Source organism: Sparus aurata, chromosome 8, assembly GCF_900880675.1.
Source record: "Sparus aurata chromosome 8, fSpaAur1.1, whole genome shotgun sequence".
Taxonomy (NCBI): Eukaryota; Metazoa; Chordata; class Actinopteri; order Spariformes; family Sparidae; genus Sparus; species Sparus aurata.
This window is the reverse complement of record NC_044194.1, coordinates 18,189,970-18,334,148: the sequence shown is the minus strand read 5'-3', so window position 1 is coordinate 18,334,148 and position 144,179 is coordinate 18,189,970. Positions and strand designations below refer to the sequence as shown.

The following is a 144,179-nucleotide window of genomic DNA, read 5'->3' as shown; positions in this document are numbered from 1 at the left end:
TCATGAGGCAAAATGTACCTTTTCACATGTGAATTAAATACACGCAAAACATGATGAGATCTGTCCCTTAACATGTGACGGGAATTTTAAGATGTGAAAAGGAAATAATGTCATACATGACATTTGGGCATTTTCACAAGTGTTTGGCTTTTTTTGGGTTTTTTTTTTACAGAAGCGACTACATCGTAATTTACATTAAATAATTTCATAAGATTTTTTTTTTTTTTAAATGTGGATTCGAATTTCAACGTGTACAATCGAATTTTCTTGAATTGATTTCACAAGATGAAAAGTCAGGGATCACCAAAATGCATGCATGAATATCTGTACAAACTTTATTTTTTAGAAGTAGCTGCATTTCACCTAATAGTGTGACCAGCTTGACGGCCAGATGAAATTTCAGGCGATCACTTAAATCCAAAAGCTTCATCCCATATTTTAATATGGCCAGTCTGTACAATAGTTGTTGAAATATTGCAACGCACAGAGTTAGGCCGCTCACATGGCTAAAAATAGATCTCTTAATGGAGCTTTAATTACGGTGCATTATGTAACGCTAAATTACATTGCCGCATTTGCTGCAGTGATGACTTCTGTTCCTTGCCATCAGTTTTACTAAGTTAATCGTTCATACTTTTAGCATTAAACATATCTGATAAAGCGATGGATTGTACTGTACCAGAACCGAAATGCAGTGAAATGTAAAGTGAAATCTGTTCATGTGATACTTATGGTCTGGGGATCCTTGTTTAAGACAGGATCAGTCTCCCTTGTCCATGTGAAAAGCTGAACCGCAGGTCATTACACAGGACAAGTGGTTGTGAAGTCTGTGTACAGCTGAGGAAATGATCTTGAACATCTACATGACTCATTGAGAAAGAAGGAACCATTTTGTTCAGCCAGGCTATTTTTGTTTGAACAAATTATCAATGGCTCCATAAGATGAGAGGAAAAAACCTGCCATGTTTTCTTTTTCCTTGGATAAAGGGCAGATTTCATATCAAAGTAACAATATTTCCCTTCACAGTAATGTGATAAGACTTGTGGAAATGTTCCAACTACCCAGTGATCATTTCTGCATTGTTGTTAGTTTAGAATCACATCTAAGTGGGTTTGATGTCGAGAATGCTGCACAACAAAATGAGAGCTTGTTATGTAAAACGCTTTTCAACACCTGAGAACAATTATGGTAAAAATGACTTGTATCAAATTGTGTTTGACAGAACACACCACAGCTCTGTCAGGTCTTTTTAAGTTTTGGGATGTGAAGTAGATAAAATCATCACACCGGGGTTATTTCAATACGAGACAGCCAAGCGGCTCACCAGTGTGTGCTTGTTGATCATCTCATTACAAAACCAGGAGCACTCATTTGCTGCTGCAGCAGCGTTCAGTCTTACAATGTTTTCCACAAGATTTTGTGACCTGGCTTACGAATCCCATTTATACTCAGTATTGTTTCATTCAGAGGTGGTCACGGTGGATGATTAGCGTAAAAAGAACACACATTAACTTATACCCTTCCACATTTTTATTGACTTCTGATGGTAATCTATTTGTTTTTTTTTTATGTTTTTACCTGTTATATTAAGATGTTAATAACATTGCTGCAAACCTCTGATACATTCACATTTGTACGTGTCATGGGCTCCTTACCAGGCTGACATTACATGTTTGTGACCTCACCTCATATCAGGAAATCGAGGGTGGAGATATTAGACTTACAGATGAGAAGGTCTAATTTATAGCTGTGATTGTAGTGACAAGAAAATACAGATATTCTTTACAAGAAGTCTGGACATCTCTGGTCATGTTTGTGGCGATACAACTGGGTGTTTTTAGCAACACCTCGGGACGTCTCAGCTGTATTAATGGCAACCGAAACAATTATAAGTCAAAATGGGATATTTTGTAGCCTAAACCCAATCAGACCATGAGCATAGCTTTGTCATGACGTAAAATTTAAAACTGAACCAGAAGAAAAGTGAAGCAGCAAATCAAAAAAATTTTATGTTTCAACACACAGTCTGCGGAAACGTACATTGCCACCATTAAGTCTGGTGTTGGGGTTGGTCCAAGCCGACGTGGTACTGCAATAGCAGATCGAAGGGAAAGCAAATTAGATATAATGTCAGTGAGCAATTCGCTTAAAGGACATTAGTTAATTATAGTTCCTCATTATGGTGATGAAAACCACAATCACTGAGCCAACCATATTTGCTCTTGCGAACATGTTTAGTCCTCAGTGTCTGAAAGCACTTCACAATACAAGTCAGCCCGACCTATTCACACACACATTCACACTTCAACATGTAGACTGCAGGGCCGTGGATAGAACCACAGACTTTACGATTACTGGACGAGCAAACTACGTCCTAAGCCACAGCCGTGTCCATGTTCTTGACCATGTCATTTAATTTGGGCATAGAGATTCTTCTTCTTCTTCTTCTTTGTAAAGTCCATAGTGTAGTGGATTATTCTATTCAACCCCTGTAGGCCTACAAAGATACTACATTCATTTGAATATAGGCATTTCTATAAAAGAAAAACTCTGAATCTGCTTTGTGCATCTATTCTAAGGGCTCTGTTGGGAGGAAGCTGCACTTCACTTTTCATTATTACATCTATGTAGGCTTTGGTTGTATAACCAATGTGTACTTGGTACAGATTTTTACAATTGTAAACCCGAATGTCGTGTTTACCGAAGCGCTGATATATCGCCAGCCCCAAGGCTAAAGGGGAACATGCAAACCTACTTTCAAACTTATATAACAAATGCATTATAGGTGGCTCCTGCAGAGGTCCTGTTTATTGTCATAACTTCACCCATAAACTGAGCGGATAATTAAATGTTTTGTTTGACGTGACCTTCTTTATACTGCAGTCATCCAGGGGGCAAGCAGACCTGCGCTTTTATGACGACTGTAAATAAGACCTCAGCAGTTCCGTTTTCATTTAAGATTTTAAAAAAGAAACTTTTGATGTCATATACAGGGCATGATGAACTGACAGGGTATTACAACGCATGAGGTATTCATGATGTAAGCCAGGCAGAGCAACCAAAGTGTTAGTACTACGTGAGAGCGGACATTCTTCTCATGCATGAGATTACATATGGCGGTGACGTAAACAACGGCAAAAGTCTTAAGACGTAATCATAATTTTTAGGGACTCAAGGTTTTGTAACAGACTCAGTGATCCCTCCCTCCATCAGCTCGAGACGTGTGGTAATCAACAAAAAAAAAAAAATCCAATTATGTCTTCCTTTTTCCCTACACGGTGTCTCAAAGATTAGAGACATCTGAGAAGGACTCGGCAAGATAAATATTTAAACAGGCTGTGAGTTCCACTTCGGGCTTCAATTGAGTTACATAATTTAATTAAAAAGTGTAATGAAGATGTTTGGCTATTTCGCAAAGCTGTCTGATAACGACATCACGTCACGCAAGAGAGACGAGGTTTTATAAAAGATGAAACTCCTTAACAAGATTCTTCAGCGCGAAGGGTAAAAAAAAAAAAAAGAAGCTCCCAGAGAGTCTGAGGATCTCTTAAAGAACCTTAAGCCCGTGAATGAAAGGGAAACGTCACGGAAATGATACAGACTGACTGCTCTATCTATTGGAGACACAACATGCATTCCCATGCTTCCCGGTCCCAGACACATTGTCCGCAGTCGAGGAGCCATCGTGTTCTGAAGCTGATGAGCCTCGAGCTGTAATAACAGCACAGAACGTCTCAGGTGGACCTCCGCAAAAACAGGAGATGAGGGAAAACATGGTGCAGTCTAGCGTGAAGAGAGACATCCGCTCTGCTGTCCTTGAACCCCCCCCCCAGGACATGAAAACACGGTACCAGAGTGGAAGGGGGAGGCTGGGGGTGAGACACATAACAGGACTCCCAGCAGAGGATCCTGGGTAGCTGGTCAACAGAAGTCCAGGACATCAGAATTTCCCCCGACCGAGGGGGAAGATTAGCGGAGACTAACACAGCGATAATTGAGAAAACTTTATTGCACCACTTAGCCGAGTTCAAGCAGCCAGTAGGAAATTTTTAGAAAGGGGGCTCCGGTTCGCCCCACTCACTTAAGGGGCCATCGGAAATGAAAGAGAGGAGATCTGTACGGCCAACACAATAAAGATAACCATCCCAGCTATCAGCACATGGATCAGATGAGCTGAGCAGCAGCCGCGTTGGCAATCATGTGCTCTCGCAATGGAAACTGTAATAAGCTATTTACATTGTTATGGCTCACTTGGAAACCGAGGCGATGGCGCTAAAGATGTCAAAGCAAAGAATCACTGGATGATTGTTCAACGGTGGACACGGTGGATAAAGATGCCCTGATAAGAGGAGAGAGAGAGAGAGAACACACAGATAAAACAAGTAGACTGTATCAGGTTAAAATATTAAAGTCTCCTTCCACTCAAAAGTTTTTCTTGATTCACTTGCAGAATTATCTACGTGCATAGTTTCCACAATGATACTTATTTAGTCTGAGTTTAAGATGTGAGCATATGAAGCATTTTGTGATGTCACAACTCTGGAAGCATCGTGGTGGAACGCAGCGAAGCCTCAATGAAACTGACACCCCATTTACACCTGGTATTAAGATGTGATCTGTCTCCAGAAGGGTTATCCAGATAAGATGAAACATGTGTTAAGGCAAGGTGTAAATGTGTCATGATCGAATAAGATGTGCCCGACAACATCTGGAGGCTGGCTCAGCTCACACTGTGCTCAGATCTACGGCAGGTGTGGCTGCAACCTGCACAGCGCCAGGCATCTGACACCACATAACGTTGGTGTTAAATAAAATATAGGTTGTTGTTTGAATTTAGAGTGAGCCATAACAGCACAAAAAACACGCTCACCAACATAACTGTGTGTAAATTGACAGCAATACAGGTGGGAAGTGAATGATTTACAGTAAGAAATAACAGTGTGTATTGCACTAATCTATATATACAGAGAGATGAATAACTTGATGTATAACATTTGCTAAATTTACCAGAAAGAGCAGATTATTTAGAATCTATTGTAGACAGTGTTTTACATACTCAACAAAACTCTGTGAGTGTAAATGGTGCATTGTGCAGTGATTGACAAAAAGGGGTACTTGTACCTCAGGGTGCGCGTGGAGAAATTGCAGAGTAGCTCAACTAATTGAAAACATTAGATTAATGATTATATTTTTGTTTTAAATTCATCCACATATGGAGTCAGCTATACTGAATAATTGAAGTGTTTAAAGGTGAGTTGATTGCATGTAAGAGCGAGTCAAAACTCGAAATTGTTGGCTGAAAGAATTGGATAAATAATTCAGAGAGCTAAAAGTAATGAACTGTAATGAAACTTGACCAAACCAAACTGAACACTGACAGTTATGAAATTAGTGTAAAACTTTTATATGATTAATGTGTGAATAACATCCAGTTTGAAATTAATTCAAATCAACACATATTAGAACACAGCTGGGTGCTGATGAAGGGGTTTGAGATATTTCTTAGTGAACTTTTCTAGTAAATTTAACTTTTGTTGTGGAAAAACTAATCAAACAGTAATTATTTAAAAGCAAAGTTTTGATACATATGTTTTAAAACGTGTCTTATGCAGATCTTTAAAGGGCTTCAAGGAGGTATGATGAATTACGAGAAGTCATTATCTCACTTTCTATTACTTCAGATATGATCCAGCCATGGAGATAGATATCTGCTTCCCCACTAATTAATTCAAGGTGAGCAGAATTGTGTTTGTGGTGTTCAAAGCAATTAAAAGATATTAATGATAATTTTAAGAATGCAACAGCAAAAACTTTTTCCGGGACAGTGTCCCAGTGACAGTGGATATTCCTCCAAACTCAGCGTAAACAGTTTTTCAGAGGGTCTCCAGGTTCAATTAGCTCCAGTGAAAACTGTTGGACGTGAGGTCTGCAGATTATCCAAAGTAACCAAGACTTTATTTTTAGAGAGAAATCTGAACAGACTGTGGAATATTTTTTTGCAACGCTGTGCAACCACAGACCAAATTCTGCTTACCTGCGTTTTTTAAGGAAGGTGGAGGCCTCAAAACCTGGAAGATACATTCCCAACTATCTGGCAACCGAGACTATCTTGTCATTTGAATTCTTAAAAGTCCTTTTTTTAAAAATGGTTCTGTGTTTGCTGAAAGGCAGCCAGTATACAGACAGAATGAATGAATGTGTGTAAAAACCAACCAAACACACACACAGCACAAACAAACAGATTAAACACTTCATGTGAAGATTATTTATAACAAAAAAAAAAAAACAGCTTGAAATGTGACTTTCAGGAGGAAACCCTGACCTTAAATGTATCTTGCTTGGCACTTCCGCGTGCAAACCACTTAAGATAAACAATTTTAAACAGTTCATCACTGCACAGTGTCGTGCTCTGCAGAGGTGAACACAAACAGCATTCTAGTTTATCGGTCAATGCATCCCTACTGCAGGAAATGTAGGATCACAATTCAAAGGCCTCCTTAGAAATGTTAAATGTCTCAGCTGAGATCATGTTAACCTCAGAAAGAGGGATGCTTCAACTCAAAGGCACCAGGAAATGTGTCATTTATGAATTATTACCAGGGAAACTGTAAAGAATGACTTAACACTTCGAATATTTATTTTAACTGTGTTACTCAACTTACTTCCTTGGAATTTCTCAGTTGTGTTTTGCGTGCTTCGTAAACATCTGGCCCACGCAGTGAGCGAGAGGAACTGTGGTGATGTGGATGTTGAGCGCGCCACGGGGAGGGCTGGGCTGCGCACTGCAAAAAATGACTCAACTAATCCATCACTTTGAACTTTTAAAAAATCCCAGCGCAAGAAACAAAAAGCAAAAAATAAAGAAAAAAGCATCACTGCCGGTCACTGACTTCTTTTTAGTACCTTTTCTTAATCAATTGTCTTTTTTATCATTATTATTATTTTTTTTTACATATTTCCATTCGAAAGGGCTCTAAAGTGAATTTCAAGAACACAATCAATTTGCAGTGGGAATATTAAATTACTTAATTGAAATATTAACTGAAAGATCATGTTTAAGAAAGTGCTTGTTTGACGACTCATCACAGCACCAAATGACTTGATTTTTTTACAGTGTACCCGCTTTACGCACACGCCGCCTGAAATCTGATTCGAGTTTAAAAAGCCACAACAGCCGCCACAAGTCAGAGAGCAACTTGTTCCCCTCTGTGAGCACCAGGTAGCTCCATATACGGGTTGGAGAAGCACTTCACAGCCCCTCTGGCACTGTATCTGCTCGGGCGCACAGAGGGGCAGTGCCATGCACACTCCCGACTATGCGCTTGTCCTGAGCGGAGGGAACCGGTCTCTGGTTTTCAGTCCCACTGATGACTTTACGATGGGAACCCCTGGAAACGACAGCGTCCACCAGAACGGATCCGATCCTTTTGCGCGGAACGAGGAGGTAGCCCAAATCGAGATCATGGTGCTGAGCATCACTTTCGTGGTCGCTGTGGTCGGGAACGTGAGCGTCCTGCTGGCAATGTACAACACGAAGAAGAAGATGTCGCGGATGCACCTTTTCATCAAACACCTCAGCCTGGCTGACCTGGTGGTCGCCTTCTTCCAGGTGCTGCCGCAGCTCTGCTGGGAGATCACCTTCCGCTTCTACGGTCCGGACTTTCTCTGCAGGATAGTGAAGCACCTGCAGGTGATGGGGATGTTCGCGTCCACCTACATGATGGTGATGATGACCCTGGACCGTTACATTGCCATCTGCCACCCCCTGAAAACCCTTCAGCAGCCCACCCAGCGCTCCTACATCATGATTATCTCAACGTGGATGTGCAGCCTGGTGTTAAGCACCCCGCAGTACTTCATCTTCTCCCTGAGCGAGATCAAGAACGGCTCGGATGTTTACGACTGCTGGGCGTACTTCATCGAGCCATGGGGCGCCAAGGCGTACATCACCTGGATAACCGTGGGCATCTTCCTCGTGCCCGTGGTCATTCTCATGATGTGCTACGGGTTCATCTGCCACAGCATATGGAAAAATATCAAATACAAGAAAAGGAAAACGACGGCCGGTGCTGCGAGCAAGAACGCGATAATCGGGAAGAATTCAGTCAGCAGTGTTACAACGATATCCAGAGCCAAGCTGAGGACTGTCAAAATGACTTTTGTGATAGTTTTGGCGTACATTATCTGCTGGGCGCCGTTTTTCATCGTGCAGATGTGGTCGGTGTGGGATGAGAACTTCCAGTGGGCTGGTGAGTGCTGAAGAAATTAAGCAATAAATGTGTCAATCATAACTGAATTTGAAACTCTAACAGGTTTTGATAAAAGCCAAAAAGAAAATGACAGCACAGAGAAAACACGTGATTACCAAAAAAGTTCCCCGTGCGTAAACAGAAGTCCAAGTACGCACGGCTTTTACGCACAGGTTTATATGGCACATAAAACCAAATACATGCGTAAATAGCATTAAAAAGATGAGAATAAAAAATCATTAATATCACATTGATCTTCTGTTTACAAACCACATCATTTACATGAAATAACTGAGTACAGCACTGTAAACCTTCGGTCTTGTAAAAAGTTAATGAGTGGTGAAGTTCCCTTTTTTCAGAATTCCAGCCTCCTCAGATGTGGGCTCTGGGATTCACCACCAGCCTTCGCTTTCAAACAAGTTTAATCATATATTCTTTCTAAAAAGTTTTGTCTTGAAACAAAACTACTGCACTGGTGATACAGTTACAGATACAGATACAGTTTCTACACATTTTCTTTGCTTCGTGAGCTTTTGTGGCTCAGAAACAACATGCACGCCAGACAGATTCCTTCACTAATATCAAGAAAATTAAACTTGATGCAAAAAAGTCTTGGAATAAATTTGATCTGTGATAGAAACCCCCAGATTGTCTCCTCTTTGAAGACTAACCAGGATTTACATTTTAACGCCACATGAACTGACTTAGGCGCGCACTTCTGCAGCCAAGCCTGCCCCAGATGTTTTGCGGATTAATCATCCTTTTCCTCTTCCCTCTCTCTGTTCTCTAGATTCTGAGAACACAGCAGTGACTCTGTCTGCGCTCCTTGCCAGTCTCAACAGCTGCTGTAACCCGTGGATATACATGATCTTCAGTGGTCACCTTCTCCAGGATTTCGTGCACTGCTTCTCGTGCTGCCTCAGGATGAACACTGAATTCAAGAAGGAGGACTCAGACAGCAGTATCCGCAGGACAACGCTGCTGACAAAGATGACCAATCGGAGCCCCACGGGCAGCTCTGCAAACTGGAGAGAGCTGGACAATTCTCCCAAGTCCTCCATTCAGCCGGAGGAAAATCACAGCTAGGCTTTTTTTTACTGGGGTGGGAATTTAAAAAAATGTCTGGCATCAAGGTACACAGCTCACAGTATCAACCCATATTGTCTTTGGGCACGAGTGGACAGTGATTGAAATGCCCCCAGACTCCTAAACTGTAAAGCAAATCAAGCTATCTGACTGGAAAATAGGAAATAGAGTGAATAAATATGCTGTAGGATGAGAAGATATGCGCACATAACCGCAGCAAGAATATTAGAAAAACATTGGGAAAGGAAATTAAATTGCAAAGATTGACTCAAAATCCTTCATGTTTGTAAAAGCACTGCATGCTGACAGTTATATTTTTCATCATTTTGTTGACTTTACTTGAAAATTCGACAGCCGCAAGTGATCAAGAGGATTTTTTTTGGAGTCACAACGTGGTTCTTTTCCATGTTTTCGATAGAAAAGCAACTTTTCCTGGAATACGGATGCTTGTACTGGTGGTTATGTCTCCCCACAGTGCCCCCAAACACATTCTCCTGTTAGAGTGTTTACAAAGACAAGGCGTACGTAACAGCCAGGGGGTGTGCGGTCGGGAAAACATCTCTTCCTGACCGCACGTCTCTAAGTAACAGAAGCAGCCACCTCATCCTTTGTGCTCTCGCTTTGTTGTTTTTCTCAAAACCAGATTCTATTGGCTCATGTGTTCCTTTGACCCCCTCACAAAAAAAAGAAAATTAATGGCTGCAGTGTTAAGGCTTCATGTATCACTCATGGCCTTGCATGCATCCACATTTTTGTAATTATTTCACGTAGCAGCAGGCAGCCCTCTGTCTGGATCCCTAAAGAGTGGATTTAATTTCTGTTGAGCAGAGGCAGATGGGAACCCCTTGTAAATAGTAGGACGCTCACCCGCGTACACATACACAGGCACGCACAGTGTGGGGGGCGGGCAGGGGTCCCAATGAGGTGAGATTGGCCAAAGCTGGGGGGAGTCTACCTACGGACCCACTCTCCTCCCACCGCTTTCACGAAATGTTGTGGAGAAGCTCACACATTCCACCCACGCTGCGTCAAGACGCTTCCTGATTTTTTTTTTTCTGACATCCTGCACCGCTGAGGGGGGGAGTCTGCTTGTTTTTTGGCTGGATTTACACTCCAGACAAAAACAATTTTCTGCACATTAATGTGAGGCAGCGTGAGGGTTGCCAGACCACCGTGTGAACCCCAGGTGTATTGCATCAAGACATGAGTGTGTTGTATATTTGTACATAAAATGCAGTTAAATATCTGTAAATAGGAGTAATATATGTAAATATGTTCAACATGAATTCTATTTGTCAGTAATGGCCTGTGCACATTGAAAGTAATCTAAGTATCCTATAAATATATGTTGAAATATACATATTGACGCACTGAATACTGCACTGACTATGTCTCCTCTTTTCGAACCACAGCACGGACACTGTTTGTGCGTCATGCAGTTGCTGCACAACCACGGAAAAATGAAGATTGTGCAATTTTGAACTTCTCAAGCCAATTTTAGCACTTAAAATCTGGCAAACTCCAGATTATGCCGCTGGATGATTGTCCAATTGAGAATAATGGGGAAAAGACGTTCTGTTAACGTCTCTGTGCAGCAGGTTAAAGAATCCTCATTTCATGAAAGGGTCAGCTGACTCGAGACACAGACACAAATATTTTCTCACTCATTTGCTTTTACTTTCTCAGGCTTTGAGATATCTGTAATTTTATAAAGCCATCCCAACATCAAAAGAGGAGTTTGTGGAGCCAACAGCATAGATTTAAAGGCAACTCCAACTGTGTTACACGTTAAAGTGTGTTTACAGGTCTCAGGGAGTGCTTCTGCGTCTGTGAAAAAAGTAACATAAATCCTTTTGTGGCCCCAGAGGAAGCTGCTGTAATCTGATAAATTGTCTCCAGTGATGTCACTCAGTGGCTAACTTGGATTGTGGATAATGTGGGAAGCAGGTTTTGTAAAGCAGTCCACTGGTTTTAGCATTGGACTCCTGTAACACTGTTACACTGACTCAGTATGAACATTTTAAAAAACAAATGATCAAAATAGAGACAACAGAACCAGAGATATCAACCTTTTTACGAGACACATTCTTTCTCCTGTTCAAAACCTGTTGCCTACATCACCCACAATGCAATTTTGCCACAGTAGCTGCAGATCATCAGATTAAATGCAGCTTTCTCTGGAGCCACAAAAGGCTTTTTCCAATTTTTATAGTCGTCAACCTTTAAAAGCACATTAAAGGAACCCTTTAATGAAATTGAAAACATTTGGAAGAATATATCGGCATTCTGGGAAAACACTCGTATTCACTTCCATGCAGAGAGTTAGACGTAAAGATTGATACCACTCTCGTGTCTGTACGGTAAGTATGATGCTACAGCCAGCAGCTGGTTAGCTTAGCTTAGCATAAAGACTCAAAAACCAGGGGAAACAGTGGCTGGATGTGACTAAAGGTACCACAAATCACCTACAAGCACCTCCAAAATTCATTAATTATGTATCACATCTTGTATTCCATTATTTAATCAAAAACTGAAGTGAAAACATGTCAAGTTGCGTTTTTTTTCCACAGGCGTTATGTGCCAGACTGTTTCTTGGCTGGAGGTAGTGACTTTCTGTCTACTGTCTTTTCGTCGCTGTGATGTTGCCAAACAACAGAGACTCCAGTTCAATAGTCGTAAACAAGTGAGATATAATACATTCATTATTGAGCTGAAGAGTCATGCTAAGCTTAGCTAACTTTCTGCTGGCTTGAGCTTTACGTTGACCATACAGTCATGAGAGTAGTATTGGTCTTCTCATGGAACTCTCAACAAAAGTGAATATTTCCTGAACCATTTTTTCTCTAACAACGTCATGTCTGGTCAGAAACAACTTGGAGAGCGCAGGGACAGTTTCTTTGGCCCAAAGGCTTTCCAAAGAAAAGTGTTTACAGCAAATTATTGAGAATGATATTGACATTTTTCCTGGAAGAGGGGTTGCATTTTTAAATCTAATTTTCAGTGTCTTGAGCACCACACACAAAACTCCATTAACCCCGACCCTTCTGAGCAGAAAAACATTTTATTTTGTAATTTGAGGGATCTGATGCTTTAACAATCTAATAGGCTCTATCAGGAGTGCAACATAATTTCATTTGACTATTTAATGATGTTATAACTGAGTTATCACACTCTTCTGTTTTTTTGCTGGAAAATGTGTCAAACCTCTTATGAAATCATAATTGTTTAATGCAATGATGCAGTGATATTACTTCATGCAGCTTTTGCAGACATTTTTGCTTCTTTGACTAATTTGAGCAGCATTGGTTGATTATATACCAACATGCGACAGTATTCTGCCATTGCACATTGTTCTGAAGAGGTGATTTTGAAGGTAGGACTTATAATTCTCCACTAGCACATTGTAGTGGGACACACACTGCCTGGCAAAATAAAACGTTACCACCTGGTTTCAACTAAGCAAATAGGTACGATCCTTCCATTGGATAATTACTTCAGGGATTATTATGTTTCAGCTGGCGACCAGTTATTAACCCTAACTGGTGCAGTGAGTAGTTTCTTATTTCTTAAACAACCATGTGGGAAGACGTTTCCTGTGGTTGTGGAAAAGATGTAACTCTGTTTTAGAGGGGACATATTATTGGCCTGCATTAAGCAAAGAAAACAACTAAGAGATTGCTGAAACTACCAATATTGTCTCTGTCTGTCTAATGCATTATTAAAACCTGGAACGGCAGTGGTGAACCGTCATCTTCGAGGGAGAAATGTGGTCGGAAAAAAAGTCTTGAATGATCGTGATCAGAGATCACTTCGATGTTTGGTTAAATCAAATGGTAAAACACCAACAGGAGAACTCAAAGGATTGAGACCACCAGCTGTGTGGCTTTATGAAAACCAGTTATCAGTGAGGCTTATTTGCCGAAAAAAAGGCTTCACTTTGCTAGGGAGCTCAAAGATTGTATAATGAAGCAATGGAAAAAGGTCATGTGGTCTGATTATTCCAGATTTACCCTGTTCCAGAGAAGAAGAGATCAGGAAGACAGATGTAGTGATGCCTAGCGCCTACCGTAGTCTGTGGGGGCAGGGTTAAGATCTGGGGTTGCTTCAGTTGGTCAGGTCTAGGTTCAACAACGTCTCAAACCCTCCGTGCTCAAAAAAAGTGATCAGCTGACTACCTGAATATACTGACTGACCAGGTGATTCCATCAATGGTTTTTCTTACCTGATGTCATGGGCATTTTCCAAGATGACAACACAACGATTTATTTTTGAGAGAGCTGTTCAGGTAGCATGAGACATCATATTCACCCATGGATTGGTCCACCACAGAGTCCAGACCTCAACACCACTGAGAATCTTTGGGATGTGTTGGAGAAGACTTTACGCAGTGGCCCGACTCTCCCATCACCAATACAAGATGTTGGCAAAAAGTGAATGCAACAAGATAGACAGATAACTAAGTGACATAGTTTGCTAAGGCTTGTTTTTACCCGTGGTGCTTGTAAGAGCTGCCACAAATTAAAATGAAAGCGTGCACTAAAGCTCAGACCTCAGTGCTGGATAAGGATTTCTAATGAACGGTTCTACTATTTTTCGTAAATACAGAGTTTTTTTGGAAGCCTGCTAGGCTAGCTGACAGGCTAATCTTGCTAGTTAAAAACTATTACGAAAAGCTCAAAAATGCTAAAAAAACATTACAAAAACACACAGTGAACTACAAAGTAAACTGTGAAAAGTGAAGCATTTGAACTAAATTAAGGTTGAAAAAGCACTTTTACATTTACTGTAGAGTTGGCACGGGTTTGCAGTTTGTAAAGTGTATATATGTCACACTGCATTCTGCACATGGAGAAGAACTAAACCCCTTGATCCTGTAAGGTTCAGGTTATCCCCGACCATCTGATCTTATAATAGGGTCTGGTAGTCACGTCACAGAGATGTATGAGAGAGGACATCCTTATGGAAATCATGCGATTCCTTCAGCCAGGGTAGAGAAATTGGAAGACCAACTATGAAGGGTTGTCAGCAGTAAAAAGTAGAATAAAACAAGCATCAGGCGATCCAGGCTGGTATCAACTGGGATTATGCTGCTTGATCTCTGCTTAAGGCGGTATGGAAGGAGTAAACCGCTAGCTCTGATGGACGTATCTCAAATTCCCAGTCTAGTACTAGCTCTGCATCTCATTAGACATGCCAATCATTAAATAGCGTGCCGCCGAAAGCTAACACGATCTGGACTCAGGTCATCAGTCAGGTTCTAGACAAAGTAAATACCTAAGGAGGCAGTGATTGAGCTTCTCCAGAGGGGTTTAAAAAGCTTTGACTCCAAGTTAGAGAGCCAGAAAGCATTACAGATCTCATTATAAGGATCATAAAACAAGTAGCACGGCCACAAAAAGAGGCACTAGTTTTATATTAAAAACACATTCATTCAACACATTTATGTATCTTAAATTAGCTCAGTGACAAACTGTAATTAATCGGTGCCACAATTGGTCTCTTTTGCACTTTCTTTATTTTGTGACAACACAGCAGGAATAAATTCATGTGTATACTGAGCTGCTGAGATAAATCGAGTAGGGAAAAGGTTCTAATCACGTGTGTCACGGTCCAGACCTCAGGCAAAAAACACAAATGGAAGGAAGTGACAGATCAAACAAAGCAGCAGAATTGAACATACAAGAGAGCTGCACATGCATATAAAGTTCATTGTTCCCTGGCACACCTCTGAAGAATCACTTCACATATACTTCACTCTGTCATCTCTCAGGCGTGAAACATGACTTCAAGCATTAGTTGGCTAACCCCCCCCCCCCCTTCTTCCAAGAAGTTTGAAAGAATGCCATCGCTCAACAAAAACATGTTTATCCAAGTTGGATGTGAGATTTTTTAATGGCGCTCTCTCCGATGCACTCTTTAGACTAGAATAACATTTTGATCACACATTGTGTGGGAATAATTCTAAGAAGAGCAACACTTCCTTTTCTGAGTAAGTAAACAACTTCCACCGTGATTTCCTCACAGGAAACACAGTCCTGTTATCCGTCTATCTGGACAGTTGTGTCCACAGCTGGCCTTCCTCCACCTGACACCCTGGCCTTTCTTCAGTCCAGTGCACACACTGATATGGGCTTGCCAGAATAAACGAAACAGGCTAAAAAAAAAAGGAGTCAGACAAGTGTTTACAAACATGCTTCTCTGACAGAAATGAACAAATGGAGATTTGCATTTTTTGGCTGAATGTTTGTCAGCGGTAACCTGATGATTAGTCGGTTTAGTTATTAGTGGATTAGACATGAGCAAGTATTTCAAGGAAAATTCAGTCATTATCTACTCACCACCATATGAAGCATTGCAACATTCTTCTAAGCAACTTGAATTAGATGGGGACTTGTATAAAACATCAAACTACAGCTAAATTATAAAGAAAAACATGAAAAGGCTCAATACGGGTCATCTGACTGAAAGCCAGGTCTCCAGATCCCAACATGATTTGAAAAAAAGTTATTTACACCCTCAACAACACATGTTCAAGTTCATGGTCACTTTTAGCTTAGAGGCAGTGAAGTTTCTCACATTAAAAGGGGTGTAAATAATGTCTGTCCAAATCCGATTTGGATCTCAAAGCCTCTGGAGACTTGGCTTTAAGCCGGAAGACAGCCACTTTAAAGGAGTCATCACCTGGTTTTTTACATATCCAGTCCCTCTTGGATCACTTTGGATCAATTCTTAAAACTTATTAGCAAAAAAAATAATTAAGAAAATCAAACATCAAGCTTGTTCTGACACTTTTTCATACCGCGACTTTCTCACGCGAGATTATGCGCGAGGTTTTGACCGGTCCGGATGTGCATTGTATTAATATGTAATGAGGCGCGTGTTGATTGGCCGCAGGAAGGACAGAGCCGGAATGGGAGGTTAGTCTGCATGCACACAGACTCCAAAACATAAACAGCCCCGTGTCATGGCACACACACTAAATGACGAACCTTACTGAATTCAGGCATTTATGTACGAGCCGGAGTCGGAACCCGAACGGGAGAGTGAAGAGCCAGAGACGGTGGAGAGACATGTTTACAGCAGGATTCTTTTTTTTTTCCTTCTTAGTTTTCACACTTGTGTTTTACATGTAAGACCTGAGTTTTAATGCTGGCGGTCACGATGTATAGCGTGAAAATGACAGAGAAATAGGCAGAAAAGTCTGGCTGAGGACGGCTGTGAGCCGATGCTTATGCAAGCTTATGCAAGTAGCCTCCTGTGGTAAAGTCACCACAGGAGCAGAGTCAAAATCTCGTGCTTTAGGAACGCGCACTATTGTGCGCTATTCCTGTTCGGAAAAAGAGCCAAAGCAAAAAAAATGAGCCACTTTCAAACTCCAGCTTTTCAGGCAAGTTTCAACTGAGGTCCAACACCAATATGCATGATTTAACAAGAGAAATTGAGATTTCCGGGTGATGACTCCTTTAAGTTTTTTCTTTTTTTCCCAGTGTTTTTTGGGGGGATTATAAAACAAAAGTCCACAGCTACTTCAGTTGTTTGAGAGAATGCTGCAACGCTGTTTTGTTGTGAATCTCCAGAAAAAGTTTTGTGGGCTAAGAAACGTCACGTGGGGATGTGTATACAATGACTGAATTTAAATTTATTGGCTGAACTGTCCCTTTTAAGACTTTTTCATGTCTTAACATGGGTGGCTGTGGCTCAGTAGGTAGAATGGGTTGTCTAGTGATCAGAAGGTCATTGGTTCGAATCCCGGTGCTCCCCCAGCTGCATGTCGAAGTGTCCTTGAGCCAGATACCTAACCCCAAATTGCTCCTGATGAGCAGTTGGCACCTTGCATAGCAGACTCTGCCACCAGTGTATGAATGGGTGAATGTGGCATGTACTGTAAAGCACTTTGAGCGGTCAGTAGACTGGAAAAGCGCTATAAAAATGCAAGAGAATTTACAGTTTAAACCACTTCTATCCAGTAAATCTTTCTCACTCTGTGGCGAGATTTATGGAGCCATTTATGTTTGACTTATGTTGGAACTTTATGTTTTTTTGGGTAACATTTTTCTCGCTGTGCTTATGCTCTGGATATGTTTTGCCATCCCTGCCCCCCGGTTTTGTACATGCAAATTCTGAAATGGAGACTCTGCCAGCCTGCCAGCCCTCCCACCTCACATGTCACCATCTATTTAAGTTGTTTAGGTGAATGCATCTGCATCGGGGTGAGTTTTTTTTTTTTTTTTTTTTGGCGAACTGTTCCTTTAATACAGGAAGTTCTCTAAGCACTCTGATCAGAAGAGTTAGATGAGACGAGGCTGTCGCCGGATCCGCCTCCATAACATGCAGCCTCTCGCATCCTGCTCCATTGTTCTCCCGCCATCGTCCTTGAAAACAACACACATTTCTATTTACTATTGTGTGGTTTAATCGCTCCCCAGGGGTCATTCATGTCAAGCAAACAAGCGGGTCTAAACATGCTCTTAGGCAAAATCTGGAGTTCAATCAAACGTTATTGTCTGAGACTTGTCACATCCTGGCAGTGTCAGGGAGGCAATTTAGAAAGACACAGTTGGGAAATTATCCACAAAATCAGAATCGGAACAAAGAAGAATCACCGTAAACGCACAATCGTGTCCTCCCTGAGGAAACTGATGACTGCTGCAGTGCGACTCGCTGTAGCTCCGGAGATTTGCGTAACTTAAAATGTTTGTCTTGGTGATGTACGCTGTCCTCAAAACTGTTTTGCTTCACAACATGTGTATAGTTGTTTGTCTTTTCTCTACTTCTAATCTCTAGTGTCAGCACATTTCTGGGGTCAGCTCAGCATCTATAAGTTATGGCTTCCAACAGCAAAGGGTTCTGTTCCTGGTATTTGTAGCTGGGGTCCTCAAAAAGGGGGACCAGAGGAACTGGAAACCTAATTAAGATCATGATCTGACAGCTTGTTACACTGCAGTAAGGGAAGACAATTTAATGTTTTTGCTGGCTAATTCTTTTCAGGGAACAAACGAATCCTGTATGCATTAAAGCAAAATACAAATAGATAAATACAACAAAAGCAGAATGCAAAAAAGAGTCACTTCCCGCCTCCACATTCCTGGCTAATCAGATATGTGAAGAGGATATAAAGGACGTCACATGTCGCTCCACCATTTGACAACAACTTTGGTAAAGGCACTGACAGTAGTGGTAGTGATGATTAACAAGGAAGAACTCATCTTCATTATCTGCATGCAAACAATAACTACACTCAAGTAGCGCAACTCGAAGTTGGCAGGATGTGCTTTTGTACACATCGATTCCAGGACATCCCAAACACGCTCAGTGGGTGACATGTCTGGTAAGTATGTAGGCCATGCTAGAACTTCAGCTTCCAGGAATTGTGCACAGAATTCTCGCAACATGGGGTCGTGCATTATTTTGCTTCAACAGGAGGCGATGGCGCCAGAAGAATGGCCCCCACATTGGGCCTTTGGGAGCACGTCACAGTATCTCTGTGGACTCAGACTGCCATAAAACTGTACATTTTTAGAGTGGCCTTTAATTTGTGACCAGTCCAAAGCACTAATCACACTGCTTCATCAGCATCTTGATATGCCACACCAGACCACACCTCACAAAAGTCATACATCATTAACTTTTTGTAGAGGAACCTAAGTTGCCTTTCCTTTTTCTTTTTTTTTACCTATCCAAAAGTTCTGTTTTCTGGCTCTGACGCACAGCCTCGCGCAACTCTTAGCATACATTATACAGCCTTTTAGTCTCACCTCTCAAAGAAAGAGGAAAGGTCACAACAAGGTTCTTTTAATGAAACCCGTGCTTTGATGTGCTGGCGGATCACAGCGCAGCGGCATATGAAGGCTGCACACAGATGATAGACTCGCTCTGTGAGCATCCAGACCAGGTGGGAATCAAAGCCAGAGCCACAGAGGTGAGATGAGAGGCGGCTGGATACGTTATCTACAGCACCTTCACCCAGCCTTTAAATGTCGTTGATCCGTTGTGCACAGAACACAAACAGCAAAAAAAAAAAAAAACATGTCCAACCCAAACATAGGTATGTTTCAGGTAAATTTGTCCATTTACCTAAAACATGCTGAAAAACATATGTGCGTTCTGATTGTTGTGAGCCATGCGTGTTTTTATTTCACATAAAAATGTGGAGTGACTGACACTCGCTCAAACGCACACCACAACCACTAAAATGTGGGTAGGGTCTGATGTCTTCACAGTGGGGTTGTTGCCTGGAAACCAGTAGCAATGATTAATGAACATCTCCACGATAGCTGTCCCTGCTGATGCCGACATGTCAGAGAAAAAAAATGACCTGCTCCAATTACGAAAGCCTTATTTGTACACAGTACTGTCACCAGCAGAGAGGGGTTAGGCGATGCGCGGAATTCCCTCCTGCCCAGTTAACGTTTCATGTTCAAGCATCTGATAGAGGCGAGCTGTTGCCTTCTTAGAAACAGGTTCTTTGTAATCTTATCAGGACTTCTCATCTGTAGGCTGTATTAGGTATTAAACACGGGGATGTGGCTGACGTCCACAGCTACACTTAGTTAGTGCACGGGGAGACCAGAGCAGTCAGTGTACCTTTATGTTGAAATCAAAACAACTGACTGGATCTTAGTCAATTCTTTCTTGATTTATCTTAAAACAGTGTTGACAAGGTTATTCAAAGCATGACTTCACTGTATGAGAATGTCTAACTTGTTGTCAAATGTCTGCATAATGCGTATTCTCCATTGATACTTGGATTAAAGTGGCCAAATCTTCCAGCAGGTATAACTCTTACAACTAATGGTCAATGTTGCTAATCTGAAAAATGAAGCTGAACCTACACTAACGTCTATTTGTATCAAAATGTGCGCACTTGTGTGATGCTCAATCTGATATCGTATGTTGGTGTTATTCCTGGAGGATCATAATTAATGTTGTGCTGGGTCCATCATTGCAACTGACCAATCATGTTTTTTGTAATGTCACAGCTTTGCTAATCTGAGAAAAAGACAAAGGCAAAATAAGCACATGTAAAGTGGGTTAAACATGTGAATGGGTCTGTTTTAACCCAAAAAATATACCATAAACCATTTTCATTTTTTTTGCCTAAACCTTAACCAGAAAGTGACAGGCCAAGCCAAAACAGCTTACGCTTGCTTGAAGACATTGTCATTTTCTCATGATTAAAAATGACGGTGCTAAAGCAACGAGGAACAACACCAAGGGAAGGTGCAAAGCTATGACATCACAACAGCATGATTGGTCCATTGCAATGATGGCTCTGGAGCAGCATTAATTATGATGTTCAGGAAAAACACCCAAATGTCTTTAGTCTAAAAAAAAAAATACAAAAAAAAATAACTAAGTACTAAATATATAACCACCAGCTAAATGTTGGATGTTCAGTAAAACACAGAACACACAGAATACACAGTGATACGGAACAGTGCATGACAGATGTTGTTCCCTGCAGTGCACAGATCTGCCACCCACGAGCCGGAACGCATTTTGACCAACAACACAATTAGAACCTGTTTGCAGCCCACTTCCCGTTTGTGACACAAAGCTATATCCCTTCGCACTTTGGAAAACATCACTTTAAAGCATGTGCCAATGGGTCACGTAGCTGCATGACATGTGGTAAACTAATTCATGCTCATGTCTCAAAACTAATGCATTTGGGATTTAATTAAGTGAATGGGCAACATACATCATCTTTTCATTATAAAATCAACATCCTCAGGTATATTTGCATCACAGAACATGAGCTATGTGTGTGAACAGGCCTTCTGAAGGCCAATTTGAATGCCATTATTTTGTTGTCTGAGATAGCTGAATGTTTATGACCGTTATGATTCTGAAGGTTCTGACTAAAAGAAAAAATTCTATTCCATTATCATTAAAGGTGAAATTCATGTTCTATTAGTGTTCTGTCATGTTTCAGTGAGATCCATTTACATCAAAGGCTATGGATTGTTATTCCAGATCAGTATTCATTCATCTGTACACTATAGGAATTGTTGCACACTTAGTCAGGCATATATGGAGACATCATAGTGGACCTTTTAGAAATAATAGATAACACAATCAATTGAATGTATATTAGAATTATATATTTTTTGATTTGATGAAATGGGATAAAATAACATAATTTCTTAACAGTTGACCTCACAGATTGTTTCAGTTATTCCCTGCTTTCATGTGAGTGCAAGTCATTTCCATTTAGCAATCACGTGATTTCATATATTTGTGATTGTCTTTCACTTTACAAACACATTGTTTTCTCTGTTATTGCCACGGCTTTGAAGAGGCAGGTGGCGGTGTGACGCCATACGAATGACCTTTTGTATAAACTGCAAAGGCAGCAGTAAAATTCAATAACAGTCAGACGAATAATACTTCACACACAAGAAGGAGCGAACATTGTGCAGATTAATATTGGATCCTCTCATGTGTGTTTGTGTTATCCGACATATTTGACTGTCACGTCAAAGACGGTTTTTTAATATGTTATGTCTCTCTCCATTAATAAAAAAATTATTTTAGATCAGAGCTTATGCTAATGGTAAAAGTGCTCTCCAAAAACACAAACACACAAGTGCATAACCTTGACAACAACATACTGTATGTATCATGTCTCTCCATTGGAAGAAACTAAATCTAACTTTGCAGGAGGGAGGTGTTTTCTACCATGAAATGAGGAGGCAATAACAGGGACAAATAGTCAGACTATCTGATACTACATGTTTGGATATATGTTGGATACACTGGAAGCACATGTATCTGATGCATACTTGCAGGCCCATGTGCATTAATATACATACAGGCAACACATGGACACACATACAAGCAGACACACACAAATACATCAAGGCATACCTAACTGAAAATAAAAATGGTGGTCTTATAAGGTTTCCCCTGAGAGACTCTCAGTACGCTGGCGACATCTGCTGGTCAGAGATTAAAACAACAAGATACTCACATAAAACTGATCAAATAATCACACACGCATGCTCATGAAGCGTAGGAGTTATTTAATATGGTCATATGTTTGTGAGTCCTTGCTATATATCTAGTTGGAGTCCAATATCAACGACTTTATTTTAGGATGGAAGAAAAAGATCCCAGTATGTCCTCCTGCACGCAGGTATGTCGCGTATGCATGCAATAAGAAACAGTAATAACACTGTTTTCACAATTTCATTGTTGTTCTATGCAGATTCCCTGACTTGCCTTTGAATCTTAGTGCATGGAATAGAGTGATTCAGCTTCAAGGGTGGATGAGCCATCAGCAGGCCGGAGCTTGCGAACCACAGTCATGTGCTAAAACACGATGCTGCTCTCTTACACTATATGCGGTCCCACTAAAAAGAGGGGGAACTGATCTGTGAATTATAAAGCATTTAGGGTTCTCAAAAAAATGTGGTTGCTAACAGGCTAAATGAACGTTGTTGAAAGAGACTCGACGAGACACGTCCACCCACTAGTCCATCTTTACAGGTGGGGGAACTATTCTAACTTTAACTTAACAACTTTTGGATGAATCAGTTTGAATCAAAAAGTGTGTATTATAGTGTAGTAGGAAGCTTGGTGAAAGTAACAAAGTCATCTGACCTATATGTATTTTGGTTATGGCCTAACATTAGCTTTTTACCTCAGAAATCACAATAGAAAAGAATATATTAGAATAGAATAGAATAGAATAGAATAGAATAGAATATAATTACTTTATTGATACTATTGATACTGAGACTGGGAAATTATTTTGTCGCAGCAGCAGTGGGTCCACAAAAAAAGAAAGAAAAAGAAAAACACACTGTACTTAACATAAAATAGAAAGCAAGATATATACAATGTATATACACAGTGCAAACTATACTATAAACAATAATAATCTATACAACTCTACAAGAAATAAACAATTCCAATGAATATGCAATAACAGAACCAAATGCACATATGAGTGTGCAATAATAGAACCACAGGTAATAAAAATAGATAAATAGACTCAAAAGAACCTAGAATGTGCAGATGTAAACATGATAAAAAGGGAGTAGCAGTAGCAGTAGAGAGATCAGCGATCTCTCTGTCAGGCAGAGGTGAGAGAGTTATTGTATGAAGTGACGGCTTGTGGCAGGAAAGATTTCCTGTACCTGTTGTTACGACAGTGAAGCTGAAGCAGCCTTTTGGAGAAAGTGCTCCACTGTCTGACCAGTGTGAGGTGGAGAGGGTGGAGAGGATTATCCATGATGGATAATAACAGTTTTTTCAGTGTCCTCTCCTCCACCACAGCCTCTAGAGTGTCCTGTTTACAGAAAAGTCACTGGCCACCACAGACTGATTAAAGATCTCCAACATCTTGCTGCACACATTGAAGGATCTCAGCTTCCTCAGGAAGTATAGTCTGCTCATCCCCTTCTTGTAAACAGCTTCAGGGATCTCCAGTCCAGTCTGTGGTTGATGGTAATACCAAGGTACTTATAATCCTCCGCCACATCCACATTTTTTCCCAGAATGCATAGAGGTTGGGAAGCCGTCTTCCTCTTTTTCCTAAAATCTATCACCATCTCTCTGGTCTTGCTGATGTTCAGCCGCAGGTGATTCTGTCCAGTCCACTCAACAAAGTTGTCCACCAGTGCCCTGTACTCCCCCTCCTGTCCCTCACTTATACACCCAACAACAGCTGAGTCATCAGAAAACTTCTGCAGGTGACACAACCCGGTGTTGTACTGAAAGTCAGTGGCGTATAAGGTGAACAGGAAAGGAGACAGTACAGTCCCCTGTGGAGCTCCTGTATCACTAACCACCACATCAGACAGGACACTGCCCATACGGACAAACTGTGGCCTGCCTGTCCGGTAGTCAGTAATCCAGGAGAAAAAGGGAGTTGGCGGCACCCTTCACCCGCAGCTTCTCACCTAGTATCAGTGGCTGAATGGTGTTAAAAGCACTGGAGAAATCAAAGAATGTGATTCTCACAGTGCTGCCACCACTGTCCAGGTGCGAATGGGCTCGTTGCAGCAGGTTGTTCATCTGTGAAGACTGTCTTGCTGATCAGAAACCTGTTAGCATCATAAACTTGTGTTTGCCACAGAGCTTAATTTCGGCAATAATCCAAAATCCCAAAGACTTTTTGTCCAGAGAAACAGGACCAGGTGAGGCCTCAAAAATGTGTCACCCTCTAGCACGCTATGTGCAAGAAAATGATGGTGGAAAATATTTTGACGTCTATCTGCCTCTAAATGGTTTGATATTTAAATGTTCTCTGTATGTTTAGGTCTAAGGAATTGTTGTACCAGTAATGGAATTGGTAGAAGAAGTAGTACTTATTTGTATTAACAGAACAGTTGTTGAACTAGCACAGTAAAAGCAGCAGCTACAGCAGCAGTAGTCAAAAGAAAAGTACTAGAATACTAATGCTGCGTGAAGATGACAAAACAAACTGCCTCTCTGTCTCAAACATACACACACACACACACACACACACACACCATCCTTTCCAATCACTCACACTCAGGGTCGCCACCTCCAGATTATCCTCTGGTACGAGTGTGTGTGGGCAGCCGTCTGTGTCCTTTGCTGAGTTATTCATCAGGTGGAGGCTGATTAAACTCACACACATAAACGTACACACACAACCTTATTTTCATCACTTGTGGGGACGTACATTCAATTTCTGGAACCTAACTCTAGATCCAACTATGTGGTCCAAAAAGATGTCTCTATAAATAGGTACCAAACGACTCCAAATGGCCTGAAACATGCTCCTAAATACTTTCTGAAAGAATTTTGTTTTTTCCATCCCATTCACTTTGCATAGGTACACATCTTTTTCAATAGCTTCTAGGTCATTTGAAGGTTACACTGAACTGAATGTACATCATGGGGACCAGCATCTTGGTCTCCAAAACTGTGCATTAGCCCCACAAATAAAGTATAATGAAACCACACACACACACACACACACACACGCACACACACGCACACACACAGGCTGGGATGACTGAAACAATATTCAAGACATTTTGATCCTGTCATCACCGTCATAATCCCGAATAAGACAGAGACAGAGCTGGAGGGAGATGATGTGCAGGGAGAGACTGAAAAATAGAATAACCTCACATCAGCATTCAGTAGCGTTGCAGTAGACATTAGACTAACACAGCGAAATGATGTTATCTGAGAAGCTGAAAGTTCTCATGATGGCATACTGTATAACTACCACAACAAAAAAGACAGAAAATAATATGAACCACAATCAGAGCTTCATGTATACTGACTTACTTCAACTTCCTTGAATAGCTGCCACAAAATGTTAAAGTTGAACTACAATCTTTGCTGAAAGTCTGTGACAGGGAAATAGAAGTGACATTGTAAACTTTGTCTTTGTCTATCTATTGTATTTTGAGAGCATCAGTTTTCCGGTATAATGTATCTTTTTCAGATATTTATTACATTATGTGTCTCTCAAAGGTAAGGTGACCCATTAAAGTGTTTGGTTTATTTTACAGAGATGTTCTTACATAACGGTTCACTTTGTTTTTCATCTGATGTGATTTTTGGCCTCCCCAACAGCACGGTTCTGTCCATGAGAATGTGTTGACCGGTCTGACTGTCTGTCCAATGAAAATACAGTATGTGGCCAAAAGTATGTGGACAGCCAGCATTACATCAATATTGGATTGATGAACATCAAATTTAAATATATGTGCATTCCTTTCTGTGTTTCTACAGTCACAACTGAAAAAAAGAAAAAGAAACAAAACAAATGACTTGATCCAGCATAATCTAACCCATGTCTTCATACCTTCGGCCAAACTGTGTAGTCAGCCCACAGACTAGATGGGCTACCTTGAAAGACGATTCATAATGACTTTGTTGATACCAAACAAGTCAAAATGTATCAAATTAATGACTAAACTCCTTATTTACTGTAGATGTTTCTTGATATTAAAGGGTAATTCCTGTATCTGTATCCTGAACTCTATCGTGATGGACTTTTTTGGAAAAGAGAAAGATCATTTAACCAGAACCAGCAAAATTCTGCATTGACAAAAACAGTCAGTTTACCTCACAGAACATGGGAGTTGCTGGTCCAATGCTTCCCCAATAAGTTTGTTTTAGTTGGTGACTGTGTTGCCTTAACACAATAGATGAGATCTGAATTAACCCTTTGGTCTCCAAAAAGTATACATAGTTTGTCACCTCTCCAAAATAAATGTAAAACCTTCGGTGAAATATTAGATGAACACTGAAGATTGATAATTGTACTGCATTTTTGCAGTATAGAGTAGACCAGGTTCTCATTCAGTGCTCCGGTTAATAGTTTGCTAACTATGCATGATCACATATCCTGCCTGTGGTAGAGTACTGTACATCATCTCCTGCATCCCAGCTCACAGACTGCTTTGTTGTGTGTAATTAGGTCAGTAGAGTTCTTTCCTGGCAAACTCATGAATTATTGATTGGATATACAGACTGCCAATTTGGCAATTCCCCTCTCAGTCTACTTGGAGTTCATTCTCTTTCCTCTGGAGACATTCTGTATAATGAGCGAGCTCACACTTTTGATGGGTATGTAAAGATCTAAAATAGTGTAACTGTGATTTGGTGAATATTAATTAGGCAGTAATATTTTCAGAGAGTCACATGCAGAGCACTGGCAGGAACAACCGACTCCAGCACTTACAAAAAAAGAAGCACATTTCACTTGTTTAACTAGTGGCCATTTACATATTGGATAATGTGGTTCAACATTCACATGTAAAATGAATGTTTACACTTGATATGGAATTTTATTCCACATGTAAAATGAAACCAAATCCACATACTGGTATGTCTATTTGTTGTGAAAGTTTACCATGAAAACAAGAATTTCACATGTGATCTGAGGTCACCAATGAGGCTGCCTTGCCACCAAAGTCCCCTTCCTACTTGGAGACTCTAGACGTTTGATGCCATATCTGAAAATTGAACGCATCATTTAAAACATTAGTGTAGAGCTCTTTCCTCGTGTTTTAGGGTGTTCAATTACACTGTTGTTCAAAGCTGTTATTTAATGGGGACATGGGAGGACACATTGCTTGAACAACCCCATCTCCTACAAATTATAATCACATGCAACTCACTTGATAATTTGTTTTGGAGTAAAAATAATACTGTCAAGTTTATGTCCATTGCTCTACAACAGGAAACAATTTGACACAATATCTCAGCGAAAAAGCGTAAATAGCCAGGTTTTATATCCTTCTGCTTCAAGTCAGTTACTTTTTTTTGATATTTCATCAACACCACACCATCTGTTTCATATCCTTAAACAAGTCTTAATAGTCTAAGAATGTTCAGTGTGAAAGTGTTGTCATCATATTGTCAAAGTTGTATCCCGGGAGGAAGAACTGGGGTAGAAGACACGTTTTCTTTGGGATCACACATGAAATTCAAGCTTCCAGTGTAAACTTTCACAATGAATTCACCTAACTGTATGTGACTTTAGGACATTTGAGAAACAGCATGTAACCCATTTTTTTTTTGTAGTCTGAAAAGTCTTTTGCACGTGAGGGTTAGATTGTGACACGTGATCTACGTGTATTTTCAACCTTTATTGCTTTAGTTTATATTACACTCACACAGTCCATTTTACTAACTATATTTGGGTTTTATCAGATTACCATGTAGTTCTATTAGATTACACTGGTGTCTGGTTGGGTTGGTGGGGCCAGTAGTTTTAACCAAATCGCTTAAACTGAGCATTCTTGACTGGAGACTTGGAGCACATAAGTCTTTCTCACAGAACTGGAGATTTCTTGGCCACGTGACTTAAACGACAGGTACAAAGGGCGACACAGTCGAGTGCAAATTATGAATATGAAAGTACACGTAAAGTCATGAGTACGTTCATGATCATGACAGACATGTTTGTGATTGTGATGCTAAACATGTGCACTTCTACTTGAAGGCTGATTAGATGTCTGCCAAAGTACATAGAAGCTAAATTTGTTGTTGATAGAAAAGGACTGAGTCCCAAACTTTTTCCAGTGAACCTTTGGACTACATGTATTTGAATCAATTCCCAGCTGAGTCCAGCGGTGCCAGTTTGTGACTCTTCTATCATGACAAGTGGGGCGTTTGTCTTTTTCAAAGTAATTCTCAGACTGTCGTGATTTTTTTACTCCAACTTTCATCGTTGCCGGTGCATGAATAGAAAGAAGGTTGTGAGTGTGTTCTGTGGGTTGGCTGGTCTGCAGGCTGTGGTATTGTATAACAGCTCATTTTGTGAGGTTCACTTCTCCAAAGTGCAGCTCTAAAGTGTGGTTGTAAGTTCATGAAGTCTAGACACACATCCTGGTGGGTTGGCTGCACGCCCAGCCAATCAGATCTGAACCGACTCACAGGCCAGGACAAACTGAGAAAAAAACGAATTTGAAACAACACGAATACCAAAGTAACTACAGAATGTGATATTCTGTAACACTGGCCAGATGTGTCATATGTGCAGTAAAAGCTCTGGTTTGAACTAAATTATTGTTTGTGATATAGGAAAAAGGAGGATTTCTCTGTGCTGAAATGACTACAGAGCCCAATTTGGTCACATAGTTTATAGCTGGTGTCAGTTTGAGACTGTGCAGTGAACTCGGTGTGAGCAGATGAGCCTGTGCAGTCAGTATCATGTCTCAAATTTCTTCTGGAAACATACTTTAATATTCATACCTCTCTGACTTATCCCCATTTTGTTTATTGGAGTTTTTCTCTGTGGTTTGCTTCACCTTTATTTATCTTGATGTATCTCATTTACCTTTCCTTTCATTATTGCATCACGTTTGTTTGTTTTGTTGGCTGCTTTTCAAATAAATGTTTAATATCATCATTATTACCACTGTGACTCCCGTTACATATCATGTATGATTTGCTTGTTTGGTTATTTAACAATAACAGTCTTGGTCCTCTTATTTACAATGGATGTTTTATTAGGTTGGCTACAGAGCGTGTGCCAATGTCAGCTGAGTACACTCACTCTGCCTTCCTGTGTTTGGTTTTGGGCATGTGTTTGGTGGTGGTGGTGTGTGTGCGCGCGCGTGTGTGTGTGAGCCAGAGAGAGAAACAGGAACAGTTTTTTGTTGGTGTGAGCTCTTCTTTCTTTTGTATTCTGTTTTATGAAGACTATGAAGAAGAAGTTGCGTAATAAATAATTGAAGAATCGTTTTAGATATTTTTTTATTCTGTGAAAGTTTTAGTGATCAGGGGTCAAGACCTTCAACAGAATTAGGATTAAATCTGGCTATCATAGGGACACAATTTGGATTTCGGGTTAATCATTATTTTCTGTTTGGCAGGCTGGGGAATCTAGGCCCTCTTTATTAACCCAGAAAAATGGGGAAAAAAGAAAGAAACGTCAATATTGTTTAATCAGCATAATACTTTTTGGAGTATTTAATCAAAACCACCAGCTGTTTCATATCCTTACACACGTTTTAGTAGTCTTGGTGTGTTCAAGTGTTGTATCCTGGGGGGAAGAACTGGGAGAGAAGACAGGTTTTTTTGGGAACACACATGAAATTCAAGTTTTCAGTGTTAACTTCCACAATAAATTCACCTGCGACTGTATGTGAATTTAAGACATTTGACATGTAGGATGTAACACATTTTTTTTGTAGTCTGAAATGCCTTTTGCATGTGAGAGTTAGATTGTGACCTGTGATCTTCTTGTATTATTGACCTTTACTGCTTTAGTTTATATTGCACTCACACAGTCCATTATACTACATATATTTGGGTTTTGTCAAATTACCATGCAGTTCTATTAGATTATTGTGGTTGGGTTGGGGGGCCAGTAGCTTTAATCAAATAGCTTAATCTGAGCATTCATGATTTAAGACTTACTGCACCTAAGTAATTGTCACAGAACTGGAGAATTCTTAGGCACGTGACTTAAACGACAGGTACAAAGGGCGACACAGTGGAGTTGATACTTTTATGATGAGCCTGATCTGATTATGTTCCGAAGAGAATCGGGCATTACTTCTGTTTGTACAGCTGTGAAACATGCGGCTATTTACAGCTCGTCCAGGTCTCTGGAAGCCACGAGACCCCAAATTGATTTAAAAAGACATTCATATTTATCTTATGTATTTTTTCCAAACCTCAGTTGTCACTGTAGTGGTTAAGCTATTGCATTAGCGCACGACCAATCTGAAATGGGTGCATGAGCTTTCACACGCAGGGTCTTATCAAGTTAAATTGGGATCACGCGGCTTCTGGAACCTTGGAATACGCTGGAAGAGCTGTATGGACCCATTTTAAGTAAAAAAAAACCAACAAGTCCCTGGTTGTTTAGGAAAAGGCTGGAACGCTGAAACATTACGTTCCAGTGGCATGGAGGCGTGTAGAAGATTGAATTTTCATTTTTGGGGGTTAGTTAAGTTATCCTTTGATACCAGATATATCATCTTCTTATTGTCCGTTATTTATTTTATCCCTTTACTCATCTCTTTATATGTATTACTTCCTGTTCCTGTTGTTCCTGACCCTGGTGTTTTTTGCCTGTTTTATCACTTTTATGTAAATACTGGTATTGGCTGTTTGTGTTTTTACATTTTGTAAATCGCCTTTTTTGTTTGACCTTCACCTTAGCCGAGGCTCACCCTTGTGTTTGGCTTGTCTGTTGGGTGTTTATTCAGTAATATTGTCTCCCTGTGTTCACCGCTTTTGATTGTTTGTCAAAGAACTTTGTAAACTCAGTTCTATATTAATACAGTTTATCATTTTGTCTGATATTATAAAGCAGTGGTGTATGTGGGACCCCAAACATTAGGTAAAGCCAATGACAATGGTCCTGTTGAAGATGTTAAGAAAAATATACACTACTGAAAATGAGTTAGGGATGAGGAGATATTTTAGTGTTTCACTTGATTGTTTGTTCTGTGACAAACTGAACTGATTTTTGTGTTTTGGGAGTAGGCCTATATATTTTGGTTCTCAAAAATAACATTTAATTTGACTTGTATTGCATATCCATGCACATGAATTATACACTCATATCCCAATAGCCCTGTAATAGTTTTGAGTAGTGTAAAAAATATAAACTAGATGAGGGCCAACGGATCAACCCTTCGATGACAGCACCGAGGCCTGCGCTGCACCGTGGCCGGGAGGTGATCGTCTCTCCGGGGGGGGGGATTAGGCACCTTTGACCTCCAGCACTGTCAACAGTAAGCTGCTCACTGAGGTGCCAGCGAGACCAAATCCACCAGCAGCAACCGGTTTGTCACATGACCAGCGTGCAGCTCTCTCCGCCTGTGTGTGTATGTGTGTATGTGTGTGTGTACGGCTTTTTATTTCCGTGTTCACCGAGTGGCGAGCTGAGCTGAATGAGTCTCCACGGCCGCTCTGTGTCTGTCTTTCACGCCGCGAAACTGCGTCTCCGTGCGGGGATCTGTCGCGCGGGGGGAAGCTCACGCAATCGCATCGCCTGGACCCACGCTGCTGCACCACCACCACCACCACCACCATGCTTACGCGGGTGAAATCGGCGGTGGCCAATTTCATGGGAGGTATGATGGCTGGAGGCTCCAACGGGGACCATCCCGGCAGCTCGGATCTGCCGCTGAGGTTCCCGTACAGCAGACCGGAGTTCCTGGGGCTGTCTCCGGACGAGATCGAGTGCTCGGCGGACCACATCGCGAGACCGATCCTCATCCTGAAGGAGACCAAGCGGCTGCCGTGGTCCACCGGCTACGCAGAGTGAGTAAACCTGTATGCGTCCATCTTTTCTTGCAGGGAGCGCAGAGCATCCTTCGGGGAAGTGAGCGCGTCCTTCCTGGACCGAGGCGTAAACACAAGCACCCGACGCCTATATTATTGTTTTTATTATTATCGCTATCACTGTTATTATGGCAGGCTTCATGTGGATATTATCATAATTAGGCCAATGTGCTGCAGATTGTCTTTCCCCATTATATTCCTTTATAGGCCAAGACCACAGGACATTTACACACCTCTATCAAACAGATAAGGTGGCTGGATTCTAGCCTCTGTGGTCCTTATCAGAATCTTCATTACTGTAATGGCTTAGATGGAAAAGTACTATAATATAATAAAGCCACTGTAAGCTTGCTTTTCATGCAGACTCGGTGCAAGATAACAGATCAGACTGGAGAGCTTCTTTCTAAGGAGATTAACATAAAGCTGCACCCTCATAATTAGGTTTTATGTTTAATAACATTAGCATGTTTTATTGGCACTTATTTTTGTACATGAGGGGAGGCACTGGATGCTTTGTTCTGCACATAGTCTTCTTGATTTTTGGATCAGTCAAGCTGGTAAAACCTGAATGTGACCTTTTTTTTCTTTAAGCTGTACAACACAAAAGTCACTTGTGGAACAGCAGGTTTGGAGTATTTACTCATCCACTGTCACACTCAAAGTCATCCTGCTTCTACATGACAGCTGAGACCAGCAGGGCAGCCGGACCTGAGCTCATCTGTTGTATTATTAACACATCACATCTTATGTTTGGGATCCATTTAGGCTCGATGCATCCTCCTAATGAACGGGTTGTTTTGAAAGGAGATCTTATAAGCAGCGTTTAGTGCAGCGCCTTGAAGAGCTAAATTGTTACTTCTTTAAACTGAGCCATTAGTCGGTTTAGGCCATATCCAAAATCTTATATCACGATAGTCTTTCGTCCCAAACATCACAATGTTATCATATTTGTATTTTATATTGATCAGTATGAACTATATGAATAAATGAAGGACTAAAAGGTTACTATGATACGTCTTTACTGCTACCCTCAAGGAGCAAAATAAAACTAAATAAGAACTTTTAAGATAGAACTTTAGAGCAAAGAACGGCATGCAAACGTGACAGAATAGTCCACCGTGTTAGGTGCAGCCAGTCCGTCACTGGTTTCCTTCCCTCCTGAACTCAAGAGGGCCAGCCATGTGAGAAATAACACTGTGAAATTTAAAAATTAAAAATTAAAAAACAGACTAGTTCCTCTCAGGTGAGGAATCCTACATCTTTTCGATGTTCAATATCATGGAAAATGTAGCCTATGATGGCAAATATTGCAGCATTCAGTTATATTTAATATCGGCACGGGCTTAGCCAGTAGTGTGTGGAGGAGTGAAGGTGCAAAATAACCAGGATGGGACGATCAAAGATTTTCTCGTGGATCGCGATAAAAAAACACTTAAAACAAGTGAATGTTGTTGAATTTTCATTATCAAGACACGGGTGACTTGAAAATGCTGTGTAGCTCGCTGATGTACAGTTCCATATCGGTTTCCTCCATTATTTTTGAATTGCCACAGCAGCTGAAGACACGGCCTGCATGTTGTAGCCCCCACAGAAATGTGTAATTATTACAGATGCCAACCCGAAAAAACAACAGTGAGATGAGGTCACCCCTATTTATTTATCCTTTATTTATGCAGAAAGACTCTTTGATTACTTGTTCAAGATACTTTGATTGTTTATCACTAAGAAAAGATTTGTGACCTATCTGTGATGCAAGAAAATATTATTTGTTTCCCGGGGATAATATCTTGAATAGCAAATATCTCTGGCGTGACAATCGCGTCATGAACTTTTTAAACTAATTGTTAACAAACAGGACAGCAAAGTAAGGAAATACTTCATGTGTGTGCTGGTGAGAGCAGCATGTCGTACCGGTCCTCAGGCTTCAACAACAGCAGCGATCAGCACCACATAAACAAAACCAGCTGACCTTCCATCGCACGCAGTTTGCATTCACCTTGTTCCCATCGTTATCTAACCCACAAGAGCAAAAAAGTCACAATCCCTTCAACTTACGTGCCCCCCCCCCACCACCACCATCTGAAGTAACAGGGTGCTCCGGTGGTTAGTGGGGCTGTCTCATCACCTCAGAGGTCATAGTTGATTCCTTGAGGCAATCATACTGTAACCACACAGTGTGTGTGATGCAGCAGTTTAGTCCCCTGAATTTATGAAATCCCAAGGAAGAGTTCATGTTTTTTCTGTGTCTTAACACTGCTGATATGCTGGTACGATAGAGTGCCTATTTCCTTTGGGCTTAATTGTTTAATCGATGACCTTCGGCAGTGCGTGCAGGAGCACCTCCTATCCCTTTGCATCTAGTGTTTCTACTTCAGTCGTCCTGCTGGGAAACTCTTTTCGATGTGCAAATGTGTCATCTTGAGTCAGACACGCGGGGCTTTGACACACACTGACCGGTTCAGTCCCACTTCCCTCAGGCAACTGCTCTTCGGGTAGAAGAGACGAACATGACAGAGTAACGCTTTACCAGCAAAGAGGGAGATTAGGGCTGCAATTTACAATTTACAATTCAATATTCATTATTCTGTTTGTTTGTTTTTTCCTATCCCAGACCTTTTGCAGAGCTCAAAGTGATGTCTTCAAATTGCTTGTTTTATGTGACCAACAGCCTTAAACTAGAAAAGATATTCAATTTGCAATAGAAAGGCAGCAAATTGTCACATTTCAGATGTTGGACCCAGACAAAATCTGGCTTTTTTGCTTGTTTCAGTACATAGAATGTCTTTCGAGAGTGATTGAATTTTCCTTTTTGGTGCTAAAAACAGATCTATATAGTCCTTTTTATGGTCTTTCTATAGAATGAAGGGATCCTTTGAATTTGTTTGAGACGCCCTCCTGTTTGCTTCCTCTTGCTAATCTGCCATGAAGAATTGTTAATCTCAAGAGGGAAAAGACAGAATGATAATTTGCTGATGTGAAACAACCCCCCCACCCCCACCCCATTTATATATGTTGTGGGGAGCATACATTTAGTTGAAATTATACCCCTGAAACGACTTGATAAGTCTGCCTTTCCTTATGTATCACATCATTATTTCTAGGTGATGATTTAAACAGCGCAATTACTTTACCATGTCTTAAAAAAAACTACATACTTAATAAATGGCATGTATAATTCTAGCCCTGCTTCATGGATACATGGATAGGTGGGATGCTGCTGCCAGAAGTGTGTTTGTGTGTGTGTGTGCCAGCTTGGCGTAGCATCAGCCAGTACTGAGCCATGCTAGGGATTTGTCAACAGCTGGCTGACCAGCAGGCTTTGTTGTAGTGAAAATCTGTCAGCGGTGAAACCCTGAGATGATGTGTGGATGTGTGCTCCACAACAGATCCCATCGTGAGGGCTTACGGGGTCAGATACCACTTGATCTCTCTGATGAGGTGCCTGAGGTGCGTCAGAGGCCTTCTTGGGGACAGCTTTTCATATTTTGTACATACATAGTTGATGTACATACGTTTTTGTCTGACTGGTTAGCAGATGCTTTGTTTTGTTGATTTGATTTGAGGGGGATTACTGAGTTTGAGACAGGATAAGTGTGAGTATCCTGGCAGTTTTGGTAAATACTGCAATCACGCTTAGATTATTTGAGTACAATTACATTTTTGGCTCCAGGGCAACGTCGCTAGGTTGGGCGCGCACAGCGTTGTACCTCATGGGTGAGCCTGAAATTTTGAGGTCAAAACCCCAGAAACACATATATAGAACATATTTATTGTCAGGCAATAAATATGTTCTATATATGTATGATATGTCTATATATGTATGTATGATGCCTTCATCAGACATCATACACTTTTTCCCACTCGCTGTGCACCTTGGAAGTAGACATACCAGAAACCTCTACTCTTTTCCTGTAGTGCATCCATTGATATTTTAGTTCTTCTGTTCTGTAGGTCAGTTAAAATCAAAATAGAATTTGGCAAATAGATTGAATTGTGAGCAAATACCTGCCAAATGGACAGCATTTGAATTGGCCTTAATTGTACTTGTGTTCAGTGCTTATGTTAGCATGTTAAGAAACTGCACATGCTAAAAAACTCTCCTCGCTGGCATGCTGACGTCAGCGTGTAGCTCAAAACGCTAACGTTGTAATTCCACTGTCCCGCCCTATTGGCGTTGTCGTAACTACAAGTTTTCGACTTGTAAACAATGTTCAAGTCAACGTGTAAGTCATAATTATGACAGGGAGCTTCAGGAATAAAAGAAAATGACCTGAAAGTGATCTAAATACCAAACAGATATGGACACCTCGTAACAAACAGTCCATCCATTTTCAGTGTAATAAAACTTGTATCTAGTTTACATGGCTGTAAACTCTTGCTTTATGTACATGTTAGATGAAACATGCAGTATTTACGACTAACAGGAATACAATGCAGATATGTTGTCCTTTGTCAAAAACAGGGGAACCTCCGGGATGGTTATGAATGCTTTGTGAAGGAATTTATAGCAATGTTCACGTATTAATCACTCTTTATTGGGTCCGATTTTATGCGACTGTCCAAAAGATTTGACCTTACGCATGTTTTCAAGTGCCTCGTCTCCGTGTCTGTCGCCGCTCTGCTAACAGAGTAGCTGGAGTCTGCCGACACAAACAAGAACTCACACGTTCCACGGTGCTCCTTTTAAGTGTGTGAATCCTGCCACATTTTGATGAATATTACACTCAGACTCACGTTCTCAACGTGTTATAAACACTCAACATTCTGACTCTTTAATAGTCTAAGTAAACATAGTAATACATTTGAATGAAGTATAGGATCATGAACTCCTTTTTTCCCCCTCTATTCCACTCCCCTGTCTCCAAGTATGCCTCTCACAGCATGACGGGGTTATCCCGGGTTATTGTGCTACTTCCTGTGGAGACAGGGCTAGCGGTTCACAGGGAGGTTTTTTTTTTCTGATGGACCATCTCTGAGTGGGAGCACGGACTGTCAGGTCCAGTGAGCACGGCGATTTGAATGGATCACTGACTATTGCTCACTCTAACTTTGTCTCACCCTCTTTTCTCCAGCACGCACACAAGGCCTCACTTTTGCAGACAGGCCGCATTTACTTGCTCTGTTTCTTCTTCGGTTGTCTGCGCCAGCACTGCCGACTGTAGATTCCCCCCTCGCGACGTAGTAAGAGCACCGTTCGGGTGTAGTTCACAGGGGGGGGGGGGGCAGCACTGCTCCTGCTGTCACCTTTAGTTGAGTTTATCCAGGCGTGCTCCCTCCAGGAAGTCTTTTTTTTTTTTTCACAGATTTGGAATGGTTGACCTCGCTGTGACCATGTCTGTTCAAAGAAAACTAAAAAGTGTAAAGTCATTCGCACTCAGCGGCCAAACAGTTCTGCTAAAACGCCATCTTTAGTACATTTTGTTTTTGGTGACATTGTTGGCATTGCTTCACCTTAACTCCCGTCTGGTCTCCACATCTTCCCTCCTTCACCTCCATCTTGCTTGTTTGCGTCGGAGGGTAGCAGCACTCGCTCACTGGACTGATGATCACACTGCAGCTACATATAAGAAAGGTCAGAGCAGACTGTATCTGCTGAGGAAGCTCAGGTCCATTGGAGTGCAGGGGGCACTCCTGACCTCTTTCTATGACTCTGTGGTGGCATCAGCCATTTTCTATGGAGTAGTCTGCTGGAGCAGCAGCATCTCGGCAGCAGGCAGGAGGAGACTTGATAAACTTATCAAGAAGGCCAGCTCCATCCTGGGATGCCCTCTTGACTCAGTGCAGGTGGTGGGAGAGAGCAGGATGATGAACAAGCTGTCATCTCTGCTGATGCAGGAGTCCCACCCCCTGCAGGTCACTGTCACAGCACTGGGCAGCTCCTTCAGCAACAGACTGATACACCCTAAGTGTGTGAAGGACAGGTATCGCAGGTCCTTCCTTCCTGCTGCTGTCAGACTATACAACCAGCACTGCTCCATATAGACCTCACTCTGTACTCTGCACTATGCAATAAGTCTGTACAAACTCATTTCATCACCCGTATTTATTACCTATATTTAAAATCTGTATATAAATATTTGTTGTTCATTCTTGCACTATGTCATGTAAATATGTATATACGTCAATTTGATTCTATTTTTCTTTCCTTTTTAATTATATTGTCTATTTTATATTGTCTGTTGTCTACTTTGCTATTGCTCTTGTTCTTGTAACAATCTGATGCTGCTGTGACAAACACATTTCCCCGTCTGCGGGACATTAGAGGATTTCTGATTCTGATTCTGATTCTGACTGACCCGGTCCCAACAACACTTACCCCTGCAACCTCAGCAGCGGACCGATCGATACTTAAATCAATATGCGTGTCTGTAAGTTAAACGCCAGCATCACCAGTGCATTTTGTATGTTTTGTCTGCAGGTCAATAGACCACATGCATAATAGAGGGCATGTCAGTGATTTGTCTGATGATGCATTCAATAGATCAAATAAGCATGTTTTCCTTCTACAAGGTGGTTATGTTTTCACCTGTGGCCATGTGTTGGTTTATCAGCAGGATTTCACAAAAACTACTGAACAAATTTCCACAAAACTTGGATGGAAGACGGATCTCGGCCCAGAATATACCCCAATTAAGTTTTAGTGCCGATCAGGATAAAGGGATAGATGCAGTCATTTTTATCGGTTTCTTAACTATTGTCAGAAATGGCTTTTTCAGTAGTTGCTCAGGGAATAATGCATGGATCTTGATGAAAATTTTTTTGTCAAATTTAGGTCGCTGGTATCTATGAGTGAGCACAATTTGATCTTGATAAAGAGCAGTCATATAACATTTTCTCTTCAGTCATTTCGGCTTTGTTTTTTCCATTTTGTTTCATTGTAAAGGAGTTAAATATAGTCAGTGTGGTGAGAAAGTAAGTGAGCAGTGTTTTCTCCATGCAAAGCCTTCCAGTGCTCAGTCACATGATGCAGCACATGTTCTCGTGCCGTTTCTGCTACATCAACGCAGCACGTTGCTCCGAGGCAGAAACAGCGCAGTGCTGTTTCAGTCCAGTGCCAGCTTTCATTATCGTATAGCTCACGTGTAGAAAAGGGCATGTGAAGCACTGCCATAATCACATCATAGGATCATCTTTATTATTAGTTTAAAAGATCTGTTTGACAGAACTGAGATGTTCCAGCAGGAGTAGCAAGAGCATGCATCAACAAAACCTAAGTATGATCTAAACATAGATAACGTGCAGGAAGAAATACTCGAGTCGTCTGTAAAAGGTGAATACCTCTTACTATCATCAACTACAAAGGATACATTGTGGTAAAGGCAGGGCAGGGGTTTAAAAGCCAACATGAAAAACTATAATTAGGTGTGTTTAGTGAACAGTGTGTTTGTTTGTAGTCATTGCCTCCAGGCCAAGTTTTTCATAACTTGGCGTCACTTATGTGTGGTCTGGTTTTGCAACAAAGGACGGTTCCAGTGCAGAGCAAGGATCCGGTTTTGAAAAAATGTAGCTGCATTTAGGGCTAACTAAAGATGGTTTCCATTGAAAAGAATATTTTGGTGTTCAGTCTGTAAAATGTTAAGAAATGTTATGTCTTCTTTTAGGTTTGTTTCTTCACCTCAAAGCTAAAATATATTACATTTATGGATGTAAAAACAAGAAGAAAACAGCGAATCCTCACATTTTAAAAACGATCATCATATACCAAAGTTGTTTTCCATTACCTTTATCAGTCAACCAATGAATGTATTGATTGGTGATTAAAGTATTTTAGTGGATCATGCACATTTATATAATGTACCTAAAGCGACCTGGTGATGTTTGATAATGCCTTTGGAGAAAAGTCTTTCAGTCTTTTAAGTGTTACTGAAGAAAAAAAATCCCAAAAGAAAGAGAGCTTTAGATTACAGCTCCGGCAGGGTAATTAAGGTCATGCCATTGTCTCACAGCGAAGAAATAAAACGAGATAACCGAATATGACAGCCCTGCTCTCAGACACAGCCCGAGCCTCGGGGTGTGGATGGCTCTCCCTCTCATATCAGAGATGAAAGGCTCGAAAGCTCAACTGTTGTTAATCTCGTGATCTTCCAGGGTCAAGCAAACGTCATTCGGTGCAGCGCTTGCTTTGGTCACGGACACGCGTGACGCTGCATGAAGTGTGCAGCCTCTATTCATCATAGGAAGTTGGCGAAAGGAGTGGATGGGAGACGCTGCTGGTTTTGCATATTTGACCCATTAACTGCAAATCATATTAGCAGTATACCTACATTACTGATGGCCATTTTTCCCAAACTATACTTTAATTTCAAAGGCTGATTTTAAAAACTTGTGGAAGAAAATCACAAAACCAACTGCTGTCTAACCTGCGGTAATTTCTCAGGTATTTTTCTCTAAAACGCGTGTGACTCAATGAGCAACATTCACAGTTCAAGTCTAAAGAAAGCCTTACATTTATAACAGCTCATACAAAGAAACGACACAGGACTGTCTGGATGTGATGTAATATAATGATGGCCTTTTCATGGCAACATTAGCCAGCAAACTCAAGCATGAAAGTGTGAGCCTTCGTGACCTTGGAAATAGTGTCAGGAAAAATCTTAACTCAAGGTCCACTACTGTCATCTTTCTTTACCCGGGCCTTTGAATCTGGATGTATCAAAGTCCGTGTAAAGCAGAAATAAATTTGTGTTATGAGTTTGTCACACCACAGAAACGTGTCATTGACCACCAAGCCAAATTTGAAAGATTAAAAAAATTGGCAAGTATATAAAATTAGGTTTCAAAATCATGGAAAAACAAGCACTTCTCTCTGCTGTGAAACGCTGGGGCGTGTCAGTTAGAGGCGCTACAGTAACAATGGAAGCTAGCAGCGTCATCGGACGGACCCAGCCCGACCTGTTTGAGCCATCAGAGCCAGAAACTGACTCTGAGTCAGACACTGATAGTGCTCAGCCTCGTTCCTCACAGTCCATGTTTTACATTACACACAAACGTAAAACCCCAGTCTACATATAATTCCTTGTCATAGCTATGTTGGTGCACATAAAATGTTATCTGTAGATTATCATTGTAAAATCGCTTTCAGGATTTGCACCTTCAGCAAAATGCATTTAATTGCCCAAATGTACAATATTTATAACATACAATTAGCACACACACTTAGAGCTTAGATCTGGCCCAAAAAAAATCAAGCCCGACCCGACCCGAGCCGAGCCCGTGCAGTGATGCCGGTAACGCTAATCTGACCACTTTTTTCAGTGAGGAGTAATCTAACGCAGTAATATTTCCAAACCACTAATCAGATTAAAGTTACTTCAATTCATGCACCTTTTGTAGCTGGAAATACAGTCATTATTTTGAGTTATTAAAAGAAAAACCCACACACATACAAATGCTTGATCAAGGGCCGGCCCGACCCGGCCGGAGGATATTGACGGGAAATATCAGCCCGACCCGGCCCGCGGTCCCGGTTGGGTCAGGGTCGGGCAGAGAATCTAAACTCTACTTACACTCTCTGGCAGGCACGTAATGCCGGATGAGAGACCTGTTGTCGGCGGGACGGTCGCAGGCGGGCATATAATGCTGGCGGTGGAAATGAGAGCATGCGCTGTTGGCAGGACGGGAGGATGCAAGCCGGAGACGGTGAGAGTCGGTTCGGCCCCTTTGACCAGCATCAGCGTAACTGTCGGGGGTAAAGTGGACACTGCAGAGACGGGTGATGGTGGTGATTTTAAACTCTCCATAGTAGCTCCTCTTGACAAAATCGATCCACCGTTTCCTTACGTTGTTGTCCGTAGGAAACTTAAATAAGCTAACAGCGCTGTTACCCTGCACACTGTGGCATCCAGGAAAGATGCACAAGCGATTAGGAGGAGACATAACTGTTTAGCTGACTGGTTGACTGGTTAGCTAGCTGCAAACAAACTATCGTAAGAGATGCTATCCAAGACTCGAGAGCGAGCGGAAAAACCACTGAATCTAATGCGCTGAACGTAGTTATACTGCTTCCGCAGCAGGGCTGGGTTTATGCAAATCATGGCTGCGTTACGTAACCCGGCCATGATTTCTGACCCGCCCATTAAATCCTGAACACAGAAATTTTGAAACACAGTTTGTGAGCCTAGCTCCAAAATTAAATTCTAAATGGTTGAATGGCTTTTTACATGTTTTAAGGAAATACATTTATGACCTTTTTAATGTGTTTAGAAGAAAATGGCTAAATTTGCTTTACACAGACTTTAAGTGTTCATGTAAAACTTATTCTGTCGTGGAGGCTGAAGAAAATGTTCATATTGTTCATCTTGTTGTTTGCTTTATAAAAAGAAAAAAAGATGATGAGAAAAAGATGGCTCGTTTTTAGCTGATACTGCAAAATGTCTGCTGCAAAAAGATCCATGTAACTCATGTTTAACTCCAGATTTCCCTTCTTGTTCATGTGTGTCAATGCCTCAGCTGCAGATGTTTTATGCTGTATGAAATCAGTGCAATTTATCAATTAAAGATGTGACAAAAATGCACAAGTTCAGCACAAAACACGCGTGACATGTTCAGTATGTCCACATAAATGTACATCCGCATGTTTCTTTGCGTTTACTACATTTACGCTACTTTCACTATCACTTATGCGGATTGCAAGAATGAAAGAAGAACTGCAAGAACTGATGATTATTACTCTACATTTTGTTGTATTTTAAAGCAATGTGATTTTTTTTTAACCAGTTCAGTATTTTCTCGACAGTGCAGTCACAATTTCCTAGACAACAATATGTCGTCTGGCAAAGACACCAGAATTAATAAAGATAATATATATGTGGATTATAATTATATGAAACGAAGACAATTTCCTCTTTTTGAGGAACTGACACCAGATAAAACTTGACATTTTGTGTGGATGCATTACTAAAATGCTTATTTAATGATTTAGTCTTGATAGACTATTGTTTTCAGTACTCTCTAACTTGCCATATGTCATACTTGCGTCAGCAGATCTATTGTCATGATAGTTAGGGGGCCGTGTAGGCAGATGGAGTGCTTCCTTTATACCTGTCTTATTGATACACTGCAGGGAGTGTGCTATTTTTACTTTTTTATGATAGGGAAGTGCTGAATAACCCATTGTGTAACACTCCAATTACTCAGTGAAGGTCTGCACAGTTAATATCCTGTCAGTTTTACAAGCGGCAGTGTTTTCTTAGCTGGAGACAGACGATCCCTGCTCTGCGTGTGCCCCCACATGACCAATTAGGATTATTTGTGTTGGATCCTCCACAGGAAAAGTAATGATGGGCTGCCTGTCGCATCAGCATACAGCTCTATAATGACCAAATACCACCTCTTGAGCTCTAATAAGTTGTAAGTTACTATATACATAGTTTTAATAGGGCCACTACAGACATAACAACGCCTCCGGTGTGGCTAAATTGAGAATGCCTGGAGTATTGTAAAGCAGCGTGTACACCAGCTCGCAGCAGCAGTGCAGCATCTGCCAGGTGTTGTATAATGCAGTATTCATGTGTGCTTCTGTCCTTTGCCCTACATGCGTGGTTCACAAATTGAAACGTGTATTTAAAAAGTATACGTCTGCCGACTTTATGCCGCACTAAGATGTCGTGCTTGAAAAGAAGCTCTTACACAGAAATTCAGCTTGAATGGATTTTATACTCCCTAAGAACATCTAATGAATTCAGAGCTTCAGTTGAAACTTTAATCAAGACATTAAACCCCTTAGATGATCAGCAGCTGTGCATCATCTTAAACTGGCAATATTCAGGAAATGCTGTTGTGGTATTTAGAACTGAGAGGCTCTGTTCCCTTCTGAAGAGTTTAATCCATGGCACAGTCCAACTGGTTTTGATTCCATGTGAAATGGTGTGAGTGGAGATGGCAACTGTGGTTTTGGAAATGGTTTCATTCCTCACCTCCCTCAGGCTTTGTTAGGAACATGACAGTAGTGTAAGAAATATTCCGATCTTCTATCTAACTTAATTCATTGTAAAGGTTTTTATTATGTTAAACTGAAATATCCCCTTTTCTTGTGTCTCTCTCTGTCCAGGGTCATCAATGCAGGAAAGAGCACGTTAAACGAGGACCAGGCCTGCTGTGAGGTGCTGGTGGTCAAAAGGAGACCTACAGGAAACTCCACGCCCAACCGGACCCCTACGACCCGCAGGAGGTCTTCCCTGCCCAACGGAGAGGGTTTGGGCCTCCGGGAGTGCCTGGTCAGTCGAAATAATAATGGGTTTGGAATCCTTGAGAAACTATCCACCACATGCAACTGTTATGATGACAGGAAGTGATGAGTAAAAAACTCACTCGCCTCACTTGTCTTAATCACACACTGACAGGATTAATAAAAGTCTGCATGTGTGGCTAACATGTTTTCTGGGTGAAGTAGTTGGGGAAAAAAAAATGCTGAAGTCAAATCAAAGCTAAACTTTATACTTCAGCTCAAAAATTAGAAATCTGATTTTATTGTGGGTTGAGCCATCATTTAGATAAACGTCCACACAGGTAACAGACTCTACGTGTCTACATCTTTAGCGTTTATACACTGATGACGTCCAGGTAACGATCAGGTTGGATGCAGACCTTGAATGTCCCCGTGGCCTGCCGTTGTCCCCTCATTCTGTCCCATCAGCGGTTTATTGGGGCGTGCAGACAGCACAGCGTCCTTTACACACTACGGTGGCCTTTAACAGCTCCTGACAGCCACTAACACGGGCAGTCAAATGGGAGTACAGAAACACACAAACAGGCTTTAGACGTTCACCTTGTGTCCTTTCTGCTGGTACAGTGTGTCATGTACTAAGGAATACAATACATCATTATGTAATGTAAACTCACTGATATTTGTAGGGCAGTGGACCAAACACAGGCAGTATATTGACACAATGACGGCTCTGTTAAACCAACTTACATGGATGTTTGTCTCCTGTGAGTTCCCTCATTGTTCTGTCATAGCCAACCGTTCATAAACAACCCCTTTGTGACTCTAATTTGTAAAGGCAAAGTGTGTCTAAATAAAGTAACGCTGCTTCTAAAATTTCCTCCCAGCCCACCAGTCCTTTGCTCAGGCCCACCCGGAGCCTAAAGCAAAATCATGCAAGTACCTCATGACTCAGTACTGCAGTGATGCTAGACCGATAAGAGTATGTGTGGAGCTTCTCTAGCACTCTTTTCGCTTGCTTCGTAGGCTCTTGTTGTAGAATCGGCCCGCGCTATTTATAGAAGATCGGAGCTTTAGTGTGTGCAGAAAAATGTGTGCTACACTCAGTGACCAGAAAAATGCAGTATACACCAGGGTTTCTGTTAGTGCTGGTACTGGTCCACGTGTCCTGGAAGATTTCAGTGTTCCGGGCAAATGAAAAGAAATTATGGTTAATTATAGCTCATCAAGCTCAAAGACAATTCAGAGACCACCAACGCGGTGCATCACCGAGCCATAGTGTTGGTGTTCGACAACCAGGGAATGAGACTAGACAATCACACTATAGACGAGAGAGCAGAAAGATGGTTCATCGTTGATAGGGATGAACAATATTTAATTTCTTTCAGCTCATATTGATCACCAGTGATTACCTTGCTTTTCATGGCTGATACAGCGATCTTCGTTGCAATGGTCATCATCTTAGTTGTGATGATCATGACTTTTAAGGTGAATAGACTCTTTCCCTCCTCTTGGAAACCTTGCTGGACATGTAATGCAACGTACAAATGTGCTGTTGTTCCCTGCAGCTGTAAAAGACCCCTAGATATATCATATCACTGATCTTCATCTTCTTCTTCTTCTTCTTCTTCTTCTTCTTCTTCTTCTTCTCTTGCTCCACCTTTCTTCTCGATTGGCAGATCACAAACCAACTTTAAAGATCCAGAGGACAGCCCACTGTTTTTGAGTGTGTGGATGCTGCCCTTATATTTTGACAGTCTTCGTATTATTGGGTCTTTTTAATTACTGTAATTTCATTATCAATAGTTTATCGGTCAGATAACTGCCGTGCATTCCTAATTGTTGATTCTCACTACCAAGTGTCCGTATTTAACGGCCTGGGATGAGACTCAACAATTAACTTTCTCCAGAAATGCTTACCAAATCTCTATTACAGTTCAAATCATACTTATTTTCACTGGACATGATTACCGGAGAGATTACAATATATGAACTTCAACAGATTTTCCTGGTAAAAAAAAAAAAAGAAAAGAAAAGAAAAGAACAGAGTTAATTACCAAGTAGCTGACACCCTGGTATAAACCCTGATGAGCTGTGTGCAGTTCCAATTTCTGTGTCTATGCTATCATACTCATCGACTTTGAAAAGCACGGCCTTCACTTCCAGGAGGGTGGAAGATCATAGAGTTGCTGCACTTTTTGAAGGCGGCAAACTCAAAGGTGTGCGATGATTGAAGCGGATCACAAGACACTTTGTCTAATCCTTTAATCTATTATGTGGGAGGTTGCTCTTTGTAGGTGAACACAGACGACGGTACAGACCTACAGCGCGTCGCAGTATGAGATGAATTTAAACTCGGCGCAAGGACAACGGAGCTTTCTGCCATTAACTTTGGTGTCTGTATGAGTCAGCATGGACCGTACAGCTTCCTGTTTGAGTCTCTGTGGCACCTTTCTTAACAAGGTTACGAGGTGCTTTAACAAGTGAATCAAAATAGATACTATACAGATAAGTTAAAAGGCAATTGAAACAACAAAAAACACCCAAATCAGTAAAATAAGATGCATGGCCTGAGTGAAGAATAAAGTAAAAAAAAACAAAAAAACATCCAGACTGCTAGCTGTGCAGCTAACTGGGCTATCTAACTGTTGCTATAGTGAGCAACAATTAGTAGTTACTCTGGGTCTGGTGATATGCTGCCCGCCTATTAGTTTTGAGAGTTAATTAACTTATTGCACCTTTAAACAATCTTTGAGTTATCATACACTGCAAACCTAGACACAGTTGTTGTCCAGCATCCATTTTGAGATACTTTTCATGTCTTGAAACACTCGGATTTGCCTGTTACCATCTTCCAATGTTAAACACATAATCGTATTATTTGCAAACACAAACTTCACACACTGGATAACTTTGCTTCATAGAAAATAAATAGATTTTCAGTTGCTTACTGACACACATTACTGACACAGTTCTCTTATCCATATCCAGGAAAGCTCAGAGGACCTAACCTTGCACTACTGGGCGTTGTTCGACGGCCACGCCGGCTCTGGTGTGGCTGTAGTGGCTTCCCGCCTGCTACATCACCACATTGCCCTACACCTCCAGGAGGTGTTGGAGATCCTCGGCAATCCGAACCTGTTGCCCCCGACATGCCTTGGGGAGGAGCCCATCAATCATCACCTCACCCCGACGTCCCAGCGCGCCCTCACCAGGGCTGCCTCACTGCGCGGCGCTGCAGGTGCTCCGGGCTCGCCCAGCACCCCGCCCACACGCTTCTTTACCGAGAAGAAAGTTTCCCATGAGAGCCTGGTGATCGGTGCCATAGAGAACGCTTTCAAAGACATGGTAAGAGGCATGTGCTTGGTATGAAGTGCAAATCTGAAAGTTGTTCAGGTGCTAAACTACATTCAAAATACAGGCTTGTATTGTAAAATGAGTAATGAACCGTTTGCAAATATTCAGAACCGATATGTGTCGATTTAATACATGCAATACATTATTCTGTGGACTGTTGTATATTATACACTCTCCCTCATACATTGTCTTGCCTTGTGCACTGCCACTTTAAAAATTCCATAAACAACATTGTACATCCCTCAGTCAAATCACCCAGAGTTGCTGCTTCCTCCCCTGGTTTCATGTGTCTTTGGAGAAAAAGGCTGGCCAACAAGATTCCGCATTTATCTGTGATTCAGTTTGGCTACTTAACATCCATTAAACTCTAATTACTTACCAAGTCAATTGATATTGATTCACTTTAATTAGACGGGCAAGGGACATGCACATCGGCCTCACAGTTTCCTGCTGTTTGTTTACAAAGATCGGGCGCAAATACATGGATCACTTCCCTGTTGAAGTTGACTTGTGGCTACTATATATAGAGACGACTGGATAGCACAAACACCGTTATTTTATTACATATCTCAACTTGTGTGCCCAAACCATACAAGATCATATGTTTCATAAGTTTCAACATATTTGTGAATTGCCAGCTTTTATTCTGCTGAATGGGCTGTGCTGTAAGTGGACGTGTGCTCGTCTGGAGTGTCCTCTTACCAGCTCTGGGAGGGCAATAGGGTGGATAAGATAGTAAACTGTACCACCTGCCCCCCCAAAAAACACACACACATACCCCACTGACCTTTTTTTTCCAAATTTGCAATGTATAGCTGTTACCCTCATTCAATCAGTCAGTCAGCCAGGAGAGGTGATGTTCTTTTCCTATCTAGTTGTTTCAGCTCACACACACACACAGACACACACACACACACAGCAGCCATCTGGCCGTGCTGTAAGCGCATGCTGGAGACTTGACTCATGCAGAGGCCAGGAGATCAAGATCAGAGCCAATCAAAACAGTGCGGGCCTGCCTGACAGACTTTGAGTGGGAGGAGGTCAAAGGTCACTGGCCTCAGTTTCAACATCAGGGTTCTGACCAACAGCCTTTGTTGTGTTTGTCCTCTGCTGGGTTGTGAAAGAGTGTTGATCTTGTGTACAGTTGCATCACACGCTCTTCATATTCTGAAGTCAAAGCCGTTTTACTTGCCTAACAAACACATTTTAACAAGCAATTCAGTGTAGTGTAAAAGAGAGGAAAGTGACGCCCCATCACAGTAATGCATCTTTTGTCAAAATTCTTCTTATAGAACTGAAGAAAGGTGTTGCTACAGCAACTATATAGAGCTTATGGCAGAGAAACCGACCACAAGGTGGAGACAAAAGCTCCACAATCAGGCTTTTATATACAAAAAGGAAATCTGCAACTAACCTTGTTAGTTATTATTATTAATCACAGTTTTTTTGGATTGTTAACAAGCATTGACTAATCCTGAAGCCACATTTTCTGAGGCTGAGAACACATATATAGGCCCACTCGCTGCCTCACAAAACCAAAGTGTAGTAACTGTTCTAAATGTCTGTTTTATGAGAACACAGACATTAGTTACTGCTCTCTTATATTTTAGATGGCAGAAACAGCAAAACCATTATCACTTTTGATGTTATTGTTATTCATTTATATTAAGACAGGAACTAGATCATATTCAACTTTATAAACATGCAAACAATGAAACAATTAAATACAGACATAATGTAATAATAAGAAATAAAATCGGGTTGTAGTTACTGCACTTGGTCTTTGCACTATTATATATCCGTTTAAGGCCACGCTAGGCTGGGTGTGGTTGTGGTTGCATTTGTTGGGTCATAAGTCAAATAATGCGTCATGATTTTTAAGCCATGAAAATATTTGAAACAGTTAATATTCAATAAGCACGTAACCGCTGGTCCGTATGATATTAAGCTGGGCAAATGAAGCCCTTTTTCTGATTCAGTGTTGCTGCCATTTGCTTTTGGTATCACTTAAAAACAATACAAGAAAACAAAAATGAAGAAAAATCTACAACTCATTTTGTGAATGACAACAGACCATACACTATGAGTGTTGTCGTGCTGCACATAATCCCTCTGACTTTTCACCATCAGTCTGCACAGCACAAACTTTCAACTGAAGGCATTTCAACCTTCGGGTTTTAGGCCAGATCTCTTCTGGCTCTTGACAGACAACAGTGCAGTTCAATCCAATGTTTCAGTGCGTGCCGGTGTTTCCACCTCTTCACCACTAGATGGAAGTGTGCAATTAGCTTTTTCTTTTTACCAAACTGTACATGGCCATAAAAAAAGAGAAATGGTGTATTGGGTCACTGAGGGTTTGGTGTGTGTAGGTGTAGTTAATGCTTGTATAATGATTCAGGAATTGAAAGATATATCTTTTATATTCTGGTTAATGGTAAGGTGATGCAGCCTCACACAGCCATGAGAATTGTGTTTCAGTGGCTAATATTGAACTACAGTTTGAGAGTGCTATGTCATGATGAGATTTGTGAAAACAGCTCGTCCGAAATCTGCAGTTATTGAGCAGGAAGTGGATCATAGGATGTTTGAAATTATTATCCACCTCTATGCTGACTTTATATCTATATCTATTTCTATATCCTTTTTCTACCCCTGCTCTGCTCTTCTCATCATTTGCTTTTCAAAAACAAATCTGCTCACGACCCTGCAGCAGTCGGCAAACATCCATGTCTCACTCCGCTTGCTGTCTCTTCTCTCACATGCCTCTCTGGCTCTTTATCCAGCTCTGAATCTGCACTTTTTACCCTCCGTGTCCTCTCTCTTCCTTAAAGGGCAAGTACTCCAAAATCCACCATTTCAAACACTGCAGTTAAAGTCACAGCGAGAGCGTACATCAAACCTCACGGCAAAAAAAAAAAAAACAAACTGTCCAATGGGTTTAAGTTGTTTATTAAGGAAGCTACACTGTATATTAAAGCCTACATACATATGCAATGTATATGCAGTTAATTGTTCGCTATTTTGTGTCCAGGTGGTCACAGCATTTCCCTCTTCACCTTTTGGCTTTAATCAAAGCACCTACACTCGTCCACAGCTGTCATTTATTTTAATTTCAGTAGTAATTTTAGCAAAATTAGATGCAATCAGGTTTAAATGATGCACAAAACACGTCACTTCTGCTCAAAAGATGATTTGGGCAGAATCTTAGCTCCTAAAAGCCCCCGTCTTATTTTTTTAATGAAGCTCATTCTTTAAGAAAATGGAAAGTGTCAGAGAATCTTTGAAAGGGTTGTTATCACTCTGAATCTTTGTCTCAGAGTTCATCGAGCCTCTGTGTCTTATCAGCGGGATCCGCCTTTAATTCTCCTCTGCCACGACTCACTGCATTCCTATGGAAGCGGCCGGTGTGTGTGTGTGGAGCGGCTGCTGAAGCCTGATAATCACTCGGGGATGTGTAAACATCAAAAACAACGTGCAGCTCAGACACAAAAGCTTATCAGCCAAGCAGCAGGTTGGCCTGGGACAGAAATAAGAGAGTATGAGATCACTGACCTCATATCATCCTCTTTAGTATAAGACATTTATATGTGGTCGTATACCTTGTGTGTGTGTGTGCTTGGGTTGAGCTACATTTGTATAAACTGAACAAAAAGTGTCAAAACAGTGTCTTATCATCACCATTAGGATACACAGGTAAACAGTGTATTGTCCAGGAAGTCAGTGCTTCAGGAGAAAGATATTATCATATATCACCATGTAAATATCCAATGTGATTAATTGGAGACCTTTGCAGGTGTTGTTATGGGCGTATCTTTAAACACTGCAGCGAGCCGGGCTAGCTGTTTCCTCCTATACGTATCTAGTTTTGCTTATTGACGCTAATCGCCTCTTGGCTATCGACATTTTCTCGCTCGGACAGAAATCCAATAAGCATAAAATGTAATGTAATTGTAAGTATGAGATATATTGTGGTTTAGCATTAGCATAAATGAAGGTACATTAATAGAATGTCTAACAATTTTATGCTAAATCCAGCATGTGCAAATATTGTGTGCGCATGTTTTTTGCAGCTTATAGTAGTTAAAGTAGCAATTTGTAAGATATGGCCGGAATTGTAATTTATTTATTTATTTTTTTTTTTTTGATCAACTAACATTATCAGCGGAGTGTGAAGAAACAACATGGTTGACGTTGATTGATGTCAAAGATGTCTATGTACGGTATTGCATAGCAGAGATGTCTACTGAAGTTAGCGTGCTATCTAGCTAGCCCTGGCCAGTCCTGTCTCCTAATACCACTTTGGAAGAGTCAGAAGACTGCAGTTTCAGCTGGGAGATATATACTTAAGCCAGCTGTTAGTGTAAAAATTGAACAAAACAAAACTCACAATGTCAAAAAATGAAAAATTCATACTTAAAAAAAAGAAAATACAACTGTACACCTTCTGACTTTAACTTTATCTCTTTTACCGAACTGAATCAAACTTAATTGCCCTGCTAACTCATCGTAAAACACACTTCATTCAAACTCAACATAAAGTAAATAAACTAAACTTAATAAAACTCACCAACACAGTCTTAGTTTGTCTTTCAACAATCCCCTCTTTTATCACTGGCTCCACAGCTAACTGAGCCACGAGCTAATTAGCTAACAGCCTAGGATCATTTGCAAAGAGAAGCAGTTGTGCCCCCTAAGTTCTTGGATCGACCTTCAAATTCTGTCCAGATTCTACAAATTACATCTTTAAACCGCTAATGAACGAAAAAGTGACCGCCACCATGGCTGACTGTGTGAGTATGTGCGTTGGCAGTGATGTTATTAATGTTCTTTATTAAAGGAGCATTAGCTGATTTTCAAAAAGAATTTGCCCAAAGGTCATTCTTGCCCTCAAAAACAACCGATGTGCCACTGGAGTTGTCTAATTACTCAAAATGATTAATTCAGTTAATTACCTCTCTCACTGTCCATCACCAGAGTATTCCATCTTTTCGGACATTCAGCCTTGTTTCCTAGTGTCACCGTTCTCTGACATCTTTCTTTTTTCTTTTTTTCCCCCCCTCGTATTTTTAGGCATGTTAGCTTGAGGCTTGATTTTTGAAAACTCACTTAACAGATTGCACTGAGAACAGCACGGGGAGGGGAAGTGAGCTGGTTCAACATCGATCTGAAGATGATGGCCTTTGTGACACCGTATTTTGAATAAAATGGATCCTCACGACTCCGCTCTACATCACGTAACGGTCCTCTAGGGTAAATGAAGATGGTTAAAAAATGAATTTATCAAGTTGTTTGTTTGGATGTTGAGAGGGGTTTCTGTGAGTGTGTGTTTTCTTGAGGGTCTGTTCAAATAAAACATTTGGTGCATTAAGATGATACTTGACTTGTACTTCTGTATGTCTGCAGTGTTCTTTCTTGTGTCCCTGACATTTATATCAAAGAGGGTGTTTGAGTGGAATATTTTCTATTATTCTGTCCTCTAACTTGCTGCTATAAGATAGAAGAAGAATATTTAATATTTAAGAATATTTAAATGTGCAATGTGTAAGAGTTTGGCCAGCTGTCGAAGGTCACTTCAAACGAAAAAAGGACCAGCAAATCATCTCTTGCTTGCTACAATCTATGGCTGTAGCTACTACCTTCCATTGGCTGGTTGGCTCAGTTAGCCATGCAGCTTGTGGCCCTAAGCTGATTTGAGTCTGCACAGATTGGGAGCTTGGAGCAAAGGTGGAGTCCTAGTGTTCCACTGCTGGCAACGAAAGGAGGCTCAGCAGCCTCCATCTTTGAAATAATGTTAAAACTAATATTTCTTCACATTCTGTTGACATTTTTTATGTTTTAAAGGTGCAATATGTAAGCATTTGAGTTGGAAACAAAAAATGTACAACAGATATCAACAAGATGTGAAGAAATAACAGTTGCGAAAGATGCATATGTATTTTTTTTGGTTAGCATGCTAATCAGCTAGCATAGGAAACACCAACACTCTGCCAGCAATCTGAGCTCCCAGTCCAGGCAGTCAGCTATTAGGACTCAAGGCAGCTAACTGAGCTAATTGGCTGACAGAAGCTACTGTTAGCAGCACTTAGCAGTTATTTTGGTGAAATGCTGCCCCCCAATTTTTTTACTTACTTGATGATTACATTCATTGTTTTTTACATAATGGCTTAAGTTGTCCCAATTTTAGCATCACAGTGGCCGGTTCTGGCTATTTGGTAGAATGGAATGTGTGCTGTATGTTTGGGCACTGTGTGTCTTTTGCTGTCTGCTGGTTATTTGGCCCAGTTGTTGGATTCTTCCTGGTGGAAGTGGAGAGGAGAAAAGGTGTAGATGTTTATGCAGACATTTTCATTATTAAAGACTTTGCCTGGAGCAAGAGGTATTGGATACAGCGAGGATAAATATGTATGGCTCACTGTGGATTCATAATTCATTCAGGGTGAAGGACACATTTGTTCACCCTCCCCAGCACACACACACACGTACGTGCACGCACTCACACGCACTCGCACACTACATGTATCCATCCTCTACACTCCGTCATGCCCTCTTGCTCATGAAAAATGTGTACAGCAGCAACAGTGTGTTTGTGTGTGTGTGTTTACGTGTGTTTCTACCAGTGGGAAGGACGATGGAGTGCATGCATCCAAAAACATGCTAATTCTGTTTTGTACGATTTTGCACACACACACACACACTTACCGTCCAGTCAAACACATGCAAGAGTGTGTACGCTGACTTTGGAATTTGCCTCCAGCTACCAATACGCATATTTATGCACACCACCAATCCACTGCTGTCAGAGACACTTACTGTACACACTGACACACACACACACACACGCGCGCTGTCAGAGTTGTGATCAGATGGAGGTCGTCAGCAGTGGAGCAGAAGGCGATATGATTTAGTTGGGGTAACATCCCTCATGGGAAAACATGTTAGGGGATGGCCTCGCTGCAAATGTGTCCGCCAACATTTTTCATCCCACTCAATCTGTTGATGGTGACGGAGGGATGCGAGGGAGGCGCCGGCGGGGGTCATCCATTTCCTCGGGATAACTTCCTGCTTCTGTTTTCGCGATTAAAGGCCCCTCGGGAGCCGTTAACAGCGGACCAACAATAGCCACGGAGAGCATAAAAGGGGTTAAAGCAAGTATGAGCAGCTTGGTTCAAATTTATGTGAGCATTTTGATTAATTCGCTGACAGGTTAATTATTCATCTAATTAATGAACTGATAGCACAGGTTTCTCAAATCATTTTTTTTTTTTTTTGGTTTAATTAGCAACAAATTAATCTGGGCTAATTAACTGGTGTAATAACCAGTGGTCCCTCCAACTTTCCCTCCAATTCCTTTCGGTCTCCATTCCGTTTTATTGCTCCTTGACTCACGGTGCTTTTGATAAATGAATTCATTATGTCGCCATAATTAATAATAGCATCATGGCGTGTATTAGGCATCGGGGCAATATTTTCCTCAGTATCTGGGTTCTTGTTTAAATGCTATGTGTCTCTGCGTGATAGGAAACATTTTAGAGGCTGTGATGATTAAAAACATGATAATGAGCGGATGACGATGGGTTTGGATTATGTGCTCTCATCAAAGGATTAATCTCTGTGTGTGTGTGTGTGTGTGTGTGTTTCAGGATGTGCAGATAGAAAAGGAGAAGGCAGTTTACAACATCTCGGGTGGCTGCACAGCTCTGGTGGTCGTCTATTTGCTCGGGAAGCTCTATGTTGGGAACGCTGGCGACAGCAGGTGAGAGGAACATACACACACACACACACACACACACACACACACACACAAATCAACACACACGACATGTAGGCATCTCCTCTCTGCCGTTCGCCCTCGGAGCAGGAGCGACAGCTTCTCGGCTAAAGCAAACCGACTTTTGTTTTGTCTGCTCCTCTCCCACAGAGCTATCATTATCCGGGCCGGGGAAGTCATCCCCATGTCAGCAGAGTTCACACCGGAGTCAGAGAGACGGCGTCTGCAGTTCCTGGTAAGAAAGAACCTCTGGAGCACAGCTGTCAGATATTATGGAGCTGACCTCCCCTCCCGTTGAGACAATGACGCTGTCTCCCGTACACTGCCTGCTCTCTTCGCCAGCTTAATAGACTATGGAATTGTTTTTCCCATCCCCTGGGCATGTCAATCTTCTTCTTTGTCTGTTCCCCCCCCCCCCTTCATATCAAAGGCCTACATGCAGCCTCACTTATTAGGGAACGAGTTTACACATCTGGAATTCCCGAGAAGAGTCCAGAGGAAGGAGGTGGGGAAGAGGATGCTGTATCGTGACTTCACTATGGCAGGATGGTGGGTAGACAGATTCACTGATTTTAAATTTTTTTTTGACTGATTTTCTGATTGGATTAATCTCTTGAAGTCAATGCGCAAGTGGCAACCAGTACATACTGGCAGGATATTGTTTTCTTTCCCGATTCTGCATTTTCCCTAAGTATGTAAGTTCTCTTCTGCCTTCCTGCTAAATTATTTAAAGCCAAAACTGTTCAATTTTTTACATCCTTACACTTCCTGTGTATCTGGTAAAGTCCATTCATGAGCCCTCGGAGAGAAATGTGTGTGAAAATAATCTCTGCTACCAAGCCTCATGTAATTAGCCTTGCTGGAACATTAATTTGCTACTTTTCTCTAGGTTTGAATGCTTTTCTATAATGTGCCCCCGATGAAAATAGTCAATAGGAGCAATCTTCTTCCCATTGAGTTTGTGGCAGTCAAAAAAAGCCTCTTCCTGTGAGATGAAGGTCCAAGAAGTGGCCTCGACATTTCAGATTGAAGACGGTGTAAAGGAATATGTGAGCACAGCAAGAACCAGCTCTTTATATGTCTGTGAAGAGTCAGAGATCAAGAAAGATGGTAGTGTGAAAGTTAGATAAGATGATAGTGACATATACAGAAGGTAAAAAAATAAACCAAACTTGTTTTGCGAGGAGCCTAAAGTAATACAGTCATTGGTACAACCACAAGATCAGATGAGGTTAAATGCAATTTATCAGCATTCTCAGTTATCAAAAAATGGTCTTTAAAATGTTTTTTAAAGAAGATAAATATGAACCCAAATTGTACATGAAATATGTTAAATTGACTTAATATTAATGTAAAAACCTGATTCTCCAAGAAATTAGGATGTTGTGTTAAACAGAATGTTATTATTCGCTCACACTGCTTTTGTCTACAGGGGCCCCCAAAGTCAACACAGCAGTTCTTTGTGGCTGCCATTTTCAATGCAGGACGTTTCCTTGTTAAGGATTTTTTTTTTACATGGTGCTATTGCCGGTTTTAGTTAGAATATTTCAATATTTCTCTGACCACAAGTCAAATAGTATAAACAACATAATGCACGAGTATAATTATGTGTGGCGTTGCACCATTTTCACCAGCTGTGACAACGTCATAAACTTAAGTCTGTGTCGTTCCATCATCATGAAAGAATGTGGTGCTGGAGACACCTGTTTTAGCGGGAACTATCACAGAAGCAGTTTTGAGTATTTTGCCAGGTGTTTTTGTGTCTGTCTGTCGACAGATTCTTTTCGGAGGGATAGGGTCTCAAATATGGAAGATTTTGCTGTGTTGGGTTAACCCAGAGAAATCCACAAGGTTACTCAAGGTAATGGCAAATTTCATTTTGTTGATCGCTACTTACAGTATCGAAAATCAGACTCACACCAAAGTGTTTCCATCCTCTCTGAACATTTATGATTGAGTCACGTCAGATAGATAGATTTTCATCAGCAGTGGTGGTTGTTAAATGATGCGGATCATTTGTGTTAACAAAGCCCAACTTCATTATTGTATTCCATCCGTAAGCTTGCCTTCACAAACCAAGGGTGAGACTCTGGTTCTGTCAGTCAGCAGTCATCATTACAGAACAGATATACTGAACCAGGGAGGTCACCTCGCTGCTGCAGTCAGGTTGATAAACAGAAGAGATAGTACACTGTTGAACGTGAGAAATTTGACTCCAGGTGTTAATTCTTCAGAGGGTCGGGCGCTGCACCCGACTCTTTAGCGAACTTATCAGTAGCTTAGCCCCTTGCTCTCCATACCATTGCTCCACATGCAACACACGTCAAATGTATGTTGGTTTGTTTTGATAGAGAGCCCCCTAGTGGCAGAAGTTCTTCGTGTAAGGTGGACTTTATCACTTGAGGTTGAATCTGTTACTCTATTTTATAAGCTGATCCTGCGTTTTGTATGTGATCTCTTAATAACGTAGCTCAGTAAAAGTTGGATTAGAACTAAAAAGCAGCATTAGATGGAAAAACTGCATCACGACAGTGAAGCCCTTTGTTGTTTTCTTCCCCCCTGTAGAAACAGTGCTCTGCATAAATAAGCACTTGTGCATATAGACATAATGAGTTATAGGTGCAGGTGACTGAGGAGAGACGAGCCGCACGTTTCCTGACACCACCTCTGTGCCGCTCTGCTTTTGCGGCGTCGCTCGGTTCAGCAGATGTAGGTCAGTCAGCGGCTGTGTTCCTTGTTGGGCCCAGAACTCTCATCCGGCTGTCTGCCTGCTTACTGTCTCAGCAGCGCAGACGGCCTGTGATGTATTTTTAATCAGGTTCTACCCATAACCCAGTTCTGCTCATTTCACCCGAGCTAAGTCTGGGTCCTAAATTAGTCTCCAGTCAGCCGCCGTGGCTGATTGCTCTGATGTGTGTGGGTGTGACTTAAATGTGTCATCTTGTATAGGTGCAGATCAGATGCTCTATAGGTTCAGAGGATCTTTTCTTTTTTTTTTTTTTTTTTATGTCTCTGCAGCTTTCTGTCTGTACATGTACACTCTCTATGTGCAGCCAGTGTGCCCACGTTCTGCGTGCGTGTGGGTGTAAGCTGCCATCCAGTTCCCTCAAAGGCATCCATGATCAAGGCCGTGCTCTAATGAAGGCGTACAGGTCCGCAGCCCACCTCTCCCTGTGTTCCTCCCCCGTTTTCTTTACCTCGCCTCCCTCGGCCACTGTGAGCGTGTGAGCCGGCTTTGGCGTCACGGGCTGTAATGATGGAGGCCGTCCAGCATGGCGGGCTTTTTTTTGTTTTGCGAGACGTCCCCGAGTGATGGATGTTGAGCGGTCGGCCATGTCCGACATGATCCAAGCGCGGCGGAAAAAACGCAGCCGGCCAGACGGAGGGAAGGTGGGGTGGAGAGTACGGAGAGAGGGGGGGGAGAAGAACAAATGAGAAGGAAATTGCTTCAGAGACAGAGAGAGATGGAGGAAGAATTAGAGATAAAGAAAGAGAGGAAGGGAAGATTAACGTTGGTAAGATGTAGGGAAAAAAAGAAAAAGATGGCGTGGAGGGCAGTCATAAATGACAATAAACGGCGCCCACGCCCACCATGGTGTCTGTCCTCCCCCTGATCCTATAGACAATGCATGTGTGGGGAGGGACACTAACACACACCTTCATCACTGTCAGACATTTTCACTCCTGCTTCTCCTTCTGTGATACCTTTGTGCCTGGCGACTGAGGCCTACAGCTTACATTCAGAGAGTTGCTGGGTCACTGCCATCCACTCTGGCCTCGCTTTGCTCCTGAACGCGCCGCTCAATCTACGAAAAGCCCATCAAGGTTGGCCAAAAAGTTGATTTGAACCCAACTGTCAATTGCTCCAATTTGTCTGACTCATCCGGTGCTGACACAGGCCCGCCACAATGTCACCTCGAAGTCTGCCGTCGGGTGTGTGTTTCTGCGCGTGGAGATGCCTATAACTGGGTGTGTGCACCGATCGGGACGCCGAGAACACAGCGCTTGTGCTTCTCTGTCACCCCGCTTTGCAACCGAGCAGAGATGACATCACTCCTCTCCTCTCCCGCCTGCTTCTCGTCACCTGCAGAGAGGATGATACAACCTCCCTCCCTCCCTCTCTTACTCCCCCATCCCCCACTCTCCCTCTCCTTCTCTGCAACGTATCAGGGCGTCCGATCAGCCCCCTTGAATGTGAGAGCGCTCAGCGTTGTGGTCAAACAGTGTGGCCCTTGAGCAGCTCCCCTCGCCTTCTTTTTTTGTGTGACTCCGAGCGGGAAGCAGGTATTCTAACAGGATTAATGTGTATCTCTCTCTTCCTGTCACACACTTGTTATCTCAAGTCTGACAGGATGGATTGGCTGTAAACACACATCTCCAGAGGGAGAAGTGTCCCCGACAGCAGGCTCTGGGGATTTCAACCAAGACATCTTTTGAAAGAATGACATATAAAGTGTGTGTTTTGTTTTGTTTTTCAAGAGACTAACACTTCCTGAAGGTGAAAGTCACTAATGAAGGTTTGGAGTGATATGGCAGCCGAAACGGTGTTTCCTATTCCCAAGAATAGTAGAAACGCTCGCCCCTGTTCAATTAACGCCTCTTTTTAATGCTCAGTTTGACTTCTGCATAATCAAACTGCTGTTTTAGAGGTTTTTCCACACCGTGGATATTGCAAACATTAGCGAGGAAGCTCCTCCACGCAACGTTATTTTGTGCACTCCGCTCAGAAGGATCTCGGGCTGCACGCTGTATTTCTGTGTTTGTGGGCTGAGCTCTCTGCGAAAAAAAAAAGTGCTGAGTGCTGCAGTATAGCGCTCGCCTAAGGTGGAAACATATGGTCTCTCTGAGTGGAACCAGCAGTAATGTAAAAACCATCCCGGTCCCTGCTAATCTGCTTCGCAGCAGCTGAGATACATTGGATAAGGTGTGTGGGGCTGGCCCGGGTCATATGATAGCTGCAAAAATAACACTTTTAAAGCAGTTCATCGGTCCAGATAGCCGCTATTTTCCCTTCAAACTGTTTTCTTCCTCCGTTTCCTCTGGTATACAGTATAACCTAAATGTTCTTGGATCTTCAAACAGAGCCATATCTTTCTTGTTTGCAGCACCTGGTGTGAGTTGGTAATGGAAAACTTTGTCCTGGATGCCCTGTTGGAATTCAAATGTGTTATGTTTATGATTCTGAACAGTGAGACAGCTGTCCATCTGAAGTAAAACTGGTCGTAGGTCTTGTCGCCGTAGAGGTGAAAAGCGTTTAAGACCTGACATGAATACACCCAGTAGTAGAGCCTCTCCTGGTACTGCAGATTTGTCTGGTCCCAGTCTGAGGATGGTAAATTATTCATTGGTTGGGGAATTTTAAACACTGCTCCGAGGGCAGGGGAATGTAAACGTAGATGCTCTTGCATCATTTAGCTGCTTTACGTCCAGGCTTTCAGATACATACATACATGCAAGCATGCACGCACGCAGCTGCAGCAGGCAGTCACAGAAAACCAACAGCAGTCCAAGAGACGTCCATAGACGTTTAAGTCTTTGTCTCTAGAGACATTTTTAAAAGAACAGACAGAGAGGAAAAAAGAAGAGAAATGTGCTAGGGATGTGTGTCGTTCTCTTTGTGATGTCTGGGTGGATTTTTTTTTTTTTCCCTCGCCGTCTCTGTTTTTCCCTCCTAGCATACTCTTTCTCTCTGTGCCAGCCACCTCGGCAGCACGGCCTGCGGGGGGTGCGGAGGCAATGTATCTCCGGGGCACGTGTTCGCTGCCTGCCATAAACCAAAAACCCATTAAAGTGTCCTCTCTCCTCTGTGCAGGGCGTATAAAACCATTGAGGACGATGACCTGAAGTTTCCCCTGATCTACGGCGAAGGGAAGAAGGTAAGAAGTGCTCGGCGGCCACTTGCTGACAGAGTTACTCCCACGGCCTTGTGCGCCTCGCCTGTAATCAAAGCTCGCCAGGGCACCATTAGTCAACCCCCACCCATCCTCCCCTTGTCACTGTGTGGAGGAGCCAGCTAGTGGAAAGCATTCCTGGCCACTTTTCCAAAAATCATACACCAAAACATCTCTGCCCTAATGGACTCTGCTTTTATGTCCCTCAGCAGGTAAAACGTAGCACCGACACAGCCACAGGTCGAAGGTGGAATTCCCACCAGAGCCCCCCCCCCCCCCCATTAGATGAAAAAAAGTGGTGAAAGATGAATGAGAAGTGTCTAAAAAGCGACATATGTTAATTGCAATACGATGTGCCTCACACACTGATGTGCAGCAGGATTTTGTCAGAGTGCCGACACAAGTAAAGGTCAAAAATTCAGCACGCTACTCATGACATTTCCCTTTTCCTTCTGTGACGCCGTACATGTGGTAGTGTTCAGCACCTTGTCCTTGTTGCATTGGAAAGGTCAGATAGGAAATTTGATAGACGTGAATATGTTCTCGCAGTGGCCTTCTTCCGCCGTCTGTGTAACACAGACAGGCAGTAGATTTATGTCTGACTGATGACTGGGGCAGATGCCACCTCACCGGGCTCTCTGCCCGCAACCACATTCGGTTTACCCCTCGCACAGTTGGCCGTGCCCACGTCGCGTCCTCTCCCTTTGAAGTGAGGCGTGGAGATGGATGGCTAGATAGAGCAAGGGGGGCTTTGTGCGAGGGAGAGGAACGCCAGAGCACTTCAAAGACCGGTGCGCAGCCTGCTGGGCCCCAACGCTCGACAATTAATCCCAGGATGTTTCCTCTTCTCCGCCGGAGGAGCTTTTGCCGCCACTTTGAAAACGCTTTCCTTTCTCTACACATCTCTGTCTTACCTCTTGTGCTGCATACTGATATGTGCGCCTTCCTACCAGGCCTCACTCGCCCTCTCTCCTATGTGCCGCCGTGTCTCATGCACTGTACAGTAGATTCAATTAGCCCAGTTCCCCAGTCCTGTGCCAGCAGCCATTTTTAGAAGCGTTGGTGGCGATCTGTGCAGACGGTAGGAGTCAAAAAGAGTTTTGTACACCTTACAAATGAGTTTGTCGGCACCTGGGGCCCGGGGAACTATCATTAGGCACTCACGGACAGGAAGATGCTGACGAGGAGCTTGTGTTTATTTGCTTAAATGCTGCTCATCCATCCAGATAAGGGTTCCCACTGGGAGTAGCCTGTATCTGTCAGTGAAATGTGGCCAGGGATGTGTCATGCAGGTTGCTCTTCACAGCTATCAGGGATGAATGCAATAGGCTTACAGAAAGTTCACTGAAGTCATATAGTACTTTAATGAGCCAAGTCTTGACTTCATCCAGGGAGGATTCACAGCGAGGAGCATATATGCTCTTTGTCAAAAATATCCTGCTTCACACTTACACACTTGTAGCTCATTAGAGCAGTTTTGGGTCAAATTATGTGCTCAGGAACAGGAACCGACACAGCTGTCAGAATGTTCTTTAGCTAGTTATCAAAGCCTACTCAACGTATCAGCTCGTTTCCTCAATTCTGCCTCTCTTGGCTCAAAGGTGCAATATGTAAGAATTGCCCATCTGTCTAATTTATGCTCCAAACAACTAGGGAGCAGCGTTTTACAAGAGTAACCGCTAACTGCTGCTGCCTGTAGTGGCTTTTAGCTCATTAGCACAGCTAGCTGTGGAGCTAGCACTACTATTAGCTGACTCTGCCCAGACTGGGAGCTCGAAGCACCAAAATGGCGGTGTTGTTTACTCTTGGACCATCACCTCCTGAGATACAGAGTACAGGTACAGTGGCTAGGGGCAAGCTAGCTGGTTAGCATCTCTGCATCTCTCTTCTATTCTTTCAACTTTCATCTTCACAAGTTTAGTTAATTTTTCAATGTGTACTAAAATTAAAAATCGAACTTATTGATCACATAAATTACATATGATATTCAGGATTATGTTTTCATCAAAGTGTAATCGCCTGAAAATAACAGTCACGCTGTTTCACATCTACATCTACAGATTGAGGCGAATCCTCCGCCATGCTGTATTGACATCAATCAATCAATTTTTATTTGTATTATGCCAATTCACATCAAAAGTCATCCTCCCCTTCAGCAAGCACTTGACGACAGTGGTGATTAAAATAACCCAGCCTTTTAACAGACAGAGACCTCAGAGCAGAACGCGACCCAGTGATGGGCGGCCATCTGCCTAGACTGGTTGAAGAGAGAGAGACAGAGAGAGAGAGAGGGAGAGAGAGAGAGAGATGGCGCCTTGTTTCTACAGTAGCCCAGAATGGTCAAACAGGCCACCAGTAGATGCTGTTATATCCTGCATACTGGACCTTTAAGAAATAAATCCAGTTTATCACAACTTAATTTTGTAGTTTAGGCTATTCTTCCTGTCAGTAATTATAACATTGCGCTCATCGAGCTAATTGCTATGACATCACTAAAAAGGGCTCAGACAGGACAACAAACACAGGGGGTCAAATAAGCGGATGAGGTTTTAAATGAACGCCCAGGTCAGCTGGATTTAATCTGTAAAGACAGTGAGGGCGAACTGTAGAGTTCTGTACGAAATTCGATCCTTAAAGATCAGCTTCCTTGTTCGACTTAAACTCCCTGTACTTGCCGAACTATAGCTGTGCGGACACAGTTTTCTTGTACATTCCAGCCTAAATGTTTATCTCCAAAAGCTGCCCTGTCTGACTCTGTTGCGGTGATGAGGCCCACGGCTCAGAAATCACTTTGCTGTATATATTATATAGATGTGTGTAAATGATTAGTATATCCCCAAAATGCCACATTTGGATTGCCTCAGCTGTTGTTTCCTTTGTTTGACTCACACGTAGCTTCTCTGGTCCTTTGCAGGCTCGTGTGTTGGCGACCATCGGAGTCACCCGAGGTCTTGGGGATCACAATCTCAAAGTGCACGACTCCAACATCTACATAAAACCCTTCCTGTCCTGCTGCCCAGAGGTAGGCTCAACTTTGAATGTTGTCCTCAATCACAGTGTGTACAGACAAATCCCCATTATTCTACATACATACTATAACCAAGAGTGGCAGTACTTGTCATAAAAGTTTGGGTATTTGATTTGTTTTACCTGCCCACTGTCCCTTAAATTAATATTAATTATACAATTCAAACTAAACCTTATGCACAGTATATGAGGGATGTTAACAATTACAATTAATGGATGAACACAACAGACAAAAAAACACATCAGCGCATTTGAGCATGATGAGAATTATAAAAAAAACAGAATAATGGGAATGCATCTCACATAATTTTTAGCAGCGCCTTAAGAGTGTTACATTATTTGGCGGTGGACCTTTCCTTTTATATTACCTCGTAACCCCGGCCTCCTGGTAGAAGCCGAGCGCAGAAGTAACGATGTAAAACGCCTTTGGACATTAACAGTCCACGCTGTGAACTACGTGGTCAGCGTGCACATTAACATTCCCCCCACCGTCCGGTGTTCTCGAACGACTCCTTCCCATCCCAGTGTCTACTGCACATGATTGCAGTAGACACGAAGACCATGAATTCTCTTGATCTTTAATTCATTGCTCTCCGAGTTCAGTCATAGTTCAACTTCCCTTTTGATGTTGTATTTCTTTTTCAGAGTTTTTTTTCCCTTCCCTGCGAGAGCCTTGTAGTCGCAGCTGAGTGTAAACACATTCACATTGTTGGTATATAAGACATGTCAAACCTGAGCATTAGAGGTCCCGCTGGATGTTTAAATGCAGTGAAAAGTAGACAATTACTATGAACAGGTCGTCTGTGTGGGAGAGCGCCCTGCAGGGATTGTGAAAAACAAGTCCTGCGAAGTAAGAATATCTCTCTCAGGTTATGAAAAAGACTCCGAAAAGAAAATTTGACACTTATAGCTAAATGATACTCATCATGAGATCAGACATGGGCGCCGGGTCAGCAATGAAATGCTCCGGTCATCACCCCCTTTCACAGATGTTTAGTTGCCGTTGAAATCCCTATTTTGAAAAATCGATTGTGGGAGCTGTCGTCTCTTTCTCGTATTGATAGCCTCAGAGTTAGATCACAAGGTTTACCACAACACGAAGGCTCATGATCCAGTGTAGAGGTCATTCCGATTCCATTTAAACCACTGTGCTCTTTTCTTAGTAATCTCTGCAGTCATTTGGCGTGTCTGCTGTGAATAGGCGACTCCTCCACAGTAGGAAAGTAATTACTTGAAGCAACCAAATTCTGGCATTTTGCCTTTATTCTTTTTCCCAAGTCCAAGGCCACTGGATGTATTTCTCCATTTTATAGTATGGTTTCGCTCAAGCATAGTAATTTGAGAGGTTGTGCCTCACAAGAGTTGCCACAGTAACACTTTTTCCCTTCAGTAGCTTATAGAAAAATCTATTGGGGATCATGACCCGAGAAAATAGGAATTAAAGGGTGATTTCAGCTAAAATTACAAGTCAATATCAGATTTTCTCACTTCAGTGGTATCCAGGCCTCCTGTATATATTTTCAGTGTCTTTATAGTTTGTGGTACTTAAATGTAAGCTAATATTAAAAAAAACTTAGCATTAGCATTTTCTTTGAGAAATGCGTCCCCTTTACTCCAAACATCTTGATCATGCTTTGCTCAAAATACCTCAATGCCACCACAAACAGAAGGGGGGACGTCCAGACTTCTTGTTGAAAAAAACACTTTTTCGCGGCCACAAACACGGCTGGAAATCCTCCCACAGTCTCTGTAGATATATCCAGTGGTGTCACACTCACAAACCTTAAAACTACAACTGTAGTCACTGGCTTTGCAACCTTCTCACCCGTAACTCCTTATTCATTGTGGCGACTGGGTTCCTGATTCCATGCTTATTCTGGTTCGTTCACTCTAAAATAGTGACAAAAAAACAACACAGTCGATAATTATTAAAAGTCGCTTAATCTATAAATCTATAAATTGTAGATGAAATCAGCAACAGGAACACAGCAGAAAGCAAAAACGAGGCAATAAAACTTGAATTCCTGTTAAAGCATTTTGATCATCTTTCTTCCCATTCTTCCAACAATGTGTGAATGTAGCCATGGCCTATTACGTGACACCTTCATAGGAAGTTCATACACGCGGCCCAAACAATTCCTCGAAACCATCCATCTCTCGACCCTGTCCTGTCTTATTTCCCGGTCATCTTCAGGTCAAAGTCTACCCACTGACGCAGTGCGAGCATGGAGCCGACGACGTTCTGGTGCTGGGAACAGACGGCCTGTGGGACGTCCTCTCTAACCAGGAAGTAGCCGAGGCAGTCACCTGTTTCCTGGCAAACTGCGACCCAGACGACCAGCACAGGCATGTCTCGCTCATCACCACACAGCTGCAGCTACCGTCAGGCCTGAACTTTCTCTCACCCCCGTCTTTATTTGCGGGAGGATGAGCGTTGTTATCTTGTCGTAATTATGCAAATTTCCAAACATTTAGATAAGGCGTTCCTCTGATGTCGAGGAAAGGCTTATAAGGCTATTAACTGCGTGCTCCCACTCTTCTTCTTGTTTGCTTATTTCCGAAAGATCATCCATAACATCCTCCGATTTTGTTGCTCTTATTCTTTTTTTTTTCAATCTCAATTAATTACTGTGCATGATTATTATTAGATGTGACCACGTGACTACATCTTAATCAATTATCTATATGATTATTTAAGGTACACAATGGCAGCGCAAGACCTGGTAATGAGAGCACGAGGGGTGCTGAAGGATCGAGGCTGGAGGATATCAAACGACAGATTAGGCTCCGGCGATGACATCTCTGTCTACATCATTCCCCTCATGTACGGAAACAAGCAGAACTAGCCAAGCTGCCGATCCACAGCCACCATGGAAACAAAAACCCTGCCTTGATCCTTCAACTTCACTTCTGCAGTTTCCCTTCATCCCCTTGTGCTCTTTTTTTAAAGTGCTTTAGTGTGGACTTCCTCCTCAGCTGAGGGATCCAAGATGTATCTGGTCAGAGATTTCTGTCCGGGTCGTTCTCTCCTTGATCATCGTCAGTCTTGATGATCTCTCTCTCTCCTTTTTTTTGTCTGGTCCTTTTTTTTTTATAGAAAGGAAACTGAATGGTGAAAGGAGCTGTTGAGGAGCTGAGCAGTGGATTTTTTTTTTTTTTTTAAATCTCGAGGAAGCCATCATGAATCTCGTCGTAGGGTCTAGAGCGAGGGCTCTCACCGATGAGATGGTGACGTCTATCTCAGGACTGCTGTTACTAACTAATGCACAATATTTATAAATGTGAAAATTGTAAATACTCCCAAGTGTAAGACGTTTGATAAGTGTATCCGGTTCAACACCTGCACAGTGTAAAAAAAAACAAAAAAAAACAACTAACCTGACTGATGTCCTGCATATATAAATGGTACCTCCTCAGTCCTCATGTAGAGCTTTTCTAATTAGCCAAGTTCAGTCATGTAGGATTGTTAGTCTGATGTCCATAAGAGACAAAAAACACAAGCCAGTTTGTCAGCTGGCTCTCCTTATGCTGCAGTAGCTATTTTTGTTCACTTGTACCCCTTGCGTTGCAATACTGTGCTCACTATGAAGAAAAGCTTCTTGCCTTGAAATTTAGGAAACACACTTTTGAAGAATACACTAATCGGAGGAGCCACCTTCAAGATTTTTGTGCCCGCTACATGTGAGATGACCCCAACAATCTTATCATTCCATTGTATCTAGAAATGCTTTTTCTTCCTTTCATTTAGATTGAAGAAGGAATAACAAAGAAGTCTTTCTTTTGCACTTATTCACCGTCAGCCATCTACCTCATAATTTTCTTCCTTTCAGTGTATTACACACCAAACATGTTGTTATTTTTTTCTCTTCAAGTGGCTGTTTGCATTCATCATCAGCCGCTACGTGTGCCATTATTCACTTACACTGTTATGATTTGCTCATGTACCTGCACCATTTGTAAAATGTCTTCAGAAAACGCACTGAAGCAAAAAAAAAAAAAGCTTCACAGGGAACTGTGAGGTTATACTGTCGTAGAAAATATATTTTTTTTATACATTATGCTCAATAATCCTCGGAAGCCCCGAGGAGCAAGTGATGACGTTGTTTTCTCTCCTGTGTTTATGACTTAAGAACTGGTTGGAAGAAAAGCTGAGTTGAAGTTCCTTCAGTCTTTTTTTTCCATCTTTTTTCCATCTTCCCATAAAAAAATTTAATTTGGGAAAGCATGATAAACAATGTTTGCACTCAGTTTTACAAAAGATTTCCTCCTTCTTCGTTTCACACATGAAAAGTACTTTTTTTTTCCTCTAGGTTTTAACACATGAATGTTGTTTTGTGTATGCAAAGTTTTTTGGAAAGTTTCAGTTTAAGTTTGAAAAACGCATTTCTGCTGAACTGTTTTTTTCTTTTTTTGACCCTGTTTCACATATGAAAGAAGTGATCATAAAAAAAAAATTCCACCAGTTATGTAATAAACACAGAAGAGAAAACTATTTAGATCAGACTTAAAAAATGGATCACCAGAAAAATAAATGGCCTTCGTGAAACCCCATTATGAAGCCATTCTTTTGACCTTTTCTTAGTATCAGTTGTATATATTATCTGAATTAGGACAAACCCTTCCTCTAACAGTGAGAATCGCTCTGATCTTTACCATGTGTTCCATAAAATGAAGTATAAATACGGTTAAATAGACAGCACTTAGCTTGTGTCTCTACAATCAATATTGTTACCTGATTCAGTGGTCTTCCACAGTTTAGTTTGTTAAGTTTAGTTGTAGTTTTCAGCTTCTACTAATTGTGCACAAATGTTGTATCTTAACTGCTGTACGAGTGGCTGAAACTGGTGAACGTGGAACAGAGTAACTTAATTTAAATGTACAAAATGTAAATAACTGTTTCAGTGGACACTTCTTTCTTTGACTGTAAGTGATGTACATCTTACTGAAACAAAAGACGTAATTTGTACCGTTTTGAAAACCGAGATCAGTGTAAAAAATGGTTTACATGCTCACTTTTCTGCTCTATTAAAAAATGATGACAGTTTCTGACCTTTTAACCTTCTTCCACATTAATCTGATGTGTCATTGACTGGTGTACTAACTAGGTTTGTGATGCACTTGTATGAGAAGGGTGTCGAGTAAGGTAACTGGGGGAGTACTACTGCACATATGGGAAAAAAAGGTTTATGTGGCTCCAGAGGAAGCAGGAGATATTGTTTTTTACGCCACACATTATTCTTCCTTTTTCAAAAAACCTTTTGCCTACATTACCCACAATGCAATTTTTTTCAGATTACTTCCTCTGGAGCCACATACTCATACTAGCAAACCCCAAGACCTGTAAACACACTTTAATGCGTAAAATTGGTGGAGTTAACCTTTAACATAACATTTCCAACAACATCCATGTAAACAAAAACAGACTTTATAGTATTTTGAAGGCTCCATGGATTCAATTTTAGGTAATTCTACAATTTCTTATCTTGTGTCTATATCTACTGAAGTTAGCATGCTAACCAGTTAGCCTGGGCCTTCCCCTGTTCAAAGCTCCCGCGCTAGAGGTGTTAACACCATTAGGCCCTAGCTCCCAGTACAGACCACTAGGTGCATGGCTAACAAAGCTAACTAGATAACAGTTCCAGTTAGCAGCAGTTAGCAGTAACTTTTGTGATATGCTGCCTCCTGTTCATTAGAATATGAATTGGACATGTGGTAGGATTGCGATTTTAACTTATGTAGATCTAAAAACCTCTTCCACCGCTGTTTACCTTCACTTTGTTAACTGCTACTTCATAGTAATTACGCTCTCTATGTCCAGATACTTGACGTCAAACCCAGAAGGGAATTCAAGTCTTAAAAGAAATGTTTGGATGAGGTTTGAATGGAGATAGACAGTAACTGTACAGTAACCACACTCACCATCACCGCACTGACAAGAGTGTGTCAAGTGAGCCCCCAAAGCAATATGTGGATGAAGGGTATCAGTTCACAGAATAGCCTGACAGAAGACTTCATGGTGAAGGCTGCTGCGAGGGGCGTTATTCGACACTGAAGCACGCATGCACACACACGCACACGCACGCGCGCACACACACACACACACACACAAAGACACCCCGAAGTGATGAAAGACAACTTGATAACTTCACAGAAAAAAGTAGCGCATGGGGTGTTCATCCCCGTTTCAACCGCTCTTACAGTGAGTCAGAGTAGGTGTGGACAAAAACAACGAGGAATAACTTCCTCACTTTTAGGTGAATCTGCTGTGATACCAAATACTTGAGAGACTAGAGATGGAAATCAAATCACAGGATAAAGCTTTTATGGTTCATGACACGACAGAGGTGTCACATGAAAAATGATGTGCAACACAGTGTATGGGTTTGTGAAGAGTGAAAGGAAATTTGATGCTTCTTGGCAGCAGAGAACTAATTATACCTCAGTGTATGGCGTGAATCAGCACGTTTTCTCTGCCCTTTCATTCGGTCCCCAATAGAGATTATTTTTCAGGTGCCACTGCTGACAGCCAGTGATTTATTTCCAAATAAATTGCACGTGTCCCCCAAATCATTATTTTTGTAGGGTGGAAATTCTGGGTTTAAGACTATAATGTGACATTGGCTTGAAACAGTGACACATCCAACACCATCAGGGACTTTTAAGTATCTAATTCTGCAAATATACTCGGCAACTGATATTGAAGGAGCAATATGTAGGACTTTTGATTGAAAACGTTCAAAAATGTAGTTAAATTAACAACAGCATGGGATTAAATGGCAGTTTGGACATCATGATGTCCGTTAGCATGCTAACCAGATAGCCCAGGCCTGTCCGGTCATGTTGCCCCTTATTTGTTTTGAGCCTGAATTTGACAGGTGACCAATTCATATGTACGAAAATTGAGTTTTCAAAGCTTATGAAAAAGGCCTTTTTCACAGTGTACACATGCTGACTTGTCATGGTAAAACAGGCATAGGTGTCACTAATAACATTAATAACGTTCTATCCAGGAAACCCTGAAACTGAAGCAGCTAAATGGAATTCAGCCATTATTAATTTATTTCACACCCGTGCTTTTTCTCCTGTGATGTGTCATAAGGTCGTCTGTGGAAAGGGCCTACACAGAGGATCCTTTTGTTCCTTTTATTCCTTCCAGCATGTTTTTTAACCGTCTTTATTAATTACACAGCGAGGTTTATAAAATGCAAATCATGACAACTGAAGCATTAAAGGTCAGCTACTTGGGGAGTACCACTATATATGAGGAAAACGTAGTGTAAAGCCTTTTGTGGCTCCAGAGGCAGCTGCACATGCAATCAGATAAATTGCCTCCAGTGATGATGCATTGTGGGTAATGTAGGCTCCAGGTTTTGAGGAGTGTGGAATAAAAAAAGCAATGTCTCCGTCTTTGCTTCATCAATTTGGATCATTTGATTTTTAAACTTTCAATAACGAGTCCAACATTCCTACAGGAGTGCGATGCAAGAACAGTGGACCTGGTACCTGCATTACCCACAATGCAATTTAGCAATTTATCAGATTAGATGCAGTTACCTCTGGAGCCACAAAAGGCTTTAAACTACTTTTTGCACATTTGCAGTAGAACTCCCCAAGACCTGTAAATACACTTTAATGTGTAAAATTGGCTAGCTAATTAGAGTTATCCTTTATTGGAACTTTTTCCCATTAATATTATATTAAATTTGTTTTTGTCTTTGGTGATTGATATAACATTTTTACCTCTTTCATTCCTCAGGTATCTATTTTGTTCTTTGTCATTCTTTTATGGTTTATTTATGTTAAATGTTGACATTTCACTGACTGAAGTAAAGCTAAAAGTCACAACTTGACAGTAGAATGGGAAGTTAATGCTCTGAGGATACCAGAGCAGAGAGCCAGGAAAGGTTTACAGACCACACGTCTCTAAAAAAATGTAAACAATCGCTTTCATAACTCACTTAAAGATGTATTTTCTGCTCACACAATGAGAGTAGGATTCAAGCGCATCACACACACATACATACCTTCGTGAATGCCTTATTCATTACTCATAAAGTGTTATCATGGGAGTCTCGCACTCCTGAGTCCATCCTGGCCATCTGGTCCCCACAGGCCAATGCCGCATCCCCCTCCAGTCAGGCCAAAACTGATCTGGCACACCACTCCTACTCTCCACACGTGTGTGTGTGTGGTCCAGATTGGATGACGGCAATGATGACACAGTCATTCCTGTGGGTGGCTTGTTTTTCCAAGGTTGCAGCACTCCCACCCCACCCGTGGACAGATCTGAGGGAGATGCTGAGAGGGCTTTGCAGCGAGATACTCATCTCGTGTAACTGTAAAGGTGACGGGCTACTTCAGCCTCACTTCAGAGGAGGGTTGAGTGAAAAGATACTGTTTTTATATGTCGTTATCCTGCATTACAAATAGGGATGCAACTCACAATACGGCTATTCCCCCCCCCCCCCCCCCGAAACCTAAAGACATTTAGTTTATTATAACATATGACAAGAAAAAGCTCAAACTCTTAATCTATTATTGCCCAAAATATACCCTACCTACCTATTTCTAGGGGCTGATGCCAATATTAGGAAATAAGGATTTTAAAAATATTGATATATTGGCCAATATACAAACTTTTTTCTTTTACATCGATTCCCACAAATTCAGTTAAAAACACTTGTGACAAAGATATAAAACAATTCATTTTATAATAATAAACTTTATTGTCCAAACTGACATCAGTGCACTGAATCTACAGACTTCAATGGGAATGTAATGAATACAAATGAGCGCACGCATCTTTTCATGTCTGGTCATATCGGCACATTTGTCTCACAGTTGCCAATATCGGCCGACAGATATATCGTCACGCCCTAGAATCTATTAGCAAAATAGTTGGCAAATGTTTTCAAGGAGTTCGTTTCAGTTCTACAAATTGGCAAATACACTGCAGATGTCAAATCATTTAATCATTTAATACATAAAATGGCCAAAAGTTGTGAAAAATGATCATCACGACTGTCAGAGCCCAAGCTGAGGTCTTTATGTCTCGTTTTGTCCAACATTTCAAAACCCAAAGAAAATCACATTTACAATTAGAGCTGCAACAATTGATTGAAAGCAAACGAATTAGCTGTTGATTTTGACCGATCCATCGCTCAAGTCATTTGAAGCTTCTTAAGAGTGAGAATCTGTTGCCTTTTTTTGGTTTACATTAAAGTTACTTGGGCTTTTCTGGGTTTTAAACTGTCGGTCGGATGAAAGAAGACTTGTAAGGACTGAATCGTCTCTCCCGAGGATAGCGTGGTTGGCATTTTTGCACTGATTTCTTAAGGTTACATTTCTAATCAAATATTTGGCAGAACTGATAGTGGGAGCTCTTTAAAAGAAACCAGAAATCACATTACAGACGCTCAGACCAGCTATGTTTGGCATGTCGCTTTTTTAAATGACTATTCTTGAGAGAATACTTTCCTGACCACCAACTCCTAATTGTTTTCGGCTCCAGTTCCAAACATGTTGCATTACATGGGTGAAGGTATTTGGTGAACACGCCAGGGTCGGCCGTGCTGTCAGGATGAGGGTGCGGCTGCTTCGGCGGTGCAGCTGTGATACCCATCTGAGCGGGCAGCTTTTTTTTACAGGGAGCTCTAATTTACTGCTTTAGGGGCTTCGGCTGCCTGAAGTATGATTTATCTGCGGCCCCGGCTGAAATGAGAGCTCTGACACAAGATGGATGGGGAGGACACGCTGCTCACTGGTCCATAAGCTGGCTCTCTTTACAGCCAGGATATGATAAATGATGTTTGGTTTTTACCCCGGGGGCTGGATTACTTGTATTTCTTGCATGAGACAAGACACTTATTTGAATATTTCTATGAGGCTGACCTGTAGGACGGCTTACTCAACAGGCTTCACGATAACTACAAGTATCCTGTGTGGTTTCTTTACTCGTCAGCATCCTCTCCTCTCCTCCTCAGCCTACGTGTATCCCTACGATGAGCAGCTGGAGCAGAATTTATCGTTTAATATCGGCACAGATGCTAGTGGGCAGAGCTGCGGCCCAAGATGAACATAACTCTGCCCGACACACTATCAAGTGTGAACTCATAAATATTTCATGGGTGTCTTCTTGGAAGGTCAAACGCAGGATTCAATCTTCAGTCAGTAAGTCGGCTCGAGTGAGCGGCGTGCTATCATCTGGGCTGTGTGGGGGTCTGAACACAAGACTGCAGTCCCCGCACGGCTTCATCGACCCAGGCTGCCCGGCCCCTGCAGCCAATCAAAGCTCATTACCCATTCCGGTCCCCACCCCCATCACGAGACCCCTGCCTGCCCATACTAATGTGATACAGAGCAACCAGATGCTGCTGGGCAGCAGAGGGAGGATTTCAAAGGTTAACTCATAATGCATGACCCACATCAGCGCTGCACTCCCAGACCTCTGTGAGGACACCACTGCTCCAACGCCCGTGGGGGGGTTGGGTCATGTGGTGTGTCTGTCTGTGCATACCATAGAGTTCAAGCGCTGAGGCACACACCATCCAGATTTAGCATAATAATCAGATTATTAGGTGCACAGTGCCGGAGGCGCTGCACAGATTTGCGTGTGTCCTGCGTAGAGAGGGTGTTTAGGTGCAGGAGGAGCACACGCTATCTGCCCCAGTGTCTGAGGGTATGCAGCATTATCAACAAAGGACGTCGGGGAGAGCCATAAAGCCAGCTTGTGCGTATCCGAGCAGATGTATTGTAGGATATCTCTGTGGGCAGCAGGAGCCACGTCACTCCTCTCCTCATAGCAACAGCACTGTTGACCTACATGCTTTCTACACAGCCCACTCCGCCTGAGGTGGTGTAAAACTATGCAAATCCATACCAGATATCGACTTCCTCGTGCACATTAAAATGTGCATACGAATTATAAAAAAACTTGCATATCGGATTTCCATCCAACACAAGCGAGCTTTTCTCCTCCATCCTGCAGAACAAAAAAAAAAAGGAATGGGGGCATTAAGGCATCAATTTGAATGACATGCATGTCCAGAAATCTCCCATGAAATTAAAACTGCATACAAAGTGTTTTTTTTTTTTCTTTTTAAATCCACCACCACCATCAGTCACCGTTTTATTGGATGAAACACGATACAGTTCACAAATCGGCTCCAGCTTTTTTTCAGAAAATGCAACCACAAGCCATGTTCCGGATAGAAAAGCAGTAAAAAAAAAAAAAAATAAAAAAAAAATGCAGCTCCTGACATAAAAACGGCAGCCACACTACACTGGCCAGTATGCATTACCTGTTATAACAGTATAAGAGCGCTGAAAGCAGCCTGGGCTTTTTCTTTTCTTTCCTTTTTCTTTTTTTTTTTCTCTTCTCTTCTCTTCTCTGATTTCCTTCCTTCTTCCTCGACTGAAGTGGAGGCACCAGCACTAGCAAGGCAGTAGCTTGCGCAGTCATCTCCATAGCGGGCAGTGTCACAACCCAACCAACAGCACAAACTACTACCTCAGCCAGTGCCTGGTCACAACGCGATCTAGGAGAGCGACGACGTTTGAGGAAAAAATCGGCGAGAAAATGTCGTGAAGACAGAAGAGGGTGGAAAATAAAAGAAGAAGAAGAAGAAGAAAAAAGCAGCGACCACAGCGACATTCCCATGCTGCCGGAGCTGGTCCGTCCTCTCCCCCGCTCCGCTCCTCTTCTGTGCGGACTTGAAATACGAGGGAAACCCCGCCCAAGCAGACCTGCTCCCTCCGCTCTCCTCCCTCCCTCCCTCCCTCCCTTCCTTCCTCCCTCCCTCCTCCTCCTCCTCCTCTTCTTCAGCCCTAACCACAAAACGCTCCTTTTCCCCTCATATGACCTACTGGTTGATCCCAAAACTCCGGCTCGGGGACCCTCCAGGGGGACAGAGAGAGGGAGAGAAAGGGTCCCCCCCCCCCCCCCCCCCCCCAGCCAGCAGCGTGGAGGAGGGGGGAGGCTCGCTGTGAAATATTCCGCGTGTGGGCACCGAGCACGACCATCACGAGTGTAGAGGGGTGTTTTCTATTCCTGACGTTTCCCTGTTGTCACTGCGCAGTTGTGTAACCCCACCTACTGCACAGCACCGACACCCATCGCATGAGACTGCAGAATGCTCTCTGTAAAATGTGTCATCTTAAAATATTATCACCGGGAAGTACAAATGAATACATATTCAAAGGGCTGCCTCTAGAACGCCACACCTTAACGTTGATTGACGGTATCGATATTTTGTTAAAGTATGTTCAATGTCGCTTTCGCAGGCCTTTAGAAGAGGAAATAAAAAAAAAATAAAAAACTTTGGCCATGTTACAATAAGATGATGAGATATTTAAATTATCTAGAATGACAAAACATGTAATCCGATTCTATGTGATCTGGCCCGACATGTTTAGAATCGTCTCGTTTCTCACCGTCACTAATTCAGTTCAGACTTATTCATTTGGCAGGCTGCACTTTCTCCACAAGGGGAACTGTTCAGTTATTATCAGTAACTACAGTTTGACACATGCCAAGTGACCAAGGACACTGTATTAAAGAGGTCATGTTGTGCTTTTTGAGTTTTTGCCTTTCCTTTATTGTGTTATGGGGCATTTTCATGGTTTTATCGAAGTCCACATCAAAGGAAGTCACGCTCTCCCACAGACAACACTGCCTGAAATGCCTGGTTTTGAGTCGAGCCTTTAAAGGGACAGTGTGTAACGATATAAGTAATTTATTAACTCAAATCAACGTCTTCGTTCATAAGTAAGTCCTCATTGGTGTACAATTACCTCTGCCAACAATCTGACTTATCCTCCTGAGCGAAGAATTACCTATCTGAATATACATAGCACGGGCAAGCTCTATGGAGGCCGCCATGTCTTTCCGGTTTAAAAAAAACTATGGACTGCCGAGAGGGACACAAAGCACTACGCCGTACTACGTAGTAAGGCTAAACGCGTTTTCGCTCAGAGCTAGCTTGACTGCGGAACTGAGAGGGAGCTCAGCGAAAGCGCTCGTCACTAACAATAACAATAACTAACCACATCTTTACCTCATTACTTGAATCAGTAGAAATACTCGACGCTGTTGGGAAAGAGTCCATATTTTGAAAATGAGTTTCTTGTCCGTCAGGGCCACCGTAGCTTCCGGAACGTCTCCAGAACGGGAGGGGTGAGCAAAGGAGTGTTGCAATGTAGAACCTCACAGCTAGATGGTGCTAAATACTTAATATATTACACACTGTCCCTTTAAGGTAAACTTTCGCCAAAATGCAACCTAGGCTTTTTTTGTGAATGTATATGAGTCACACCTTCGCGTAAAAGCATAATTATGATGAAGGAGGCACCTTTAAGATTTACCGTAGTTTCGTTTTCGGGTCAAGCTAATTTTCTCAATGCAAGGGGCACTTTTACGATAGCACGCCCCTCATCAAAGATTGAGCAGAGGTGAGATGTCTCGTTCCATAGCTAAAACAGTGCTCAAGACACAGTTGCTGTGTCTAAATTCAGGGTCTGCATCCTTCGAAGGGCCCGGCCTTTGCGGTCTTCGAAGGCGCGTCAGCTGTTGTTAAATCTGACGGTCTAGCCTTTGGAGCATTTCCTGGTTGTTCCACCAGATGTTTTACCCTTACGTTGCGATTTCTGCCTGGGCGGCAGTAATTGCGACGTGATGATCTACGCCACACGATGTCGCCATTGTCTCTCTTTCTTCTTTTTCGGGCGTGCAAAGAATCTTCAGATATGTGAAGCCACAAAGGATGGTAGCGGTGCATCCTACAAAAAAGAGGGAAAAGAAGGCCACATTTGTCGGCTACATTTGGAGGAGCCTTCGGATTGGGACAGCCTTCGCGTGGCATAGTGACGTAATTGGCCTTGTTAAGACCTGGATAGTACGGCCGTGCTCAGCCTTGCTTCCAATTTTGCCCAGTGGCCACATGCAGTATTGCAGTCAAACAAATATTATAAAGAGACATCTGCAAAACTGTTGACTAGACATGTCAAACTGCAAACAAGGTCATTAATGACTCTCTTTGAACATGTAGGTTTTGTATTTGTAAAACTTTTCTCGAGCCAAGGCACAGCCGGAGGGGGAGAAACTATTGTGTGTATTCATTGGCAGCATAACTGGGAAGTAAACCTGGACGCTCGAAACTGACGTCGGCACCAGGTGAGAAATTTCCAGTGGACTGAAAAGGTGGCATTTTTGTGTCACTTGCAGGCAATAGGTGTTATAGCTGCATCTACAGCATACATTATTTTTTTTATAGCTGCTGTTTTGTTCTTTTGTTTTTGATGTTTTACATTTTAAACACAGTTTGTATTTCCATCATTGAACTGCTGCTACTAAATGGCGCAGACCCTGGAAACTCACTGGATCAAAAAAAAAAAATAAAGATTGATGAAACATACATTATACATAATAAATGTATTTGTTAGTAAATCAACACATTTGAACCAGGACCACTTTGATCAACTATAACATTTCCATGCCTATTGTGGTGATGACATTTTTAGCCATTTTATATTTAATAATTCTAATACTGTTTTGTTTTGTTTTTTCATCTAAAAACACTACTAATATGATGTTTAAATAAAAGGGACAGTAGAAGAACAACTTTTCGTTTTTTTTTTTTAAATACCTTTCCTTGTGTTTTGGTAAGGAACCTAACATGAATTTTAAGTGAGCACACTCACAGCACAGAGCTGATTGTAGAATTGTCCCATTTATTTTATACAGACAAATACATCCCTTCTCAGATGGCTGGCTAAAGATGACATGGAATGTTACAGTAAGATTTGTTTTCTTGCATAAAATCCTCACTGTTGAAAATGTTGCAAAAGTCTAAGTGTTCATTTTTAAGATCAATAAAGCCCCAGTTTTTGCATTTTTTTCGTCATTACATCATCAACACTATCACCACACACTGTACATCGACTCAGCCTCACCATGAGAATAAAACAAACTAAACCCAGAGGCAACACTGCAATTTTTTTTTTTTAAATGTCTGTAGTTAACACAAGAGTGCAACCAGTCTGTATGAGAATGGAGGGGGGCAGAGAGGTGTTATCAGCTCACATAAGAAGCATACGATGATGCGTATGAGGGTCGGGGTTGTCGACGTGGTCCGAGCCGTTCCTCGGATCTATGTTCATCGTGTGGTTGCTTCATGTCACCGTAGATGGGGCTCACATGGAGTTCATGTCCGTGCACTTGTAAAGCACGTGGGTTGAGAAGACACATTCAAGATTTCTTCATTATAAAAAACAAAGACTGAGCGCGAGCCTGGTCAGGATTCTCCATTCTGGACTCTGGAGACAGGTGGCTGCATAAAGTCTTTAAAGGGCCCCAGGGCCTCCTTCAGGGCTGAGCTCACCTCCGATGAAGAGCAGGTAATGCACTCTACCAGTGTGGGGTACAAGGCAATCACTTGAGCCCATGTGTTGCCATCCACTGCAGGCAGTAAACAAAAGAAGCGCAGGGCAAAGAGAGAAAAATACAAAGGAGGAGCGGGGATGGGAGGGAGAGGAGAAGAGAATTGTGATAGAAGGCAATCAAAGAAATCATTTGCTTGATACAATTCCCACAGGCGTATGGAAATGAGGTTTGTAATGCAAACATGTTGAAGGACACTTCAAAAACGTAATTTCAGAATGTCTCGTTTCAATCTATGGTGGTTAGAAAAAAAGTCATTTCTAGTAATTGACCTTGCTGGAAACATAAACAGTTCTGCCCAGATTGGAGATAAAACTCATTTGAAAAATGGTCCCAACTGTACTCTGACACATTTATCTGAAATGAATAGACGATGCATATGGTGGCATGGTGGCATTATTATTTTTCCTTTAAATTTCTTGTCAATGTGTCACCTCTTTCCAAGACCTATTTAATCCTTGACACAGTTTTATACTCACCATTTTCTGGCTGTGTCTTTTTAAGTGAGTCCATCAAAGTGCTGATCGCTTTCAGGACAAAGATAATCTCTGTCACTTGTTGCCTAAAAGGGAAAAGACCTTCATTAGCTACAAAGACACACCAGACATCAAACCGGTAGATATTACAGTTTGAGGAGGGTGAAAACAGCAAGGAGGTTAACAAGTTACTATTACCATTTAATTTAGATCTCTGATCTTTGCAGATGAGAGCTGTTCAATAAACACTTGAAATCATGAACTTGTCAGTGACAGAATAAGTTATAATCGAACAAAAAACAAAGCAGAAAGAAATCATGAAAAAGGGTGATGAAGGTAAAGGTAAGACAATTCTGTGACTCGATCTACATCGAAATAAAGCATTTGTTATGTTCAGAATTACTGCATGTGAACTGGTGGATCATTTTGTTCCATTTGTAGCCTAAAAAGCAACTTTGTAATGTATTATATATATTTTGACAATACAAGTAACAGTTTGTATTTATATGCAAGTTCTATAGCAGCCTCCCACATTCACAAATCGTCTCAGTAAATAGGAGCGTAATGCCAAATACACCAAATGCTTTATTCAACTGTTTTCGCAGATGAAGCAGTACTAAAGACCTTTAAACACACTAATACGTATTAATTGGTGGAGTTCCCCTACAAGTAATTTCTTCATATTTTCATATAGTAGTGCGTATTTTACTTTTTAGGCTCTGCTTTTTTGATGCTCTAATATGCAATCCACAACTTTTGTCATTCTTTCCATTCATATAAAGTATATATATAAATTGTATATAAAGGGGCTCTGTGGAACTTCTGTGTTGTGCTGGAAACCGGTCGTTAGTTTATGTTAGCGGACTCAATTTCTAAACTAACGTTAGCTATTGTTGCTGTCTGTTAGCTGAGCAGAGAGAGGCACTCAGACGAGGCAGCTGAAAACGTGCATAAAGTCACATTTTTTGGACTGTCGCGGAACATTTTCCACAAAGAAATCCAAACAACTTAAACAAATCGTCCACAGGTTTGAATAGGCAACCGAGAGAGACAAGGAAGGTCTCGTTTTTCACGTTACGTTACAATCTGCTCACATATGGGCAATAGGAAGGCATTTAAACACATTTTTGTTTTTTAAATGTTGTTTGTCTGAGTTTGTAACATTGCATTTGCTATTCATATGTATATTCTAATTTTCCAATTTTCTTAACTCCCTCTAACATCCCTTTGGCATTTTCTGTACTAATGGTGCAATTTCCCCTTGGGCATCATTTAACTTCCATTGTGTTTATAAAAAAATAAATTAAAAATCACTTATTGCATAATGAAGCGTTACACCCAGCCCCAGAATGTGGTGCCAGTGTATAAAACTGGATAGGACCAGTCTTTTTGTGCTGTTTACAAAAGTGAAAGGGAAAAATAATGGCTGCATGGCTGGGCGGCCGGGGTGGTCTTGGTTCTGCAAAATGTGGTTGGTTGCTAAATGTCTCAGTGGTAGAACCATGGTGGAGCTGAATTTCTGACTGGGGACATCTGTTCAAAAACATGTAGAGAAAAGAAAAAAAGACAACAACAGTTGTGCTTGGCCAAAGGAGGTGTCTTATGTTGGGTGTACCTGGGAAGAGGGCAGCGTCCACTCAACCTCTCATCCTCTACGTAGCGTCGGAGAACATCCTGGGACCTCTTGAGGAGCACGGAGAGCGCCATGCGAGAGATGTAGCCCTCCTGCGGGGTGGACACCTTGTTGCTAAAGGAAAACTGCAGCAACGTCTCAAAACACACCTTAGAAAACTCTTCTCTCATCCGCACATCGATCTCTGCCTCTGTCAAGAGAAAACCATTTACTTATTAGATTATTTTGCTGACGCCGCTCTCCAGAGATTTGCAGTCAGTGGACGGACAGCTTTACTGTCTTGCTCAACACATGAGAGTTTGATGGGAGCCATTGTTGGTGATGAGTCACAGAGAGGACTTTTGCAGCAAATTAAGGACTTATTCGATTCGTTCACTTGGCCACCCTACCGTGCCATAAATGTCAGGAACATGAGTGAACAATACAGCTTCAGTCGAGTTATTTTAGCTGCAAAATTGACATCTTACCTGTGAACGAAGGAGACTGTGAGTGAATGGAGCCTCTATTGAGCATAGCCATAATCTGGCCAACAAAGTCTTTGGGGATGAAATTGGCAAATGGTAAAATCTCTGTGCTGATCAGCTGGACCACCTAAAATGAATAAGGGAGAACACAATGCTGATGTAGGCTGAATCACAAAATCATGCTATTAGACTAGATACTAGGAACAGTTATTTACCTCTACATCAATGGCTTCATTTTTCTGAAATTCCTGGATGGACAGGTTATCTGGAGGTGTGCTGTAAAAGGAAAACCACCATAACAATGAGTTTGGTATTCAGAGATTCCAAATTGTGTAGCTTTAACAGTGTATAAATCTGCACCTTTTGGTAAAAAGAAAGTCTTCAAAGGCATTGGCCAGCTCAGGCCACATAGTGTCAAACTTCCCAGATGAAGCATGCTGACGTGCCACCGGCAGTCCTATAGACAGCACCTTGAGCAGAGATGAAACTGCAAGCTTCCAGGTGCTCTCTGATGGACAGGCATACTTCAAACCCAAGGGCATTCTTAAAGTCTGAAAGGGGGAAAGGGGAAAGAAAGGAAGAGATTGCAATAACAAGAGATAATTAGACTGAAACACAAAGACAAAAGATACAATCCATTAAATTAACTGGAGTACTTCTTCTCTTTCATACTGAAGTGCATGATTTTATTCCATAGAGTTTACATTCAAAAGATATGTTTGCATCAGCAGTGATAATTTTCAAGTCTACAAAAGCAGAACAAGTAATGGAGCATCTTCATTACAAAGTCCTCTTTGCAGAGAGCAGCTGGGTTCCCCAAGGTTGAGACTTTACAAGTACCGCCTCTTGTTTTGGAGACAGAAAAAGGGAAATGGCCAAATTTGTCCTTAGGGAACATTCTTAAAAGTTCCTTGGCAAATCAACTCTCTTCACTTTGACTATGGGAAAAGAGTAGTTAAACACAGGTGTCAGAATACTCAGTGCCAGCTTTAAAAAGCTAAGCCTTTTGATGACTCACACAAACAAAATATTATGTTTTTTGACACAATGCATACCGAAAATGTTTGAGAAGGGCTGCCAATATTCCATACCACCTGCACTTCACGTCTGCTGTTTCATGGTTAAAATATCAGGCCAGAGAGACAAGTGGCATGAGAGTTCCCCAGAGGAAAAGAGCAATTCTTGGAATCTCTTTTTACATACATATTTCTTAGGAAATAGCTCACTCACAACAACTACATCTAATTCCAATACTATCTCTGCACCCTGCCACTCTACGACAGAATGTAACTCTGTGTGGAGTCACAGTCTCGGGTCTCTTAATTGAGGCGGAGGGTATAAATATACCAGCAAGCTTTAGGATGCCCTCGCCTTTCACCGATGAATAAATTCATATTTAAAGATAATCTTATACACAGCACTGTCAAAGATGTAGGTGTGTGGACAAGGAAATAGCATACTCATTCATTAACAGTACAATAATTAGGTTGTTTCAGCTCTGTGCCATTATCCATTATACATCCGTACAGTTATTCAACTGTGTGTGTGTCTATGAAATGTCTGTTAGAGGCAAAGCAACTTATTACTCATCCCCACAGAGATCAAATTTGTTGGTATGTGCGACGTGTCTTTCATCCCAGACACAAAAGAGGTGCTGCTCTTGAGAGGCCTGTGGTTTGTAAGCCTTCACCAATGCAGACTCAGTGTAGGAAGGCTTTGTATCCCACTCCCACTGAAGGCAACCGGGTTTGAAATGGAACTTATGGTGGTGAATCCTCCACCCAAAGATGCAAATGGAGTGAGAGTGAGTAGGGGGAGAAGTAGAACTGGGCTTCAGTCAGAGATTTTCACACTCATTCATGGTTGGCCCATCTGCCCCTTAGAGGCTGTTACAAGACATGACATGTCTACAGACAAAACCCTGAACAAGGACTATTCTGACCTGATTTCTGCACCTTTCTACGACGCGGCTGACCTATGTATGCCACCTCATATATACCGCTTATCTGTTTGTTCGACCCTTCAGTAACTGATTGTTGGGCCCTTTTGGGGAGGCATAACAAGCTATAAACAGGACACTGCCTTTGTAGCTGATATCTAACTGGCATTTTAGCGATTACTGGCTTGTTTCCCAGGGACTACCGGTGCAATGCATCTCTCCTTCTTATATACAGGGTTAATGTTTTATTGTGCACTGTCCCTGTTCAAATAAAAGAAATAATAATAATAATAATTACAATAATAATAATTACAATAATAATAATAATAATAATACTAATTTGCATATCCAGCAGACATAGAGCAAAATTAGCATTTTCTTTAAGTTCTGTTTTGCTCTTGATTGACTGCTTAGTAAATATCTTATTTCTTTTATGTTTGAAATGATGAGCTAGAGCACACTGTCTGTTAAAACCTGAAGACCAATGTCACTGTTTTTATGAGTAAATTGTATTATGTATTGAACTGTAAACTGAGTCGCTGTTGAAGATGTAGCAGATGTATTTTAAAATTGTAATTTAGTGAATTCAGTTCCAGGCATTCACATGGTTGTGGGGGGAATAACCTGTGATAGTATTACATTCTGATGAAACTGTCCAGCTCTTTAGCCACTAAATGCTTCGCTATATTCACCAGCTTGTAGCTAAGCTTGTGTGTGTGCTGGCGATGCTCAGCATGTTGTGTATGGAGGATTTTTTAGAGCCTTTTCAATGAAAACAGCTGAATCTGGCAACCAAAAATGACTCTGATGGGAGCAGTAAGAGTGAAGCAAAACAGTGATGTTGTGGGTTTAAAAACTGAAACAGTGACTTAAATAATTGACTGCAGAGTTGGGTGATAATTTCTCAGTAGGTTCATCACTACGAGCGACCCCCTTTCAGATGCACGTAGTCATTTGATCCATTGTTGGTATGAAAATAACGATTATAGCAGCTTGAAGAGAAAATCAACACTGTGATGCCAAAGCTGGTGCTTTGCCTCAGTCAGTTAATGGAAAAAAGCTGTTTTGACAGAATTGATAAGGTATGCCTATAGGTTTTAATCCAATAGATAGCAGTATGGCAGCAATTTCCCACCCGGTGTGATCCTGTGTTAATACACTCTTTAAATAACAAAACCCTCTCATAACACCAAATCACATTTTCAGCAATAACTGGTGCTCACTGGGTTGCCGGGAGAAAGTCAAAGTTACTTCAAGAACTCATTGTCCTTATAAGGCTAGAACTAAAAAACAAAAAAACAAAATGAACACAGTTAAGCCTCAGGGCTGCCTCAAGCCTAACGATAACACATTAATCCCCACTAGAGAGAATGCACATGTGAACCAAAGTTTTGAATTGTTTTGTGTAATTTGTAAAATGCGTCCAGAATATGAAGTTTTGCCCCAAAATAATATGAGGCAGCATATCATCAGTAACAGACAACTGTATTTTCTTCTTGAGTTATACATGTTAAGGGACAGGACAGGCTGGGCTAGCTGGTTGGCATGCCGACTTCAGTAGACATCCCTGCAAAACTGTTGTTTCTTCACATTTGGTTGATTATGTTAATTTATTGAATCTTAAAATGATAATTCTTTCCAGACTGCCCCTTTTATATTGTTATCTGTTTTTTGAGACCCCTGTGGGGTTAAAAAAATACCTTGATAATGTTCTGCAGGACTTGCTCATTGATGACAGCTTTGTGGCACGCTGTTTTATGGTACAGGTCCACCACCACCTCCAAGGAGCGCTCAGCAAAGGGCACATAGTTTAAGGCAACCCATTCCGCCTGCATGGGCAAGAGGATTTACCAAGAGAAAAAAAAAAAACAGGAGCAGACATAAGTCAAACAAATCTGAAAAGTGTAATGCTTACATTTTTGGCAGAGCAACATTGAAAGCAGTTTGTTTTAAAGGCACACTTTGTATAAGTATACAAGTAACAAACAAATGTATTTTAAAGTAACAGCAGCTATTAGTCTGCTTCAGGTTTTGTTAGGCTTATATGAGGACTGTAACTGAAAAGTTATAGTCAAAAGAAATGACTGGACACTACAAAGTGTGTCTTTAAGAAATAGTAACAGAACCACATGAGTGCATATGAACAACACCAAAAACACAAAATCAACTGAAAATGGAACTGCACAGGGACTGTGCACACAGAGGCATAACCACCAAATTAGTGGCAGGCAGAGAGGGGGAGCATGGAGTGAGTGAGAGACGCAGATGAGACATGAGAGCCTACCATGCGGTGTGATTTCTCATCTACCGCAGAGGGTAGGTCGTCACCATTCAGCACATCTTAGTAAAACTATAGAGGGGGCTGAAGGAGATGACAGAACTCACCGGTGCAAACAGCTGGATCTAAAATGGTTATCCAGTGAGTAGTCCCAAGAAACAGAATGAGAGAAGATCGCAATTAAACCGGTGCTTACGTTGAATCGAATTTGCAGTGTTGTTGTTGGCTAGATGGAATGTATTGATCAGGAAGGATTAAGGGGGGAAAAAACACTCACTCCTAGCACCAAGGACATTTGAGGCAATCTGACAATGCTGGATAAAAGCCAGTGAGGCAATAAAGACCACCCATAACATTTGTTTAGCTGGGGATTTTGTTTGATCCACCAACTTAAACAATTTAAACAGATTCAAATCAACACAAATGTCCAGGATGGGGCTGAGTCTGGACCCCACATGCAGTATTTGAGACATGAAGCTTGTAGTGCTAACAGTTCTAAGCGTATCTGTACCAACCTGCTAGTGCAAGAGCAAGACGACTTTCACCATTCCGCTGAAGCAAATCAGCTTATGGATTTTGGAGGTTTTACAAACACCAAGAAGTAATAACTGATATCAGAACCAGGTTGGGAAATAAGTTGTTTGTTTGTGGTTCTTATAAATGAAGTAATCTTGCTCAAGATCACCAAGGTCCTCTGTAATTTGATGTGAACTGTATTTGAACTGAACATTTCTGTGGCCTGCTGCCAGTAAGACAAAGCATACGGGAGAGAATATGGGGAAGAAATAGCTTGGAGCTACTAATAGGGGGTCCAGAGGAACCTGTCAATCTCATGAAGGGCCACAATAGGCATGTTATTTGAACTACACTGAGCTGAGGAAGGAGAGTAGGTGCTTCATGAACATCAAAGTAGAGAGATGATCTTGTTAAAAATGGTTGAAGAAAGAAGGATGGTGACTAACAGTGCACACAATCCAACATTTGAATGAAACAAACTGTAAAACAAAACAATTTGCAAATGAAAACCAAGCGGGATTACGGCCAATTCCATTTCCCCCTACCTGGTTGTATTTGGCATTTGCCACGTGTTTGGTTTCCATTCTGCCGTACTGAGGAGGCTTGCAGGAGAACTCCACGAAGAGTAGCAGCTGTTCAAAGATGGCCGGGTACATGACCTGCAGGTTCTCCGGGCCCACACAGATGGCCTGCAGCAGGGAGGGAACGGAGGAACAAACACTGCTGACATCCACCACAGGAGTGCATATTGCATTATTTAGCAGACTGACACGTTGTTTCCTGGACTGAGCTGACACAAAATGGGAAGTAATACCTTTTGGTCGACAGGGAGGGTAAGGAGTTGCTATATCAAGTAAAGGTGTTAATCAAAGGTACGAGCAAATGTTTTTCCCTGGTTACTTGCATCCAGTATATTAGCCAAAGGATAATATAGAATAAAGTAAATAATAAAGAAATATATATTTTACCTCCAATAAATATTTTTCTGTTTTATATCAAGAGAAAAATAATCTTTGGACCATTATTTTAAACTAAGCAAGCAATCTAAAGACATCACTTTCTTACAGTTTGATGACGAAACAAAACAAAAACATCAGAATGATAAATTATGGAAATAATCATCAATCGAAACCCTTAAATAATAATTTGCAGTGTTGTGAGTTATATGATAACACCAAATTAAAGCATTAGGGCTGCCCCCACATAAGAGGACATTTTCTACCTTTTATTTATCTACTTGGCCCTTCTTTGTAAGAATTTCTTTTATGTGTACAGTAGACTAGAAATTGGGAGAAAGAAAGAGGTGAGGATGACAAACAACAAATGTCCCTTGCTGGATCAAAACTGGGGACACTTCGGTTTTATAGTGTATGTCTTAGACCCATCGGCCTCTACCTATATTTTTGTTTGCTGCCAGTTTCGGATTGACTGATATAACGGCCAAAAATCAGTCTCAGGCAACATTTGACTTGCAGATTGCTATTTGCCGATGGGAAAAATAAGATGACATTCACTGATGACAGAGGCTGATGTTTATCTGTACCACATTCATGAACAACAGGCACCGGTATCCTTGCTATTAGTTTGTAAGGCTTTGTAAGTACTGGGACATTCTTATACTAAAAAGGATTTTTTCAACAAAATAATCTTTTATGTGAAAGAAGGTCATTTAACAGGTTGTCTCATAAATAAGTACGGTTGAACTTGTGCTCTGTATGAATTGATTTGTTATGATGTAGATTTCTTTGCGTCCTTGTCACAAAGGGGGGGAATAAATAACAAGAGAAAGAAAAGCAACAACACAAAAACCCAGCAGTGCCAGCTATCAGTCAAATCATTGTTTCAAAGATCGGTTTCAGCCCAGAACTTCACGACAGCTGCATTCCTACTGATAAAACATTTATTTTGCCCACCTTCTGCAAAACATCCAGAGAGGTGAGCACAGCTTCCTGTAGGCTGGTGAGCACCGCCTCAGTGTAGGAGGGAAGGATGAAGGGGGAGGCATCGCTGCTTATAGGCACGGACACAGCCCCATGGAGGATGACCCCCAGCTTCTTCAGATCTTCCATACTGAAGTTAGCTTTTATGTGCTGGTAGAGTGCTGGGAAAATCTGGATCAACGCTGTGAGGAAAGGCTGGCTGGGGATGAAGGAGAGCTTCTCTGTTGGCCCACTAGGCGGCCTTGTGCTGTCTGTTCCAGTTCGATACCATGTGTTCCACGCCGACCACCACAGAGCCGAATCTTCTAAGGCAGACTCCTCCCCTGGGGGAGGGGCTTGCAGCTCAGCACCGTTGTATCGCGTGAGCCTCTCGACTAGCGAATCTGAACGCACCAGGGGTCTGCCAGGACCAGATGCTGAGAGGGGGTCAATGAGCACCGGGGGGACGCCCATAGCAGCAAACGCATCACCTGCTTTGTCCGAGTCTTTCACAGGTGTTACTATCTGGAGGATCTCTTGAAAGCTCTTGAGGGCAGCCAATGAGACCTCGTTGTTTTTGCTGAGAGCAGCTGACTGAATGTGGTTCAGCAGCACCTCCCAGGCCTCGAAGAAATCACCTGCAGCAAAATGATGGGAGAGTGTGAAAGTGCCAATTAGCGGTATGTGTCAACTGTGAATTAAGTGTGACAATTAGCATGCTGATATGTGAGGTTTCAGACCAACATGAGGCAACTAACAATTTAACAGAGACCACATAGTGAGAACTACGGCAGAACTGCAGGTGTATCAGTCAAAAACACAGTGTCCTGTTAATACATTTTATCAATATGAGCCTATTTTCAATGACATAAAATCATCCTCGGAGGCCCATACGGTGAAATTACATTGCCAGCAACAGTTATTCATCTTTTTCTAGGTTGTGTGTGGGAAGAGCAGCCTTCCTCTAAGTGATTTTATGTGTAGTAGGCTGGGAATGTGTTGTATATTATGAGTCACCTCTTGCAATTTGGCACTGGCTAAAATGTTCAGAGGAATGAGAGCAGTTAATGAGGAGCTCATGTTTTATCATTCATATCTCCCTGGAATATTAATCCTGTCTGCATGGGGCTTAACATGACTTAATGTGTGGTAATATTGCAGTAACAGCTGGGCCTTTTCTGGACCTCTGCTACACTTGGCACAGATTTAGGACTACATTACAATATGTAATTCACATTGTTTACAATTCTGTGGCAGCTGTAGTAAACTGTCCCGGTTTGTACACCAGCATCACATACAGGGGTTCGGTTCAAGAGCACAGTACGCACGGCTCACCTAACTGCTGGAGGAGATACCGCCTCGTGTTGAAAATGCGTGCCACCCCGGCTAGTGTCAGCACCCACGTCTCTGCCCACTGTTTTTCAGCTGTGTCGCGCGAGTGGTGGATGAGGATGTTCCCGCCACCAGACTCAATCTTCTCCTTGTCCGCTGTGGTGGAGGACTTCCTCACGCAGTCTAGCAGGTGGAACAGGACCTAGGGGCCACAAGACAGTTGAAGCGGCATACCATTGCATTTGGCTAATTCCAGAATAGCCACCTATTTAAATTTGTCTCAACATTTAAGACTACAACCATTTAAAATGACATCATTATTAAGAGGCATGAATCTAATGTAATCATACAATGGAAAGTTATTATTGATCTTTTGATAAATTACAGACAATCTGAGGAAAACAATACGTACTTCATATTTAAAGTGTGTTATTTTCCTTATTAAACATATTTATTTTATGTATTCTGCACAAACAATATTGATGACAGCCTCCTCCACCTCCAGTATATAACCAAATGAAAAGAAAATGACAAATTCCTTCATGCTACCTTCCAGATCACAATATGCCATGTGGGCTGCTGCAGCAGGGTTCCGTGGGCAGCGATGGTGGAGAACAACGTCTGCCCAGCGCTTTTACGCACAGCGGGCCGTGGGTCGACACACAGCTCACCCAGCTTGGCGTAAAGGCACAACCACAAGCAATCAAAGGGAGGGGCCGGGTGGAATGGTCTGTTCAGTGTCTCTCCTTTCTCTTGGGCCTGCTTTTGCAGAGCTTCTTCTTCCCGCTCCAGTTCCTGTGTGATGGCTTCACCCCTTTGGAAGAAGTAGTCTGAAATGTTCCACTGTGGGTAAAAAAATAAAATAAAAAAGGGAAGTGGGGGGAAAGAGTGGGGCCATGAATTGAAGAGGATGGTTGGTAAAATGCTTCTGGCAGTTCTGCTATCCTATTACCATAAAGTAATCTTGCAGGAACCGCCACACTCCAAGAGAAATAATCCTGCAAACCACAGATCAATATCGGGTTTTGCATGACCTGAATACTGTACAAAGTATCTGCGAAATGTCAGCAGTGTGGTTAAGTGCTGTTAAATTAGATAAAATAATGCAAAACAAGGAATTATGTGATGGTGTAATTGTCTAATTATATCAAACGTGCAATGTTTAAGCTGTAAAACTATTGGAAAAGAAAAGTGTACAGCCCGTCAATGCCCAACGAACAAGACATGTGGCAATAATACTGTAAGTATGGCAGGAAGTTTCTAATATTTAATTCATATTACTATATTCTCTGTTAGCATAACTCTGCTTCACCTTCACAGTTAAACAATCACAACTGGGAATTCACTAGTTACAACACATTATTCTACTGGTGGCCTCACAAAACAAAAGACTGACTGATTAGGTGTATTTTTATAGTTTATTAGGTGAGAGTAGAGCACTGACAAGGAATCCCGCAAATGTGTCTGCACATTAAACATACAAGACAAGAGATCTGTCATCTCACCAGTAGGCCAATGGAGGTGAGGCTGATGTTAAGCTCCTGGTTCTGCAGGCCAAAGCTGCCGGCTACATCCACTACGATCTGGAGGCACGTGCAAGGCATGGTGGGCAGGAAGTCTGTCACCACCAACTGCAGGCACTGAAAGGCTGTTCGGATCAATGACTCGCTGAAGGGAAACAAGACGCACGTAAATTCAAGTGTACAAGACAAACTTAGGATGGCTCTCACATTCAAAGATTTTTTAAAATTAGCATACAAGAAATACTTCAGCTCCTAAATATGTCAAGCCCTTTCTGTTTTCTCCATTCTCTCCTCCTCCACTTTTTGTTTACCCTTGATCATTGCGAATGGCTCCTATGACACCCAAGACGAGGGGCCACCCGGGCCCCAGGCTGTCTCCCTGACTCTGTAGGATCTGCAGGACACTCTCCAGCTGTTTCTGTCGGATGTCTGCATGCAGCACGTTGGACAACTCCTTCAGAGGGTTCAGCAACAGAAGCTGCAGCCGCTTTAGGAAAATAACAGGGATATAGTTACTGACAGACAATAGAAAAAGATAAAATCCTTACTTTTTAAATGAGGCTATTACAACACACATACACACACACACACACATATATATAAAACTATAATTAATACGTTCAAAATTTAAAACAATTCAATCTTGTGAATACAACCTTAATGTCATCTTGGGAGAGACATATATAAGCAGTTTTAAACAAACGTTTTCCAAAGCAACCTAAACTTAAGACATTGACAGCTGCCACAACAAATCTTTTTTATAACTCAAGTTATCATAGAGTTTGTGAATTTCCAAGTCCTGGTAAAATCAGGGCAGATATTTTTGTGCTTATGCAGGCATAGTTGTTAAATATGAGTCATAACTGTCATTTTCTTGATTTGTTCTGCCACAATCAAGCCATGGAATACTTGCATATTCCCTGTTCTCTGAGTAGCATGGGTGACACACTGTATAGACAGGTGCACATTACAGTAACCTGAATAAGGGGAGGAACATAATGAATGCAGATGCCTGAGTCATTTTGAGACACAGACACAATGTATTTTAATATACAGCAGCTATTAGGGGTGATATTATTTTGGTCTTTTGGTGGATACAAATATGCATGAACTAAGGTACCTTGTTAGTGTGTTTTTTATTTTAGTGTTTTCAGTTGTGTGCACTGAGTCATAATCAAATCTATTTCTGCTGTTTCCTTCTCCAAATTGTATGCCATGTTTGGATCCAGTCAGTGCAATTACAATTACAGTATTTTAACAAAACAACCAGCTGTGGTAAGAGCCTGCCCACAGTGAAAGAAAGGCCTTGAAGAAATTATTGCATTGTGCATTTCTGCAGGACAGCCGTCATTTGTATGGCTCTGTGCTGTCCCATTAACCTCCACACAACTCTTCTGCCCTCTTTGAGATAAGCTCGGTGCCATTCCCTTTATCTGTCACACTAAGGTGAAGGTTGCAGACTCTGTGACATTTCTGTTTTTCACATTTTAAGCATTTGGTGCACAGTCACTTTCTCTTGTCACTCACAAACACACTCTTATCTATCATGTCATACACTGCAACAGATTTCTCAAATGTCAGCATTACAAACGAGTTAAAACCCAGAGAAGACCAACAACACCTCTTTCTAATGTGTCTCTGCAATGTTCCTAGGACAGAGAAGAGCTTAGAGCGAAATGCTAACAGTGGAAAGTACAACTTCCTTACATGGATTTCTTTCCTGCTTTTTTTTTTTTTCATTTTGCCCACAACCACCTGTGTTCTTAGCTACCTGATTCTTAGCCAGTGGAGGGTCATGTTTGTAGGCCAGGCCAGCCTTGATGAGCGCCGTCAACGCCTCGGCCCCCCACTCTCTCATCCTGGAATTAGGGTGCTGGCAGACCTGCAGGGCACACCACAATTGGCACACAAATGCAGACACGTGCGTACGACAGCAGACAAGATGCAGAGGCTGTTCAGGGCTGTGTTTCCCAGCAGTGTTCACGGTAGGTAGGTGTGAAGCAAGATGGTGAATAAACCACAAACTGTGTGATTGAGACTGGGATCCCCTGTGACAACAGTTTATGCTCTGACAGACAATGTAATCATGAAAGCTAGTGTAGATACACATTGAGAATCTGGGGTCAGCAGTTCACTAATGTGGTATAAAACCTGTCTTCTGCTTGAAGCATTTCAGCTAATCTGTGAATCATCTTTTGTCTATAGGGAGGTTTGTCAGATTTTTACTTTTCTGACATCAGGATCTAGCATTTTAAGAGTAGAAAACTTTGTATAGCTTACAGGCATACAGAGAGACAGCTAGGAGGAATCAGTACTGTAACTGTACCCTTTCAGAACCCAGATGTTCCATGTGTATCTATTTAACAATTTGGCTTCTTACGTGATCATTAATGCCTGACATTTATTCTTAACCTTTATTATAATGTGCATCTGCGAATAAAGACATGATAAAGGCGAGATCATTGTTACATTTCCTTCAAAAACATAAAAGCACTTAATTTGAATAAGCCTGCAAAGAAAGATAAGCAGCATTTTATCTAAGTATACTTTGCTTCAAGTATACTATGCAGGTACAGCTTCAGATTCTGCTTCTGTGACAAATCAGAGCTTCACATTGCAAATTAAGCACAAGAATGTAAGGTCAAACACTTGAGGTGCAGCAAACGGACACATTTCGACATAGCGACCTCTCAACTCCGACATGTTGATGCCAGACTTGGAGACGGAGAGAACAGATTGGGAGAAAGGAAAGATATGGGGAAAAGCCAGTGATTATGGTAGGAGGGAATCTGAGCTTACCTTCTGCAAAACAGACAGGTGTGCAAAAGAGAGGGGAGATAGACAAAGAAAATATGAAGAAAACCTCTGAACACAGACCTTAACACACATATTAATCCTCTTACAGGCAAGAGAAAATGGGTTCCAGTAACTACAGAGTGTGTTGTATATACTAAACTCAAGTTAAGTCATCTTTAAATATATCTATATATCTAAAACATATTGCACAAAACTCATATGCATTTCATTAATAGCTGTTAGCAAGGGATATATCTGCCAAGGCTTTCTCACACCTGTCATTTTGATTTCAAAAAGCAGTGCATTCAACTTTAGGTCAGACATTTAAAAAAAGTAATTTTACAACCCTCATGTTGTCTCATCAGACAAAGTATGCATTGGGACTTTTCTTTCTGTCTTAGAATTGATGAGCTATCAACACAAGCTCTGGTCAGGTCATATTACATATTCTGCTAATAATTCTGTTATAACAATCATCTAAATTTAAAAAAAGAAGAAAAAAATCACTTTTTATCAAAAGCTGTAATTCTCATTAAAAACCCTTCTAAAGCTTCCTCAGCTATTTTTCTCCTTCATGACTAAACCACTAGAGCGGAGCTCAGTCTCTGTGTTGCTGCTTGCAGCTATAATTTCATTTCAGTTTAACTTTCAGGGCTCATGTGCGGCAGACTCCATGGAAAAAAGGGCATTATTAGAGACTTGGTGCTGGATAAAGTAACCAAAAGGGTTTAGCAGAAGGGGGCAATTTTGACATTCTTTCAGTTTCTGGCTTTCATTATTTGAAGAGAAGGTTCCAAATTTCTCCAACGAGATCATCAGCAATGGAAAAAGAGATAATTACTGTTTCCAAATTTAAACATTTCCCCCCCCCAAGTCCAGTTTACCAGGTCTAATTCCCTGTACAATTATTATACAGTAATAGATGACGTGTAACCAGTTAAATAAATCTGCACTTCTAAAGCGACTGAAAAAGGTTACCGTAAGACCTTGGTTGACAAAATTATTTCATATTTATAAACTGTATCTTCAATCTTTCACCAAGTTTAAATGAAATGTAGTGTTTTAGAACACCTTGTGGGTTGGAGCTATAAATAGTTGTTACCTCTAATAAGTGTCCGGTTAAAGGTCTCCACAGGATTTCTATACGGTCCATGTTGACAAGGCCTGTCTCCAGCAGCTTGGCTACAGCAAAGAGAGACGGCTCCTGAAACCAAGACAAGACCACAGAAAGTATATAAATAGGGGCACCTTGCTGATGGATGCATGCAGGACAATTTCACCTTGTACTAAAATACAGTAAGACTTTACCTTGTTGTTTCCATAAGCCATTTCCATGGCCTCCAGGGAGAGAGAACAGAGCGCATTGATCAGGTGATGCAGCGACACATCATCCAGGTACCTAGATCACAAAAACATTACATAAAGCATATCATATGTGCATATTAGGCATGGCATGAACAGTTGCAAATATTAAGAATTCAGATTTTCAATAGGATCCACTGTTTTTTCTAGTATGTTGTTCTTTGGGTCAGTCTAATCAATATTAATAAACTTTTTCAAACTAGAGTAGAAAGATTCAGGCATGAAATGTTATCATTAATTATACTCCTCTGCAAACAACACACAGTAGGTTTTAAAAAAATTTATTATTTATGCCCATATGGCTATTGTGAGTGAGAATGTGTCTTAAATCTATTCAACTTCTACAGAGAATATTGATTAGTACTGGTAGTTTCTATATTGAGTTTGTTTTCACAGATGAAGGAATGGTCCTTACTGTGAGCTCTCGAATAGCCTGGACAGGATGTTGGAGATGACGGGCAGGTCTGTCATCACGGCTGTGGTTAGCACCTGTTCAGGTTAAAGACACAACCAGTAAACTCATGACCTTCAACAATAAAGGTAAGAGGCATTCAGTAAGAACACTTCCTGAGTACAGTTCCCAAAAAACTCACTGTACTGGGTCCCTCCACAGCTCTGCCAGGCTTCAGGGCACCGCCCACCCCCGGCTTCAGCCCCAGGATCCACACTAAGTGCTGGAAGAGAGAAGTGAGAAGCTGAAGGGCCAGACAAGCTATGTACACTAACACACAAGTAGATAATGCTTATTAGAAAGGTAAATGAGATAAGAATGGTTACATTTAAAATCCAAATCATCTCTTTGTTTATTTGAAATATACAAAGCATAAGAAAACCATTTAAAACAGATGAAGTAACAAATTTAAATAGTTTGGTTTGTAACAATTATTCTTTTTAAGTCACTTCTTTTCTCATGGGCAGTGCAAGAGGGAGAGAATGTGAACTGTCTATTTTGCCACGTCTGATTAGATAAGAGTGTGTGCATACATGTGTGATACCAGGTGGTAGTCGTACCTGCAGTGTGGCCAGCACTAGCTGCCAGGAGGTGCCCAGCACGGCCCCATGGCAGTGGGCCAGGTTCAACAAGGTTCGCATACACTGGATGTTCTTGGCAGTCAGCTGACAGGAGAGGACAAAATACACATACGTAAAGTAGTCTGAGATGAGAAAAAAAAATGTCAACATTATTATTACTATGGGGAAAATTTTAATTACAGCACATATAATGTGCGTCAGGGTCAAGGTCATTGTCCACGTGTTCTGAAATTTTACTATTGTCCTCAAGAGAATTTTGGCAAGAACGACTTGCCCTTATTCCTAACAGTTGTCCCTGACATAAATTTTGCCTTGAGAGAGTAACTGTTTTTATTTGGGCGTTATTATAAATGGGGGTGTTGTGCACATTATGCATATTAATAACACAGACAACCTGCATACAAATGGCTTTCTGTTGCATTTTATTTTGTTTGAGAGTAGGGGTGCATCTCTGTGTAACGGCTGAGCATAAAACTTCACAAACAATGTATGGGATTGCTTTTTTGTGCATTGCACGTTGATTCTTAGGGTTATACTTTCAACATTATAGCTCATAAATACTTAATCCTAGTCAAATCATAGTTCAAGGTTTGTCTTGTTTTGTTTTTTTGTTCTTGAAATGGTCTGGAGCCCATCTGGTCTCTTAAACTCATTTGTGCTCTGTCTTGCCATGGACTTTCAGGTCAGGACTACAGCTCTCTTTACGATTATTTAGGCTACTCAGGCTCTTCAACAGCAACAGTTTTCCTGTGTGAAGTGATTCACAGAAAATTGTTGATTATAAAATGTCTGTTAGCTTTGTTTTTGGAAACCTCCTTTTACTTTTTTTAATCTATATTTTATTTACATCCAAGTTATCACAGAAATGTTTGTGTGCTGCTCAGATTTGATAGTTATTTTATTGTATTTATTATTGCTAGATTTGTTTAGCTTTTATTGTCTCGTGAGGCACTTTGTAACATCTGTTTTTAATTACTATTTTCATTATCATTATCAAACTGCAACATTAAATAAAATGTTAATTGTCAAGTGTAACCCTTGCTTCTTCATAGCTTCGTCCACGTGTGTGCAAGTGTGTCCTTACCACCACAGTGCCCTGGGGCTGGGCAGTGAGCGGCTGCCCCACAGCCACCACCTGCTGATGAGATTCACTGGAGGGACTGATAATCTGCACACTCTGGCCCTGGATTGAATAGGCTGTGGAGTATACAGACAGAAACACACATGTGCAAACACACACAGGAGTCTTTAAATCAAAGCCTGTAATACACACAAACAGTTTTGGACCAAGCTTACGACATGCAAGAAAAGCTTTCTTAATTAACTCCAAGGCAAACATTCATCGTGAGTTGAGACCCAATTTGCCGGCTTTATCTCTAAGAGCTAATATGCAAATAATGAATGTCTGAGCGGTTGGTTTGAGAGCAGTGTGTGTGTGTGTGTGTGTGCGTGCGTGCGTGCGTGTCTGTCTACATTCTCCAGAAACGTTCTCTTTGGTTGCTAATTAGAAGCCACGGGCAAAAGTTATGGATTAACGCAATAAGAGGAGGGCAACAGGGACAGGTGAGGTACCAACAGTTCAACAGTTTACATGTCAAGCTCTCCGCATGCGTGTCCAACCATAGGAAACAGCCAAGGTGCTCATTAGTGTAACACAAAAAACACATGACTAGAGGCAATCCTCAGGGTTGTAAAGCAGAGTTTTATCTGTGTGTGGTATAGTTATGTATTGAATTTTGGATGCCTACAGGATGGCAACTCTACATACCAATCTCAGCCGTAAAGTGGTTTGCAGTATCATTTGGGCATTTCATGTTTATCTGTGCCGTACCTTTGCTTGAGAGGCTGGCAGAATTGCTGCTCAGCACAGTCAGGGCATAGTGCGGTGGCAAAGATGCCTTGCAGATTGCTGTGATGAAGGCATCACGAGGCGTCACCAGGCCCAGACGACCACACAGCGAGGCCATAGTGAGCTCTGCCTTCAGGATGTTCTCTGTGGCCGTCTCATCGGTGCTGAAGAGACGGGACAAGATGGGGGAACAAAGAGAGTGGAAACACATTTGAACAAATTCTGTTTTCAGTTTATGGACAATTCATTCTCTACTGCTTGGTTTCCAAAAGTGTGCATCCAACATGACTGGTGAAAGAGCAGTTATTGAAAAGAGAGTCCACTTACCTCGCGTCTAGTAGCAGAGACAGAGCAGCCAATAGACCACACCAGCAGGCACTGACCATCTCCTCCCACACCAGGTGGGCTCCTGAGAAAGAACCACAAAGCATTTGTGAGTTTATTCACGATGCACTTCACTTCTGTTTAAAAAGTACGAGAAAAGGTACAAAACAGGCCCCCATTTTGAATATCTTATGAAAGATACATGACACAAAGGCACAATACTGGCCACCAGGGGTCACAGATGTGCTACCACGAGAATCCTGATGGGTTTGGCTGTCATGCAGTTTTACACGGTCTGTAAACATATGTGTACAGGAAGCACAGATATTTTGTTTCACTTTGCTGCGCCTCTTGAAGCTTAGATATCTCTTTATATTCAATTTAGAACCTGCTTGTCTTCCTCCCACCCTGTTTATTCTCACCAGGTTGTGGCTGCCACTCTTGATCAGGATGAGCCTCCCTGAACTCAGCAGCTGCCTCCTCCTCTGTGGCCAATTCTCTTTCGATCATGGAGGTGATTCCCCGCACCAGGTCCAGTAGGGCACTGAAGGCCACGGACATGGCATAGCCCTCAGGGATGGATGGGGGCTCCACCTTGTCCAGCATCTCTAAACTGAAAGGTGACAAAAAGGGAGAAAACAAATGAGTTGAAGGTGTGAAATATATTTTTTGTTCATAAATTAATGATCACTAACATAACAAGATCCATCCATACATTTAAATGTGTGTGTGTAACTCTATTAAAAGAGCCTCCAAAACTAAAAGCTAGAAGTCTAATTACAGGAAATAGATTTTTTATAGATTTTCACAACATCAGAAAGGGTAATTGAGACAGCACCTCCCGTTGACAGAGGAAGGCTTCTGGCTATTATAATTCCCTGCACTTTAAAAACAGCTTTCCGGTGAAAATACAAAGACTAATGACAATAGCATTTTCACTTCTCATGCAGGGTTGAAACTTTGATCTCTGCCTTATTATGATCTCCTGTTGTTTAGTGCAAAGTCACTGATTATTGCTCGCAGGAGAAGCTTACTTAATAGTGATGCTACGAGCTCATGTTTGTGCCACTTAGCAGCACAGAGATGATAATCGCAACAACTCTTCACTTGTTCTGTGTGTTAGAAGATTTAAACGTGTGTACACATTACATAAAAATGATAAAGGCGGTCATACAATGTTTGTGTGATAACAACACTCACTATGTGGCCTTGGCACTGCCCTGGACACTAACAGTCATAAGAGGGATCCAGGTACCACGGTATTCAAATGCAGCCTGGGTGGTTAGGTTGCCGCTGACCCCTCCTGTCCCTGGGCCTCCCTGTGCTGTGCCCTGCGTCCCTGAACCTGACCCTCCTGGAAGGAGTGGATAAAAACAAGTAATTGCAGTGGATTAAGGCAAGCATGAGATTGGGAAAAAAGTAAAATATTAAAAAAAAAAGGTTTACTTTTTTATTTGAACACATTTAAATGACATCTACAGAATTAAGATGCATGTAAATGAAAATCAACTGACCAGCAGGTGCACTAACAGCAGTAGTGCTAGCATTGGGGACAATGAAGAGGGACTGGATGAAGGAGCCAAGGGCGTTGACGATGTCTCTGAAGACCTTAGTGGAGTGTTGTTTCATGTCATACGACTGGCAGAATGACCTAAAATAGGAAATTAACACAAGAGGTAAGCAAGGAACTGGCCACTATCTATAATAGTGGCATACTTAATTTGTTTACACCATTTAACCTTTGTAACATCCTGTTGGCAGCACCAATAGTATGAAAAGCTGAGAATACTAGCAGCTTATGTTATTTGGATGGTACAGGAGCATATACCACAGTGGTACTTTAGATTTTGTAGGTTTATTTTCCAGCATAGCTAAACCTCTGTTGTTGTAGAGGTAGATGAATCAGCAATTATAGACACATTAAGTATTATGACCAGATACATCACACTGTTTGGCTGCTAACTGAAGAGTCATTAAGGAACGATTAGCTACAATAAAGCAATATGCGCAAAGCACCTCAGTCTTTTTTTACCCGGAGCAGCTGTGAAATACAATATAGAGTATACAGAGTTCATATTTAAATTAAATAAGAGAAAACTACATTTTAAAGTTTTCACACTCATTAAATAAAATGTCCGGATGTTTTTTGTGTAGCTTAATATTCCTTACCGTAATAAATGTGGCTGCACACAAAGCCTATGGACTGATTCCACGGCCACAGCTCTCAGCCACTGTGGCTTCTCGCCATCCAGAAACTTCACCAGCAGAGACAAGAAGATCTCACACTCAGTCACCTGCCAGACAAACAAATGCATATCAGAATGGGACAGACATTTGGCCAGCTTTGCACTAACCTCTGGCAAAAATCCCTGAATCCCTTTGGGCCTTGATTAAGCTATTCTGTAGCTTACTAAGCCTCTTGCCTGAGTTGGGCAAAAGACCCATTTTCATTTTTCAAGGATTGATAGAGTATCACTTATTAAAAAAACAGCTGCAATGCTTAATTACTTCGACGCAGTTAAGCTCATTAAAGTGCCTGAAGCATAACTAAGACAAAACTGCAGGTCTCTAATCCAATGTTAATCAGACCAGATCAATTAAGTGTATCAGCTCTGTGCTGAAGAAAATCCCTTACTCCATCCATCATTTCTGACCAGTCAACCGTCACTTCAGACCACTTCCTTACCAATAAGCTGTAGAAGTGCTTGATGAGGACTGAGACAACCCGCAGCAGCCTCATACAGATGGGAAAGTAAGGTTTCTCTACAGGCGCTGGTGAGGCAGCGCTGCTGCTGCCCTGCCGGAACTTGATGTTGGGGGAGAAGAGCTTGATTACGAGGGGACACACTCGCTCCTTAAGCAGGAAACTGAATTCCTGGTGCTGGGTTGGAAACAAAGAATGAGAGTGGGGATCAGATCAAGCACAGTAACACCAATACACACTACTGTTAAAGAGTATTTTTTCACTGCATTGAGATTCATAACATCTGATGCTAAGCTCACATAAAAACGTACGGAAATCGGACAAAAAAAAAAATTCAAATGTCTGATAAAAATTAGAAATAAATTAAGAGGAACACACATTTATGTTATTATCTTTAAGGCCAACATTTTTGGAGTGCTATTCTAAATTCTCTTTTTAATAAGCTATAATATTTACCTGTAGGAACACCCCTGGAAAATCATTAAGAACAGACTCCAGCAGCTCCAGGCCAAACGTCCGGGTCATCTCTGTCATCCCTACCAGCCAGTAGGGGGCATCAGCATTCACCAGCTGACACAAGTCCTGCAGGGAGGTGCACAACAGTGTTTGAAAACAATGGAGTGTTATGGCCTACACACATAACAGCGGTTGCACTTTTGTGTGGTCATGCTTATCCTTCCCAACAGAGCTCAGTGGGTTGAGGAATGACAGAGGACTTGGAGACAAGGGACCTTTGAATCACTTCTGGCACATTTCACTTGATTGCAAAGATAAAGCAGTAACTTATTTTCCCCTTTAAAACAGAAGATTATGAAGATTATAACTGAACCAGTTTGTGCTGCTTCTCTCTAGTCCACAAATGATCATGAGTCATGTTTTCAAAAGGTTTCACAGGAGCCATGAGGGCAAAACATTGTGTAGAAGGCTGCTGCCCCCTGATGGACATACCTGGAACAGCATGTACGCATCTTTTGCACTTGGCCTCAGAGTACTGACAGACCGCCTGTTGGTGTTTCCTTGGACTGGAGGCTGCTGCTCTACAATGCCTGAGGGGGGAATAAGATGAAATGTTTATTTCAGGCCTATATGTAACTCATTGAGAGTACAAAATGTCCTATACTTATCACGACCTGTTTGTACCTACACATCACAAATATTCATTTTATTACCCGTTCATAAGCTGTTTCTCAATCACATTTTTTTGTTTATATTTTCTTCTGAACATTTTTTGACATTTTATAGACTACTATTACTATTAATTGTGAAAATCAGGAATTGTTGGTTGCGTCCCTATTTTGCTGCTGAAATCAGTAGTAGGAGTAGCTTTTATATATAGATTTGAGCTTGGCTTCCATAAAACCAATACGCAACCTGTATCCTACTCTGTACTCCATAAAGAAACGTATTCATCAGTGCACAATGTCTCAGGAATGGACGCTCTTCCATTAGTCCAGATGTCACATTTCTCTGTAAAAATATTGCAATCCAGCAATGTTTCAACATCCATCACTATCAAATCTCTTCATTTTTTCCTGAGATAGCAACAACATCGCCCTCCCTCCGACCTTTGAAACGCTCGTCCTCAGCCACCATCCTCTCAAAGACCACAGTGACGACCTGTCTGACGGTGGCAGCTGCTGTGTTGTTGGTGATGTTGTCCTTGGTGAAGTGCAGACGGAAACACAACACAATGGCCTGTGTCGGACAAAACATTAAAGTATGATGTAGTATATGCACATAAACATCATATATATGTTGTACAAACTGTGCCTTAAATAAATAATAAAGGACTAAAGCATAAAATAAAGGACTGGACGAGTGACATCACAGAGTAAAACAGGAGTCACAAAATTAATGTGAACAGAATGAGTCCTTAGTATACAGTTTATAGTCCATATAATTTGCATTTGGCACAGTGTTATGGCTCTGCACAAACTGGAGCAAAGATACCACACATATTTATTCATGGACATAATGAAACATTACAGGCACAATTTAATAATGGCTGGGGGATGACTCACTGAAACAGAACTTAGTTACATGGACATCTGCAAGGCTTTGAATCCATGAGTAGATACAAAAGAGCAAGGCATACAGTATATACACAAATAGTTTGTAAAATTGTTCTTGTACCTTGGAAAGTACTTCATCGTGTACAACTGTGTTGGTGGTAAGCAGGACCAGGACTGTCTGTAAAAGTTTCAGCTCCTCCAAACCATTCTCCATCAGTTGCCACAACATGTTGATGATGTTCCCCGCAGCTGCCTGTCATTTACACAAAAACACCATCAGCTGTTTACATTGATCTTATCAAATCTAAGCATAATACTGATCATGCACACGTACATGTAGTTCAACTCATGACGCAGTATCAGAGCTGGTAGACTGTCAGATTGAATGAAAGAGCCAGAGGTTCAGCCTGAGGTCACACAACCCAAAACCAAAAACACGCACAAAATACAAACTTGTGGGACCAGCTGCTGCTGCCTGCTTAGGGGTCACAACATCACACGAGTTCAATAACACCAACTCTATCTGCCAGTTAATATCATGTCACTTGATGCTAACAGTAAGTGACATGGCATGTCCTTTCTTAGGTCATACTGTTCAAAATACAAACACTCATCACGCAACCGCTATGAGCTCTGCTCTTTTGTGAAAGACTCTCTGGAGTCATAGAAGGACTCATTACTTACACAAAAAGAAAACAAGAAACATGTTAATTTCCATTTTATACCAGAGTTTTTGAAACTGTTTGATCCATACTAGGACTAACAGTGCCAATTATTGTTTGGTTTAAAAATGAATTATTTAGTCTATGAAATATACAAACACGAGATTGCTTTATGTCTGACCAACAGTCCTAAACCAAAAGACAGGAAATACATAATCATATAAAACAAAGAAGAGCAAAGCAAAGCAAATCAGCAAATCCTCGCATACAATTATAATTAGTAATGTTTTCATCACAAAGGTTGTTGCCTAGATATTACTAATGTTGACAGTTTTATTCCTGGAGTGTTGGGCACCACCAAATAGGAGCGTAATCCCTATAGGCACTTCAGTGTCTGTTCGGTCCTATTCCAACATTTTCTTTCAAACATTTGAACAGATCTCTCTCCTCCCCCAAGGGAACAAAATCACATTTTCTATCACCCCCTTCTCTCTACATGACAAACTATCAGACTCGGTTGTCTCCAGTGACACCGTAATAATCAATACTAAGGTTTCGTCTTATGAGTCCATCAGCTTGCTTTTAAACCCTGCAGTTCAGAGTTGCTGATGAAGTGGAGTGCCGGTGGCAAGAGAAAAGAGAGGAGTTACACTGTTCACTAGATAAGAGAAAGTGTGTGTTAAGGAGTATGTGAAGTGTGTGTCTTCGATGTTTAGACACGTTTGTTGGGAGCAACAATGTGTCTACAGCCACTCAAAGACAAGGATGAAGACCTCTGGCAAAGAGGAATAAAAAAAGACACAAAGACAAAATGCTATCGTTAAGGCCAAGAGACATTCCCAAAAAAACATCAGATTTGCTGAGAAAAATCTGCCTCACTTAGTCATGCTAAGCTGCTCATGAACAAAGGACTCAACCACTCAAGTAGGCCACAACATAGCTGACTTTATTATAGTCAGCATCTTTTAGGAGTCAACTTATGCAACAATATGAACTGAAGTGGATTCATGCTGAAACAATTAGTTAACATAAATAAATAAATCCAATTATAATGGTCATTTATGAAGTAAAAATGAAAAGACAACAGCTGGCACCAGATTTTTATATAATTATAAATCAAATGTTGTTTTGAAGAGACAAAGCAGGCAACAAGAAGATGTCACAAGAGGCTCTGGAAAATGGGCCGTTTTTTGGAATATTTGCGCAGTTAATCAAAAGAACATCTGATGAATTAGTAATGATAATTAGTTCTAGCCCAAAAGAGCATAATATGAACTGAAAGTTGAAAAGAAATATGGTCAAAGAGTTGATAAAAAAAAAAGACACCAAGTGACATACCATATCACATGTGTTGTATGAGAGGCTTTGCTCTGGGAGGGTAGAGCACTTAAGACTATCTCACCAAGGCAGAAGCTTTGAAACCTATGTTAACCTAATTAAATAAACGTCTGACATCGAAATTTAGAAAGCATGGGATGGCTCAATAAGCTTTTAATAACTGTCTTTTATGGTGTATTAACAAGGCAGTTGTGCAGCAGCTCCAGGGTGCCAGCTTTGAAATGGCTCTGATCTCAGGTCTGACTCCAGCTGGGTTATTTAAAAAGGTTCAAATACTCATCACCCGTCACATAAGCTTTTATTAAAATACATTTGTGTTGAAGAAATTATTCATTCACCCAGTTCCTGAGATGGATATTTAATTTCACCTTGTTCTTCAGGGCTGTTTAATTGCCACTGCACACACAGATCATGTGAAATTACTGTACTCGAGCTCACTAGTTACATTTTTCTAGGTCAGTGGTTTCCAATACAATGGTTGTGCTGAGACAGAAAGATGGTCAACAAATGCAGGAAAGACTGAGTAGCGGAGGAGGAAAGGGTCAGTTGGTGCCTCTCAGATGTAGCCACCAGTGACAGGAATGCATTTAAATGAACTAATATTTACCTTGCCTGATTGAAGATTGATGAGTTGCATTGATTCCTGTATTGAGCGTAATGAACTAGCCCTTAGGATATTAAAGGGCATGTGCCTAGGGTGGTAGGTGAACTTAAATTTGCAAGGAACCATGCACTGAATGTGCAACATCTTAATGAACCTGAGGACTTGTAAATTGGCCTTTACTTGGAATAAAGGCCAATGTACCGGCCTTTACTTGTTGGCCGGTATATTGGCAAATGAGAATCTACATTAGTCCGGTATAAATTTTGACAATCCATAATATGTTAACAAAACTAATCTTTGATATGGACAAAGGTAAGATCACTTGGAAAAACAAACAGCTGTGAAAAGTGATCGAGGGATTGCATGTCTATGAAAACACCATAAAGAAATTTTGCAGAAGTGGCGTTCTTGGGATGGGATAAAATGTTCTCCACAAGGATGTGTATTGACTCGACACCCTTGGAGATGATAATCACCTTGTGTCATTCTATAAAGTAGACTAACGCGAGAATCACCAACCCAAAGCGTTGGTAAAAATATGACAACCTGAGAATGAGACAATCAATTCTATTTCCCTAGAATTCCTTTTCCTTTCAATACAAATTAAGTAGGGGTGGAACGGTTCACAAAATCCATGGTTCGGTTCATATCACGGTTTTGTGGTCACCGTTTTCGGTTCGGTTCGGTATACGCTGATCGTTAGGAAATTCAATTATGTCGTGTATAGTCAGGTTAAAACTGAAAGAGTGAAGCAAGTGAAAGAATGGATAAAGTTCCCAAATAGAGATATTAATAGATAATTCACGCTGACTGGAGGAAGTCTAACCCAGAGACTTCACTTGCTCGTCTGCTACTCATTCAGAACGTAGCCGGCTGTTTGCGCTATCCTGCTCTGACTCGGCATCGAGGCTTGCGAGCTACAAGTCTGCTGTGTTTCCGGCATCGGGGCTCGCGGAAACACCATGGCCCTCATTTATCAATCTTGCGTGAAAACGGGTGCAGATCTGAGCGCAGAATTGGTGTTACGACAGGACCAACGTGTGATTTATGAAACATTCATATCTGACCAATTCCAGCGTACGAATGATCAGGTTTTGAGAAATGCGGTGGCTGACTTCGATCATCATTAACATGTTACGTCCTTAAATATTCCTGGTTCGGAGGCCTCGCCCACTGAGGTCAAACATGGAGAGAAGAAACACTGGCAAGATGAGAAACTTTTCCAAGATGGAGATCGGCATCCTGGCAGCGCTGGCACATCAAAGGCACTCCGTTCACTAATGCAATGTTGTGCAAAACTGAACAGGCCAAAATAAAAGCGCATACTTTCTCCGGGGTATACAGCAGCGTTCCCCCTTCTGGTCCGAGACAGAGCCACCTGACCGTCAGCAACCTGAAGCAGCGCTCCAATGTGACCCGTGTGCGCACTATTGAATCTGCATTCCTGTTCTGTAGTAGGGTTTGCCAGCAGGGTTATTAGGTATTCCGTTAATTAGTTGTCATATTTTATTTTACAAAAAAGTGGTATCAGTAAAAACGTGGGCTTTTTATTTTTTATTAAAATGTATTTATTTTGTTTTATTCGTTTTAAGAATCCGTTTTGATCTGTTCTAAATATGTGACTGCTTATGCTTAATGACAGCTGAGGTTTGTTTAATAATTATTTTCAGACTCTGCCAGATTTTGCTGTGCTGCACCGCAAATCCACAGACTCAGATTTGCGTACACGAGCTCAGACCTGACGTGAGATCTAATCGTAGCTTCCACTCACATCCAAATTGATAAATGCTGAGTCTTGCGTGGAAATGGTAGTACGCACGGTTTTCTGCCGTACGTTCGTTTGAAAAGTCAGGGCCCATATGTCTATGGGAAACAGCCAACTCGTAGCTTGTGAGCCTCTTCTTGTTTACTGGTGGCTGGCATCCAGCTCAGTGCCACCACCTGCTGCTCTGGAGTGTACACGCTTCGCCTCGTTAGTAAATGAAAAAAAGAAGTTGTGGGTGCCTATGAACTGAACGGTACACACGCACCCCGAACCGTAACAAGCGTACCGAACGGGACGGATTTTTTTGATGGTCTGTTCCACCCCTAAAATTAAGCTGTGCCTGTGATTACACAGTAAGCCGAGCTAAATTTTGCATTAGTTGGACTGCTGGAATAATTTGTGTTCATTCCGCCCCAACAGCCAGAATGCACTGCTGTTCATTAGACATAAGCGGTTTGTGTTTTCTGTTTGTAGATTGTGTCAGAGCATGTGTGTGTTTGTTTGTGTGCAGTTGAGCCTTTGACTAAACTCAGCACTCTCAGAGACTCCGGTTATTTCTCTCAACTCTCTTCCACTCTCCTTTAGAATGGTTTTATTGAGAGTATCCTGTGTTATTGTATTGTATGCTGGTGTGGACATTCTAAAATCAAAAACTGTGAAGAGCTGTGGTAATATCACAGGAAAACAGCCGGCTGACCCGTACCACCTGTACCTGACGTAGAAGGCAGGCAGGTTCTACATGGATATTGCTCATCCATTTTCACAGGAGTTCCAACCACTCCCTTCTGGTCAGAGGTGTGGACCCAAAGATAATAACCATCTAAGCAAAAACTCTCATAAAACAAAAGAAAAAAAAAGGATGTAAAAAAAAAAAAGTAAAATAATAAATAACAAAATAATGTTGTTAACTAAGGTAAATGATTTGTAGGACTCTAGGGAAACTAATGGACCAAGGGATGTGACACAAAATGATACATGACGGATGTGCATCATACTACCCATTTTTTTAAAGATAAAAGTTAACATGCTACGAAAAATGGGCCTTGCAGCCCACATCCACACAGGATGGTGGTGAAAAGGACACACTGAGGTTTGGTGGTGATGGGGTGAGGACACAGCAAACAGCAAACGTGGATTGTGGTGAAAAGTGCCAATTTATTCACAGTGCTATAAAATACGTGTTCCGGCACAATGGCAACCAAAAAAATAATAATTCAGAAAAAAACAAAAACAAAAATGAACCCACAGGTTTCTCAACTGAAATGGCACAAGCACAATTCTCCAGATACAACCTCTCTGCAAGCTGACGCTCTCCAGACTCCCACACTGAGGGCAGAAAAACCTTGCTTTAAATAAAGCCCTTCAATTAAGCTAATTGGTAGAAACCAACGTGACAGGGTGTTTTGTTATGTATAGTGATTCAGCAGATATTCTATCTATCACACACATACATTGAAATATAATTCATCATATATTTCAGTACTAATAATAATAACCTTATTATTTGCCTATAATTCAATAATAATTACACTGCAATACAGCCAATCATTTTGTATTGCGACAATAGCTTCCCCTGCTCATATCAACACTTCCTCTGTCCCAAACAGGGAATAAACTAGCCATTGTCATGGGGCTCGTGTTCCTTGGGGAAACAAAGTGATGCGGGACCAGGAAGTGAAAATAAGTGCTATCAGTGTACTGTTGGTGTAACGGAATGGAATGGGTTACAGAGCAGAATCAACGGATACCGCATCTTTCGCTATGATGTTCGTAGATGTTTGGTGAGTAACTGAAAGATGTGTAAATAACAAGGATCGCGCATGAAAGATTTGCTTTGCAGTTGCCGGCACCACGTGTAATCACAAACATTGAAAGATAGGTGTGTGTCTGTGTGCGTGTAAGCGTGTTTGTGCATGTAGGAGAAGATAGTCAGTTTAAATGTTGCAGGTAATGTCAGGTGAGTTGTGGAAAAGGAGGGGCTACCTTTTCACACGTGCACTTTAAATATCTGCCTGGACTGTGACAACAGTGATGATGGATGCCACAGATTATCTTAGGCTACTGTTATTTCTGTCCGCCTGATGTGTTTTTAAACGTGTCTGTTTTGTGCTGTATCACAAATTGCCTCCCAGAGGGCATTAAACTTTTTAAAGTCTTAGTCTCACTGTATGTTCAGGAAGTTAAGTTAAATTTTCCTCTTGTCAGCAGTCAACAAGACCAAGAGAGACTAATTACAGTACACTGCATCCAACAGTGAAGGCTGGCACCTCCGCAGCTTTGCTGCTGACAGGTTTAAAAGGGAGAGTGAAGATAAATCCACTTTTAAATCCCAGATTTAAAAAAAGTCCTTCAAGTCCTTCTTTTGCTTGGTAAACATTTCTTGCCTGTATATGTTATTGCATCATGCAGAAAGGCTTATAATATGCTAATCTCTATTTTAGTGGGCATATTTCTCAACTTTGAACATAAGTCCCTGTGTACTGTATGTATATCGCAACATTGTGAATATCAGGCTAGCTCCTGGTCCTTACCTCAGATACCACCTCATGGGACATGAGTCTCTGGATGGCAGCCAGACACAGCTGGGTGATCTTAGGCTCTTTGGTGCCACAACCCATCAGAAAGGGCTGCACGACCTCTGAGCTGTTCTCCTTCAGAGCTGCAGGAAAAGGACAGAGATCAGCCAAAAACTCACTGTACATGTTTTGGACATCTTAACAGATGCTTGATGAAGAAAAGTGCAAAGTTGCTTTCATTAGATTTACCTAAAATATTCATAATGTATTAAAATGAACCAGTATGAATCATTTTTGCATGAAAGACAACGTGCTCTTTAAAGAATCCCAATTAATGATTTTTATAACAGTATGAAGTACTGGTAGTGCAGAGAAGGGGTTGAAGAACAATTATTGAAAGCACAGATCAAATGGTCAAAATACTAAATAAAATTTACAGAACGGGAACATTCTGTGTAAATTTAAATAACTGTCTGTAGCAGCTCCACAGTGCTCAATAATTAATCCAATGTTGAGTTATGAAAAAAAAAAATTCTCTCTCAATGTTATTCCAATTCCTTTTAACTGTGAATGTTTGAGGACATATTAATACAGAAATATTACCATGAATTTTTAAATTCTACAGCAACATCTAAGTGTGGACTCCACACATTGGTGCTTTCTCATGCTTTGGAGGAAGTGCTTTGAATCTGACTACCTGGATCATTTTCACCTTCATTACACTGGATTTAGTTTCTTAGATTCATATAACCTGCACAACGGGTTTGACCATTCAATCTCACCCTCAACACCTCATTACGCTGCTGTGACAACTCACAAATTCAGTCTGGAAACAAAGATATATTAACCCTCCTGTAATGAGCTGCTGTAACGATTACTGTTTACAGAGTGGCAGCCTCAGTCGGACAGTCATCAGTGGAAATCGGAAAATGTCGAGTATGTGTCAACTCTGCAAATGCTACTAAAAGCTGGACTTTGTGTATGAGGACAGCACTGAAACATTTCTTTAGAGAACAGACGCATGTGAAAGTGCTTCACAGTGAATTCAGAACGTGCAGGTATGCAAAAGGCTAAATGTATTCAATCACCTCTTAAACAAAGCTGAGGGATGAGTGACAATACATATTACTTAGTTCTCCCTTACTGTACAGTGCACTGGGGATACAACCTATATCACAATATATATATATATATATATTTTTGGGAGGAATTAAACGCCGTATCCTCACAGTATATTACACATCTGTATGTGACTTGCCACATTCTGACTTCATAAATAAAACAAAAGTAAAAAAAAAAAAAGAGTGGCTACTGTGGCTCTGCACAAAATGTGTCATGTGAATATAAAAACATGTGTTCTTTTGATAGCGTTTATTTTTTCAGTCACATGGGACAGTGTACAATTGCCAATAATAACACTGGGGGAAAAAATGGAAATATACCAAAGATAGTGTTCAAAATGGCAACTTTGTCACTGTAATTCAAAGCCAAACTACAACGAACGAAACAAGAGAAGACTACCAAGAATAACCTCACCTGCATGAGCAAATCATATCTAAATAACTCAAATTGACACATTATTTTATGGGGAATTCATTTTCAAATCAGATTAAAATGCATGTTCATACCAAGTGGCAGACAGATTTCCAAGTTTCCAAATCGACACCACTCTCACTCTCTCACTTACCTGCTAGTATGTCTGTATTCCTGGCTGCAATGGTCTTAATTTTCACAATGCCAGACTCTGCAGCCTAAGGGTCAAAAAGAAAAGACGACACATTTACATCAGATGTAACATGTTTCAAAAGGTGCTGGTGGTGCAGCAGCAACACTGTGGTAGAGGCATCAGACACAATCTCTTATTGTGATGGCCGCAGGGGAGAAACAGCTAGGCCTGACTGCTAAGAGACGGAAGGAGGGCAAGTGATCTGTTGAGAAGGGGCTTCAACTTTAGAGGGATGTGCTGATTTCCCCAGCGATGTGTCTGGCAGGGGAGGTAAGATATGGAAAGGGGGGATAGAGGAATGTCAAGAGACAGGAAGGGCAGGAGGGGGGAATGACATGGAGACAGACTAAATGTGAGCCAGTCGGTGTCTGTGTGAGAGAGAACAGAGATACTGAGTATTTACCAGTCAAAACAGAGGCTGCCGCTGTCATCTTTCTACAACAACCACAAGTGAACTGCCACTGAAAAAGCTGTCAAGATATTCTCTCCTTCTCGCTAACCTCTGCTCATACTCTCTCCAGCATTTTTCTCCATCAGTAACCCCCCCCTACCCTTTTCAGCTTCCTTCATAAATCGTCCTCTCTTCTTCTCAGACTATTTCTGTCTTAATAACCATGAGAAAACAACACTTTTCATACAGCAAATAATCTGTCTAAGAGATACAGGGTGCAAATGTGTACCTTGAGACAACTGTGCTGTAAGTGTACATATTTTAAGACCATATTAGATTGTTTATCTCTTTTATCAGTCATCTCAATGAGCATTTTTTTTTTTTGGCAACCTGATGCTGAGGTAACGACTATCTGCAAAGCCCACACATGGCAGGAAAGAAGCACACGGTAAACAAAGACAGCCTGTCCAGCATACATTTAACTATTCTATTTATCTACTTGATTTATAATAAGGTTACTGAGCTCCCTTCTCGAATCCATAGTTATCCTATAATCTGTGCAGTCACAAATTCTAACATTGTGAGAAACATTCTGAAAAATGCAGCAGTAGTAATAAGCAAATCATACAACTTTAGATTAGACACCCTTGATGAAGGGAAATAATGCAGCTGCCCCTTATGTTGGAGTGGCTGAAATATTTGGCTAACAACAAGATTGCATCACTTGTCATTTAAATAGCAACAAGGTCAGGACACAGTGGAAGTCAACAATTTATAACCTGCCCCGCAGTCTGTTACTAAACAACCGTTGGTTAGCCTGTCGGGCTGTTCATACAAACTGTGCTCTGGCATTTTACCATGCAACTCCTTAAAAAGTTAATCTTCAAAAAATGCTAGTCTCCGTCTTCTCCTTTGTTCCTTGAATGGAGCCACTGAGGTCTTAACAGGGCAATGAGGGGAACACAGTGAGCCTTTTTAGTCCCAAATAATTACAAGCATGCTGCGGCTGCTTTCAATATTCCCACAGACTGAGACTATAAATATACTCTACCTACATGTTTGACAGATAACTGAAAAGACAAGTGGCAGAACTGCAAAGTTTGAGGATAGCGGGGAAGTTTTTAAAGAAACAAACGATACAAATGACACAAACCAATTTAATTCCATTTAAAATCAGACCTCATTTACAGCAGTTGTCTGATGAGTTTTGGACTGCATCCATTAGTAAATTGACCAATTAGTCGAAGGACAGAAACTTGAAGTGAACAATTTTGATTCAAAGTCTTTTTGTCAAGGAAAAATGTGATTTGCCATTTTTTGCTAGCACTTTTTTAATTGTCTGATAAAATAAGTTATTTGATGATATCTGATGGGCTTTCTTCATAATAATCTTAGCAAAACAATTAACCAGTTGATAAAAAAATAGTGATGACTCATTCATGAAAAAGAAATCTCAGTCGCAGTATAAGATGAGCTGTGCTTCAGTAACTGCAGGTTTACAGATGTCTCCACACCTGTGAACCTGTATGCTTTATTGGTGCCTATATACATGTACACGGTACATGCCTATATAAGCTAACTGCACACTGTGCCGCAGCTGTCAATCTAGTCAACGGAAATGAGTCACCCAGAAATTCTGCAGCCCATAGCCCAAGGACAGTGAGAGATATGAGAACGTTTCCTCCTTTCACCAACTTTTACAGTAAATAGTGCTTCCCCTTCAAATACTTCTGATGTTAGCGTTTAAAGATCCAGTTTTCCCAAAGTGGCCATGCATGTTGAAAAAAAGAGAACACATTAATGGAGCAATATAATTGGGGGACTATTTATCCAAATATTTGGCCCTAAGGATGTTGTTCAATGATAACAGTGGATGCTTGAAAGGTGATTTAACAGGATATTATCTTCTGTGATTTGCTGAGGCTGATGTTGATGAGACACAAGAGTGCCATCTTGGAAAATAATCTTGTACAATGTTGTCTGTACTCTGCAAAACTCGTCAAAACATTTTTTTTGTTTCATGGCTGCGGAATTCAAATTGTTAAGTCAAATAAAACCAATTAACCAGTAAGTGCCTCTATCAGAAGCATTGTTTGTGTGTGTTCCGTCTGTAGTCGAACAAGGATCCCCATCATGATAAACCAATGATGGTATATTGCTGCATGTGGAAAAACATTTTGCGCACAAAATCTTTTCAGTCTCTTCAGTGAAAACCTTTTAATACTGGCCTTCTTTTTGATTGAGTTCAAGGCTGAATGAAAATAGTGAAAGAAACCACATTTATCCACCTACTTCCGCACAGAAAGTGCTGTTTGAGATTTCTGTTGTAGAGTACAACTTTTCTCTACAAAAACTGTCAGCATTATGAAGTCACCGCTATGTGTAAGGAAATACCACTGGCCTGCTTATGTCTTTTAACAGAGAGACAAAATTCCACCCCCATCCAATTAACTCTGCACCATATTAGGGTTTTACTGGTATCCAATATGACAAAATGTTCTAACTAAATGTGGCCGATTGCTGATGCTGAACCAATGCATGCACATATTTTTTTCCACCTACTTTAAAACATTATTATAGATATCATGAAGGCCAACTTGCAGATGCATGACATACAATGTTTTTAAAAATGTACACATTCACTAGGCGAAATAAGAAACCTGCTTAGTCAATGCTTAATTTAAGCGTAAGCTTATTGACAGAAATATTCATTTCAGACCGATGCTAGTATTCAATTTTTAAAACGTTCATTGGGTGAAGATGAAGGATGAAGATATTAAAAACTATGTTCCGTGCTAATATTTCAGAATTCTATAAATGCAAACCAAAATACAGTCCTGAGCAAATCTGACTGTTAAATCTCAACGACAGGTAGAAAACAACATTAAAATCTTTTCTCTGCTGTACAGATGATGTCAGGCCCAAGACACATAAAAAGTGCTGGGTACTTTCAGTTCTTCTACGGACTCTTAAAAGCAGAACTGACCCATGTCTGAGTGCCAGCTCATTTTTTCTGAAAACTGACATTAGCGAAGCTCATCACAGAATGACTTCCTTAGAAACATGCTGGGAGAGTTTTAAAACTCAGCAGTTTTTTGGAACTGACTTAGCATATTATGAAAAAGGCTTATTCAGTCAGAACTTCAGTGCAATAGTGTCAGTTCACCAAATCCTTCACTCCGTGTTGTTACTTTGTCTCTGTGCAGCTGAGCTTAGACGACCTGTCTCGCTAATGACTTGTGCTAACTGATCCATACAAAGGTTGCCCATAACGCTTTCATTAATTCTGCAGGTTTTCCCAAGACAAGCAGTCGCATTTCACTGGGAGCTACAGACAGTTGACAGGCCCTGACTCATCCACAGTGAGAGAGTGGAGAGCTGGCTGGCTGATGCTTTATTTTCACCTAGGCAAAAGCAATCAGAGCACAACAAACAGCAAAGCCCTGGTGGTTTCACCGACTGCTACTCAATGAAAGAGAGGTAGAGTGTGAAGCTACGATGCAGAAAAATCAATAAGAGTCTTCTTGGCTGCTCTTAACCCTGAGAAACCACTGTCTGTGTTGCAATGTCACTGTGGGAGACAGACTGGGAAACATGGGAGGAACTGGAATGGAGATTGGGATATGAAGATGGGGCTTCTTCAGTTTTATTTTGCAATAAGAAAAGAACACCCCGGTATTAAGTTTTTTAATTTACTAACATACGTAACAGTAATTCATTTAACAAATGTCTCAGGTGGGAATTTATTTAAAATTGGGAAAAGCTGAAAATCTGTGTAAAACAAACCAAAAGAAATTCAGGAGTTCCATTCAATAAACTGGAAATCTTAAACAGAAATTTAAGTGTGAACAGAATAAAGACTACAAAATAGGCATGCAAATAATATGAATTCCCAACGAACACACCAACACACTCAGCTTGTTTGTAGCACAAATACATCCTAGGAAATGTAACCATGATGGCTCAAACTGGAAAAGGTTGTTTCAATCACAACACTATCAACTGGAGCACGAGTGAGCTGAGGCTGTGGGAAACATCAAAGTGGCTCCTTGCACTGCTGTGATCCCTAAGGGGAGATGTTGGTGGGGACCAGGACACACGGGTGATGATTAATCAATATTGACGGAGATGCTGCCTTCATGATGCCCCCCAGGGTAAGGACCAGCAAGCAGTCTGGGATGTGAGACCAGTGTGCTTTTTTTGGTCCTGCATGACTGCCACACAGCTCATAGTGAAGTGTGAGCCACTTAAGTCAAGGGATCAGTCTGCGGTGTCCAAAGCACAAAGGAACAGGAAGCGTTTGCTGAACTATTTGTCTTTCTCATTGTAATGCTGTCTTTAACCAAGGTGAGCTGAGGGGAAAAACAAACTAAGCCAGTGTAGCCTGATATGTATTTTCCCTGCTGAGCTGGCTGTCAAATATTTTCATGGCCCTGAAAGCCTCACATACAGTACAGCATTTCACCTAATGGCCCCCGTGACCACCGTTATATATGCAGGCAAACAGTGAGCTTGCTATACCTGCTGGGAATTAGAAGGAATTAAGGTAAAGAGGCTCTGACTGAGATGGTGTCAGTTGAATTACATAACTTTGGCAATACATAGCATCTGTATGTCTACACAGTTAGCAAATTGAACATGGGCAAACCATGACAGAGTAAATGGAGGATGTGTTTATCTAATATTGTATGTCACCATCCTCTTAACAGGTTTATTTTTTGTCCATCTAACAAAAGTATGTTCAAAAGAACATACAATCAATCGCCAACTGTTTACATCAGTTAATCATTTTGAGTCAAATGTTGCAAATGTGAACATTTGTGGCTTGTTGACATAAGACATTTGAGGATCATCTCGGGCATAAGGTGACAACAATCAATATTTTATAAACCAAAGAACTTATTGAGAAAATGACTGACAGACAATCCTAATGAAATGAATCATTAGTTGTAGTCCCTCAATACAATATATATTACAGATGTAAGTGAACTCTGACTGAAACCCAGTGGACTGCTGGAAACAGACAACGCATATAATACAAAGGGTTGTGTCGTTTGGAGCAAAGTGGATTCACATACCCTGGGTTGACTGTTGCCTTCTATGTTAGAATCTAACAATACACATACACTGTAAGAGGCCCTGACAGTGCACCTCCTTGTACTATTCTCTTCTCAAACCAAGCCACGATCTCACCAAGACTGCTGCACAACGAAGCCAGTGAGTAACTCCGAGGAACACAAAAAACTAAATACTGAATGAATGTATGTTCTGTAAGACTGGAGGAATGATTGCTTCTGCTGCACTAATGCTGGCAAGCTTACTGCAACACCAACTCGAAATGTGAGAAGCTAAGACAGACCTATATAAGCGAAACAGAGGTCTTCTATGACAAATAATAATACAAAATAATTCTTAAAAAATAGAATTTTTGCTGGAAATAGCTCATCTGAGCATGGTCCCCTCATAAAACCATCATAGGAAAATAAGAGCAACATGTCTAGAGACACAACGTCACGGTCACTCAGGATCATTCACAAACCTGAAGATGTACAAGTGAGGAGATACAGTTTGTATGTTTGTGTATTTGTTTGGTGATATGTGAGTCCTAATCACTGTTATTCTGAAACCAGGAGAGAACTGCATTCATGAGTGGGCACTGCTCAGGTTAGCCATTTCAAGCATAAAATCTTTAGTTTTTTCACATTTTGTCAAAGAAAACCTTTGTTTGGCTTGTGTAGGTCTGTCTAGCATCTCACATTTCATACAGTACATAACTTCCAATTAAAAACTAAGCATCCAGTGTAGACATGTTTAAATCTTAGTGCTAGCATTACATAGACATTCACACACTGGTTTGCTTTGCACAGGTTTTACTGCTAGGGGTAAATAAGACATCTGTTTGGTGTACAGATACAAATACCCTGAAGCCAGTAAAAACACTTAGCTAGTTGCATGGCGCTATTAGGTAAATACAAACGTGGGTCAGCTAAGTTCGTTCGGGTTACCTCCGACTAACATTATAAGAATGTTACACATTAGCTTTTTTTTTTTTTTTTAACCTAAAAAGGTTAGACACAGGCCATTTTAATCACTTGTGCCAGCTACTGGAAGGGCCCTCTAGCTGACACAACTTTTAATTTACCCGTACAGTGTGAGGACAGCTCAGTGTCCACATCACCCACAGACTGGAGGCCCTGGTGGTTTGAGGGGGGAACGGGCTCAAACAGGCACATACGTACACATCTATGAAAATTACACTCAGATTCACAAACGAGACAACCTGCTGAACGCCATGGATACGGCTCAGTGAAGCTAACTAGCCGGCTAACCTCTTTGACTGGGGGGAATTTCTTCTTGCACTCCATGGACAGAGACCGCAGGTCCGTCTGCATGTTCTCCAGCAATTTCTTCACCGCTTCGGGACTGCTGGTCGACATCTTTGACGGCGTCTTCGACAGAAATCTCGAGAAACTTCAAACGATACGGAATGCCGGAGCGCAGTCGCCCCCCGCCCATCCACAGCGGGAATATAATCCGTCGCTACTTTATTCGGCTCCCCTGGAAAGGAAAATAAAAACGCCGCGGTCCATTGACACAGTATCCCACTTCTCAGCTTCGGGCGCCCGTGCGCTGGAGAGCAGCGATGACACCGGCATATGTTCCTCTTCCTCACAGCCCGTTGACATTAGCTCCGTGAAGTAGCATCGTTACCCCTTTATTCCTGGCTCTTAAGGCTGCTCACTATCGAAGATATTTGCCAAATTGAGCAGTCTGCCATCAGCGGCCGACAAGTCCACTTTCCTTCCCACAATGCTTCGGTGGACAGTGACACGTCAGTCGGACTTCCGTAAACAGTGACCGAGTCAGGGTAATGACGACAGCGACCCCTGCTGGGAGACATGGGTACTGATAGAGACACGCCTGGACGCAGTTATGTGGACTCACACCGCCTAAAGGTTAAAGTAAGAAGTTGCAGCGGCAGTTACAGACACTTCTGCTTTTATAAATGTGTTTTGTAGTAATTATACATTGTTGGAACGTAATTACCTGAAATCTTAACTCTTTTTAATTCCTTTTAGACTGTGCTAATCAGAGCACTTTTTATCCTTTTTTACTGTTTTAATCTCTCCCGTGTTTTAGCCTTTATGCTTTTATTTTTTATAGTCTCTCATGTTTTCGGCTCTTATGCTTTCATGTTTTAATCCCTCGTGTTTTTAGCCTCTAAGCGTTTATGTTTTAGTCCCTCGTGTTTTTTTAGCCTCCATACTTTAACCTTTTACTGTTTTAGTCTATCAGTTTTTAATCTCCAGTGTTTCCTCATGGGGGCCTGCCAGATTGGGAGTTGTCTCTGGCCTGGCCGCGGGGGGTGCTGTCCCGTGGACAGTTCCGGCCCGGGTGACTAGAGGGCTCTGCACCTTGGTGCGGGGCTTCCTGTCTGCCCGGGTTGGGGTGGTCTCTGTGTGGCGGCGCTCCCAGCGACCTTGGACTGGGATCTCTCCCAGTGTGGTTGGCCCCCCCAAAGGTAGCTTCCTCTGCGCCTCAGGTCTCGCTGCCCAGCCATGTCTCTGTAGTGACAGCTAGTGTTTGTGTAGGTGTGAGTGTGTGTGTCTGTGTGCGTATGTGTGAGTGTGTGTATGAGTGTGTATATATTTGTGTATGTCTCTGTGCATGACTGTGGGGGTGGGAGGGTTGGGTTCTTTTAATTTTCTTCTCCTGACTTTATTTGATGTTTCTCTTTTTCTGCTGTCTGTACAAGGCACTTTGCAATACTTTTCTGTATGAAAAGCGCCATATAAATAAAGGTTGATTTGATTTGATTTGAATAATAAAGTTCCTAGACCTACTGGACGTATGTGGCCGTACATTTAATTCATGTGTGGAAGTGATTGACATGAGAATATCAAATTTCTCCTTCTTTATTACACTTCTGCATATCAAATGACAATATCTATCTAAAAAATGTACTCACTAAAGTTTGGTGTAAATTAAGATCTTGCATCCGAAACAGTTTTATAACATATGATGAATTGTTATGGTAAAACTGGCCAACAGTATATGAAGTAGGCTAGTTAAAAGGAACTCAGATTCCAGCAGCTACACCTTTAAAATGCTGCTTGCACATGCATCATTATATTAAAGGTACACTGTGTAGTTTGGAGGAAGACATTTTATTCAGAAGAGAAAGATCTTCATTGACTGATTTTTCTAAAAAACAGATTTTTTCACAACTTAAACTAAATACACAAACAGACCAAAACCTTATACTGTTTAACTTCAAATTTTCCGAACACTGCCACCTTTCAAGCTTCAAACAGATTTCAGGGGACCTTATTTTCCTCTGATAATAGCTTATTTATTCAGTGATTCATGAGTTTGTTTTATTACCTCATTAATGTTGATATTACATTTTCAAATTTCTTCTTCAAAACAAATAGTTGCAGTTTAATAAAGTAATGAGATATGTGATGATTTAACACTGTTCTGTACAGAGAATACTTTTACTTCTGAAAGGTTTAAGTATAGTTACTTATAGTTTATTTATAGAAAATATAAAAAGCAAATGCTTGGTCTCTGAATAGGGCATTTTTACACTACGAAATTGTTAACTGTACTTTTTGACGGACAATCTGACTTCCTGCACCATTGAAATTACACAACCAATGATTAAAACTCATATATTAATCTAATAAACTGGGATCTAGAGAACAAGAAATAATGAAAACCTATATGTGTATGTGTCCGATTTCAACTTCTTGCACCTGCTCACAACATACACCCAGATCCTATTTCATTAGGTGCACTTACTATAGAGGTATTTATTTTACAGTTATCATGACATAGGACAGCATGCTAAAGTGATGGGATGAGATGCATTAAAGTAATATTGCAGCATTTGTCAGCCTGGATATTGTGTGTGAGACTGAAAAATGACATGTGCATGATATGACACGGTAAACAGGCACACCCATTCCCTGAGGCTGCATGATGACAACCAGAAGCAGCCCACACACCACCTGTGAGGAGAGGCAGGTTTCTATCCGGCTATAAGAGTAAAGACACTGCACCAGTCTCCTAACTCCCTTTTTCATCCTGGCTTGGTTTTCAGTGCCCTTTTCACGACATACTTTTCAAATGAAAATGTGTTAATCATTTTTTCTTTGTAATCTAAATGCAGCCGAGAAACTCTCCTTTTAACAGTATTCGACTTGTAGGAGCCACTCATCACACAAGGAGCCCTCCACACATCGCTTATTTAAGAAAAAAGAATTGGCTGCTGAAGTTCTGTGTTGTTTTGCTGAAGAAAGATCTCTTGTCCTTGGGGAGCACATACTTCCTCAACTCCTTAAATCCATTTGAATTTTGATGAAAGGGAAAAGAACAAGCAACACTGAGAGTAGCAACAAGAGAGCTGCAAAGTTTTTCATACCATCAAGGTGAAGTGGAGTTGCCTTCAGATTAAACCAGATAATGTATACCGTATAAAAATCTCTGATTAGAGCGTGTTGAGTCCTTTGAATCCAAGCATTACTTTTAAATTAAACTCTGCACTTATTCGTGAAATTCACTTTTTTATTTCAGTAATTTATATGAGAAAATTGTTAGAGAACATCTTGCTTAATACATCAAATCATAGATGTTCTGTAGCCCAGAGCTGCACTCCATCTACAGCCTCATGATTATGGTACTAAAACTTCCCTAAATGTCACATTGAGACATAAATTTTACTTCAGCAGCACACAATGAATCCTGTCAGAACATTAAAAGAGCAGTACCCTCGGCGATTCTTTATATTTCTGGAGATTTTTAGTACTTTGAGATGTGGAGAAATGACAGCATAAAGCTGATTTGTGTTAGTCATGCCATTTCCCCAGCGTCACTTACTATAAATAACTTTTTGATTGAGCCATTCAGATTTTTTTTGTATAGTTAAACACTTGTCCTACTTCATTCCAGAAACCTGCTGATGTAAAACAACACCCAGAAGAACAGCCTACTGGTTTGAAGGTGTGAGGGGTAGGGAAATAAACTTCATTTGAGAAAAATATTTAGTGCATTCCAGAGACAGGAAATGATATAAATTTAAAACTGAAACTGAAATGACAGAAAACAATAGATCATTAGTATGTCATTGGATGGATTGACCTACTAGGCTAAGTAAGTAACTGTTCACATATAGAGTGCAGAAGTAGCCTATAGCACACTACGTTGTGTATACATCACTGTATTGCCCAAATTACAATGTGTTACAATATTAGGTACATACTTTTTTTCTTCCATGATGACTTACAATATGTAAAAATGTGATCATGGAACACACAACTTAGCAATGCTTGACTTGTCAAATATGCATTCCAAGGGAATTAAAGGGGATATGTGAGAGTTTCACTTGAAATATTCAGACTGAATAGTATCAACAGAATGGGAAGAAATGGCAGTTTTGAATTTATGATGTTCATGTATTGTGTAGCAGAATTATTCACTGAAGATAACATGCTAATCCCAGAGTTCCCATTTCAAACCACTAGTTGTGCGGCTAACTGAGCTAACTTGCTAACTGCGGCTACAGTTAGATGCATTTTGCAGTTACTGTGGTGATATGTTGCCTTCAATTTGTAGTAGTTTAGGCATGAAAAACAGATGGTAAAGTGTTAATCAATTACACTACAGGGGCCCACAAAATAAATTAAAGTGCATTTTACTTTGTTGTACTGTTGCAACTTAGTAATGTGTTTCTTTAAATGACATAACATTGTCTCATATACAACATAACATCCTCCAGTGACTTAAGAATGTCACTGTAGATGAGGAGTGTAGTGCTTGAATTTCAGACTGTTTCTCTTTTGATCATCAAAATAGATAGATTCACCATAAAAAATTGTATGTCCGCCAAAATATGAACATATTGGACGAGAAGAAAATGTTTCAAATGAGGGTACTTTTTTATTCAGTCATAAAAAATAATTTTTTAGCATATAAAAGTTACATATTTAAAAGTGTTCCCTATCAGTAATCAATGATCATATAATCATTCCAACATCTAAAGAAACTCATTATTATACGGCGGAGAAAGAGTTTTGAAACGAAACCCTTTGACCAGCCTGCCATATTAATATTATCTATGTGGCACAATTGTCTCCTTCGGGCACTGTAAGTTTTTAATTTCATACGACTCAATGCATTAGAGATAAGGCAAATCAACTACATTAAAATCATGTCAATACTCAGAAGATCATGTAACATGTTTATGCTCAATACTGCAATAGAAATAAAAACAAATTGAATAAAAAGAAAATTAACATATATCTGGAAAAAAAAAAAACAGTAACAGAGCTTAATCGAGTTGTGGTCAGTTCAGCTAAACGTAAATTTAAAATCCAAATCTTACATTCTAAAGCACTGGTTATTACTATGCTTTTGTAAGATTTTTTTTTTATTACAAAAAAATACATCCTGAGATAATAACTCTCTACCATACAGCAAAATCTGAGCTGTCAGCATGATTGGATTGAAGGATGGAATACAAAATAAGCCTTCACTCTGAATGCATTACAGACGTGCTTCAAAACACATTCAAGTGAACTTTTAGGATCTGCACACTCATGAGACACCTCTCCTGCTTCCGTCACAGCAGATGTTAGAATCAAGCACTTGAATGTCATGTCAGACTAATCAAACTTTAGAGATGTCCATGGCACAAAATAAAAATGCTTCCTTAGAAAGCAGACACCATCAATTTTAAATTCTTAGCCACTGCTTTATAACAATGGCCACATTTTTTTTTTCAGACGTACATGTGACTCTGCTACTGGCAAATGAGATAGGAACCATTTCTCCAAAAAGAGGATGTGCTGATGCCATCATACAGTATGGCAAAGGAGATGTACGAAGGAGAAAGCTCCAACAGCAGATCAGCAGTGGCAGGTCAGGTGACTCTTCAAGTCTGCACTGCACCTGTTTCGCTACCTTGCCTAGTGAGGTATTGCAGAGAGAGTTGGGATGGGGCCAGACGGCGTGTCAAAGCTCAGGAGTGACCTTTGACCTCTACAGGGCTCTGATTCCGACCCTCAAGTCTCTAGCAATGAGACTCCTTTTCATCAACGGGGAAGTAGCCGTCCTTGGTGGGAGGTGCTTTCTGATGGAGGCTGTCGCCGTCCGCTGCGAAGATGGCCAGCAGCCTCTCCTGTTCTTGCTTTGTCTTCGGCAACTCAGTGGAAGGAGTGGTCAAGATAACAAGGCGCTGTGAATGAAAAATGTATAAAACAGAGGAAAAACTGAGAACATTTACATCTATTCATTTTTAAACAAAAGAGTGCATGGCAGTAGAAAAACTGAAAGGAAATGAAGAGAGAAAGAAAACTGTATTACATCCAACAAAGGTTCCACACTGTAATCTAACCACTGGGGTTATTCGGTACAACGATAGACAGCAGGACATATCTTTGATTATTTTTGCCATAATTTTGGCTCTATTTAAAAGTCCCATATTCACTGTTCTTTGGGTTCTGTTTTCTCCAGCAGCTCCTGAAGGAAACATTGTGCTCTTCAGCTGCCAAATGTGCCGCAACGTTTGGTTAGCAAGCAACCTTGTTTGTCTGCTACTTGACACTGTGCAGGCAGTGGCACGGTATGTTTATCAGAACCTGCAGGGAACTAGGTCAAAGTTTGTTTTGATCAAACCAAAACAATAAAATGAATGATGCGTAAACCAGAGACATCACCAGAGAGGAGACAAGCCACTTGAACCATGTTGGGTCTTTAACGGCGGAGATGGCCGCTGTATGAAACATATTCAATTGCCTGCTTTAACATGGTTGGAAAACATTATCAGCCATTTGTGTTGACAATTGAGTTTCACTGCAGTTTCAACAAATTTGGTGCGGCTGCTAACAGACTTCATGAAAGAAGAGGATATAATGCTAACGCACAGGATTACCAATGGAAAGGTAAGGTTATTCAAACATTAGACATTAAACTAGCATTTGTACAAGCGCTCAGGGGGGATGAGCTGACGGCATCAAACCCGCACCCTGTATAGATTCTTAAATGAAGTTGGTGCGGGGAAACATGCCCATGTGTAACAGAAAATAATCTTAACTTATTTTGGGTCAAAGTCACCAGACTTTCAAAGCACAATTGATCTGACCTTTGAAAGTGAAGTTATGGCTCCCTCACCATCTTATCGACTCAAAAACCCGGGATTTGTTGCAAAGAAGGCTGCCGAGTAGAAAGACTTTATAAAGTAAAGTTTCTTTGCACCATTGGGTGAAACGTACCTCTCTCAGTGTTCCAGGGGTGTAGTACAGCTTCACTGCAATCCAGACAGGGATACACAGCATGGAGGACAGGGCCAGGACCCAGCCTATGCCGTTGCCCCACCATGGGTAAACATATTCATTGTTGTACTTCAGGGGTGAGTACTTGATCAAGGCGAAAGCAAAAGTTCCCTGGTAACAGAGGCAGAGAGAGAGATTTCCCCATTACGAATTGATGAATGTTGACTCTGCTACATGCCTGATATCTTAAATACTAGTAAGTGACGATAATTACATTGTCTTATCATGTTTTTGAGATATCAATGAAAAGGCTCTATCAAAAAGGTTATTTGATATGGTTTGCAAACATTTAAATGTATTTTCAAAGTCAGCCAGCAGAGGCTGCTCCTCTCTCAGGAGAGTAAATTATGAAAGAATGCAAAAAATGAACATGAAACTCACAAAGCATGTTGCAGGGGTGAAGAAAAGCCAGCAGTATTTGATGACAGGGCCGGGGCGGTAGCCAATCATGTCTTCAATGTTGTCATAGAAACGATCCGCACCTGTAATGAGGGAGAAACGAAGGGAACGCCGTGGAGACGTACATCAATATCTAACAGTCGTCTGTGTTGAGATTCACTCTGTTCAGATGGCAGAAATGGAGGAAAAACCCATCACATTAATAATCCAAAGACAGAAATGACTTTGTAGAAACCATAGAATCGTCTTTAACACAGCAGGCTACTTTACTGTGATAATTTTTTTTTTTCAGCTCCTTTATTTTCCTGTTATTGCTTATATTCACTGTGCAAACCTACTGATTGAAATAACATCCCCCTCACTAAGCCTGGAGAAAAAAGCCTTTCATTTTTACTGACTGACAGGGACGAATAGAGCCTGGTGAGAAAAAAGCCATTGTCCTTTAAATGTCCCATTCAAGTGTTCCCAAACAACCTGACCTTCACACTCACCATAAATCCAGGCAATACAAACAGTCTCAAAAATAGCCACGAAGAGCAGACACATCCCACTGGCTGCATAGTAGTCAAAGAGCTGGAAGATGTACATGCCTCCCTGTGAAGACAGGGGAACATGGGTTTATATACTGGAGGTGCAACCAGCAAAAAAAAGCATGCTTGCAGCCAAATAATGAGAAAAAAGTAAGAGAAGGCAAATATTTTGTTAATAAGATCATGTTCAGACAGTTAAAAGAAACACTTCTGAACGTGAAGGGATTATTGGAGATTCAGAGGGCTGCTAACAAGAAGCTGTGGTGGGTAGATATAGGCTTCACTTGCCGTACAGTTACCCTTGTTCGAGCAAGATTACGCGCTTGAAAAACATTATAAAGTTAGGTTGCTGAGACCCACCTCCGTCAGCATGATGAGCCCCATGAGGAAGGACACCACGGCCACTGCCAGGATGAAGAGCTCCCTGCGGTTTTTACGCCTGAAGGTGGAGGGATACATGTCCACCATGGCTGTCACCAGGCTCTCCACACATACAAACTGATCAAGGAAGAAACAAGAAGCACAAGATTTTTCAGCCGCTGGATAATTGCATGGAGCGATGGTGGGGTTTCTTAATGTTTGGACTTTGGACACAACTGGGTATTTATTAGGAGACTCAGAACCCTTTCCAATAATAATAATGATGAAAAATAATCCCTGGTGTTTTGTAAGACTGATGTTTGAAACTGTAATATTGGAATTCTCTCTGTGTGTGTTTTTGAGTGGTGCGTGTCTTTGTCTCACCTGACTGTCCAGTCCCAGAAAGACGATCATGATGAAGAAGCAGCAGGCCCATAGAGGGGAGAAAGGCATCATGGACACAGCGCGAGGATAGGCTATAAAGGCCAAACCTGGACCTGAGTTAGACAGATTTTCAAAATTATTTTCACATTGAAAATACCTGTAATTTATTATCTTGCCAGTACTGATATCATCAAAACCAAAAGAGACCATTGAGAGGTGAAAAACCAACCAGATTCAGCCACTTCTGAGATAGGCACGTTCTGCTCGTAGGACATGAAGCCCAGGATGGAGAAGATGGCAAAACCTGCAATGAAACTGGTGCCACTGTTCAGGAAACAGAGGGAGAGGCAATCCCTGGGGAAAAAAAACCACACAGAGAGGTGCATGTAATGAGGAGGAATTGGACGTATTAACAGGTTGACTCTCTTCATCTCCTCTCACCAGGATTATAGAGTAAGGTTAAACAACAGGTTAACAGAAATACAGAGTTGATCATTGTGCCAAATGCATCATCCTTTCAGTCTTTACTTGTAGCAGTTGTTGTTGTATTTGTTGTAGCTTCCCAGCGCGGTGAGGCAACCCAGGCAGATGGCATAGGAGAAGAAGATCTGAGTCCCAGCATCCATCCATACCTGAGGCATAATGGAACGTAAACAAAGCCATCAAATAGAGATAAACACATTTCAAAGGAGATATAAATAACTTTTTTCGTTCCATTTCTATGTCGTTGTTTTGTCATATTATGTGTCCCAGGCATATTCATATTAATGTTGCTCACTAAACTGTACATATCTGACCTGTGGTGTGTGTGTACACCTGCACTGGATATTTACACTTACCTGAATTTGCTGACTGTTACTGCTGCACACCATATATATCTTAGTGTTATCATTTAACTGTGTTCGTACTATATTTATCTTGGTTTGTTTAAAGCAACATTATGTGGAAATTGGGCTTCTGTGTGATCGTGGCATATTGTTGCTCTAATATATACTTCTCACTGGTATTTATCTCTACCGCTCCATAAATATGCACAATTCTCCATACGTTACTGCTTTTATTGCACTTCTGGTTAAAGCTAAACTGCATCTGCAGCTTGTGCTCGGCAATGACAATAAAGTATTTTTTGGCCTTTTTCTGGCTTTGTTCATAGGACAGCCTTGAGAGATGACAGAGAGGGCCGAGGACATGTAGCAGGGGGCCACAGGTTGGACTCAGTTGGTTGGCTGCAGCAAGGCCAAGGCCTCTGTGCTCTGTATGCACGCTGTACCAGCTGAATCTAATCTAAAAATGGGATGAGTTAGTTGTATCCGCTGAGAATGTACTGTACGTGCTGGACATTTTACACACGTATGTCCAAAAGTCAACTTTTAAAAAGTGTCTTTTTGAGGAGCTATGAAAATGTATTCATACAGTCTGAACTCAACATACAGCTTTACTGTTACCAAGCCGGCTTTCTGAGCTACATCACCTCCCACTGACAGAATTGCCACAGTGTGGAGTTCAAGGAGGAAGACCACAGAACCCATAAACATAAGAAAGTGCGGTGTCTGCTCTTTGTTGTAACCTACGTGTAAAGACAAGAAACATTTCATGAAGGTAATATGATAAATCACCAGAATTCTTACTACATTGTGTACTTTGGACTACTCTGCACCACAGCATCAGCAGCAGAGTCACAAATAAGTGAACTGTGCAGCATTTTCAACTCAGTGGTGTCCATTGTAAGCTTGATTTTTTACACAGCCTCCCGTGTACCCCTCTCGTTGAGAGTTTCCTCCACTCACACCACCTCATCACTTTTTAAAAACTAAATCCAACTCCCAGACTCTCTCCATCTCAACCTTACCCCCCCTGACATCACCCACCCAGCAAAGTCTATTATCCATCTCGGTCTCTCCAAGGCCTGGAGTGCAGCACTTTTCCACCCTCTCTTTGAACACTCTCTCACACTCCAAAATTTAAATAAGGTTTCCCTTTGTGCTTGAGATTCTGGTGAAGTGCTCGCAGGGCACTGGGGCATGCTTTAGATAGCTGGCAGTCAGTACTGAGGATCTGATTGACCGGGGGTTCAACCAACAACACAAGCTCTGGACACAACATTACACAAAGGCAGGTATTCCCAAGGCAACAGCTCCACTGGCCTAGCTTGTTGGCCTGTGCACACAGGGCTTGTATTCATCCCCAGAGCCCTGAGAGGGATTAAAGAGGGCCTCTCTTTTTGGTTTTCACTCTAGTTGCAACTGCAGGAAAAAGGAAATGTGCGCGTTACCACCACCATTCACAATCCACTCTATTTCCTTCCGCAGTGGATGAGTTCTTGACATTCTGCTGGACGAATTATTAAATGACACTTTCTCCTCGAGAAAAGTGGCAGCAGTGCACGTTTTTGGTTTAAGTTCTTGCCAGAAAATGTGATAGAAATGAACGGAAGGATGCAGGGAAATGTGACATCAGGAGCAGGACTTGCATTCTGTCTGCTTAATTGTTTGGCCACTGGAGGGCGGCTGCACACAACCATTCGCATTTAAAGTTGACCTGGGGTCTGTTTCACAAAGCAGGTTCAACAAACTCTGAGTCTAACCCTGAACTCTGAGTTGATCTACTCTGAGATAGGAAACTCTGAGTTTTCGGTTCCAGAACAGCAGATTTGAGTTAGTTTGATCAACTCGGAGTAGTTTAACCTGGAGTTAAGCACGTGCACCACAAGTATAAAAAGACAGCATCAATGGAGCCCTGATTCGACGAGTCACCATGGCAACGGGGAAGAGGAGGGCTACGTTTTTCACCCCACTGGAATTGGAAATATTAATGCGCTCATACGGTGAGTTTGAGCACGTTTTTAGAAGGAAGTGTAAAACCGCTGCAGCAGCAAAAGAGAGGGAGAAGGCTTGGGAGAACATTGGCGCTTAAATGTAGTCCTTTGCAATCACAATAATATTACAGGGGGAAACTGCTTGAGTGGTAGCCTATTAATTTATTTAATTTAGGTGCAACCCTGGCTGAGAAGCGCACTTGGCTGCAGCTTAAGTTGAAACATAAAAACATTGTTCAAACAGGTAAGACCTCGGCATAATCTCATGGGGGTAACTCATTTTGATCATGTTTTACATTGTAAATATTAAGTGGCTGTTTGACTGTACAGTTGTTTATCCCCAACATAATGCTGTTTTCACACACATAAATGTCTTCTCATCTATATCATGTTCTGTTAAATAATTAAGCCTATTTAAACTAACACAGACTTCTACTCAGCCAACAGAAAGAAAGCAGATGCCCGTACAACGGGTGGTGGCCCAGCACCGCCACCTCTAACGGAGGCAGAGGAGCTGAAAATGATAAAAATGGGTAGTAGCCGTTTCAGGGCGAGGCACACTTTTCTGACCGCTCTGCATACAGTTGCCTTGCTCAAGTGCTCTGCATCTCCGACGTTGTATAAAAAACTCCCATTTGCAAAAAAAACGCAGCGCAACACACAATATCTGCTGGGATGTGAGAGCATGACTTCGGTTGGTAATGTTGGAAATGTAAGGACGGATTAGGTTGTGTATGTAAATGATGGACTGTGACGTGAAACGGTACCGCTCAAAAAGATAACTGTCTGGAAATGCAATAACATCTATGTACGGTCTGATAATCATCTCCCGACGAATATTTAATTCTCTGCGCAGTAATGCTGCACCTTCATCCACGGGATCATTATCAAAAGGACATGCCATGGTAGTGAAAATAGTCGCCACCTAATATAACTTCTAATGTAGCCCTACTGACTGATTTTTGCAATGATCTTCTCAAAAAACAGACGGCAGAACTATACTACGCCAAAACTCGCCTGCTGACTGAATGAATGAGGAAATCAAATAGCGTGTGTGGCTGAAAGAGGGCGGAGACAGAGAGAAACTCGAGGTTTGTTGAGAAAAACCTGGTCCCGACCAGGTTAGTTTCACAGAGTATGTTACCATGGTAACTGACCGAGAGCTTAAGTTACCTCTCTCTGTGAAACAGGCTGGAGTTACCCCTCTTTCTCTGGTTTGAGTTACCTCCCTTTGTGAAACGGAAAACTCAGAGTTTCCCTCATTTCAGGGTTAACAGACTCAGAGTTTTCACTAAACCTGCTTTGTGAAACGGACCCCTGTTCGCAAACCTTCGCCCATTTATGCTTCTAGTAAATACGATTGTAGCAGGAGGTCTCTAGGACCCAAAGAGCAGAGACCAATCAAGTGACAGGAATTGGAGGAGGGACTGATTGGCAGCAGGTGTGACTGCAGCAGTCACTCTTCAAATCCTTTGTGCACGCCAGGGCTGTGACTGTTTGATTCCCTGTGGCTCTGGTAGGACGGACTTTTAACATTGTTTTATACTCATGTTAGCATTTTAATTGTTAGGGTATTTGTATTTGTATTTGAGGTGTGTAAAACATGCAGCTTTTAAACCTCTTGTGTGCTAAAATAAACTAACAGTGCTTTTGTTTGTTTTTAGGCAAAGCACTGATTGCCGTTTATTTTATTTTAGTATTATATATATTTTAGCTTTGATTTTGTTTTTATTGTTTAATATAGGATTGGAATTGTTTTAGAGTTTTAACATTCTGTCTCCTTTTGTCTCTAGTGCTGCAGCTGGCGAGGTCCTCCATTCACCGGTGTGGTTGATGCTGGGAGTTCACTTTAGATGGTGATATGGTTTGTATTTTATTTGAGTGTGTTGGGTTTATATTTCTTTTGAATACTTGGTATACTCCCAGTGTCCTAGCAGTGAGTGGTTGGTGTCCCAGCCGTAGTATGACTGTCTGTCCTCTTGTCTCTTCTTGCCTGTGTTCTTAGTTGTAATAAAATAAATGGCATGTATGACCCACACTGGCTGTTGCGGCCTCTTCATTGAAGCTCCTGTGTACTGGGTACCTTCTTAAAAGTTACACAATGAAAACATTAGAGTTGTGTTTCTGGTCACCTGAGCAATGTAAGTCCAATTCTGACACTCCTTTTAGGCTCCACATAGTCCTGAAATCTATTGTCTTCTGCACTGCAAGTGTAGCCAGAGAGAACAATACAGGGAAGTTGCAGGCTGTAAAACAAAAACAATGATCTATTGTTCCTATCCAAACATATCTGGATACTTTTTATTTGCCTAAACTAAACCACGCCTCAGTCAAAGGGGCAACAGATCAAACAACACGATGGTAATACCGCTGATAAAGACCTACTTCATTGACAATGTATCTTTTCTCAGCATTTTCAGACAAAGATTTGCATGGGAAAAAAAAGATACCAACTCACTATTGTGAAGTGTGAATTGTTCCAGGAGTAGAGTCAATAAAAAGCTTGCCTTAACTGCCAACTTAATAGCCTACACAACCCACAACAATCGTGCTATTTTATAACAACTTACTCCACACGGTCCACACTTAACTGGGACATTTTTAGGCCACTTGTCAGGGTCTGTATCTCCAGACCGGAGAGCCACATTCAACAGCTTTGCTAGGCTTACACATGAGATCTGCTCATTTATTTGGGAAACAAAACAGCAGAGACAGCATATTCTTTTAGGAGCCAGGTAGGACGAGCTGGTGAAAACCAAAAAAGATTTTAAAAAACCTGTCAGTATGGGCGAGAAAGACCATATCGGCATGCATATAATTAATCTGTAGGGCTGATTATCCCAATGCAGTATTGAATCAGTTTTAATATCATGTACCCTCAGAACCAGGACTTTTATGTGTGCGTGTGTGTGTGTGAGATGGATGCACGTGGAGCATTTTGGAGAGCATTAAGAGGCTGGTAGACATGACATCATAGTCGTTGTTTTGATTGTATCAGGCATGCACACAGGCATCTGTCAGCAAATGCATCTCCAGCCTACCTGTGGGTCGGACAGACGTCCCAGGTCGGGGTAGAGGTAGAAGTGGATTCCCCTGGAGGCTCCAGGCAAGGTGACACCTCTGATCAGCAGGATGATTAGCATGGCATAAGGGAAGGTGGCTGTGAAGTAAACAACCTGAAGGGGAAACGGCAGCACCTCCTTATCTCACACACGTCTGCGAGACTTATGACTTCGCCCTGCTTTAAATCTGTGACAGTGCTTCCAAATCTATCATAGCTAACAGTGAGTTTGCTAGCGACACAGTTTGTGTATTATTTATTCCTGCTTCTTCTGTAATAAATGCATTACAGCAGGTGTACATCAATAAAAAACAGAGCAGAAAAGCTTACACGCCAAAGGATTTCTACTGTCTATAAAATCAATATCTAAATATCATTATTGGAGGAGAGGATTCACCTTGCCAGTAGACTTGACCCCTTTCCAGATGCAGAAGTAGCAGATGACCCAGGCAACGGCTAGACAGATCACCAGGTCCCAGTTCAGAGAGCCAATGTGATGGATACCTGAGGAAATTCTCAGCACTCTTCGCCTGAGACGCAAACACACAGATATTGTAAATGTTTTATCTAGAATTAATTATTTACCACATTCAACATATGCTCACAACTTAACCAGAATTTTGCCCTGGTTTATAAACAATTCAAAAGGCCGTGTCAGAAAACTTAAAAACTTTCAAAAGTTTTTTTTTTCTCTTGTGCAACAATCTGGAATCTAAACACATTAAACAAAATCTGGTACAATTTAAAATAGAATACAAGATGAAATTACTGGTAAAGTTGAATATTTGGTGAACTTGCTGGCGCCTGAGGCCATCCGAGGACAAGGCCCAAAACAAAAAAGGCACTTACTCCCAGAACTCAATGACAGGAGAGGTGGCGTTCTCATGGTGATTGATGGAACTATTCCCCCTCTGAAATGCCATACAGGAATCTTGAATGAAGGAGAGACAAAAAGACATTCAGTGCTGTGAAGAAATCCAAGCTTTCTCTCAGGTTTCCAAGTTACACACAGGCGAGCGAAACAATGCCACCGCTGAGACGGAGGAGTGAAATGGCACAGGAGCTTTTCGATCCCCTAAGATCGAATTCAGCTATAGGAAACCTCTGCAAATATTTATATATATATACAGACAACACTGAGAGTAAACAGCCATGCTCGCGCTTCAGTGGTGATGTTAAGCAGGTATAAAGTTCACCATGGTCACCATCTTTTTGGGGGTGCTAGCACGCTAACATTGGCTAAGTAGCATTATACACACAAGCTGATGGGAATATCATTATTTTTGAAGAATTTGGTCGTCAACCAATGTATCTGATGAGCAACATTTTTGACCAGATGATTTTTCTGAACCAAAATGTCTGCCTCATGACGGAGCTACAGACAGACGTCGGCATCCAGCTGGAGATCTGGTTAGACCTGATTAATGCCGCTGAGTATATTTGTTTGGTAGAAGAAGATCTAATGTGGCAGGTGTAGTGTTTTGTATCTTACCTGTGTTCCAGGTGTTGTTGCAGGAAGCCCAAGGCAGATCCCAGGTGAAGGAGTTGGACAGGAAGAAGATGGCCCAGGCTAACACAACGATGTAGTAGATGTTTAGCAGAGCAACGATCACCTGGGTGGCGTAACCCACACCTGGAGGGAGAAACGTCAAGTTTAGGAGTTAGAGCTGACAATTGTAGGTAAGCTAACCAAACAACTGTTCCATCTCTTTTCTCGTTTTTGTCTTTGCTACGCACTCAACATTAGGACCAGTAAATTAAACCCTCACAGCCAGACCTGATTTGTCAGTACAATAGCCATGAGTTTATCTCCAGTGACTCTCAGAAACAATTTTGTTAAAGAGCTTCTGAACAGTTCCATTCATCATAGACAAAGAGGCATAATTTAAACCCTCGGACAGACCACGTTTTTGCAGTATCTGATTAATCCCATCCCCACCACGGCCGCCTTTTCAAACAACTGCGCCACAGGAGGGCAAATTAAATGCAGGGGAAATTATAATGGGCACAATTTCAGGTTAAACTCTTGCTCCATCTTGTGATTGCATGCCCGCCTCGATTCTTCACCAGCGGTCACGCTCTGTGGGTTATGACTGATTAGAGGACTTGTTTTAAAGCAGGAAAGGGAACATTAGCCAGTGTTGGTTGCTTGGCAGCCGTTACAAGCTACATCCATCACCGTCCCATGTCTTTGTGGCATGCACATGCACCGACACATTGTGGACACATGTTTGAAATTCCTCCTCCGTCCTACATTTTTGTCCGGCATGTTAAGATCTTGTCGCTGGCTTTGTCTCATAAATCTTTGTTTGTATCCTATGTGGTGCACAAGCGACTCATTGTTTCAGAATAACACACACTATTGATGGATTGCCCCCCCCCATACATAAACCCGTAAAAAGCACAATATGTTCATTATGTAATCGAAGTGTAAAATAAACAGATCTTGCTAAGCATGTGCTGTAGTGGATTATTATATTATGTTATTATATCCTTCACCATCATTAACTCTAAAAATATAACCAGTACCATACCAAATATTGAGACACAGAGGAAACTTCCTACTTGGTCTATTTTCAGAAGGCTTTGGATTCAGAAGGCACAATTTCTTTGGCACCAAAGCCTCTAGGCTTGTTTTTCCTCACCACTAAACATCCATTTAATGACATTTGTCAAGATCACCTTCGAACAACGGGCAGATTTTCCTCCAGCAGGTGACGCCACCCTCACTGGTGAACTGACCCAGAGACGTCTCCAGGAAGAAGACCGGGATTCCACAAGCAAACAGGAAGATGAGGTATGGGATGAAGAAGGCCCCTGTAAAAGCACACAGATCAAATTTACGGTTCACTCACACACCTTCAAGACGCTCTCGAGTGATGTAAAGGAAGATACAGGCGCAGGTTGTGCCAGTTGATTAATACATTTGCATTGTGAAGAAATGTTTATGGTTTTGGGGGGTTTTTTGAGTTAAGAACATCTTAATGTGAGTGTCATTGTAACAAGTTATGCAAAAAATGATGTCAGCAGAGGAAATCTGGTTACCAAAACAATCAAAGAATTGAACTTCCTATGGAACATTCAAGATTTTATTGTTTGGCGGGTTTATTCCTTGTCAGTGAGCTAACCTGGTGCCACAATGTGTCTTCGGGTTGTCTTTCTCTGTTTTCAGTGAAATATGACCTAGATTAATTAGTGGTTCACTGTGGAACAGATCACATACTTTTTGTATTTATTAACCTGTGTGCTATCTCCTCCTCAGCCTTATGTGTTTGTGGTGGATGAATTTAAGACTCCCACAAACTAATTTGTGCAGGGTCATGGTGCAGCCAGCATCGTCTTTAAGGGGCAGGGCGTCTATGCACTAAATACATGCTGTGAATAAAGTCGTAAAATGCAGAAACTGAAGCTTTTGTGTTGACCAAGCAGTGAGAGAACAAACCAGAGATAAGATAAATAAATCCGAGCACTCACCTCCTCCGTTCTTATAACAAAGGTAGGGGAAACGCCAGACATTCCCCAGGCCAATAATTTCTCCAGCCACTGACAGAACAAACTCAAGCTTGTTGCCCCACTGACCCCTGTCTGTCATCTTCTCCTCTGTGCTGGGCACAATGTCCAGCGTCCTGCTGTGCCCATTGGAGGGCTCCACCTTGGACATGTTTTCCGTGTCATCTGTGTGCCCTAAAGGTTACATCAGAAAGAGCGGAGGGGAAAAGAATAAACATTACAAAGAAGAAATGGAGCAGAAGGCAAAGATAAAGCCTGCAGGGTGGCAAAGGTTCAAAGGTCTGGAGAAGCAGAGTTGCCTCGATTTTTAATGACAGTTCTCTATTTAAGAGACAATCCCATAGCACAGTTTTAATTCAACAAGTCTCCTCTTTATCTGAGTAGCAGAGAAAAGAAAGTCATCATCATTATGATGATTTTATCTGGAGACAAATCCTGCTCCACAGACAGCGATTTAACTGAATCACCACATTCAGACAATAGTCAAACTGATGACATTTCGGTGTTACGAACTCTGTTCCACTGCTTTGTATTACATCTGTCATAACACTTTATGTTAAACAAGAACTACAATCGCTAATATTGTCAGTTTATATATACATTTTCTCCAAATCGCATTTTATCATTTTTTCCAAAAGAATAAAATGATATGACCATGTTATCCAAATATGATCCAACTGAAATGATTATGTTGGACTATCGCCCTGCCCGTTTCATAGTTCCCCTGACACAATTCAAAATGCAGCAGCCAATAATTGCAAATTACCAGTTTGGCTCCAACTGGACCCATCAGCTCAATACATGTCAGTTTTCTATGGATTTTTTGAGGATAATTTGAGTTACTTTGATGACTAAAGACCTGAAGCCTTTTCCCAACTGTGTTCATCATTTCAAAAGCAGAGTAAATCTTTTAATTTTTTTTATTTTTAAAGGCTTAGGATATGTGTTCTTCTCTTCTCTATAATTCTCCGTATTCTTCTGCACACGCTACTTGTTGCTTTATACAATTTATCATGTATGTAAAGCACATTTAGTTTCATGAATACTGTGTTCCCCCTCCTGGTAAAAGGTGACCCATTTGAGGATTTAATGTACTTTTAGAACTGCTGCGACAGGAGGGAATTTCAGGACCTTGGCTAGTTCACAAGTAGAATTGCCACTGGTCGAATATGTAATACTGTTTATGTTTACATTTGCTATGAAGTATGTCGCTTTCCCTGCCTCAGATGAGGTCAGTAATGGCTTGATGTTACGTGACCACGTTAGAAGTCTGACAAGACCTTGGCAAGACCCTGTTTAGGGGCCAGTGCCGCTGAAAGAATTACTCTCTGTGGAGGAAACAGACAGCTCACTGACTGTGCTCACTCCTGTCAGCTTGCATTAACAGGCCTCTCACCAGCCATTCTGTTATCCTCTCTCTGAAGCACATCGTGGTCACTGCTTCGGTCCAAATTCAAACAAATTGGCCATCGGTCTGCAGGGGACATGCTCAAACTAATTCAGCTGCGAGAATCCACCTCAAACTTCCTTCCTTTACTTTATCTCTCACACATCCACACAAACAAACACGTTACATGTTGCGTGACCTGGCCTCAACGGGACCAATGAAGCTGCCCGTTTCTCTGAGTTTGGTTCTGGAAACCACACAGGGGTTGGAAATCCCATTTAGTCAGAAGCCTCGTGTGAAGCCACCTTTAGGAATGAGCTTCTCCTGGCAAAGGGCAGAGGTGGAGCACAAGTGTGACTGTGTGTGCGCTGTGTGCATGGGATTGGAGGTTGGACTCGTTTTAGGTGCCAAATTCTGCAGAACTGGAGCCAAATTGTTGCCTTGAGGTAAAAATAGAGCTCCTTGTCTTCAGAAGGTACGCTTGGTGGGAATGAAGTCTTGCTTCAACAAAAGCAGAGGAGGCTGTCTGCTCTGTGCTGCCAAACGAGAATCCACAGTGGCCCTGCAGTCGGTTCACAGTTTGCCTCACTTTTTCACAGTTTCTTTGCGGTTGCTATGAAGGCAAACCTGACTTCAAATAGTCCTTTTAATAGCCAAGACCAAATAACATCTTTATTTATAGAGATAGTTTCGTACAAACATGCTTATAGAGCATGAGGGGAGAGGCACACTGTGAGAAAATATGCCAAGATTAAGAATGACCTCATTGAGGCCCAGAAGAGCTTTATCCCAGGAAGCAGTGCCAACTTCACCTCTCTCTGAAAAGCTGTGCACTGAGCAAGTGAGTGACAGACTGACCTATTGAATGTTTAGTGATGAATGATTGGATGAATGTGTGGCTGACTTCCTGGACATCATGTGCTCGGCTTTTATCCTTATATACCCATGGTGCTTAAAATAGTACTCCAGCAATTTGGTATTACACTTCCAATACTGTCAGGTAGTTTTGAACGGAAACTTAAAAAAAATAAAACAAATCAAAATGAATGAAGCCAAACCAGCAGTGTTGTCTTTTATATACCAAGCAATTTTTTTCCTGGTTGAATCCTAGTGTTTACATTACCCACAATGCAAGTGAAGATGCCTACCCTTTGGTTCAACACATTTGGGGCATTGTTCCTCAAGGGGTACTACTTTCTGTAGCATTGCACTCCCTCTAGTTTGGGTCATGCTCAAAAAACACTGGTAAATGGTCTGCATTTTTATAGCGCTTTTCCAGTCTAACGACAGCTCAAAGCGCTGTACAATACATGCCACATTCACACACACATTCATACACTGATGACGGAGGCGCCAACTGCTCATCAGGAGCAATTCAGGGTTCAGTATCTTGCTCAAGGACACTTTGACATGCAACTAGGGGACATGCCGGAATTCGAACTGGTGACCTTCCGATCACTAGACGACCCGCTCTACTCACTGAGCCACAGCTCACAAATATTAGCTCGTCCTTAAACTCATCCTTTTGATTTCCATCAAGCCCTGAGGGGAATAGCCGACGAGTTAGCTTTCATATGGTCCATGATGTTTACCAACCAGGGACTAACCTTGGCTCGAGTACTGTGAGTTTATCAAAGCCTTTGTGCTGAATATGCTTCCTGCCGTGTCTGGAAGCCAGCTGCAGTAGGAACTGAAGAATCAGGTGATACTTGTGGGTTTGTTACAACAAGCGACACATGCAAGTACTGTTCGATACTAATACCAGTATCGGAACTGCCCTCTGCACCTTAAAAACTTCTCATACTGCTGCTCGCAAGTCTATGCACCAATCCAATGGGACGCTGCTGGGAAAAAGCAGGGTCCTGTTTAAAAACACCGGCATATGCAATTCAAAAGATTTTTACACAGGTATCTTCATCGTGTAACTTCAAACGCACACGGAACATAACATCCACACGGGGCTAGCGTTTATGATAGTACACTGAGAGATCTGCGAGACAAAGTACCATAATATCATAACACCACTTCCAAACTCGTGCAAATCAGAGTTACATATTCATAAATACCAGTACCCCGATGGTCCCACAGTTAGATAAGTGCAGGCTAATACGTAACTGGGTAAGTTACATAAGGTGGGGACATCAGTGTCACATGGGTACCTGTGCGTCATGAGATTTATTTTGGCATGTAATGTTGAATACTTATGATGCAAACAGAAGTTAGAAAAGATTATCATGGTTGGTGCAAAGAGGACTTCAAAATAAAAAGCCACTATTATTTTATGAAGCTCTGATGAATTTAGATGACCTCCTCTAAATCGGTTTTCTGTCACATGTGTAAAATGGTGTGCGTTTGCTCTTTTTACATTGCAAACAGATATCGATATGTCGCATGAGATTGCTCTGCAGAAACTATTTGCTCTGATAGATCCTTCATCTCTAGATGTGACAAATAAATGTGCAAAATTGATCTATTTATCGACTGAGGAAGAGTTAAATACAACACAAGCAGCTTTTGTTTTAGCACCATGACACAATGTGATTATCAGCTGTGCTTCACAAAAATGTGCCGAATACATTAGCTAAGTTATAAAAGCCGAGTTTTGATTCCTGGGTGCACCTTCTAAACACTTTTCTTCATACCACAGGCCTTTTATGAGCTGGACTGAACACATGCATGGTTGATTTGCATTGCCAGAGACCATTTCAAACAACAGCTTTCACTGGGCACAACTGCCAGTTATCAAAAAGTGATCAAACAGAAATTTAAGACATCAACATATATTCTCATTATATCTCATGAAAAGTAATAATTTTGATCTCTGACTGGAAAAAAAAACAACAAACAAATCACAAAAATCAAAGGGCACTCACCTTTCATAATGTTGTGCAATGACAACTCCAAGAAGAGAGGCCTTCTCCTGTTTTGGCTTTAACTATATAACATTCATAGAGGGGCGGAGATCTGAGAAACTGAAAACTTTGGTGCAGCCCTCAGTGAGATTTCCCCTCTGAGTTGCCCCTCTCTGAAGACCCCCCCCTTCCCTTTATCCAATTCCATTCAGACACCCCCACACACAAACACACACACACACTCACTCCCCGCAGCACACTAGAGGTCTGTGCTGTCTCAGCGTGGTGGGCTGATTGCGTAACCTTTTGACACACACATTCTCCCAGGGCCTTTCTGTACGGACACCATCGATGACAGGCTGGTCGGACATGTGCACATATGTACACAAACTATGCATACACGCAATGACACAACTCAATACTACAGAGGTTGGTCTGAATATATATTTAAAGATGCAAAGCTGCATCATGGACAAATCCTGTGAATGTGAGATAATTTGTGCATGAGATTCACAATGAGAGCCTCCAATATTTCGGTGGTCTTTTTCCCGGTGGTCACTCCAGCGTCTTGATGTCCCTGCCTCATCCACATTCTTAATTCAGCCCACCGAAAAAGAGTCTTTATTCCCTCGACTAGATTCTCTCCTCACAGACCCAGTAGCCCATTCACAACATTTTCCCACCACAGGGGTTCCAGAGCGGTCTGGTTCAAGGCAATTGTTAGAAGGTCACAATCCAGAGGGTCTTTATGGAGGTGGGGACTGGGGGGAGTGATGTGTTTCTGTGTTTCCTTTCTCAAATCTTTCAGGGTTAGGTCTTTTTTTTTTTGGTAAACTCCCCACCCCCCACCTCAAATCAAATTATAATTCAAGACACGGACACTTAGCTTTCTATGCTAAAATGAAGCCGTCTGCCTGACTTTGGTTTTGTGGCAGTTTTGACTTTTGACGCTAATCTTTCCCGGATCAGCTAACTATAAATGAAACGTAAGTTAACAAAGCCTTGAAACCTTTTATTCACGCCACATGTTCTCACCTACGGGAACTTGTTACTCTTTAAATCTCTGCCATCTTCAGCATGAGGATCACTCCTGGCCACATACAGGATGCTGCAACCCATCACCACCACCATCAGCAGGTCTAATATTATTTGATGATATGACTCCATGATCAATAATTAAAAACAATGGTGGATGAATTCATTTTATCATGAATTCAGGACTGTACGAAATCACAGTTACGGGACTTTGGTTCAGCCCTGAACAAAAACAACAATTCTGGATGATCTGAAAGAAGGTGCATTTATTTATTTGTCATTTACAACAAAATTCTTAATTGTACAATTCCTCTAAGTGTTCCTCTCCGGAGCCTGTCATGCTCGCAAAGGTCTACGGGGCACAAAATAAGATAAAAGATGACAGACCAACAGAGGGGAGCTCCTTAATGAACTGTATTTCTTTATTCTGTCTCCCACTCCCCGCTGTTCCGTATGGCCACAGGTCACTGCTCAGTCTGTAGTCGGTTTGCTCAGAAGGGTCCATCCCGTCTTTTCTCATCAAACTCAAATGTGCTCATTAAATGAAATGTGTGAAAGCATCTGGTTTTACGGTCTCCTGGCATGACAAGTTAATATTTAATCCACAGCTGCTCCGACTTGGAGCTCAGTCACAGGGCATGTTAATGATTAATATCAGGCCGTGTTTGATTCAACAAAGATTAAGTACTTTAAATCTTAATTATATTTGGGGATCAAACTTGGATGGATGAACACATTAATACACCTTCGCTCTTACCCCCATTTTTTTTTTTTTTTTAAAGATGGCTGTTTCGACCTTATTATAATAAATCAATCCTATGTCCAGTAAAATGCTGCAGACTGCTCCTTCCCTTCATTTTCTGGTGGAAACTTCTGCCACTGACAAGCAGCAAAGGAAACCTGGCCATGATGGTTGAAGTAGGCAATAGGTCTGTACACAAAGATTGCACCATGGGTCAACGCTGTGAAAACAGATTGGATCTGATAAAACTTGAATACCCTCTCTGTCCAAACAAGACAGAGAGAGTTCAGAGTTAACCTGGGAAGTCAAATCAAAGTCTGACAGACGGCTTTCAGCTGTTGTCATCCATGCTCTTAAAAGTGAATGCGAGAAGAGATCCGGGCCCAATCCCAATACACCTAACCTCACCCCCTCCAATTTCCTGTTGTGATAGAGGGTGTTAGGGCAAACATGGCCCTCTTTAAAGGCTTTTTAGGGACACACTTCAAAACGAGGGTTATGGAGAACTCTGTTGTTGGAATGTATTACGGGCCTTTGCTTTACAACAAACATAAAACAATCACTAGTTTGCGAAAGCCTCTGTTTGAGCAGATTTGAGCAGGAAAGTCCTGCATTTTGACGTATTTCAATGATGCACATCCTCCTCTGATGGCAGATGAGGCCTGAAATTTAACTCAAGTCCAGCAGCAAGGTTGTTGCCCACTATAGCGCTCCTCTAATATCAGTGCTGACTGGCAGGGTTGGAGCACGAGTTGCTAACGTTAGCTTATAAAGCACTGCTCGTGGAAGGGTAAAGGAGTATTCATCTCTATTTGATGCCAGGACTGATAGCGTGAAATTGTGAACGAATTGCAAGCTCCCATGCTTATCAATCTCCCTCAG

General features: G+C 41.5%; 4 protein-coding genes across 8 annotated transcripts; 2 read left to right on the top strand and 2 right to left on the bottom strand.

Annotated features, from left to right (window-relative positions):
• The first annotated feature begins 7,161 nt into the window (after positions 1–7,161).
• On the top strand, positions 7,162–10,711 carry avpr1aa (arginine vasopressin receptor 1Aa). The gene is made up of 2 exons (XM_030424817.1): positions 7,162–8,250; positions 9,041–10,711. Exons 1-2 carry the CDS (start codon positions 7,302–7,304, stop codon positions 9,334–9,336), a joined length of 1,245 nt encoding a protein of 414 aa, XP_030280677.1. The 5' UTR covers positions 7,162–7,301; the 3' UTR covers positions 9,337–10,711.
• Positions 10,712–31,520: 20,809 nt separating this feature from the next.
• On the top strand, positions 31,521–69,337 carry ppm1h (protein phosphatase, Mg2+/Mn2+ dependent, 1H). 2 transcript variants are annotated; one of them, XR_003984918.1, is made up of 11 exons: positions 31,521–32,064; positions 44,135–44,300; positions 47,240–47,596; positions 55,246–55,358; positions 55,524–55,608; positions 55,804–55,922; positions 61,186–61,249; positions 64,179–64,286; positions 66,486–66,637; positions 66,990–68,617; positions 68,656–69,337. XR_003984918.1 is itself a non-coding variant. In XM_030426250.1 (10 exons), exons 1-10 carry the CDS (start codon positions 31,628–31,630, stop codon positions 67,135–67,137), a joined length of 1,749 nt encoding a protein of 582 aa, XP_030282110.1. In that variant the 5' UTR covers positions 31,521–31,627; the 3' UTR covers positions 67,138–69,337. The 2 variants fall into 2 exon arrangements, 1 of the variants encoding a protein (XP_030282110.1); XM_030426250.1 differs by having other exon boundaries at positions 66,990–69,337.
• A 9,661-nt stretch (positions 69,338–78,998) lies between these two features.
• mon2 (MON2 homolog, regulator of endosome-to-Golgi trafficking) lies at positions 78,999–119,712 on the bottom strand. 4 transcript variants are annotated; one of them, XM_030424946.1, is made up of 36 exons: positions 119,218–119,712; positions 112,459–112,522; positions 110,787–110,914; positions 104,008–104,139; positions 103,440–103,569; positions 102,823–102,920; positions 102,331–102,456; positions 101,857–102,051; positions 101,340–101,464; positions 100,685–100,821; positions 100,371–100,524; positions 99,593–99,783; positions 99,174–99,255; positions 98,829–99,010; positions 98,082–98,194; positions 96,977–97,081; positions 96,559–96,639; positions 96,381–96,454; positions 95,912–96,002; positions 95,706–95,807; positions 94,607–94,609; positions 93,579–93,689; positions 92,119–92,294; positions 91,790–91,952; positions 90,834–91,127; positions 90,288–90,486; positions 88,947–89,590; positions 87,579–87,722; positions 86,625–86,642; positions 85,940–86,068; positions 82,661–82,851; positions 82,516–82,576; positions 82,304–82,427; positions 81,819–82,026; positions 80,207–80,289; positions 78,999–79,745 (listed from the first exon to the last, which is right to left on the bottom strand). In XM_030424946.1, the coding sequence occupies exons 1-36, from the start codon at positions 119,323–119,325 to the stop codon at positions 79,582–79,584; spliced, it is 5,130 nt and encodes a 1,709-aa protein (XP_030280806.1). In that variant the 5' UTR covers positions 119,326–119,712; the 3' UTR covers positions 78,999–79,581. The 4 variants fall into 4 exon arrangements, with proteins under 4 accessions (XP_030280806.1, XP_030280808.1, XP_030280807.1 ...); XM_030424948.1 differs by lacking the exon at positions 86,625–86,642; XM_030424947.1 differs by lacking the exon at positions 94,607–94,609.
• A 4,097-nt stretch (positions 119,713–123,809) lies between these two features.
• On the bottom strand, positions 123,810–141,695 carry slc6a13 (solute carrier family 6 member 13). Its single transcript, XM_030424951.1, has 15 exons — positions 141,542–141,695; positions 137,246–137,455; positions 136,454–136,588; positions 135,264–135,404; positions 134,621–134,702; positions 134,169–134,301; positions 133,752–133,886; positions 128,424–128,527; positions 128,125–128,249; positions 127,896–128,008; positions 127,512–127,649; positions 127,113–127,215; positions 126,604–126,704; positions 126,163–126,333; positions 123,810–125,126 (listed from the first exon to the last, which is right to left on the bottom strand). Exons 1-15 carry the CDS (start codon positions 141,546–141,548, stop codon positions 124,962–124,964), a joined length of 1,863 nt encoding a protein of 620 aa, XP_030280811.1. The 5' UTR covers positions 141,549–141,695; the 3' UTR covers positions 123,810–124,961.
• Between the last annotated feature and the right edge of the window lie 2,484 nt (positions 141,696–144,179).

Bases quoted from the DNA above. Each gene is read 5' to 3' on its own strand.
- avpr1aa (XM_030424817.1), top strand. From the start codon at position 7,302: ATGCACACTCCCGACTATGCGCTTGTCCTGAGCGGAGGGAACCGGTCT. The intron at 8,251-9,040 runs GTGAGTGCTGAA...TCTGTTCTCTAG, and splicing joins TGAGAACTTCCAGTGGGCTG to ATTCTGAGAACACAGCAGTG.
- ppm1h (XM_030426250.1), top strand. From the start codon at position 31,628: ATGTGTGTATGTGTGTGTGTACGGCTTTTTATTTCCGTGTTCACCGAG. The intron at 55,923-61,185 runs GTGGGTAGACAG...TCCTCTGTGCAG, and splicing joins GACTTCACTATGGCAGGATG to GGCGTATAAAACCATTGAGG. The intron at 66,638-66,989 runs GCATGTCTCGCT...TGATTATTTAAG, and splicing joins GACCCAGACGACCAGCACAG to GTACACAATGGCAGCGCAAG.
- mon2 (XM_030424946.1), bottom strand. From the start codon at position 119,325: ATGTCGACCAGCAGTCCCGAAGCGGTGAAGAAATTGCTGGAGAACATG. The intron at 102,052-102,330 runs GTAAATATTATA...TTTCCAACCCAG, and splicing joins TTCCAGGGGTGTTCCTACAG to CACCAGGAATTCAGTTTCCT. The intron at 80,290-81,818 runs GTACACCCAACA...TTTCCCTTTTAG, and splicing joins GGACGCTGCCCTCTTCCCAG to GCAACAAGTGACAGAGATTA.
- slc6a13 (XM_030424951.1), bottom strand. The intron at 134,703-135,263 runs GTAAGATACAAA...CCTTCATTCAAG, and splicing joins CAACAACACCTGGAACACAG to ATTCCTGTATGGCATTTCAG. The intron at 128,250-128,423 runs GTAAAGACTGAA...TTTTTTCCCCAG, and splicing joins TACAACAACAACTGCTACAA to GGATTGCCTCTCCCTCTGTT.